The sequence below is a fragment of the Peromyscus eremicus genome, chromosome 9, assembly GCF_949786415.1.
Source record: "Peromyscus eremicus chromosome 9, PerEre_H2_v1, whole genome shotgun sequence".
NCBI lineage: Eukaryota > Metazoa > Chordata > Mammalia > Rodentia > Cricetidae > Peromyscus > Peromyscus eremicus.
The window spans coordinates 105,006,708-105,150,886 of NC_081425.1; the positions used below are offsets into that span (position 1 = coordinate 105,006,708).

A 144,179-nucleotide genomic window follows, 5' to 3' on the forward strand; every position below is an offset into this window, starting at 1 on the left:
TTAGACAGCCTTGGGGAGCCTCTCCATAGCTGTGTGGGTATCACATGGTGTGGCTACACCTTGCTGGAGAAGGTGTCTGTGTAGGAGTCTCTTGGTACAGCGCAACACACAGGCCCACACTGGAAGGAATGTCTGTGTTGGAGTCTTCTAACATAGCATACCACCAGGCCCACACTGGAGAGGTACCCATGTGGGTGTCCTGACACAGCATACCACATGTTCCATATACTAGAGGGAGTATCTGTGTAGGCATCTCCTGACACAGCACACCATCCAGGCCCACACTGAAGTGGGTGTCTGTGTGGATATCCTGACAGAATTCACCACCCAGGTCCATGCTGGGAGGGAATGTCTGTGTGGGAGTATCCTGACAGAATTCACCACCCAGATAGGGCTGAAGGAGGCATTTGTGTGGGTATCCTCACAGAGCACACCACTCAGGCCCACACTGGAGAAAATGTTTGTGTGGGAAGACCCAGACACAGTACACAGCCCAGGCCCATGCTGGAGGGGTTTTCTGTGTGGATATTCTGACAAAATACACACTACCTGGCCCACACTGAAGTGAATGACTGTGTGGGAGTAACCTGGTAGAACTACCACCCAGGCAGGGATGGAGGAGGTTTCCATGTAGGTATCCTACAGCACAGCACTCAGGTTATGTTTTGGGGGTCCCTCGCTGTAACCCACTGTTTCTGTGCTTGCTAACTCTCTTGGAGGGATCTGACCTCAGAACACAGATCTGCTTCAAGTGCTGATATCCCAGCAAAAAGCTAAGCAAATGAAACTTATCAGCCAATAAACACATCCTCACTCACTGTGTTTGTCAGCTTCTTGTTTGCAAACCTGTGGAGACACTTGTGTTTGGAGAGCATCATCAGACTTGTTTGGGGAATACCTACCCTAAAAGGAGCTACGGAGACACTGGAACAATTCTCTCATTTTCTGTCAGAGAAAACCAATGTCTGGGAAGTTCCATGGCTTCCCTAGGGTTTGCTGTGTCCTTTAAGTTTAGAGGAAGGACTGAAACCCCAGCCTGTAAATAGGGAGGGCTTTTCCCTCATGCCCTTGGCTTCTTACAATGAAACGTGGACGGCCAGAAAGCTTGCTTGTCAGATCCTTCAAACACCCCCGGTAGGTGGAGAAAACATTAGTACAAAAGAAGGAAATCAACCCCATAATTAAATACTGAACTGACTCCAGACCAGCTAGCAAGAATATTGTAGGGGCTTCCCTAAGCACGGCTGAGGGAGGGAGGCGAGTCTGCCTCAGCCAGTCACAGCTCACAAGCAACAATGGCATGTCTGGATGCCCGACTGAAGGTGCAAACATCTTTGATGGGATGCAAAAGTATCTACAATGAGTAGCTGCTGATGAGGACCTCTTCAGTATCATTTGTTTCTTTGTTCCTTTCCTCTAAAACCTCTGACATTCAAACTGAGTTGGCCAGTTCTACTAAATGGTAAGAACAAAACTCCAAAAAGACCTTACAGGTCCAAATCTCCACCTAAAGAATGGGGGATAAAGGAGACCTAAGGAAGAAATGAGATGATCAGGACATTGGGATGCTTCTAGCCTATACTCCTAGGCTGTTATCTAGTTGGAGAGAGGGAAGACAGGTAGAGAGAGAATAAGAAGATAGTGGAGTCTTCATGTATCCTAATGTTAACTTTGCCATCACATGTATGAAACCACAGTAGCTTTGCTTAGATGGAACTCGTGCACACATTTCTATGACTTTTAGCATATGCCCAGATCAGTACAGTTGCTGCACTGGGTGATCTTAAAACACGGCCATCACTTCAAAATGAACCTCACTCCCAAGCCCAGCCCCAAGCAACCACAAATCTACTTGTGGCTTTGTAGATCCCCTTGTTTTGGTCGTTTTACAAAATGGAATCATATAGTAGGTTGCTGTGGGATGTTCTGTATGTTAAATGTGTTGCTCTGATTGGTTAATAAATAAAACACTGATTGGCCAGGCAGAAAGTATAGGCGGGACAAGGAGAGAGGATAATTTGGGGAAGTGGAAGGCTGAGTCAGAGACGCTGCCAGCCGCCACCATGGAAAGCAAGATGTAAGGTACCGGTAAGCCATCAGCCACGTAGCAACTTACAGACTAATAGATATGGGTTAATTTAAGATATAAGAACTAGATAACAAGAAGCCTGCTGCAGTCATACTGTTTGTAAGCAATATAAGACTCTGTGTGCTTACTCAGTTGAGTCTGAGAAGCTGTGGGACTGGCGAGTGCGAGAGATTTGTCCTGACTATGGGCCAGGCAGGAAAACTCTAGTTACAGTATGTAATCTCTGTGAAGCAGTTTCTTTGGTAGACAGCAACAGTTTCAAGGTTCAGCCATGGACTTCATTAAAACAAATATATTTCTATTTTTAATAGACACTTGTCACTATATGTATTGGGGGTACAGTGTGATAATCCAACACATTTACACAATATGGAATGATTCAGTCAGGGTAACCAGCACACCTCGCACCCTAGGCATGGGCCATTTCTTGGTGTTGAAAACATGACCACTGCTCTTGGCTGCCCCCAGAGCTAAATGGTAAGATCCTGTTGCTGAAGACAGTACACACTTTAGATGTAGAATGTAAATAAACCATGCTGGAACTGAGCTGAAAGCTTCCTCCTGTAGTTGAAGGTTTCCTGTGTCCACCCGTCTCCTGCAGCCACTCAGACCCAAGTAAACACACAGAGACTTACAAACTCTATGGTCGTAGCAGGCTTCTTGCCATCTAGTTCTTATATCTTAAGTTAACCCATTTCTATTAATCTATAAATTGCCACATGGCTTGTGGCTTACCGGTACTTTACATCTCACTTCTCATGGCAGCAGCTGGCAGCATCTCCTGACTCAGCTTTCTACTTCCCAGACTTCTCCTCTCTCTTTGTCCCACCTACACTTCCTGTCTGGCTACTGGCCAATCAGTGTTTCATTTATTAATCAATCAGAGCAACACATTCTGAGCATAAAGAACATCCCACAGCAGGCTCATGTCCTCGATGCTGATTCACTCACTCACCTGCACCCACGCCACCAGGGCCAGCTCTAGAGGGCTGCCCTGGTGAGGTGTGGGGCCCATTCTCCTGAGTGTTGCAGCTGGCTAGGGGTAGGACCAATCAACTGATTTCTAATTGGATCTGAGACCTGTTCTATGGGAGGACGTTCATACCAGATATCATTGATCTGGCCAAAAGCCCATCAAAATCACAAGAGGTAACCGTATTATATCTGTATTGCTGAATGAATATGTTATCAAGCTGCCTTTTAAACTATCTATGTTTATAACCATAATTTATTTTTATTCTCAGCCTTAGTCAAAGGAGTTCATCTTTGTAGTGAATACAGTTACTATGGACACTTGTGGCTAGTTAAGGTGTCTAGTACAAGTGACTATTGAATACTCAGACTTAAACAGAAGACCCATGTCACATGTTGAAAGTTCAGAGGACATCACAGCAGAGCAGATAGAAAGAATGTAAGAGGTGGGTGATAGAGAAGAGGATGGTGAAACATCTCAGGGGAGTGACATGACACTCAGAAATGCATGGTTGTGTGAACATTCAGTCACAGATGGGAGGGCCTCATCAGGCCTCACCTCACTCTGGAGAGTTACTTATATTACAGCAGGTAGACTCACAGCCAGGCCCATGCAAGTATCCCTGGTAGAATCAGGCGGGTCAAAAAGCAAAAAAAAAAAACCCAAAAGGTATGGTGTAGATAGCGACTTGTTGGGGAGGGTTGCCAGATGCGAGAGGAGGATAACAGTGTGTGTGAGGGAGTGTGAGTGTGACCAGAATGTACCATATATATGCATGAAATTGTTAAATAGTAAATTAATTAAAATAAATACAATAAACTTTAAGTGCCCCAATCATAAAAAAGTCAGGCACAGGAGAGAAAGACTCAAAGGCTTAGAAGCAGGAAAAAAAGGCTTTAAATCAGAGAAAAGATGAGGTAATGATGGCAGAAGAGGCTGGAAAAACAAAAGAACCTGATCACCTGGAGACTTACAAGTCAAAATGAAAAGGCCTCTAAATGATCAGATTCTAATTAAATGCCAGGGGAATATTTTTTATAATGAATAAAATAGCACCACCTACTTCAAAAGTCCTTTCAACCAGACAATTTGAAATAGTAAATTAACTTCAGTCCTTTGTATAATCAAATAATACTCCAGTGCATAGATATATTGGGTTTTTCTCATAGCTGGTCAATAGTTGGGTGGCTTCTACCTTTTCACCACTATGAGTCATGTGGACCTAATTTTGATAGAGATGAAAATACCCGTCCTGGTGCTTTTGAGCCTTATTCACAAATATGATCCGGCTCTCTGAGGTAAGCTGGCCTGTCTGTTAGGTCACTAAGACATTCTCAGGAGGGAGGTCCAGAACATGACAGAGGGCACTTTGAATCTTATGCCCTGCATGCTAGCTATTTGCTAAAGCAAGGAATCTAATTCATTAAAAACACACAGCGATCTGACCCTCTCCTTTGGGAATCCAGAGTAAGCAGGGCAGACTGTTACAGAAGTAGACTGTTGGGATAAGGGTGTGGATTTGAGCAGTTTAGTAAGTTCCTGAGAGGGGTAGAAAGACATGGGAAGGAGAAAAGCCAGTTAGTTTTATGGATGATGGGGCCTTACCACCCAGAACAGATTTCTGCCCTTTGGTGAGATACATTAAGGGGATTGTGGTACAGTAGAGAAAAAACATTTTGGAGACATTTAGTTTTAAATCATGATCACAGCAAAGAGAACATGGGTGCCCTAAAGCAAATTATTTTATCTATGAGAACAAGTCCTCTTGATCCATAGCTGCCCCAGCCCACACCCCCGGGGCTGTAGGAAGCTGAGTGCAGCTTTGAGGATGCTTCAGTACAGCGCTGGTTTATACAATGAGTTAGCAAAATGTAATTTTTCATTATTTGCAATGGGAGTAAGGAGGAAGCACACACGCACTAACTCACTCAATGTATTAAACGTGCAAAATTCTCTTCCAATTGTCAGCGTATAGGGCCAAACAACCAGTTCTCTGCCCTCAGGAAGCCTTCAGTTAGTCAAGTGCCTGCCCTGCTCCTGGATTTTACATTTAAGGGAGAAGCTGACTATCCAGAAGCTGAGCTTCCATTTCTACTGTTTACCGAGCTTTTGACTTGAGGAGAGGAAAGCCTCCTGTGGAAGCCTGTGTACAGACGCTGTCTCTACCTTTAGTCAGATTTTCTCTGGTAGGCGTTTCTCAATTCCTTCTTCAGGGCTGTATTAGTGGGGATTCTTTTGGTTCTAACTGACAAATTTGAACTACTTTAAGCAGAAAGGTGGATTTATTTAAACAATAAGATGAATAAAATGCTGAGGGAAATGCAGAAAATGGCCCCAATGGCTGCAGCCAGGGTTCAAGGCCACCTAGGGAGCCACTGTCTTTTACGTTATCCCAGTGTGACAGCTTAAGACTCACTCTGCAGATGGTGGACAAACATGTATACTTCGTGTAGGGTTCACATATGATGGATTCAGCTGCCATGGGCTGACCTGATTCTCACAGGTAACTCTTAGAAAATTTCCAGAAAATTCAGTCAGACAAGGATCTCTATTAGACTGTGCAGATTGGTAGCAGGATGACAGCATGTGGCCAAAACACTTCTGTTGCCTGTAAGTACCCATACTGCCTAGTAAGACAGAACCCCAGAAGGCTGATGCCATGTCACCTTCCTGGTAACCAATGTGCATAAAGGGAAGCTCTCAACACTAAAAGGTGAGCAAACAACAGCACTAGAAGGGGCCACATCTTATTCAGTCCACACAAGGTGTCCCTCAGAGAAACAAGCCAACAATACATTACTTCTGCAAATGTGTTGAGTATATTCAAAACAAACACACTAAAAGGTCATTATTCACCATTTATATGTCAGGGATGTAATAACAATGTTTTTATTGCACGTATTAGTGTTCTTGAGTGCTTTTAAAGTACTGTGGAACTTCAAAATATTTTCCAGTTTCAGAGAATTAATTAGCTTCCCTGTGGAGTAGCTCAGAAGTGACGTTGCTGTTTTGGAGATGGGAAAGGTAAGGGGTTTCGAATTATTCATCTTTTCAATAAGTTTGTAGCAAGCATATGCTCTCTGAATGAATATAGCTTGCAAGTCATGAGTTCATGAAGTGACTGATGGAAAGCTAGCTATATTTATGAGACCACAGGGAAAGAGTTAAGTTGCAGAAGCCTTTAAGACCATGATAAGGAATTCAGTCTTTACTATAGGGAATCATTATTAAAATCAAACAATATGTAATATTGTTAATGTAATTAACTGAATAGTTCTCCAGTTCTTTATAAAATTAGCCACATACTTGAAAGAGTTGATTCACTTGTCAAAGTCATTTGGATGGTTAGGTGGTTCTCTAGTTCATGTACTGATATTTTCAGGATTAAAATTTATGACGTTGTGTAGACTGGATAAGCATGTATCACTGCATTCATCAACCATCTGGTGTTCATTATTAAGGGAAGGTCTGATTACATTTGGGCCTCCCTCACCTTGTGAACCAAGCCATCAGCAATGAGAAAGACCTAGAGCTCCCAGAGAGATGTGGATATGGAGATCACCACCAGGTCCACAGATCCCATGGAGCTCAAGGCTAAGCATAGCCCAGACTTCTTTTGCTAGAAGGTGAGCCCAGCAGCAAGCATGCTCTTGAGGGGACTCCTTGTCCAAATCTGGCTTTAGGCTGCTTTGCAATAGCTTCCTATTACCTGGAATATCTCTAGCAAAGGTTCTGTGGGAGCAACATCTTCATGTCTTGACTTTTTTCATGCCATAGACAACAGGGCTTCAGGCACCCCAACTGTCTGAATTTGAGAGATTCAGCACCACCACCCCCAGGCAGGCATTGCACTTTTGTAGAAATGTTTCAATTGGGGATGTGGTGCAGAATTGAAGGAATTTCTTCTACATGCAAAGGTTCCTAGAACGAACTGACTGAAACAATGCATTCCATTTCTAAAGGAAGTTAAACAGAAAACATCAACAAATCCGATTTCCCTGTATATTTTTGTAACATTTCTTGTGTGTGCAGACAACTTTTACAAATGGCCTAGCTCTGAAGCAGAAGGGCCCTGAAGGTGAATGTGAAGGTCAGAGAGCCTCATGACCCTTTCATGCTAAGTTCCTTCTCTGGTTCACTAATTAACTTACGGGTAGAGTTTCCAAGAAGTGTCCTTTCTCCTGTTTCATTTTTTAATTGGATGTCAGCTCAAGCAGAGAAAAGAACCAATCAGAGTCTCATATTAAATGCCAAATTTGCTGAGCTGGACTTGATTCCTGGTTGCTACAAAACAAATCTAAGTTTATATCAGAGGTGACAAACTCCATGCCCTGTCATTTATCCTTTTTATAGCTTGGGTGACACCAACAGTCAGCAAGTCATGTTGACAACTTGGTGAGCCAACCAAACCAGGAACCCACCACGAAGGTTATCTGAACCACTGTCAGAATGTTCTTCTTTTACGTTTAACTAGATATATGCATTATGGACATTAATAAGTGACGAATGTTCCTCCAAATACTATTTCATTTAAAACACAGCATCACGGTAACCACACGGCAGAGAAACTAAAGCTTCAGACGTCGTTAATCAACAATCGGGAAGGCCTGGATATAAGCCAGATCTGTAGGATCCAGATCCTGAACTCCATTGTGTTCTGTGTCATCTTGTGCCTCTGGAACCCTTCAACTGAACTTACACCCATCATCCCTGACAATACTCATCTATAACAATTCAACATGTGGTATTTTATCACATAGTCCTATGAAATATTTCACTATTCATTTCTTATTCTCTCTCAGCCTTCTACTGCTTTGTACAGCAGTCTAACGAGCATCTCTACAGATGAGTTTTGTTGTATGCTCTCAGTTATCTCCTGAGTCGTGAGAAGTAAAAGCATTGGCATGGTATCACAAACAAATTTTATACTTTCAATAAGAATGCCAAATTTCCCTCTGAATAATTACACCAAATTACATGCCTATTATCCATAAGTATTTATTTCTAGGTTCTAAAAGTCTCAGTTTAAAACTGTAAAAAATATTAATAGTAATTCAAATCCAGACTAATCAAATCACATTGTGAAATATTAGAAATACAAGCCATGGAATATATGGGTATATAATGTGGGACTTGTTCACAGGGCATGCCTGCTCTGGGGTGACAGTGGTTTACATTTTTGCGATGTGTCTAGACACAGTGTACCTCTTCACAGTTCAGCAGTGAAACACCGCTCAGCTCCTTCTAAATGTGTCTGCAAGAAGAAAGCATCATTACAAAGGGGAGGAGTGTCAGCAGGCTTGCAACATGCTTGACACAGGTCACCAAATGTTAAAGATTTTTCTGGTGGATCCCCATCTGGAATGGGTTTGCTCTGGGTGCTAGCCCCGCAGTGTGCCCGACTCTGGCCCTGTGTATGAGCTCAACAGTATGGCTTTCTGGTCTTTGGGGATTCAGCAGAGAAGTGAGATGGTCACTGGGAGCAGATGAACTAGGAACAACGAGGAAGAAAATAACTGTGTGCAGTCAGTCCAGGGGCCTGTGAAAATCACTCTGTACCCTACTCCTTCATAAACTCCTAGAGGTTCCATCACACTTTATTCCAGGGACACTGGGACTCACTGCTCTTGAAGGAGATGATCTTTGAATACATAAGCATTCCTTGTATTCAGTGGACTTAGTAGATGCCAGCCCTGTTGAATGTTGCACCTGGAAGAGGTCTCACAGGTGAGTGACGTGATAAAATCTATCTTATCGGTCTTACAAGTGATGGAAGATGAAAGTCTGTGACAGCATAGAGAAGAGAAAGATTGATTTGGCCTGGGGTGGAGGTTAGGAGGAAGGAGACTTGGAAAAACCGTGGCGTTTTTTGAGGCTGGAAAAGCAGGTTGTTCAATCCTAAATTGGTTTCTGGTGCTGATCTTATAAATAAAGTCATGAAATAGGAATATTACAGAAACCAGTAATTCTTTCTCTGTCTTGACTTGTCTCACTCTGTCTCTGTCTTGCTCTCTGTCTCAGTCTCTGTCTCTCTAACACACACACACACACACACACACACGCACACACACACACACACACCATTTCTGTTGCACATTTAAAGCCATTCCTGGGAGGGACAGGGATTACCGGGGAAGCAGGAGAGATTGGCTACCAAGGATTAGGGACTACAACTGATTGCCTAAATGTTGGGCACCACGAACTCAGGGTACACTCATCTGCAAATCCGACAATGGAACCATGGGTTGGGGTATGGAGTCCTGTCTCCCTCTCACTCATCCTTCTTCACAATAGCCTAGCACAATACTTGGCATCCAACAAGAAGTCATTGTATAGTTAATTTTAAATATTTGCTTTTTCCCTGTTGACAGCAATGAGCCTTGGCTAAACAATTGCCCTGTTTACTAATCAGGAAACAGGAGGAAAAAAATGGGCCCATAGCAACCTGTCCTGGAACTGTGCAAGGGGGTGCAAGAGCCGAGGAGGAGGCTAAGGCTGAAGCCCCTCCCCTCCTCATTCAGGACCCTCCAGCTAGAAGGCAGAAAACAGTGTCAGCGAGGTGATAGCCAGCTCCGCCTGTCACATTCACTGTTCTAGGTCTTCTGGTCCCCAGAAGCCTCGCCCCTCCTCCATCCTCAGCCCAGGTTTGGAGGCGAGTCCCCTCTAGTGACTGAGCCGCCTGCATGTTGGCGAGTGGCTTTCTGCCTCCTTCGCATCTTTGTCTCCTCCTCCAGCTAGACTCCTGCTCCCTGCACAGGGTCTGCAGCGGCGGGCGCCGCAGCGAAAGCCAAGTCGTGCCCCACACGGCCGCCCGGGGCCGCACCCTCGCTCGGTGGCGGCGCGCAAAGACGCCAGCCGCGCCACGCACAGCCTGCGTCCTGCGCCCCGGCCACAGCGCATCCACGCCGCCGCGGCGGTCGCTCCGGAGCGGAGCCCGGCCGGCGGGCCGGGTCAGGGTGGGCAGCCCAGTTCGCAGCCTGCTGGAGGTGCCGGCCGCTGCAGCCCTGGCAGCGCGCACACCCCTAGGCATACGCACCAAACGCCTCCTCCCTGCGCCACGAGGATGGAGCAGCCATCCCAACCCAGGACTGGCGCAAGGTAAGGTGCAGCCGCCTGTTGCTTTACGCAGAGCGCGGGATCAGCTCCCACTCAGGTTGCCTAGGCCATCTCTCTGGGAAGCAGAGAACGGTCACCGCAGTTCTGAGTCCTGTCAGTCCAAATCCCCCGGTCCCTTTGACACAGATCTTTGGAGAGAGTCTGCCTGGAGAAGAGAAGTCGACCCTTTTCGCTCTTGTGCAACCAGGTGCCATGCAGCAGTCTGCAAACTTTTGTGACCCTCCCTGTGTGGTTCTCACCTGGTGCGGTGCCTGTTCATTTCTCTCGTGCGCCCTTCCCCCAGCTCCCCCTTCCTTAACGCATTTGCCCATTTCTCTCACTGTGTTCTTGCAGTTCGACTTTTCGCTCTCTGCAGCTCCGGTTCCAGAGATGAGGGCTTGCGATCTAGTAGTGCTTCTCCTGCCTGTCGCAGCTGGGTAGGGGCAGAGGACCAGGAGAGGTGGGACTTAAGGGAAGGCTGCTGTTACCCGGGGTCTCCATCCAGAGCGGTGGGGGTTAGACCACTCGAGTACGCCACCCCCAACTCGGTAATAAAATCCTCAGAGTGGCTTTGGGTTATGGTTTTGTGCCATGGGAAATGCAAGTGTGGATCTGGGTGGGTGAAGTAAGTGGTTCTGGGAGGAAAAGGTCTCTCTTGAGGATGCGGGAGGCAGCCAGAGGGTAAAATCTGCCCAAGGGTGAGGGGACGGAAAGGCTCTGCTAACGTGGGCGAAGTGACAGCCCAGCGTGGTCACTGAAGAGGATTTGGAAGAGATTGAAGTCCGGTGGGGGTGGGGGGCGCCGGCCTGGATGTGTAAATACAGGGGGAGGGGCTTAGGTACCTGGGAGGTCCCGAGATGGGAAGCAGCTCCTGGAATTCCTGCCCCGGGGTATTTAGGAAGGCTGGCTGCTTCTGCCTAGGGTAGAAAGAGCTCCCTCCCCAGGAACAAACAAACCTCTCGGCTACATTCTGAATGCGTTGGCATCTTGGGCGGTGACTGAATGTTCAGATCATGGACCGAGGACGCTGTTCCTGGCTCCAAGCGGACCACAGCCCCTGTCCTCTCCCGCACCCGCTCGTCTCTACACCCCTTCATCTTCGCAACCGGGTCGGTAGATCTACGCCCACCGTCTCTGACGGCACTGGGGCGTCAAGGATGTCTCCACGTCCCGGAATGGGAAGGGGACTCCTGGCCTGATCCCTAGGGGTATATTTATGTGTGGAAAGCAAAGGGGGATCCTCAGCACTCAGCAGATAGGCTGGGGTCCCAACCCTCCAGAGAAGAGTGCAGGGCGGAGGCTGCACCCTGAGCCACCTTCTCCTGGCTGCTTCAAGGTTTGCACCTGGGCGGAGCAAAGAAGGGAGTGGGGGAGCCCTGAGCTGGGCTGGGAAAGATCTTAGCTTAGAACTGGAGGGTGTGTGGAGAGTCGCAGCGGAAGGGGGTGTGCACAGCTCCTCCCGTGAAGGGAGACCCAGCTTCGCGACCTGGTCTCGGGGATCAGAGGTGGGTCCACCCACTTTGCAACCCCCAGATAAATCGTCCTGGTTGTTTCTGATGACTTGGTGGATGCAGGAATACTCCTTTCCACCCCAGCCATCTGGCCTTCAAGACCACTTGTGGGAAGGGGCCCATTGCAAAGAAAGGGCATCCCCTCTCTATTTATCTCCAAACTCCTCCTCTCTTCCTGAGTGGGGGACACATCACCATGTCTGGGAGAGGAGGTGCATAGCCCTCCTCGCCCTATCTCCTGTGACACTTTCGGTTGAGAGCCCTGCTTGTCTCCAGTTCCTACCTAGCCTGGTGGGGAAGCATTTGGAGGTTGTGCTGGTGTGGGGCTGTGGAAAGCTCCCAGGTTCTCCCCGCCTCAACTTCTCATGTTCTGGCTTCTAGGAGAACAACCTTCCGTAGGTTGCCCTGTGATTGCTTCTCCTATCCTGCACTAGCCAGGAGAAAGCAGGATTGGAGTCAATTTGCTTCCCTTTTTGGTCGGAGCCTTCTAGAAGAGTGGTGGACTATCAGAGCTCTAGGAGGAATTTTATGGCAGTCACTCCCATCCCCAGGCCTACCTGGAGCTGCTAGCTCCCTGCTTCAAAACAGACAGCTCTAGAGCCAGAGGAGCAAGAATGGGGATTCCCTCTACACAAGCTTCTAATGCATTTCTGGGGCACAAAGGCCACACCCTCACCAGCTAGACCTGGCAGGTGACAGCATGCAGCTTCTTCTGAATTACCTGGATATCTGAGGTAGGACTCTAGATCTCAACCACTCTGACAGGTTTCTAGATGTTTCTCACCTGTATTAGTGCTTTCCCCCTTTTCACAGAAATAGGGTGGGGTGTCTCATGTCTTGGGAACTTGGGAGAAGGCTTCAAAGCCTCACTGAGGTAGCTTCGGCCAGCGGTTGAACTGTGTGGGGGAGACTGGAGTGATAATAGTGCCTCTTAGCATTCACTGGGGTGGTTCTGCATGCAGGGCCAGACATTGTCCTGGATATTGTACGTGCTTGAGTTGCTTTTAGTTTACACAATAGCCATGAAAGCTAGGTGGAGTGATTTTATATGACTATAGTTGGGAAAATCAAGTCATGGAGAATCAGTTTACTCTACCTCACCCAGCCAGTACATGGTAGGGCTGGTTCCCTAGAGGGCAAGCTGTGTGTCCCAAACTCACAATCAGGTTTTGTAGTAAAGGCTGCCCTGCCCACAGGGGAAAATGCATGAGGCCCCTTCAGTCTAAGCCCAGGGGTATACTGTGCATGCTGGCATGCTGGCCTCTCCTCCGGAATCTCAAGTGGGGACTGACATTGTATGTCTAGAGTCTCCCGGGGTGCACCAGAAGCCAGTCCCCTTGTTGTTGATGATCTTCTCTTTTCAACCTGTTAGCAGATGTTTCTCTTTTAAATTCAGAGCTGGGTTTCTAAGTGTGATCTGCTTTGTGCTATGAAGTCGGAGGCATTTGGGATAGTAAGGGTATTCCACAGGAAAATGTCTGGGAGTTGAATGTGAACATAGCACTGTCTGGGAGCTCAGAGACCATGGTTCCTCTGCAGAGGCCAGTTGGTGATGGCTACCACCCCTCAGTGCGCTTGTAGCATAAGTGTAGGAAGCATTGCCTTTTTACTCCTGGGCCCAGTGAACCTTCTTATACACAAATAGATGTTTATTCCTCATGTTTTTCAACATCTTAAAAACCCTTAGGGAAAAAGACTTCCCTATTTTATTTATTTATTTATTTATTTATTTATTTATTTTGCTTTTTCGAGACAGGGTTTCTCTGTGTAGCTTTGCGCCTTTCCTGGATCTCGCTCTGTAGACCAGGCTGGCCTCGAACTCACAAAGATCCGCCTGCCTCTGCCTCCCGAGTGCTGGGATTAAAGGCGTGCACCACCACCGCCCGGCATGACTTCCCTATTTTAAAAAAGGTAGTTTTGCTTATTTTTCCTAAGCTACCACAAACTCAGCTCTTTGGTGGGATGGGCAAGGAAATTGCAGTAGACTACAATCCTTCAAATCAACAAAAATTAACCAGCCATGTAAACCTTTAATGATTCTAAATAAGATTAAATGAATTCCCAGCCGTTTTTGAAAGGTCTTATCAAGTTTGAGTAGTTTTGCCCTGCCCTACTCACAGTCATTTACTGAAGTAGAGAAACTGTAAAACATAAGGGGAAATCTCTTTCTGATGCAACTAAATGCCTTGATATATTTCTCTCCTGTAGCTTCCCATTACATTAGACTTCCCTGTTAACATAATTCTAAGTGTTCTCTTGTACTTTGGACTCAAATGCTTCTCCACTCACTGAGACACTCCCATAGCAAGCACTTCCCAGCCACCTAGACATTCTGTTTAACCTCTAAGTGGTCTTGTGGAGTGGGATTCTAGCTACTAGGGGTAGTACATGTGTTTTCTCTGAGGTCATAGTTCCAGGATGACTTCCTCTGGAAGATAAACTAAGAAAAATCCAGCTAGAGAGTGAGAAAAGCCCATTTCTCAGCTGCACCAGGATAGCAGAAGTTAAAAGTGAACATGGACACCTGGTGGCTCTTATATCACCCCCAATTTGGTGACATATCAGCACAGAAGCCCTGGGCAGTGGCTGGTGGAGGAGAAGGTGAGGCCTGCTGGAGAAGCTCTGGGTGAGAGGAACTCCAGAAGCAAGGGGTATGTCACAGAGACTATTCTTGCTATCTTTTCCATCCATCCACCTCCACTTGCTACCTTTGTCTGTTGGGCAAATCCCAGGGTCTCAGGGTCTCTGGGGGCTGCATTCACTTTCTAGAGAGTTCATTAAAAATGAATCATGATTTAATATGTGTCAGAAAATTCGTACACCTGCCACACTCTTCCAGGAGGACTGTGAGCAATCAGTTTGTCTCCCCAAAAAACTGTCTCAGGATTAGGATACTGGTTTGGCTAAGGCAGAGCAGTAAAGAGTAAGAGCTATCCTTGAAAACCATTGTGACTACATGCCAAGAAATGGTCTCTGTTCTTTGCCACAGAGAGGAGAATCCAGAGAAGCTGGGTCAATACCCTGGTCGGCCATTTCAGTCTTTTCAGAGAGGGTAGGAGATAGCTGTGGGTCTCTGACTCCTGTGACCCACGTTCCCTCTTCTTACTCTATGGGCCCCTTTGTGGTAGCCTGTCAAGTGGCTCACAAAATGCCATCACAATTCTCTAAACATCTATTCGTTTTAAATCCTATAACTGTGAGTTTGTGGACAAGAGAAAAACCGAGTAACTATGAGCGTAATCACAAGAAAAATGAAGATTTCTTTCAGAATACATTGACTGCAAATGCTCATGTTCTAAATGGCACAGTTATACATTATTTTCATTTTTAGGTTGATTTTTTAAAAATAAATAATTAAGATCCAGAGTATCCAACTTAGATTTTGAATAGAAAAAGAAGTCAAAATAGATTCTAAGAAAAAGGTTTGAAGATAATTCCATAAATGAAACAAACAAAATGAAAATATCAAAATAGAACCAGAGAGGTTTTATCCTCATAAATTCTGTCTTAAACCATTATATAGTATCTTAAATCATGTCCACTTTTGAGTTCTCTATGTGACTAAAAATTTAGCACTGTGTTCATTTTTTCTGTAGACTGTGACTCTGAACATTTTTTGATAATGCAGGGTGGACCAGGCTTTTAGATGAGAGATGGCCATCTACTTTTGTGTCCTCTTTACAAAATGTTAGAAGATTGATGCATCCCAGCTCAGCATATGACATGGCCATTTCCTGTGACAACAAAGTCTGGGCATTCTTCTCTTGAGTCATGTGACATGGCCATTTCCTATGAGAGTGAAGTCTGGAGTCTTCTCTTGAGCCAGTGGTCTTTTCTGAAGGAATAAATTAATAGGAAGGACAGTAAAATTCTTCAGGAATGAATAATTAAGTCTTGGAGAGAGAACCAGTCCCATAAAAATGGACTTTCGTCTTCGTGGGATAAATGAACAGATTAGGGAAGGTTACAATGTTTATCGTTTCATTCCATGCTAAGCTCCTAAGCACATTTTATGTTAATACTTGTCTAGTGAAAATATCACTACACTCTTACGCAGTTTTTATTTTAAGTGTTTTAGTGCCTTTTATTAGGAAAACAAAATGGAAACAAATATATGTATCAAACTATTTCCAGTATCATGGAGCAAACTTGATAGTGCACTGTGTTTCCAAGGCTAGCTTCCTGATTTCCTTTCCTTTCCCCTCCCTCCCATCACCCGTCCCCCTTTCCTGCCCTGCCTTTTTCCCTTGGGTTATTGATAGGATAAGTATTCTCTCCACTACCTTACTGGGAAAAACTTTCACAGTACATGTCTCTAGACAAGGGCAGGGATGCGGGAACAGTTCACTGTAAGTGTATCTAAAGCACAAGACTGCCTCTCCCCCAGTCTTCTAACCTCACCTCTGACTTAGAGGATCAGGCCTTCTCCAGGCCTGCCCTCAGGGCTTCCTGCTTGCAGTGCTTAATTAAAGCACTTGGCTAGGAATTTGGGCAGGAGAAAGGTCCTGGTCTGGTCTCTGGGGTTCCATACAGTGGGGCCATTGGAATTACCCAGCAGGATGCTTTCCACTCACCTCACAACATAAGCTTTCATCTTCCCGTACAGGCATTTATTGAGATGGCCAGTCTATTCTTCCTACTGTGTCTCAGAAATACCTCCCGTTTGCTTTATTCTTATCAGAAATACCTCCCGTTTGCTTTATTCTTAATGGCATGATGGAGCCTGTCTGTGACCAAGGCTTCTGATGCAGAGCCTAAGGAGGTGGCAAGTGGCACCAGCAGGCACAGGAGGGCCAAGTGACAGGCAGGAGCGGGAGAGAAGAGGGCTAGTCCAAGGGAAGGAGAGAGAGACACACAGGAACTGAACCAGGCGCAGGAAGGGAGTCTCAGCACAGGAGAGTGACACCCATGCCATCTCCAAACCCAAGGACAAGGGAAAAATGAAGAGGAAACAGAAAGTGAGGTATGTGGTGAGGAGCGTTAGAGAAAAGTGAGCTAAGACGTTCCTAATGTAAATCTTCTCAGAGGGCCACATTTCTTTCTTACATGCCAGAACAACTCATTACTGTCCCTCGCCTGTCCCCAGCCCTGGCCTCTTATGGCCATCTGTACCCCATTGTCCTTGGCAGATCAGAAGAAGCCATGGGGGCTCTGGAATAGCATGTTTAAATGTATTGCATGTATGTAAGATTACACATAAGATTCACTTCTAGCCATTGTTGCTGCCCTCTGTGGTTCCTATGGAATGCAAGTATTAATGTAACCTCTGTGGTTGGAGTAGATGCTGCCACTCCAAAGTGGCAGTGAGTATGAGTGCTGCTGTGTGATAACTGCGCTATGATGTGATCATGACTTCCCTGTATCAGTGACAGAACCCCAGCTCTGCTAGTTCCCGTGGGGCCTGCATTGGCATTAGAGTGGAACACTACATTGTGAGGGAAGGTTGATGAACAAGTTGTGAATTCTGTCCATTCAAGTTCAGAGACTGGTCACTAGGTTCTATTGTTGGATGTCTTGCAAGCCTATAACCACATAAGAACACTGGACCAAGGTGATCACTGAGTTTGCCAAGCATCTTTGGAAAAACGAGAAGGACTGTGGTTGATTCTCCCTGCTGCTGGCTATAAGTTGAGGTAGACCTTTTTTTTTTTTTTTGGTTTTTCGAGACAGGGTTTCTCTGTGTAGCTTTGTGCCTTTCCTGGGACTCACTTGGTAGCCCAGGCTGGCCTCGAACTCACAGAGATCCGCCTGGCTCTGCCTCCCGAGTGCTGGGATTAAAGGCGTGCGCCACCACCGCCCGGCCGAGGTAGACCTTTGATGAGTTGTAACACAGATCGCGAGGCTGCTTTAGTGAGGGAGCTTTTCTCCTTAGACCAATTTACACTTCTCCACTCCAAGGAATTTCTTTTTCTTCCTTATTCGTGGGCATCAAAAATGTTGGAAAACGAAGAAGACTGTAGGCTGAAGGAATATCCCCTAGCAGGGCCCCTGCCAGGGTATGGGAGCCTGCACTGAGGACTAGGGAAAGAGGGTCTGGGAGCAGCAGTCCCAGGAGCATCTGTGGTCACGGTGAGATGAGCACTGGCTGCGTTTCACCTTCCAGAAACAGCCGCTTTGGGATATGATCCCCATGGCCTTGGCCGGCATGACATGAAGTGAGGCTTCACGGCACCTCAGCAATGTCCACTTTCTGACCAGCACAGTTCCCTTCCAGCAGAACTGTCAGTGGTTTGGAAAAGCTTACTTCCTTTCCTTGAGCACTTTCTAGCTATCAGGAAACTTCCAGAATGCAGGCAGGTGGTGAGAGACCCATGGAAAAAGCCCAGGATCTGAAGAACTCTTAAGCTGAGGGATGGACAGTGGATTGCAATTATGGTGTGTTTTCTAAACAGATGGCTCTTATCATCCTGCACTGGGACAATGACTGAATGTCCAGCTCCTGAGATGAACAGTTTTGTTTGTTCTGACTGGTGAAACAGAACCTGCTTAGTAGAAAAACAAGTTCTTCAAGAAAACCTTTGGCTTAGGGAGTAGGGGCGAGGTCTCAGAAAACAAAAGAGTTTTCTTGTGTATGTAGGTTCAGCTTTCTGACCATATGCTGGCATTGGGCTTGCTGCATGAACGTTCAGTGAGAGGACTAGCTGGGACTCAGACCCCTCAGAAGCCTCCAGTAAGCATGGGCTGTAATGGTTAAGGGTGTATCTTTGTGTTTCTAGTCCATGGACTAGCCTCCCCACGTGAGCTGTTTCACGCTCACATATTAGCTTACGCACAAATCCAGCTGTGGTGGGCAGACATCCGGTACACTTGAGGGTCAAGGATACCTGGAACATTTTTCTCAGCCCTAGAACTAGCAGATGGGCTATTCAAGAGTTGGGTGGGAAAGTGCCGGATATGGAAGGGTATGACAGTGGGGAAGGGTACGAATCTGGTTATACATAAGAGCGTTTGTCCTAGGATGGCCTCATAGTCCTTCACCGGCTGCTCACTGTTTCTTTATTCCTTGGCATCCTATGAGCGCCTCTGGGCGGGGCCTTATCGGTACTGACAATTGTCTCCATTCTTGTCTCCAGCTCTGTGTTGGTATTTTGAAGTTAATGGGGTGAGTGTTTAGACTACAAAGCAGGACACATGGCCAGAAATCCAGTTGTGAAATTTCCCTGCACACCACAGGCGTGCTCCTTTTTATCTTCCTACTCTCAAAGGTTTTCTGCTCTCTCCAATTCTCCCTCTCCCCTCCTTGTCTCAATGTGGAGATTTTTATCTACCTACCCATATGTCCTTCCATCTAGAGATAACCCAACCAAGTACCAACACCTCTCCTGCCATTTAACAGCCAACTGAGCAAGTGGGGCATCCTTCTGTCGTTAGTATGCCTCAATTTTCTCTATGTGAAATGGGTATAAAAAGAGAGACATGAGAGAATTATATATGTAATGTGCTTTTTACACCTGGCTAATAAGGCATTGTTATTGACACCAAGCAAAGCAGTATTGATAACTGACTGTGTACTCAAGCACTGAACATGTACCTGTGAAAAGAAATTTATAGGACTGGAAATGTGGTTTCATGGTTCAGAACACTTGTTGCTCTTACAGAGGACCTGGATTCAGTTCTCAGTTACTCACATGGCAGCTCAAAACTATCCATAACTCCGGTTCTAGGGAATCCAATACTCTCTTCAGGTCCCCATGAGCACTGTGGTCGTATAATACAGAGACCTTCATGCAGACAAAACACCTATACATATAAAATCAAAATTAAATAAACAAATAAAACAAGCATTAGAAAATGTCCCAGAGCCCTGAAGGAAGCTTGTTGTCTGTTCCAGGGTTGTCAAAATTGGCTTTCGAGAGCCTGAGGCAGCTGGACTGTCAACAAAAGATGCTCTTAAGTACCCATCCAGTAGCGCAGACAGACGAGGCAGCACATGAGCAGGGCCCAAGGGGGCACCAGGTGAAAAGCCGATTAGGATATGGTTCTAGAGCCTTTGGTTCTAGAGGAGGGGATTTGATCTGCCCGGAGCTTTGGCGAGGGGCTCCAGGGAGTAAGTTGCTGCTTCCTCTTGTCTGTTGATGTCGCCAAGCCAGGGCGGAGCTTTAGCTTTCCCAAGTCAGAAGCCCAGGCTGCTCCTGAGAGCCCCTCAGGTCAGTGGTTGATCTCAGGCAGCTAAAGTGGACATGGAAGCCTGCATGGCACCATGTGACTGTAATCTCAACCCTCAGAAGCTGAGGCAGGAGGATCTTGAGCTTGAGAATAGCTTGGGCTACATAGTGAGGCTTTTTATTGATGCAAACAGTGAGAAAGCCAGAGAGGACACGTGTGGTGCAGGCTGTGTTCAGGCTTCCACCGCAGAGGGGAGTCTGCGTTCCCAAGCCTGTTTAAAGGTGCTAAGATATGCAAGCGGAATTCGTCATTTTGAATGTGATTCTGACTGCCAGTGTACGTGAGCACAGGTGAGTCCCATAAGCTCTGAGCATTACTTTTCTGCCAAATGCTTACTGTAATTCTTGTCCTCTGTTCCTTACTGTGGGAGGTCCTTGGATGATGGAAATCGAGCCGGTGCAATCAGACAAGTGTTGGTATAACCCACAGGTCCCTGGGTGCTGTGACAGCCGCACACCCAGAGCAGACCCAAACTAGCACAGTCATTCAAGGGTTCCCAAATGCCCACACATGCCTCCTAAGTTCCTACAGTATGAGGGAGATCCATAGGTGTGTTTCCTGCTTTCTTCTGTGCATCACACTCCACAGAGTCTGACTTTGCTTGTTGGAAGTTTATGTCAGAGATCCAGCCAAGAGTCACACTGATTGTGCAGCAGGGATGCAAGGCTGCGGTTGACCCTGAGCTCCTCTGAGTGTGTGCAGCCAGCTCCTTCCAGGGGACGGGGGACTCACCTACTCTCACGTGTGAGTCAGGGAGCTCTCATCCTCTTGGCTGTGTCATCCCTCTCTCTTTATCCTTTCTACCCCAGCCTAGTTTTGATCATGAGGGATTTCAAGGAGATGATCAGACCTTACAAGAGTCTAATTATTTCGGCTTGAGGGACTGAGCTCAGTGGATACTGGCTTTGACGTTGTCAGGAGACAAACACACACCCCGCACATGTCACTAGATGCACATCACATCACTGGATTAAAAGAAGTCCGCTTTGTGAAAACTTCAGGTCTACGATTCCACCAGCCATGCTGTTGTCACAGGCAGTTTTGAAGAAGCAGGCAAGCCTTGAATGGAGGTACCTAACTCCAGGAGCTCTGGTGTTGAACTTTGACCCCATTGTTTCAGCAGCTGAACTTTGAGTTCTACTCACCCCTAGACACCCAAAGGCTAAGCCATCGTGGTCCCAAGGCCTGAAGTGTCTTTTGTCTTTGTAGATCTTCCTCAGCTGTCCTTCTGACCACTGTATGTGCTGGTCCCCAGAGGAGCCCACACGCCCCTCTTCTGGGTATATGCATGTCACACGTGACACGTAGCCTGCTCTACTGGCAGTATTGCGTGTGTTGGGCATAGAGATGGAGTAGCAAATTTTGTGTTAAGAATGCATCATAATTCAAGCCGCTGGTGTGATATTTTGAGATGCAGCCTTTGAAACACGGTTAGGGTCAGAGGAGGTAATGAAGGTGTCCCTTGAAATGGTATTGCTTCCCCACAAGAAGAGACAGCAAACCTTTCTTCCTCTTTCACATTCAAGGAAAACCATGTAAAGGCACAATGGGAAGACATTCACTGCCATGCACACAAAGGCCATGCCAGACTTGGCCCTGCTGCATCATTTCCAGAATGGTAAGAGAAAAATTGCTGTTGTTGAAGCCACCCTACCCAATATCATCCTGAAAGGAAGTTACTATAGGCTAACTTGGGTACTCACCTACCTCTTGATAAGTAAAAAGGTACCTATTCCTTTATCTGGGGTAAACTACCTTCTGACCTATAGTAGTAGGCTCTCAATAATCATATACTGGTTGAAAGTGTGAACTCTAGTAAAGAGAATAACGTTTATCCCACCTGGATAGTTTGGAAATAGTTCATCCAATGTTAAAGAATTCCTGCAATGGTAACTTGAAATAAAGATAAATTAGATTATCTTAGTGATACACACACACACCACTCCAAGATGTTAATGAGCTCTGATTTTCTTACTGGCTCACCCCATGGAGACATAATGATAGTAAAATAAATGCAGTCAGCATGCTTTCCTATTTACCCAGCATGCAGCAGTAACTATGTCTAAGCATTAGCGATTTCATCAAGGTCTCCTAGAACTAACTCTTCTCAAAAGAGAGCTTTCAAGTTTGGATGCTGACTTGCCAAATCCTGGTTTCCTTGAGCTAAAGGAAAGAAAAACCTCTGATCCTTCTTTTCCCAAAGGCTTAGAACCCTGGTATTGACGGGGCCTGTCCAGGTCCAGTGGTCTGGCCATGCAGCAAGTAGGATTTTCTGACAAAATGGTGGCTGTAAAATTCTCTCTTGCTATAAGAAGTGACTCAGACACTACATGGAATTCACTCCACAGGGTTTGCTTCTTGTCAGCAGAGACCTGATTTCCTCAAGGTACTCTCCCTCGTTACCACAGCGGGTGCAGCTGAGTTCAGAACGTGTGGGTGTGGGGTTTGAAGAGTCTGACGTGCTTAGGTAACAGCATTCCAGTTGTGTAATGGAGAAAACATATTGACAATATTTAATAGTGGGCTGAATCAATCTCTCTCTCTCTCTCTCTCTCTCTCTCTCTCTCTCTCTCTCTCACTCTGTGTATGTGTGTGTGTGTGTGTGTGTGTGTGTGTGTGTGTTAAAACAGGAAAAAAATTTCTCAAGTCAACAGTGCTGTTTTTGGCCAGGGCTTTTTCTCTCTACTGGGCAATAGTCACACTACTCAGGCCTCCAACCTGAGCTCTCTCTTGAAGCTGTATCGACTGTGTGAGCCTCACGTTGCAGTCTGTCTGGAGGGCACTGCAGTGCTATGTGGAGCATCTGAGGGAAGTCATTTTAGTTATAAGAGAGAAGATGAATTCACTTTTCTTCCTGAAGGTGGAAGAGTCATCTGCTTGCTGGAAAATTTGCTGATTGAGCTACCAGGAGATCGCTGTTAGTTTCCGACCCTCTAAAACCTCTCAGCCCACATCCGCTCCAGGACTTCCTCTTGTGAGCCTTTCTTTTAAAAGTCCAGGTCCTTCCTTCTCTTTCCTCTGTGCAGATAGTAATGATGAACTTCCTATCAGTTGGAGCAGAGTTGAAAGCATAAGCATGGCTATGGCCAGGGTGGAAGAGTGGATACCGTGATAGAGATACCGACCGGGTGCTCCAGTTACAGGCTGTCTAGAGCAGGGATCTAAGCCATTTTTTCTCACAGAGGATCCTTTGGCAGTCTGCTTGAACCTGTGTATAACTTCTTTATGTATATATGAAGAGAGACAGACAGACATAGAGCCCATGTAATCCAGACTGGCCTCTAACTCAGCGCTCTCACCTCAGCCTCCCAAGTGCCAGAACTACCAGTACGAAGCACTCGGAGCATTATGCAAGACTATGCCATTACCTAATGTGTTATCAATAATTAAAAAATTATCTTAAGTTCCACACCTCAGGACGTTCTCTTAGGCATTAGATAGATATATTTGTATTGCCTGGGCTTGACTAGTTGCCCACATGCATATCATATTGCAAGAGACAATTAATGAAGAATTAAAACTTCTGATTTGAATTTTCTATTTTTTTGATGTCTGCATCCTTCTGGTCTATGAATGCAGATCAAATGTGCATAGGAAAGACTAGCAGCGTCACAGACACTTGCTTCTGTGTCTAAATTTAACCCCTCGAGGTAGTATAAGTTTTAATATCAGGAGGGGTTAACCACACGGTTTTAAAGCTATACTATTTTATGATTCCAGGAGCTATATTGTCCTATGTGAAGGGAAACTGTGACTTTTACTGAAGACTTCAAAGGAGCAGATAGTGGTGATGTAATCTGTGGCATGCCTTTAGCATGGAAGAGAACACCCAATTCTAGTTAGAGGTCAGTAGAAGAAAAAATCAGAAAACATCCCAGACAATTGCTAACTGGCATTGTCTCCATACAGGTAGAACCTGTACATAGATTCTAAAGTAGTATCTGTGTTTGTTAATTTTTAAAAATATACATACCATAATTCAACCAAAAATGTGGTTAGCTCATAATCAGTCCTGTAGGGGAGAAATACTTTTTCATTTATTCAGAACAATGTTAGGTTACCTTAACAACAATGGTGAAATGTTTTAAATATCTTCATCACTGTTTTCTGCTACTTTTTATCTAGTATTGGAGACTGAAGTTCATGGGTCTGCACATGCCAGGCCATTACTGTGCTGGAAAGTACCCAGCCACCAATGTTTATTCTTCAGCTTTTGGAGTGAGGATGGTGTTTGGAATATGTATTATCTGGATGAAGGATGTTGAACGTAGAAGTGACTAGGTACTGGAGTGGGACCTGCATCCCTCAGGTTCTTTTCCAAATGACTCACACACTGTTCCAGCTTCTCTAGCATAAACATGGCCAGCTGGACAAGGCTCAGCTCGGATTTCATTTCCGGAAGATGGCATTCCCGGAGTCAGCTGACAGACCCCTGGAGTGGCTGCCTTAGATACGGATGCTCATTACCCTCTAGCACAGTGTTCTACTATTTTTTTAAATGCTTAGTAACAACATTCAATAATCATAAGTTTGTATATTTTTGTTTTTAGGAGACAAGGTCTTTCTGTGTAGCCCAAACTGGCCTTGAACTCATGATCATCTTATTTCAGCCTCCTAAGTGTAGGTTTACAAATATGTTCTGTCATGCCTAGCCTTCAATATTCACATTCCATTTGGTCTTGGATAGTTGTATTGTTCAACCGAAATTCATTATCACTTGCAATTGAGATAATTAAAATTTTTCTTAGTTAGGGTTTTTGTTGCTCTGATAAATACTATAACCAAAAGTAACTTGGAGAAGAAAGGATTTATTTCAGCTTCCATGACCTGAACACAGTCTGTCATGAAGGAAAGTCACTGGAGAAACTCAAGGTAGAAACCTAGAGACAGGAACTGAAACAAGAGTCATGGAGTAAAGTGCTTACTAGCTCTTATATAACTCAGCATAACCTGCCAAGAGTTGGCACTACTCAAAATGTGCTATACCCTCCTACACCAATCATTTGTCAAGAAAATGCTCAATAAACTCACCTACTAGCCAATCTGATGGAGGTTCTGAATTCAGAGTCCCTTTTCCCAAATGACTACCTTGTGTAATGTTGATAAAAAAAAAACTAACCAATATACCACACTAAGCATATAAGAAGAAAAATATAAAATTCGTTTCAGCAATATGCTTATCTCAATATGTTAAAATATTTCAACAAATAATCAAATTAAACTTTATTGAGTTTTATTCACATTGTCTCCAAGAGCTAGCCTATATTTTGACTTACACAATTTTCTACATGCTAAATTCTGAATTTTTATCAGAAATATTTGGTTACTTTTTACATTTTATAAAATGTATGGTTGATATATATGGTGTCTAGCCAGGTTTGCCCCTACATATTTAACATTTTTCATTAAAGGAAGAAATATTCTGAAGTTTAATTTAATCACAATTACATATAATTAAGCATTTCTTTCTCCATCCACCCTACCCATGTTCTAAGTTCTCAGTAACCCAAGATGGTTAACAGACAGCAGAGCCTTAAGCCATATGTGGAAACCACTGGGGAGGTCCCATTGTGAGCATTAGTGTCCCAGAATCAGGGATAGTTTTCCTAGATTTATGGTCTGTACTCAGAACTTCTTTTTTAATCTTCTTGTGAACCAAGCATTTTCCTCAGACCTTCCATCATCTCTTTTATATGGCCCCCAAAAGGCCTTTCCTCATGAATATCATTATTTGTATCCTGAGTACCCAGCAGTCTTTGCTTCATGGGCGGAAAGTTCAGGGATGAATTTAGGTGGAGAGATCAAGAACAGAAATTGATGCTTCTACTCCTGTTATGAAGAAAAGGTTCATTTTCCTTCTGTGAGTCAGGCTGAAGGGTTCAGACTGTCGATGTCTTTGATTCTGAAGACATGTGCTAGAGATAGAAACCCAAGTTTTTATGTTCTCCTTCCAGCCCTGGAACTCTCCATTAAGTTATCTAAAGGATCCTCATTTTAGAACTCTGCCTTTAATTACCGCTCCTTGGAGTTCTTTTGACAGTGGCTCTTAAGATGCGTTCCGAAGACCTTGTTCATGAGAACAGCCTATTTGTCAAACAGAAGTTCTGTGCCCTGCCCCAAACCAACTAGGTCAGAATAGTTAAAGGGCCTTGTTTTGAGCAAACTCCCTTTGTAATTCTTATATCAACAATGTCAAAATATATTGCTTTATATAGGCTCTCAACTTAGAAATGTGGGTTTTGTTGTGTTGACATTGTTATTTTGAAGAAGGGTTCCATCATTTCACACAGGCCAGCCTCCAGTTAAAAATCCTCCCACCTCAGCTTTCTGAAAGCTGAAAGAGCTGGATTACATATGTGTACCACCATATCTGGCCTGAATTCAGCAGCCCTGGTTTCTTTTTCATATTTTCTCTCCATTCCTGGAATGTGAGTCATTCTGAAGGGCCCATAGTGTGGGGTTTAGTATACATACTATTCAGGTCATCTAACTATGGCACTGGGGTACCAACATATAATTTGTAAGATGTTCTCAGGAACAGAAGGCAGAGAAGCATGTGGAAAACTAAGTCTATAATATCATTATAGGTGCAGGGAATGCTGTGTTCCCTGGAAATATGAGGCTGAGAGTCATATCCAGTTTGGTTGGAAGTTGGTTGAAAAGGCACAAATGGCTGAAAGGGTTCTAGGTTGGTTTAGAAAAGACTCACTAGGTTTTCTGCCAAACATGGATCTGAGAACACTGGAGACTTACGATAAATTAAGGTCTAAAGAGGGCAGCCGAGTTTGTGAATGATAGGGATAATGTATGAATTGCTGAGTCAGATACTTCACAACTGTGGGGGATACACAGAGAGCAAAGGCCTAGTCTGGGGATCAAGGACAAGTCACTGATCAGGGAGAGAACAGCAAAGGGCCATGGACAACACACCTGTGAAAGGTGATGGGCCTAAAGTTATTCTAGACCAGCTGGGCTCAGAGAACAAGTCAGGGGACACAGAGGGAGACGCCAGAGCTACCTGGAGCCTGAGAATGAGAACTACGTCCTGTGTTTTAGCAGCCCAGGTGGCAAGAAGAAACCAGAGATCTCAGCCTTGGAGTTGCACACACTGACTCAGACACCGAAGCTGCAGACCCAGGAGGAGCTTGGACAGCTGGAGGGCCACGTCTGTGCTCACTGAACAGATAAGCTGTGGAATGGTGGCAATGCGTGTCCCACAGAGAGTGCCTTCGCAGTGCAATGCTTCCAAGTCTCAGGCAGACTTATCTTACCTGGAACCCCATAGTCCAACACCAACATGGGGTCCAGCACCAAGGTCAACATAACAGAATCACCCTTGTACATACCCAGGTTGATAAAGAGCCATCTTCCATACACCTAGATTATACAGCACAGAACTATTCGTCACATACTCAATTAAGCACAAAATAAAGTCATTGGTCCTCACATCCAGGTCAAAGCAATAGAGAGCCACCCATCCATGCATCCACTATAATACAATGCAGAGCCCTGGACTGTATGTGGCAGAATGGAGCATGAAAAAGGTTGGGGAGAGGAATGAGGTGATATGCCAGGAGCTGGTCCCAGTGATGATGGTGCTCAGGGCCTGGCCAAATACTATGTCCACAGCCCTCAGCACATGAATGGATTAGAACAGAGGAGTAACTTGATTAAATAAGTGGTTTTTTTAAAAAACAATTCTTATATGTGGGGTTCCCTCTTTTTTTATATATCAGAAACAATGATCAACTTTTACAGAGAATCCTAAAAAGTTTTGGTATATGTGGTTAACCATAGTAACCATGATAGGAATAAACACAAATAAATGCTTATTATTTTGTTAAAATAACAATAATAAAATGATTATTAAATTCATGTACAAAGAATTATATTTTCCAAAAAAATTAAATATGATGAGGAGCTGGGTATGACTGTGCTGCATTTTTCTTCTTCCTGGTGTAACAAAGGACAGCTGGACACACATATGCTTCTGTGTTCACTATGCATTTTTAAAGATGTATTTAAATTGTGTTTCTGTGTATGGCAATGTGCACAAATGTGCAGGTGCCTGCAGAGGCCAGAGGCATAGGATTTCCTGGAGCAGGACTTAAAAGCAGCTATAAGCCACCTGAATATGGGTGGTGATAACTTAACTAGGGTCCTCTGCAAGAGCAGTACCTGCTTTGAACCCCATGTGTTCACTCTGTTATCACATCCATGTGAGGAAGCTTTCAGGACCCTCCAGCATATACTTGTAAGAGAACAGACACAGAGACAATGAAGACATGTACCACAGCATACTCACAAGGAAAAAGACAGAAGTTAGTAACCAATGGGGTACAGAACGGAGAACAGGGAATAGTTTATGAAATGGCCTCGTCAGTGAGCAGCAGAGTATCTGCAGGCTATGGGGTATGATTTTGGGAACATTCCTTCATGGTCCTCACACCAAGCAGGTGCTCTACTCCATGAAGCTGGCCTGAGATGAGAAGGGAGAGAAGGTCAAGTCTCAGAGCAGTGTGTATTTTACAGCCTGATCTTGCACAGGCTGGAGTCAGAGCAGTTCCTAGAAGCATTCAAGTCACCCAGTAGCTGTGTGATCTTTAACAACATACTCATGGGCTCTGGGCTCAGGATCCTGGATCAGTAAGTATAGGATTTATGAATGACAAAAATTCTGTCAGCTCTGAAGAGTGATCCAATAGACCTGGGGATTCCATTTTTGCCACAATTTGTCTTAGAAGCATTTTCCTGAGGCCTTATAATCTTGGCTTGAATTGGAAATGAGTAAGAAAGCAACAGTTTTTATTTCAGAGGAATGTAGGCAACAGCTGTGTGTCTCTACAGTTGTGGTCTTGTTGGTTGAAACACAATCCCCTTAGGCCTGAAAAACTGGCACCTTCCTTTGTCCAAACTTCCTATTTTGGAAGGGAGCTGAGGGAAGCATGTGTAGCCTGGTAGCACGTGGAGGGCAGAGGGAAACCTGTGAGAATCACTTTTCTCTTTCCACCATGTGGGTTCTATGGATGAACTCCAATCATTGGACCTTTCACTCCCTGAGTCATCTCACTGGCTCCAGTGTCCATACACTAGACAATCTGTTTACCAGCTAAGAATGCATAGGTATAGATTCACACCTGTGCACGCACATTGCCTAAGAAATATAGCCATCTTCTGCTCAGTGTCCCCTAGCACAGCACCATGCTGTTTGAAGGGATTTCAAATGGGTATACTGTTGTGCATATTTATAAGTACTTTCGTAGTCATTAGGAAAATACAGCAAGCATTGCAAAAATCATTCATATTTATCTTATTTTTTTGCTAGGAGTTTAAGAAAAGGGAGTTTGAGAAAGGAGTTCATTGGCGGTGGTACAAGTGGAATGTGATGCAGGCCTATTGAGTAACTGATGTGGGAGGGAAGCGCTAACTTAATCGTGTTAATGAGGCTTTTGTTCTAAGGAATTCAGAAGGGATCAAGTTAGCAGGTGACCAGGTAACTCCTGGCACCTGTAGGAGTGCATGTGATCTTCGTTGGTTTGATAACTTCTTCTAAAATGTCCTTTTGGGAACCTGAGCTATTTCACATTTGCTTCTGATTGATTGTTTTGGGTTCTTAGAACACTAGACTTTAACCTGGATATAATTAGAGGAAACAAGCAGGCAAATTAAAATGAAAAGAAATTATGTAAAACAACTGGCCCCAGATTCTACATAAATGTCAGTGTCATGAAACACATGGAAAAACCGGGCTGGAAGTATTTGATTTAAAGGAGACTGAAGAGCCATGGCCACCGAATCAGCATGTGACCTTTTATGGGACCCAGATAAAAATAAAGTGCCATGAGCACATTTTGGAACTCCTAAGGATATTTGAGAGATGAATTGCTTACTAGAAAACAGGACAGCTACAAATGTAAATTTTAGTCTCCCTAAATGTGATACTGTCTTTGTAGATCATATTCTCAGCTTCAGAGCTTCATCCTGAAGTACTGAAGTATGGAGTGCATCCATGTCCCCAACCAGGATCCCAATAGTTCAAAGTATACACACCCATACTAAAGGCTCACGCAGGTTGTGCCCATCTATCTATCTATCTATCTATCTATCTATCTATCTATCTATATATAGGTACATGTGTAAATAATGCACACATGTGCATATGTATGCACATGTATACAAACGTAGATCCACAGGCATATATGTATATAGGCATAGATATAGACATATATGCATACGCATGATCATATATATGCACATATAGATCCATACAAAAATGTATATGCAGACATGCATATTTAAGTATGTATCCAGACACATACATCCATACTTACACACTTAGAAGACAGAGCAAATATGATAGAAGATGACAGTCAATCTGGAGCATTTTATTTCCATTATTGCAATCTTTCTGCTGACTCAGGCTTAAGACATTTCAAAAAGAAGCTAAAAACTATTAGATTGTTTTGAGTTTGGGAAGTCTTAGACATAAATCCAAAAATCTAAAAATGCTATTATGTAGACCAAGGAACCAGTGTTGAGGAGATGCATAGAATTTTCCTTGAGCCACCAGAGGAACGTGTCTCCACCCTTCTGGGACAGCCAAGGCTTCTTAGGTAATTACTCCATAGGTAAGATCTCACTACAAAGGAGAGATTAGCCCCCAAGATGGGCTCTGGTCCCTGTGGCTGAGTACAGTTGTGACTACCTACATTCCAATGCATTCAGGCATTGCTTATTATCATCAATCAACGTCCACAGCTCAGACTCTGCTGTTGTCTATGTGGTTTTGTGAATTTGCTGTTCCTTCAGTGAGTATTTGGCATGGTCACTGTGTCTTGTTTTGAGAGCTGGGGATAAGGCAGCTCATATTCTGTTTGCATTTTGTAGTTTCAGGGAGAGAAAGTAGCCAGACACATCAGTAAGTGGATGAGAGATCACAAACACCGCTACATAGTTTAAAGGAATCATAAACGAGCAAGAATCAGAGGAAGTTGTCCTCTGAGGAGATCACCAGTTACCATGGTCAACGGGAGGAACACTTGGCTCTTGTTTACATACCTTTTTCCTGAGTTCACCCTGATGTCAAAAGCCAAGAGTCCTCTACAGCTCCTTGCTCTGCTAGACCAACACTGGTCTGTGTTTCATGTCTTTGTCATATGACCACAGGTTGGAACCATCTGAAGATGACAACACACTTTGTCTCGTCTTCCTCTGACAGATGTACCTGTTGTCCTTGCTTTTTAGCACAGCAGCACAGGCCTGCATATCTTCAAAGATGCTGACCCCTAACCCATCAGAAATCCCATCCCTGCTCATCCTGAAAGGGAGAAGAAAGAGTTAGAGCCCCTGGAAGATGCTTCAGGAAGCCTTCCCACAGCACTCCTCAACACTGCCACCCTGGCATGCCTCTGAATTACTATCTGCTTTTGCTAATTCAATGTGACAGGTCTCTAAAGCAATTTCAGTTTGTGTCCAAGCAGGGTGGGGGAGAACAGACACTCCATTCGCCTTGTGATGCTCATCAAATCCATTTGGACTCATTTCCTGGAGGCATTAAATATGTTTTATCTTTTCTTCAGTCACCTTTCCAGTTTGCTCCAGTAATTATATTCTATCTGCGGTGCTCGAGTTTCCCCCAGAGTGTGCAGCCCTTGATCGGACTTCAGCCAGGAGGCCACCAAGGACAAAGAATAAAAGCAATACCTCTCGGTGTTGAGGAGAATTCCAGATTTGAAACCCAGGCAAAAAGCTTGCCTCATGTGTGGAATTTGAGGAGACAGTCTGTGTAGGGTTTGCAATGTCACTCTGATTCCATGTTCGTTGTTTCTACCTGGGTGGACCATGCTGGCTCCAGATGGCAGGGCTTGGGAGAAGCAGCATGAAGTGTCATAAGATGAGTAGGACTTGATCACTGGGCCATGAACCTGGCTCAGGGCTCTTGTACACATGCGAGTTGACACCCTCCTGCTTCATCATGATTCCTTGTCCTTAATGGTGGTCCCTTTCCACCAGTCTCCCCTCCACTTCAGCAGTCTGTGTGCAGAGAACCCCCATCTCTCTGCTGTCGAGCTCCTGAATTCATGCTTCCCACTGCTTGGCATGCCCCTGTCTCTGATGAATCCCCCCACCCTTGCTGTTCAACTGTCTGGGGTTTTAGCTCAAACAGTCACTGTAAGAGCAGCACCACCCCATAGTCCTTTATTCTTTAGCACTTTGTCTTGATAGATTTTTCTCCACAGCCTGGCTCACCCCTCCATGGTTTGTATTTTGTGTTTATTGTCTATTTTTCCTCAACTCCTGAGTCCCAGTAGAGCAAAGGCCCCATGCCACCCACACCCCCAGTATATCAGCCCCTGTATACAGCAAACACTCAGTAAATATTTGTTGGAAAACTTACTTGGACTCTGTAAGAAATAGAACAGCCCCACATGCACATCCTTGGGATCAAATAACACAAGGTTTCTGTGATGGCTTTGTAAATTATAAACACCATACAAACTGAACTTTATATAGCCTCTGCCACGTTGCCAATGAAGAACCTCCTTCCTTTACTCAAGTATCCCATATATATTCTTATAGTGTGCATCACTGTAGAAATGTGATGCAGTTCATCGGTAGGAATTTTGGAGGGGAATTTGAAGCAAGAGAATCTTAAAACTTGCTACTCAAGCCACTAGCTGACAGACACCAGCTCTGGTCCCACTGAGTACAAGACATTTAAACAGTGCCCATTGCCATGTAGTGACTTTGTTCAATTTAAGTCATGTACAGCTTAACTGCACCAAGACTGGACTCAGGAAAATGACATCATGTCCCAGAATTGAGGAGCAGGGAGTGGAACATAGAGGCCAGCATAGTGGTATCTCGGCGGCTTTGGCTTGTTGTACCTCTGTGAGACAATAGTACAGTGATGAAGGGCACTTGATGGTGAACACACCCTGCCTGTGGATGGCATATGTGATTTTCTTCATCTACTTACCTTTGTGGAAAGTTTTCAACCTTTGCTATTTATAACCTTTTCTGACTTCAATCAGAATGTAGAGTATACTGACTCTGAAAGAGGCTTGATTTAAATTGTGGGGGGAGAGAAAGGGGGATTTCAGAAATCTCAATCCATTATTCATAATGTTTAGAAAGATGTGGATTTCTTGGAAGCATGAAAACTATCCTGGTGAAGACTGAATCAGGCAGAGAGAGCTGATGTCAGACGGTAGGAAGCCCTTCTTCATTCCCTGGCACCTTGTAGATACAGTGCTGATGTTGCTACCCCACCCCTCTGCCCTCATTTTCATAAGGACTGAAAAGCTTCCTTCATTTCAGAGGAAATGAACATACCCCGCATAAGAAAATGAAACCGAATCTTGAATCTGGGGAAATTGCTTTACTTTGAGCTCTAAATCTGTTTTCTTTCTATTTCCTGAAGCTCAAAAACTGCCTAACCTGCTTTTCTGATTTTGAGAGAATTAGTATCCTGCCCACATGGCCTAGGATGTGGGGGTCTCTTTGTTAATCTCCGGAGAGGCACCCTCCCAGGAGTACTCTAATCCTCTGTGAAAATGTGTGTAGCACAGACACTCTTGATCATAATACTCTCACTGAAGCATTTTTCACTTTTAATTTGCCTGTCTTAAATAAACAGCAGTTGCAACACCAAATTTGTCCTGTGAACTATGCCTTTGGAGAGAACAACCTACTCAGGATAGAGATAATAAATAACCTGGATGTCTCAAATCCAACAGTATGCATTGCTCCATTAGAGCATCTCATGAATAATAATGGTATGCTTTATGGGGGAAGCAACCGGTTTCTTGAGAGGAGCAATATTGGAGTTACGCATGTAGTACAGGCAGAAAATGTCCTTCTCCTAGAGGATTGGCTAACACGGTTTTCAGAAATGTTTATAATGGGAGCCACTTATATAGTCAAGAAAAATAATTAGAAATAGAGACTGGGCTTCCGGTTGTCATAGGCTCTCCTTTCACTCTGTGTCACCTGACTCAATGTTGGGCTGTCGGAGAGGGCAAAACCATCTCATAGAACCTTCTTAGAATGGCCTGAGCCATCCTTTCCCTGTGTGAGTCTGGGAAGCTGTTGCTCTTGTGGAGAAACCAATACTTGTGTTCCGATGCTCACAGCCCACCTTGGCCCTTCTCATTTCTTCTGTGTGCTGTTTCCTCAGAATCTTTAACAAGAAAAACTGCATGAATGAACTGAAGAGCACATTCCCAGATGCAAACTGAGTGTCTATTTTACCAGACCCTTCTTGTCATGTTCCTCAAAATAAAAATAGACACATGCTCCGAGTTCCAGTTTCATGACAGGAAACCTCTTGGTGTACACACGTTTCCATCACTTGGGAAAATGAGTTTCCCTAGTTGGGTTCTTCATCATTCATACCTGGGTTCAGAGCTGCTCCTTCTTTGTCCTTCCTCTAGCCTCACCCTGCCCATTGCCACCGGATCCATTTTCTGAAGATGCCCTTTAATTGATTGCCTTCTTGTTTAAACTGTTTAGTAACTCAACTATCTCTAATTCTATAAGCCCGACCTGGTCCATGAGGCCACCTTGTCCTTCTGTATTCATGATGAACATCATCAAGTCTGTTGCTTTACTTCCTGATGTGTTTCGCCTGCCTCCCTCCATCTTTGGTGTGGCCTCCACTTGAAACATTCTCCCCTCTTTGTCCTCATGCATCCTATACTATTCTATCCTTGTGGCCCAGGACAGAAACTAGAATAGAAGTTTCCATTAACCAGCTCTGGGGATAGTAACCCCTGTTTAATAGAGTAGTGCCTTTTACATTTTCGTCATCTGTATTTTCTGCCTCACTAAGTAGGCCATATATCTGTGTTTTATATTTCAACCTTGATTTAAAAATAACCACGAGTCTAAGATGATATCCCACACTCCGTGTATCTCCCTCATCACTCAGATGATCACTGAACTCCGATCTCTGGAGGGTCATGTGATATGCTATGTTTGTGCTGCTCTTCAGCATCCACAAAAGTGTCTGGCATGAAGCCAGTGCTCAGTAGGTATGATAAGAGTGAAGCACGAGAATCGAGAGAAGGGCCACCAGGACCTGAAGAGACCTGTGTGTAGATTCCTATCTTGGGAATCAACCTGAAGTGGCAAGCATGAAATGAGCTTCCTCTGAGCCACAGCACTGCCTTGTTCCTAAAGGATGAAGTCCATTTGTCTGTTGACAGATCAGGAATTTTATTCAGCTACAAAGAAGAATGAAACTGTGCTCATTATGTTACGTAAAATAGGCCATCGTTAGTCAAATACCATATTTCCTCGCATATAGGGAGCATATCCATGTGTGGTGTGTGTATGAAAGCTGTGAAAAATAGGAAAGAGACTGTCTTAGTTAGGTTTCTGTTGCTGGGATAAAACCATGACTAAAAGCAACCTGAGGAGGACAGAGTTGGTTGTAGTTTACATGTTATATATAGTATAACGTCAAAGCGAAGCTGAGGACAAAGTCCACAGTGGAGACCTGGAGGTAGCAACTGAACAGAAACCATGAAAGAACACTGCTCGCTGGCTCACCCTCATTGGCTTCTTCAGCCTGCTTTTTTTGTTTTAAATTCAGCCTAGGTTCTGCCCAGGAGAGGCACAACCAATAGTAGATTTAGCCCTCCCACATCAATCACTAGTCAAGAAAATGACCCAACACACTTGTCTACAGGCCAGTCTGATGGAGGCAAATCCTTAATTAAGGTTTCCTCTTCTCCAACAACTCTAGTTTGTGACAAGTTGACAAAAACTAACCGTAACAGGCATCTTAAGAGGGCATGCAAAAACCTTAACAGTGTGAAGGAAGAATCATGGGTAATGAAAATGTGTGACATGAAAGCCGAAAGGGATACCGTCTGTGGGGTTGGGGGCAGCAAGAAAGGAGCTGCAAGGAAGGGAGGAGGCAGTCGGGGAGAGGAGACAAACATAAACAAACATAGAAATACATTCCCTAATGAAACCCATTAGTCTGTATACTAACTTAAAGGGATTTTTTAAAGGTGGGGTTCCCTTGAAATAGTTGGAAAATCCTTCTGTTTCTCTACTTGTCAGCTAAGCCTGTGCACCACACTGAGGATTAGTTACAGTTAGAATGTTTGACTTGTATACATCCATGCCAAGTGACCATACTAGAAGGTACCCAGGTCCTATTACCAACAAGTAGGAGAGGTTGAGATTGAACCCAGGGCTGGCTGCGGTGTCCACTTCCACTATCACAGACTTTTAGTGTCTGGCCTCCTGCCACTCAGTACTGGGTAGTGGTAAGGGGAGCCAGCATGTGGCTTTGGGGACAGTACGTGATCCCACATCACCTCCTGGACTATGAAAAGAAAACAGCCCGCTGAGGTGGTATTTGGCTTTGGCAAAGCCCAGGGAAAGCTGTGTGTACCTGTGGAAGCCCAGCAGTATGACCAGCTGAGGCTCTGTCCCAGAGGTTGTCAGGAGAGTCCCCCCACCCCCCACCCCTCCATGAGATCCTCTTCTTTTCTCACAGTCTCTGCTTTGGCACCTGTTCCTGGCAGCATGTGCTGCTGGGAAACGTTAGATGTCACCTCATAGCTGTGAAGTCTGTGGAAGACAGAAGCCAAGGAATGGCACCCTGGAGCTGGGAAAGAAAAGCAGGCTGAGGAGAGGAGAGAGAGCAGCAGCAGCTGCAGAGTTATCTTTGCAGCCAGACCACGCCAGAACCCCTCAGTCCACACAGCCGGGTCTATGGGACAAGATGGCCATCCTTCTGTGTTCAGGTGCGAGTCAGCCCTGGCAAACGGACCCAGTGTTAGGATCCTATCTTGCTCTTTGGATCACACACCCACCCCTGAAACCTACTTTAGCTTTAAAAACAAACAAAAACACAGATATTTCAGGGATGAAATTGATTTTTTTAAGTGCTCACATCTTTATTTAAAATTCTACTAACAAAATCATGACAACATTAGGCAGAATAAACAAAGTGTTTCCCTGAGTATCACCCTGCTGAAAACATGTTCATTTTTTTCTTCGGGGTTCTTCTCTGTGCTGTTCTTGACTGCATCCATGCACATTTTTACCAGGGCAGAAGCCCAGAGCTCTGGAGTGCTGGACTCTGGAGGGAACCTGCCAGTGCACAGCTACCTGGGGCAAGGTTGAGGGGGTAGGGCCACAGTGTACCTGGGAAACCTACACATACCAGGAAGTGGCCCCAAACCCAAGATGGAGCGGGTGGAATGAAAAGACAGTGTGTGAGGCTCAGGGTGAGAGGGTAACAATGCCTAAAAGATGACGAATCACCAAGTGTGCAGAGCTGTGGAACCAGGGAATAGGAAACAAGAAAAAAGGAAGGTATGCGGAGTAATTAGTGAAAAGACATGGCTTGCCTCTCCCTATCCATTAGCCCTGCTGCCTGTGGGAGCCAGGGCCAAATTCTGAGTAGGTTCTCCCACAGTCTAGAGTTCTTGTCATTTTCCCACAGATTGAAGTATGAAGGCAAAACAAGACTAGACATACATGTGAGTTCAGATTGTGCAGGAACTGGCCTGTCATTAATAATGGTTTAGAAGCAGCTGACATGTCAATTCTCACTGACCTGAGCCTCAGGGAGGCAGATAGAGGACTCTCTCTCTCTCTCTCTCTCTCTCTCTCTCTCTCTCTCTCTCTCTCTCTCTCTCTCTCTCTCTCTCACACACACACACACACACACACACACACACACACACACACAGTCAAAGGAAGAATGCACAGGAGAGAAAACCAACACTGTCCTCAACGCTTGGCTGTGATGTGTGTTTCAGGGTCTGAAGTGGCTTCCCTGACACCGACTCAGAGCCAGCTTCGAGGTTATTATATCCTCTAAGAGCTATCTAATGCAAAAAGCCAACTGTACCCACAGTGTGCTGAGGTAAGTGATGCTACAGAGAGATGCCACATTTAGTTTCTAAAGAAAGGAGTTGTGTTTTATTGGTAGTGGAGAGGATGCTTATAGTGTCCATACCTGGTGGCACCAGATGGCTCTATTTTTTCCATGACTAATTAACAGCCTAAAATAGCCTGCATGATACATTTCCTAGATGGGGAAAGCAGTCCAGAGCTTGGCAGAATTGCTATGATGTTCTTCCGTTCCCAGGCTGTTTCTAATAACCTGCAATAATGGAATGGATTCATGATTTCAAATCACTCAAAGATTGGGTGTCCTTGAACAATGCTGGGATGCATTTATAAAAATCCTGAAGTGGACACTCATGTATTTCCCTGCTGCCCAGTCATCGACAGCAAGCCAGGCAAGCAGAAGCCAACTGCAAGAGCAAGGCTTTAGGAAGAGCCTGGCTGTGTATAGCAATTCACTCACACTTCTCTGTACCCCTAGACTTTTCCTGAAAGACTTAACACGTCTAAGTTCCAAGCTACAATCCATACATATTAAGTTAAAATTTCCAAGCTGGGACTAAGAGATTGGCTGTTTAAATTTTTCCAGGTAGTTCGGATGCTCTGCTATAAATAAGGTGTAGTACAAACCCCAATGAGAAATGCTAATACACCACAGAAATGTTTCATAGACAAGAGAAATAGCAAAGACAGGCAAGGAATAATTTGGACTCTGTAGGCAGAGAAAACAGTAGACACAAAGAGGTGAGAAAAAGCATGGATAGAAGAGGTGCAGACTTCCATATAACTGGCTTGGAGGCGTGAAGGGAAAGCAGACTGAGTATAAGAAGGCAGCAGGGTGCTTCCTAAGGGTCCTGGAATACCGAAACACTCAGCTGTTATGGGCATTTTCATAGAGTGTCTGTGCAAGAAAGGAGCAATTGTTTGCTTAATGTTCGTAGTAAACACTGCCAGGGAGAAAGCAGAAAGTGCAAGCTTGTGTCACACGAGGAGGTTGGCAGTGCTTTAGAATGGCATTTCCTAACTTGAGCCATAACACTGCCATCCCCAGAGGTTTGTGTAGCATTTTCGGGCCTATTTCTTTAAATGGACATTTCCTAACTTGAGCCATTGCGTTACCATCTCCAGAGGTTTGAATAGTGTTTCCTGGTATATTTCTTTAAATGGACTTGCTGATTTTTTACTTAACTACATCTATAAAAGCTGTCTGTCTGTGTGTCCACCTCTCTATCTACTAAATATCTCTCTAGGTGGAAAGCTATGGCCTTTTTCATAAGTAGAAGTTCAACTTTAAAACCAATACCACAAAAATAAATCGAGATGGTTCCTTAGGTACCAGCTACTCATCCTGTCCTTGCGTGGGAAGGGGAAATCAGTAAATCGTGTTGAAACAAAACAGCAGCTATCGGGGTAGGCCCCCAGGGTGGAGAATAGGGGATGGCAATAACAGCTCATAGGCAGACAGGGCTTGGGACCTGTCACATCCCTGCGCGGGGATGATGGGCATTTTGTTGAAGCTGCCCTGAGAATGTGAGCAGAGTTGGCCTCATGTCAACTGGAGTGCTAACATAAATGCTGGAGGTGTGGTTGAGGAACCTGACAAAAATCACAACAGCCCATCTCCAAAGTGCTTACAGATCAGCCATCTCTTCTTATTCTGCCTACAGAAAAGGGCAGCCCCTCTTGGTGTTTATTTGATAATCCCGGCAATAATGCATTTGCTTTGAATGTAAATGAACCTAACTATGCACCAGATGAAGAGTGAAAGAGGCTGGAGGAGTAGCCAAGGTTTGCATAACTAATTCACACTAAAGCCGAATCTTCCATCGAGCTCTGTTGACTGCAAAGCTTGACCTCCTCCACTTCTGTACCTGCCTCCACAGGACTGTTCATTTCCCCCAGATGATTTTGGCTCAGTGATTTATGAGCACCCTGAAGAGTCACTGCAGGGATGGAATTGATAGTCTCTGTAAAGCAAAGGAAGAAGCATGCTGCTGCTGCTGCTGCTGCTGCTGCTGCTGTCCCAAAGAGCTGGCATGCAGGGCTGGGCATGCATTGTAGCTAAGAGTTTAATGACAAATTAGTTCAAACACAGAGCAGCTCAACACAATAAAGGTCTTGGAGACACGATTATCTGAGGCTATTTGTGGCTGGTGATAGTGTGGGGGTTGGAGATGACTTTTCTCTCCAAGGAAGGAAGGATTTATTTGGCTTTTTGTTCCAAGAGATATGGTCATGGCAGGGAAGGGACGAGGTAGGAGCAGGAGGTGGTCATGTTGCATCCACAGTCAAGAAAGAGATGGATGAATGTCTTTGCTAAGCTTAATTTCCCCTTTTTATCCAGTCTGGGCCCCCAGATGTGGAATGATACTGACCATACTCAATCTAACCTAGATATACCTTCTTAGGCATGCCCAGAGGCTTGTTTCTCTATTAATTTGAAATCCTCTCAAAGTAGCAATCAAGATTATGCACCACACAGTCTTTCAGGAACTCAGCTGACTGTGGTGGAGCTGTCATCAGGGCACAGCTTCTAAGATTGCTATTGCTTCCATCCTAGCCATTCACCGATGAGGATCAGGCTAGGGGACTCTCCGGGACCACGGCTCAGAAGAGGCATCCGTTCCTTGAACTCTTATTTCATTGGCCAGAATTCAGTCACATGGCTACAATTAATTGTAAGGCAGGCTGAAACAAAAAGAAAAGAAATCAAGAAAAGAAAAATGAATTCTAGAAGGCATCCCTACCAGAGAAGCAGAAGAAATATACCATGTATAAAAATCTGAAGATGGAATAAAAGATTCCAATTAGGAGATTCACTTAGCGAGTTTGCCCATCTGAAATCACCATCAAGTGGTCCTGCTGCTTTCTGCTCCACAGAGTAACATAAGATCAAAATTGAAGTGGAATGTGCAGTGCTTGGTAAAACAATTGAGGGCTTGATATTCAAGACACAGAGTCCCAGACCGGGCTAGGGAAGCCAAACGTACATTCGTCCTTCTGCTGCTATGTAGCTGTGTAAACCAGCTCACTCATCTAAGCCCTGTGAGCTGAACAGCTTTTAATTAGGAATAAAAGTGCTGGTGGTGCCTTCTTCATGCATAGAAACAGAGGCCTGTGAGAAGATGTGCGAAAACACGAGATGCCAAATAGGTACCAAAGTCCTTGCTCCATCTGTAAGTCAATTAAGTTCAATTTTCAAACCTGCTCCCTGGCTAGTGGCAGCATCTGGTGGCTGCATAGTGGTAAGGACTCACTCCCTGGCATGGAGTACAATTTCTGGCCCCTCCTGTGTGTCTCTCCTTCAGGTAAGGTTTATTCTCAGCTGTCCCATTCTACCTCCATATTTGCTAAGTCACTTCTCAGAGGTGGTGGCATTAGTCATTTGAACGGACTTGTTCCTGCTTCACGCCTTGAGGAGCTCCAGAATTAGAGCGATTCATTATACTATTTCCCTTTTGTTCTTTTTTCCCTTGCTGGAGTCATTTGGGGCGTCTCGATTCTGGTCAGGGTGCACATTGCCTTTGAGGTTGCCTCCTGAGCTGCTTGACAGAGGATGATAGCCTGGCCTTGCTTTCTGTACTTGCTGAGCTGGTACAGCAGGAATTGACAGGCATAGCCTGTTCTAATGGTGGAACAGAATGACTCACTAAAATCCGGGCTGTTGCAGGTGAGGCTGCATCTGCCTTTTGAAGCTGTAATGAGTAAATAATAAGAGGGGGGGAGAGAAAACCAGGAGGAGAGTTGCTACTTTGATTATAAAATCTGTGTTGTGCCTGGGGCCTATCAAATTAAGATAATTTTGACTACCTCCCCCATCAACCAACTAACAGCGAGCCAAACTTTGCAAGACCAACTCAATAAAAGACAGTTCAAAACTGCGGTGCCTCATAGAGGTAGTTGTGTGGTTTTCGTGTGCACAGGACTCACTTGAGATCTTAAAATGCAAGGATTTGGTGTCTCCACCCAGGTTCCTAGGGCTGCCGGTGGTCCAACCCCCATACCCAGGGTTTCAGGAAGCTGATGAGGCAGGTCCCAATCTTACCAATCCCTCATCTTTATACAAGACACTCTCAGATGCTGTATGTCTGTGAGAAATAACCAGGCTGTGCTTACAATGATAATAAGAAACTGCAATCCAAGGAGAGAAGGCCTTTTGTTTTTCAATCTACAGTATTTTCACAAAGTGCCCCCTCTAGGTCGTTCTGAATATGCATCATTTAAGCAGTCCTACATCCAAGACGGCATTGGCCCTGACCATGAAGAGGAAAAGACCAGAAGCTTTTTCCTCTCCTTGGTAGTGGTTGTGATGGGAGTGTGACGACCGGACAATGACTGAGCACCTGATGGTCAACTGTGAGGGTGAGTGTGCACGGGACAGGTGTGTGTGAGTGTGCTAGCTTGTTGATTAGAGTTGTGTGGTATTTGATAGAAATATTAGGAACAAAATTTCAAATAGACTTCTTTCTTTTCCTTTCTTTCTCTCTTTTTTTCTTTTGTAGTGATAGGAAGTCAACTCAGGCTCTCAACCTGCTAGTCAAGTGCTCCACCACAGGGCTCCATCCCTAGTACTTTATTTATTATGTTTATTTTGAGGCAGGGTCTCCAAAAGTTGCCCAGTCTGGCCTTAAACTCACTCTGTGGCCCAGGCTGATTTTAAATCTCTGGTCTCCCTGTTGCAGCTTCCCAAGCAGTTGGGATTACAGGCCTCAGCCCCATTATACAGACACTGCTACTAATAGTTCATGGACTGTGCTTGCTGGTTGCCAAGCTTTGTGCCAATGCTCATGCCTTTAAATGCCCACAGCAATCATAGAAAGCAATACTGTTGTGGTCTCCTGCAGGTGAAACACACAGCTACACAAAGGCTAAATAAGTTCCCCAGATCAGCAGAGCTCAGAGTTCAAGTCAGAGCAGGCTGGCTCCTTCTGTTCTGCTATGAGTCTTCCCTGCACTGCCATAGGGGTGCTCATACTCGCCTGCGTATGTCTTAAGAGTGTCCTTCCACCAGCTCTTGCCTTTTAATAAATCCTTTGGTCTTCCTCTACTAACTGGGAAACAGGCTTTGCAGCACTCTGAAAACCCCTCAGGAGTGCTGGGAAATTGAAATAAGATAATCCAAGAGGAATTCTATAAATAACAGGCAGAAGTGTAGAGAAAGTCCAAGACCAAGAGCGAAGTCCATGGATAGCATGCTGAATTAGTACTGAGATAATTTGAACAGCATTTTCAAAATATCTAATGTATGCTGTGTTAGTCTCTATTTCCATATTCTTGTGAGTTCTTCAGGAAGAATTATTTCAGCCTGGACTCTTACTTAAATGAAATCCAAACCAAACAAAACCTGTTTGAATTTGCTTTGTTTAGGTCTGAAGAGAGGATGTTTGGCACAGGCTGAACACAGATAAAAGATCCATCAGCTGGTTTTATTCATTCATGTGTCGTGAAGGAGTATTTTCTATAGTTTGTTCTGGGAAGTGTCATCTCATCTGGGTTGAAATGATTCTCCACACTGCCTGTATTTAGATCTTAGGTGTTTCATGATGAAAGCGATTTCAGCCGAGCATTTTCACACTCAAATTTAGACCATGATTCTTGCTGTTTGCCTCATCCGCACAGGTATTCATTCTGCAAAAGCTCTCACATTTGTAGGAGTGTCAGGCTTGTAGCTTCACACACTCCCTCCACCCCCTCTGAAATTTAGCAGGAGATGAGGTACAGATCTCCTCACCACTGAATACTCTGTCTGTGGAAGAATTTAGGAGCCTGTGGCTGGGTGTGGTGGCACCCACCTGAGATCCCAGCACTTGGAAGTTGGGAGCAATTGAGGATTCAAGGTCATCCTCAGCTAAAGAAAGAGTTTGAGAATTTCAAGTCAGTTTGAGCTACACAAGACACTGTTTTACCCCAACACGCACACACCCTTAATCCCTAAACCCACCAAGATTCCCCTTCTCCCAGCAGCTATCAACCACCAAGATTTCCTCAGTAAGGGATGAGATGGAACCTAGGCATCCTTTTCCCTATATGCGGGTAGAGTCCACATGCCCCACACCATGCACATATGGGCATTTCTAACTGGACCTGAGTTATAAAAATAAGTAAACAATGGCATGAAGTTGGGAGGGGGCTATTGAGAGGAAGTTGACAGGAGTGAAGCAGGGAAAAGAGGGTAAATATAATTGTTTCATTGTATACATGTATGCAGTTCTCAATAAACAAAAACATAATGCAGTCAAAATACAAGCTAAGCTAAAGAGTTGAGGAATCCGAATGTGTAAAATTAGAACAGGGAAGGATCTGATGCTGCTTGAGGTGGTGGGGCCTCTGACCACAGAATGGTCTCTTTTCTCTGTCAGAAAGCCACTGGAGAAAAGCAAGAGACTTTTGAACAGGGCCTTCGTTCTGTTGTGTTTGATTTAAGTAGATCACAATTTGTTTCCTTAGAACCACAGACTATCATCATTCTTAAGTAAATGTTACTGTAAGATGTGATTAGATCTTTTAAGTAAACTATCAAATTCAAAACAGAACAAGAATAGAATGAGTTTTGCATGTGTAACTCAGTAACATTTTAAAAATGATTTAGTGGGAAGAGAGTGCCAGTTGATAGCCCCATCATTTCCTTTTCTTGGCTTCCATATCAGTGTTGTTCACTTAGGCTTGGAAGTGGCCTCTCTCAGAGTGGTGAAAGTGTACACCATGTCTTCCACAGCCTTGAGCTACTCCTCTGGAACTGTTATAGGGAAAAGTTCATAAAGTAGGGATCTGTGAGGTCTGGGTCATAAGATACTTTCATCAGAACATATAGACAGCAACCAGAGGTATGGACACTGAGGCAAGAACATCTTGGTCAAAGCTGCCGGTGCCTGAGCTCAGCTGTGTGAAAATGGGCGGACCCCCTTTCTTTCCCGGTCCTCTACCGTTTGTCTTTACAATGCAGATGCAAATCGTACCTATTTCATGAGCCTTTGGTGGGGATGACAATCATAGAGTAGTTCACAGAAAATACTTCACAACAATAGAAATTGTCAAGAATTAACTTGCAGAAAAAAATATCGTTGATCTACTATTATTCTACATGGCATTATAAGCACTCCAGTAATTTTCTTTAGAAAATGAAACAATTTGGAAAACATTCCAAATAGATTATTAGTGCCTTTCAAACCAGTGAATAGAAATGACCCAAGAGGTGTGTGTCATTGACTAAAATCTCCTCGGTATGCATACACACATACGCCAGGGGTCCTGCGCACAGGCGTGTATCTCTCACTGTGGACCCAAGTCCTTCCTCTCTTATGACCAAGTTTACACCAAGCCTGGTGCCTCATTCCTGTAATCATAACACTCAGGAGACTGAAGGAGGAGCTGGGGCTCTGTAATGAGATCCTGTCTCAAAATAATAAATAAATAGTATTATTTTATTATTTATGGATATCTTCAGATAGTGTGAGTATCCACGCTTTCCCCTAAACTTGCTGTTGTTTTCAGCTCCATCCTGTGGTTGCAGCATGCTTATTTATAGTAAATTGGAAAAATGCTAATAAGTAAGATGCAAGTGTACCATGCCAACCTCTCATTCTTCACACCTGTGAAATAAAATTCATAAAATGCCTTTGGTTGCTCTGTCGTAGTGTTGATCACCATGCAAAGGTGATTTAAATGTCTTCCCTTCCACCTCTGAAACATCCTTGTAATGGCCATATGGTCTCATATCCAGTGGATCATGGCAGGTAGATGGTCTACCCAGCCTCACTGCAAAGCAGCTCCCAGTTCTTCATCATCGTGAGTTACTCAGCCATGAGTGTCTTTGTGTACACCTCATCAGGCACTTATGGAGATGGACACACTCACCAAGCGACACAACACATCTCTGTTTCTTGAGCTGTAGGGCCTTGTTGCAGATGACCTTGGTTTCTGGTGCATATTTCATGATCTTATTCGATTGTTTCAGCTCAAGTTCAATGGCCCAGCTGGTTTCTCTTTCAGGCTTTTAATGTCTGGAATTTCAGGAAACCCATAATGGCTCAAATGGACAGCAGTTACTCAGAAAACTTGAAAGATGGCTGTATTCTCAGAATCTCTTAAAAACTTCTAGTAATCTTGAGGATAGGGGAGCCTAAAATTTCTCCAAGCATTCAGTTGTCCTTAACATAAGTCCTTAGCATTCACTTATCTGTACTAAAATTCAGTCCTATTAACCTCAACATTAAAGAAATATGAAATTTAGGCCTTTTAGTGAAAGTTATCTTCATCCTTCTCTTGAGTTACATAATTGGATCATTTTTTCTAGCTATTAATGTTAGCCTGCTCTGTCATTTTTTCTCTAGACCATTATAGACAATTACACCCATTTACTGTCCTTAGACTTGGCCCTGCCCCACTTGTGCTCCAAATTCAGAAACTTGAATACTTTAGAACAAGGTAACATTCTTGTCTGCTAACCTCATTTTGGCCTGTAATGCATGGAAGTAAACAATTGTTGGAATTAATAATGATTAGTTGTTTCTACTACTTTGTCTTATTAATGTACTCCTACTCATCCATTAACTGCTTCTCATTCCTGATATAATTGGCAGTTTCCAGCCTGTCCTCTGAAGTGTCTATCAACCAGATCTTGACTCTGCTCATTTACACAACTTGTCCATGTTACTTTGTTGCTGACAATGATGGTAGACAAATAACACATGACAGATGGATAAATAGTTGATAGATGATTTATGTGTGTGTATGTATATATATATATATATATATATATATATAGATAGATAGATAGATAGATAGGTGATAGATAGATATTAGATAAACAAAATGAAAATATATATGGCTAGACAGAGATAGAAAGATGATGATGGAAGATGACATGTTGAGTATGTTTGCATGTATCTGTTTTAACACTACATGCTTCTTTTTTTTCTACTATTTGAGTTAAAAGCTAAGTTCCATGGGAGGAAAGTGGATACTTTGGTCCTGGGATTCTCTTGCTTCCAGTCACAGCTCTTGCTCTCACTGACCCAGCTGCTTCTTTGGTAGACAAGGGGTCTCCGGGTGATGAGGAGAGGGTAAGTCCAGCGCTCACCTCCCGGACTTCGTGAAAGCCTAGCACTTCCAGACTCCTCCCTGCTTATCACTTCCCTCATCTGGTTCTAAAACTGGGAAGTTAAACGGAGCAGGAGGAAGATAGCCCTGAGGGGTGAACATCTATTCTGTTGGGTCACTGCTGGGCTTTAGTGACTGAATACTTGAGAGGAGGGCTGCTGGGTGCCTGCGCTGGTTGGACCTTGCTGCCAACTCTCCCGATGTATCAAGTTCAGAAAGAGTTTAGGGGTTCGGCTTTCAGCCATCGCATGAGCAATGGCAGCAGATAAAACATTTTGCAAGCTTGTCTCCCAGGCTCATTTCTCCCAGCTTTTGGCTTGACTGAGCTCTGCCTTTGAGTAATGTGCACACTTCAGAGAAATATTTCTGAGCTTAGAGTTAGGTATCATGTTTGCTGTGACTGTACAGTGAGATCTTACAGTTTTCCTTGCTAATTATGTTTTTACCACCTCACCCCAACAAAAATACATCTTAATTTTAATGTTTGCTCTTCTAGTAAGCATTCACATGTCTCTTTATCTAGTTCTCTTAAAACTTAGAATTTTATTAATTGCTTAAACAGTACTGAAAAACTCATAAATGTTTCAATTAAAACAGTCACACATAAGTTGTGATTAACTGAAAGGACTTGAGTATTAATTGCACAAGGAAGTTTTGTTAATTGGGCAATCTACATTAGGGGTAATTGGAGCTGTGTGCGCCCAGCAGCACAGATGAAGTTTTCCATGGATGTTTTAAATTTAGGATGTCAGTGTCTAGCTTTCCAAGGTGGGACAGCGATTCTCAGCATGGCTGTTTTAGTTCCTGCCCTGAAATGGCAAAATGGAAACTCTGAGCTAATTGCATTGTTCAGCCTAGAGCCTGGACTGCCCTCCCTGTCATTTAGCGTGATAGTCAACATCTTTCACTGTGCTTGCCTCCATTCTATGGTTTAAGTGAATGACTAAGTTCTTTGGGAGGGAAGTGGATACTTGTGCTGAGGATTCTCTTGATTCTTGCTGATTTCACTACTCCCTGGGGTCCTGCTCCTCCCAGTCGAACACTATGGTGTCTTGTTTGGGCCATCACTATATCTTCTGCCTGATCTCTCTGCTGGTAAGACTTGCCTCCCCCTCCCCTTCCTTCTTCCTTCCTTCTCTCTTCCTCTCCCTCTTCCCCTGTCTGTGTGATGTTGGAGATGAACTTGGAGCTTCACAGATCAGTGCCTACTCACTCAACTGGATTCCTAGCCCTTGATGTTTTGTTTTGTTTGAAGACCAGGTTTGTCTCTATGCAATTCAGGGTGGCCTCAATTTCTGGATCCTTCTGCCTCTATCACTTCTGAGGTGCTAAGATTACAAGCATGCACTATCACATCCAGCACAGAGGATTTTTCTAAGAGCATTCAGATAGGACTCTTCTATGTTTAAAACTTGTCATCATGTACCCACCACCCAAGGGAGAAGGCTGTCTCTACTAGAAGTACAGAGCTCTTCATACACTTTGGAACATCTTCAGTTTTTCAGCTTCTTCACATGCCTTCTTCCACTGGAACCTGATACCACAGCAAAGCCAAACCCCTCCTGGGTCCCCTCTGTTCCTTACTCCCATATATTGGCATACCTTATGTTCTAGTTTGATTTCTTGTGGCTGTGATAAAAACAATGACCCAACAGCAACCTAGGTAAGGAAAGAGTTTAGTTAGCTAAAGGTCACAGTCCATCATCTGAGGAAACCAATGTAGGAACTCAAGGAAGGAACTTGGAAGCAGACAATGAAGCAGAGGCCATGTAGGAATGCTTCCCACTGGCTTGCTCGGCTTGCTTTCTTATATGGCCTGAGGCACACTTGCTTAGGGGTAGTAGCACCCACAGTGGGCTAGGTGCTCCTATATTAATTAGTGGTCAAGGAAATTAGTGGTCTGCTCCACAGACATGCCCACAGGCCAGTCTAATGGAAGCAATTCCTCAACTGTGATTTCCTCTCCTTGGAAATGTAGATTTCTGTCTAGATTTGTGTCAGGTTGACAACACCTAAATAGTACATTGTGTTGACATCAGGTTCCTCCTGGGCATCCTCTGTTTCTTACTCTGATATTTTAGTTCATGGTTTTTGCTGGCATATTTTGTTTGCTTTCCATATGCTAACTAACCTCCGTCCATACTTGACACTTAGCTTGACCTGTGCTTCTTCCTAGAAACTGGGGCAAATGCTTTCTTACCACTGTTGGTAATCCAAACCCATTCAGGTATCTTTACATCTTTGACTGTTACTGGCTATGATTTCTCTGAGAGCAGAGAAGAATCCTCTTTTCCTTTGTCCTCAGCTTCTCCTGTAGTGCTTGGAGTCTAGCAGCCATTACTGATACAATGACAGCTCACCAGCAAGGTTCCACCAAAAGAGATACTTTTAGCATAGTCTTCTAGAAGATAACCCTGAGCTGCAGATGTGTCTGGAGTGACTTTACTGGGAAGTGGTCTTGTGGACTGGGAAGGATGTAGAGGAGTGAGGCAAAGAGAAGGAAGCTTAGAGAGTCTCATGGAAGATCATTTGGGCTCATCTTTTCAGAGAGTTTTGGAAATACTCTAGAAGCCACCTTTGACTGCCTGCCTTGGGAGGCAGCTGCGATGTTTATATTCTCAGATCCATCAGCACTGGCTAGAGGCTGCCTCACCCCTCAGTGTGTATAACCAATTACTTGGTTTTCATGTGTGTGGGTCTGTGGGTCTCAAAGTCCATAAAAGGCCCAAATAACATCAGATTATTGGGCACTCTTCTAGTTTCATTCTGTGACAAACACCATGATGAGAATCAACTTTAGAGAAGAAGGCATTTATTCAGTTTATAAGTTACAATTCTGTCTCAGGAAAAGAAATCAAAGGCAGAAATCGTGGAGAAACACTCCTTGATGCCTTGCTTGCAGGCACATGTATAACTAGCCTTCTTATATATTCCAGAACCACCTGCCTAGGAAATGGTGTCCCACACAGTGAGCTGGGCCCTCTTACCTCAAATAGCGATCCAGAAAAATCCACATAGACATGATCACAGCCTAGTCTAACCTGGACTATCTTTCAGTTGAGATTTCTTTCTCAAATGGCTCTAGGTTATGTCCAGTTGGTAGCTACAGCTAACCAAGACAGGCCCCATACCCAGAGAGTCTAAGAGATCCAGAATAGAGTCCACGAGTTTGCGCTGACAACAAATTTGCTAGTGATATTAATGTTGCTATCGTTGGCTTATTCTCCTTGAAGCTCTGGTTTAAGGAGAAAAGTCATGGCTACTGAAGGCCACTCTGATAAAGACACGGGCATGGGCAGCTGGGGATGAAATCACAGCAGACTGCCCTGTATTTAGATATCATCAAGGTGATGGGAAAAGTGTAACAGCATCTATCAGTTCTGTTTTCTATTACAGGACTAGATCTCAGTTTGAAGGACTGGCTTATCTCCAGATACAACTTCTAAATCAAACATCACTTTGTTGAGATCGAAATCACACACACTAAACCATTTCTTATCATTCTTGTTCTTTTCCAACCTTCCTCATTCAGTTCTGCTAAAAATACGTCCTGGTGTCTCTGTTGCTTTGTCTTCTGGGTATGTTTTTCCTACCAGCTGACACCTCCTGTGTTCCCTTTTATTGTAATCTACTAAAACAAACTTCAAATTGTTATTATCTTAGAAAGGAGTTAAATTTAGTATTGAAAAGTATAGAGAGGAGGGTTGAAACATAAAAATACACAGTGAAAAACAAATAACCAGACACTAAAATTGACTGGATGAACAGAAAAAGATCTGAAATCAAAAATGAGTTTGTTAATTTACAAAGCATTCTTTGCAAAGAAAGGAGAAGCCCACTCACATCATGGGGAGGTAGTCAGTCCTGAGACATGCTTTTGTCTTTCCAAAGCAGTTTCTTCCCGTGCTGCTGGCTGTATGACAGTGGCCCTGGAGCCCCAAGGGGCAGCCAATAGTCACCAAAGTAGTTCATGTACTAGAAAAGCTGTCTGACTTAGTACTTTGACATAAATATGGGTGAGCTAACAGTGTCATAATTAAGTCTGACATCATACTGGAGCATTTCCAAATGTCATAAATCATTCAAAATTTATGGGAAAAAAAGCCTTTTACTTACTACTTGTTCTCAATTCAAAATCAACACACAGAAACCTCCTGAGAAGTGAATCTGTGATAAACATGGAAAGGAGATCCATGGAGAAACCAGGGCCTCTGTCCTCAACCATGAGTGCTTCTGGGGGCACAGAAGTACCACGTGGGTCTGGCATGTGTTAAATTGAGGAGAAAACAGTTAAACTGCTTCTAGAAAGAATGGAGAGCAACTGAGGAACAGCTGAACTTTAACAGATAGTTGATTGTGGAGGAAAAAACGGGATGAAATAGCAATTCAAATTTATGAACATTTTTATAGAGGAATTGATTCCTCCTTGCTGAGACATAGCACACATACATAAAAGGCCTTCTTTAATAGTATAAAACAAAATAGGTGGGATGTGGAGAATTCAGTTTGAAAGAAGGATGTTTCCATTTACTTGAGTTCCATTATCAGATCAGAGTTCTGTGCCTCACGTGTAACCACCTCCCAACAACCTGGCAGTAGATACGATACCCTTCCCTTTTATTTACAGTTCTTTTAGTTGTGCAGTGACATTGTGAAGACAAAAGAGTAAAGGTCCCTTGTCTCCCTCTCCATCCCCCATGGCTCACCACACACTGTAGTCTGGTGCTCACCACAGTTTAGACTTCAGTACTAGCAGACTACCATCAACCAAACTCCAAAAACTATTCAGCCAGGCCATGTCCCCCACTGATGCGGCTTTCTTTTCCAAGGTTCTGTCACACACTTAGTGCTCACCCTTCCCCAACCTTGTTTCCATATCTTCTGGTCTGTGACAGTTTCTCAAACTTTGATTTTTCACATTGCTATCATGATGTTGACAGTTTTTAGCAATACTGGTTAGATATGCTATAGAATTGAAATTGCTGTTTCAAAAGTAATAAACCAACTATAGCATTTTCATCAAAGATTGGAGTTGAGGCTGAAAAGAAAGATACCGTGTATTAGCCACTCTGCCAACATAGTTAATTATAAGAAGTCATCATTATGCAGCAAAGCCTGGCCTCTCTGAGTTCTGGAAAACTTGTCTCATTGTCTCTCACTGACTTTTTTCACTGTTAATTAAGGTTCACTGTAGAGGAAACCACCTCTCCTTATACTGGTCTTACTAAGCTATGGCCTTTTATCCTTTGAGAGATCTGATGCATGTGGAACCTTCCAAGTAGATTCCTAGGGATCACTAATACTTGGTAGAAATGTGCTAGACTGGTACTTGGGGTTTATTAAGAGTTATAATGAAGCATCCAGCTAAAACATCTGGCAATTTCCAAAGTGCTACATATTCCTTAAGATTGTTTGCCTGTAAGTAGAAAGCTTTAAAAGAATCTTGCATGCTTATCAGATATGGAAGGAACTATTGAGACTTCACAGAGTGAGCTTGGGAGCTACAGAAATGATTGACAGACCTGGGTCTCTTCCATCTCAGTCTTCTACCATGCCTAAAATATGACCCTCACCATCCTTAGGACCTAGGGAAGCTGATGAAACTCCAGCTATTATACATGAATCAGATGGAACAAGAGAAGAATATATCTTTTCTTTTCTGAGAAAATTTCCTGCAAGTGCTGCCTAGTGTTTTCTCTTTTGTAGGTCAAAGCTTTGTTCCAGGGCATTTCTAAGATCACAAGGAGCTGAGGGACATGATGGGCAATGTTGATGATGAGGTGTCTGGCAGCAGTGGAGTTTCTCTTATGTGACAGATAGTGGACACTACAGGATGAACAGTGGTCACTGCCACTATTGGCAGTGTTGACCAACAACTCGTAAACACACAGGCAGAGACAAGTGGATTATAGAAACAGTTCAGGGCATCATCAATTTTGATTTTTTACTGATTTGGAACTTTCCTTGATTTTCGAGTAAGCTATGCTCTACAAATAGTAATGAAAACATGTCTATACTACAGTCAAGTATTTTAAATAATAGTTCTGTTCTCTGTATAATGTATGTTAGGCATGCATATAGTATTACATTTTTTTAAAAAAAAAATGAACTGTACAATGAGAACTAGAGAGCTTTCTTCTACACAGGATCCAAGAGGTCACAGGGACAATTTCTATAAAGACCCCAGCAGAGCAGAACTAGTAACTAATGGAGTAGGTGTCATAAAAACCAGAGAGGGTGATGGACAGGAGTTGAAAGCCTCTCTGGACATGAAGTCACCAGATGGCAGCAGAGGAAGGGAAGGCATCAGGGAACATGCCATGGACTTCTGTATTGGAGATACCATTGTCCTGGTCAGGGAAGACATCAGGGGAAGTGTCAGGAACTTCTACATTGTTAATACTTTGTCCTGATCAGTATCAAGGAATGTTTCTGGAAAGAAGCAACATCTGACATTGGACCTTCTTCAAGCTGACTAGAACTTCAGTAGTTTGGCATGGTTGGAATGGTGCAGGTCCAGAGCCCAATGACAATTCATCTTGAAGTGTCATATATTTAGCCCACTAAATTTTTCCTTGCCCACCTCCGTGTCTGACCTAACTTCCTTACAACTACCATATGGAACTTTGGAGTGTAGTATCAGACTACTAACTTCCACCTAACCAAGATCTAAGAATGTAATCAGAAAGCACTGGAGCCTATAACAAAGATTTCTTTGCTTTGCTGTAACCTATATACATGATGTTCCCACCATTGTATTTGAAAAATGTCTTAATTTATGGCTTTCTGTGTTCTTTTACTATGAAAACTTCATTGACTAGTTACCACGTTGGAAAATGGGTTTTGGGTTAACCTAAATCTAATTTCTCAGGTGATGGTCACTCATATTTAGCTCTTGAATAAACCATCTCTTACTGTCTTAGAGGTGAGAGCTGTGTTCTATATCAGCATAAAAAACTTGCCTATTATGCAGTGTCATGTATATAAATGCACATGTAGGTCCCCATCACTTCACTGTCATTCTGTAGGAACAGGTCTCCAGGAAAAAGTGGAATAGCAGCAGAGGACATTTGACAAGAACCTAGAATTTTAGGTTTACCAAAAATTAAAACTTCTTGATCCAGTGGGTATTGGGACATCTGTTAAGTCTTTTGTGGTTTGGTTTCATTTTTAAATGGGTAAATTATTATCATAGAAAATTTGGGTAATACAGAAAACAAATATACCACCCCAAAATGTTACAGCCAGTGGGAAACAGTTGCTATCTTGATGTGAGATTCTTTTCCTCTTCTCCAACATGTAAAGACTGCAAACATTTGCAGGATGACATACTCCAGTTCTTCTGAAAACTCTGTTTGGTAGCAGGTGGTCTACTAGGAGAGAAATGATTGAATGGTTTCTTTCTAGCAGCTCAATTATCCTAAAACATTATATACCCCAACAGAGGTCCCCAAATACACATGCTTGCTAGACTTTATCTACCCAGTGATTGCACCAGTGTGTCCCACAAATAGTCAACCATTGGGTAAACATACAATGCTGCTTTTATTGATATTAGTAAATATAAATTCATTTTAAAAAGTCCTTCTGAATGTAGTGTGACTTGTACCACTGTTTTTTTTCGATCAATGAATATTAAATTAGTTCAGATATTTGTGTTATGACAGACGTGAAGATTCACTGAGGTACCAAAGATGCCTCATGTTGGTAAAGATGAAAACCAAAATATGACAGGAGAATAAGTGACTGGTAGAGTATTTGCTGTTTCCATGTGTCTTTATTACTGTTCCATGGCTATTAAGAGACACCACAACTAAGGCAGCTTATAAAAGAAAGCATTTAACTAGGGGTTGCTTAAAGTTTAGAGGAGAAGTCCATGACCATCATGGTAGAAAGCATGGCAGCAGGCAGGAGGCCACGGTGCAGGGACAGCAGCAAAAACTTACATCCTGAACCACAGGCAGGAGACAGGAAAAAAGGGAGACTGGGCCTGGCTTGGGCTTTTGAAACCTTAAAGTCTGCCCCGAATAACACACCGCCTCCAACAAGGCCACATCTCTGAATCTTTCCCACAGAGTTCGGCCTACTGGGGACCAAACACTCAAACATCTGAACCTGTGGGAATCATTCTCATTCAGACCACCACCTCAAGTCCTATATGAGAGGTGCCAGCTCCTTGCTGAAGACCTGGTTTCCCTAGGCTTCCTCCTCCCTTGTCAAGGGGGAGTAATTGCTCATGTTGTGGGGTGGCCTTTCTTCCAGAAATGGGTTAACAAACCGGAACCGGCATCAGCACATTAGAAAATGAAAGGATTCCCCGGATGTATGAACATTTCTAAGATAAGGTAATGAGTATTTCTTTTTAAGCCCAGAATGGCACTGAGAACCATGTAGCTGAATCCTAGTATTCACTAATTGCTTCATTCTTATTTTTTGAGATTTACTCTCCTGGTAAAAATCCATTGTATTGAGAGGAACCAGCAACTTGGAAAATAAGAGTTTCCTATTTGCCATTAAAGATAAAACTATTTCACACTTCATTGCTTCTTCCCCAAAGTTGCATCTTTCTTTATGGTCACATAGTAAAAGATGACTTCCTGGGTTTTCCATAATCAAGTGTGTAAAGGAAGGCTATTCCACATTGAGCATTTCAGGTTATTTTGATTTGACCTAGTTTAGCTGGGTTAAGTTCAGTTGTAATCCGTGGGATAGGCTATCCTTAGACATCCTATTGCTTTCTAATTTTAATAACATTTCCTTGAGCTTGGTAAGGTATTATTCCCCTCTCTGTCCTGCTTTCTGAATTTTTAAGCTTTATTTGTATTTTATGCATATGTACATGTATGTACATATGCATACAGTGTGTGTAGAGGTCAGAAGAGGCCATCGGTTTCTCTGGATGGGGAATTACAGAGGGTTGTGAGGCAACATGTGGGTGCTGGGGTCTAGCCGGGTCCTCTGCAAGGGCACCTACTTTATTTTTAAGTTGTTTGCATTACTCTCCCTCATGTCTCACACTTAGCATTTCTCTTCTCTGATCCATTCATTTTTATCCTGTGTGCTCTGCTAATGAATTTGGACTTTTATCACAGAAGATGCTAGGGTGGCTTAGGAAACAGTGTACATTTCTCAATGGATGCCTAGAAACAGAAGAAAATAATTTTGATCTCTTTACCTTTGAACTACGAGGAGCATGCAGCAGGTCCCCAACAATGCCTTCATCCTTTCCTACCTGTGGCTTTAGCACTGTGTGCTAAGAGGATGTGCCTTGCAATCGAATGAAGCAAATGATACTCCTAGGTTGTTTGGTAAATCATGCAATGCAGTAGGTGAAATGTTGAGAATCTTTGCCTTGCTAAGGGTTTAATTGACGATCTACAGTCCAAAGCCATTTGTTCTCTTACTGGATAGAGAGGAAGTAAGTCAGAGATATGTCTAGGTTTTGTGTATGATCTCTTGTGTCTCTCTCCCAACAGGGAATAGAGATCATTAGCATTGCATTTGTAGGCTGGGAGAATGGAAAGCAACAATGTTCATGGTAAGTTCTGTGTGACAGTCACACACAGTGAGAGCTCAGTAACCAGTCATAGTTTTATTGTTACATGCAAAGAACTTCCAGTGAGCATCTTGGCACCTAGGTACTTGAGACATAGTGTGCTCCCACATAAATGCCACTTGTACAATGCTGTGCTCAACACTAAGAGAGATGGCCATAGCTCACCTTCTTGTATGTCTCACACATTAATGGTTTACAGATGGAGTGGGCAAAGCTAGACTCACTTCACAGATGAAGGTGTTGAAGTTCACAGGGGAAGCACACTCAGAGTATACAGTGGGTGATCTTAGACAGAACTTCACTCTATATCCTCAGACCTGTCCTAAAGTGCATTCTTCTACCTCTGAAACTTAGCGTTGACCTCCTTCCTCAGCAGCAAGCTGCTAGACAGGCTGAGAATAAAAATGCTGCACATTTTAAATGTAAGATCTAGTTAGTCTGTAGAAATTAAAAACCCAGGGAAGTTAGTAAGGACTCCCTGCCAAGCTCATTTTAAATGCACTTTAAATACCTTCATAAACAGTGATCCATGTGTGTCAAACTCCCCTCCAGGTTCTAGCTCTTACTAGATGAAGCACACTATTGTCCACTATTGATCTAAACAAATACCTGTTTATTCTTGTAAAGCAATCCAGTCATTCTTTATCTGGATTAAAACTCTCAGGAAAAACAATCCATAAATATCAAATACACATATACATAAATTAGTATAGTGTATAAAATACATATTATATTGTGAATAAATATTGATCATGTATTTATTTATACTTATATATGCACATATACACATATATCATAAGGCAATGCTAGTCTTTTAAAGTACAATCCTTTAAGATTAACATTGAAAGCCAGGGACAATGGTACATAGCTGTAGTCTTTGCACTAAGGAGGCTGAGCCTCGAGGATCATTAATTTGAAGCCAGTCTAGACTACCTAGTGTCAAAAATAAACAGTCAAAGAACAACAAAAATTAGAATTGAGTCCAAATTTTGGCAGCCAAAATCCTTCTGAAGAGAATGTTTGTGTGCCATTCACCTGTGGAAGCCAGAGGCTGCCATCAGGTGTCTTCCTCAAATGTTTTCCACCTTACATCTTTTAGACAAAACCGGGAGCTTACCATTTGGTTAAAGTGGCTGGCTATCAACCACTAACACACACACACACACACACACACACACACACACACACACACACACGTGTCTCCACAACCAACTCTTTTTCCACGGATGCTGGAGACCTGAGCTTAGGCCCCCATGTTTCCACAGAAATTGCTTTGCCCACTGTATGTATGATCCTCTCATATCCAGACTAGCTTTTTCAAAAGGTAAAACATAATTTGTCAAAGAGGAACAGGGAGCGAAGGGAATCACTTCTTTCACGATCTAAGATGTAACTCCCTGGGACCCACAGGCAGTGCCATCTTCCATTGTGGGGGTGACAGTTTGTGACTGGCCAGGCTAAATTCTCCTTCCCTTCATCTCAGTGATTGCATCAGTTTGTAACTGTTTGAAAAGAGCTTATTCTGAAGCTGAGAGATGAGCATTTCTTCTAGTCATTTCAAGATGATTAATTGTAAGTTATCAACAGCATATCCCTCAGTCCGGTGACAGCACTGTGTGAACCACCAGATTTGAAAAGGACTTTTCTCTATCACCTGCTCCTGGCAGATTGTATTTCATACTGTTCCCTGCCTGCTACCAATGGTGGTCCCATTTTTATTATGAAACACAAAAATATCAAATTTTTATCAGCAATTATAATCATGTCTCCAAATCTATTGCTAAAATCAGAGTAACCGTTTAAGTAATTGTTTAAGATTTGGGAATTTAATATTGATTGTTTCCCTTATCTTTGAAAGAATTTCTAGTAGAACGTATCTAACTCTTTCTGGAACATCTTCATTCAGACACAACTCTATAGCATTCCCTTTGGGGCAGAGGGGACACTTTTGGGGTGCAACAGAGCAGCCACACATGATGGACTGGGAATGCCAGGCCGCAAGCTAGGCTTACTTACTTCCTGAAAGTGTCTCTCATCTCTTGTTAGTGTATGCTCACAGCATCTGTAACTCAAAACCCAGCCTTGGCAAATGTCAGCTCTGCTCAGTGAGGCGACTCTCAGGGATTACTCTCACATAATCCAAATAGAGCTCTGCCATAGAGACAAGTGATCATGCTTTGCACAAATGTCAAATAAAAAAAAATATCAAAGTGTTCAGTTTCCTCTTACTTTTTTCTTACATGGTATTCTTTCACTTAATTGAAAATATTTTTTCTCATATAATATATTTGGATTGTGGTTGCTCCTCCCCAAATTCCTCCCATATTCTTCGTACTTCCCCATCCACCCAAATCTACATGCTTTCTTTTTATCTCTCATTAGAATACAAATGGACATTAATAATTAACAATAATAATAACAACAATAAAAACAAACTCAAATAGGATAAAACAAATGCACAGGAAAAGAAGAGTCAAAGAAAAAGCACAAGAAACACATACAGACACTGAGACACACATTTGCATACACAGAGAACAAGAAACACATACAGACACTGAGACACACATTTGCACACAGAGAAAGCCCATAAAAACAAAATCAGAAACCATAATATGTAAGCAGAAGGTCTGCAAGGGAAAGGAAATACTCATACAAAGCATTGCAAGACAAAAGAAAACCCTCCAAAAATACTAATAAGTTCATTCTGTGTTGGCCATCTACTTCTGGCCACAGGACCTTATTTTAAATGTTTGTATTCCCAGTGAAACTACACTGGAAAATCTATTTTTTTCCTTTGCAGGCAGCTATCCATTGGAAAGGGCTAGGGATAGGGGCTTGTGTCTATTTCCCTTCTCAGTACTGAGACCCCATCTGGCTGAGACCTGTACAGGCCCTGTGCATGCTGTCACAGTCTCTATAAATTTATATGTGCATCAATCCCTCTGTGTCTGGAAGGCACTACTTACTTGGTGTCTTCCATCCCCACTGGGCCTTATGCTCTTTCTTCCCCCTCTTCTGCAGAGTTCTCTGAAACCCAAAGGGAGGGATTTGATGTAGACATTCTATATAGGGCTGAGTGTTTCAATGTCTTTCACTTTCTGCACATTGTTTAGCAGAAGGTCATTAGGAATCACTTTATTGCTATGTTCCTTTAGTAGAACAGTAGCATTTGGTTTCCCCCTAGGTCCCTCTCTTATCTGGTCTCAGGTCCTTGGCCACCCGGGCAGTGTCAGGCATCTGTTTCATCTCATAGACTGGTCCTTAATTCCAATCATACAGTAGTTGGTTACTCCTACAACTTTTGTGCCACTATTACACCAGCCTATCTCGCAGATAGGTCACCATTGTAGATTGAAGGTTTTGTAGCTGGGTTGGTGTTTCCCTTTCTCCTCTGTAGTGTACAGAGAACCTTCTAGTACCATGAACACTAGTCAGTAGGAGTGAAGTGTCTAGGTGGGAACCAGCCCAACTCTCTCTGTTCAGCGAGTTATGTAGGTGTTGTCTTCAGGAATAGAACCTTACCATCAGTTTGTATGGAGAAGCCAATAGCCTAGGCAATAGCCTAGGTTGTGTGGGGGTTTTCAAGGAGCTCCTTTGGCCAAAAACTCAATTAGATGTAACCCATTCACAGCACTGGCACTGAAGGTTTCACTTGGTGGAGAGAGATATCTAGTTAGGGATTTGTCTCTCCTGGTATTTGGTGATTTCAATTTAGATTTCTTACATATATGATATATTTTAAGAAACTTTTGCTGTATTAGGTACCCATATAACACCCTCAAATGGCTCTTAGTTTTGTCTGTCCTTCCCCACACTGTCTCTCTTACCTTCTCTCTCTCCTTCCTATTAGAATAGGAGAATATAAATCATATTCTTTATAGAACATCTAAAACTGAGCTTATGAATTTTTATTTTTCTTATCCTAAAGTTTCACATCAAGCCAACCCTGATGGATGACAGTGTCGTTAGTGATGTTGTGTGTGTGTGTGTGTGTGTGTGTGTGTGTGTGTGTGTGTGTATGTGATATAAACCCTTTGACACTGAAGAAGGCAGGACCTGGAGGTCCATAGGCAGGAAGAATCACTGGCTCAGTGCTGAGCCATAGAGCAAGGCAGTAGTCTTTTGTTAGGTTTTCTTTGCTATTAGGGAGGATTTGAAGAGCAATGCAAGATTCTGAGGCAGCCCCATAAGGTGGTGCAGACACAGTACCTAACAGTGAGATTTCCTGCCCCAGGCCCATTCTCACCTGTAAGCGGAAGAGAATACTCCATTGGCTTGACAGGAGGTGCCTGTGGGAGAGGCAACTTTCACTTCGGTCTTGCTTCTGGCTTACGTCTCCTTTTCTAGCATGTCATTGAATGTGTAAGGTTCAACTGTCACCTCCCTGACAAACCCCACTGGCATGGCAGCCAAGGAACAGAGAGATCCTGGATTCTGTCCTAAATCTGAGCAAACCAGCTGCTTTCTGAGAAATGCCAAGGTGCAATTGCTGGACCTGGAAAGTAACGTATACTTTCTTTACTTCTCTTCTGAGGGCCTGGATCATGAAGTTGAATCCTAAGTTGTAGAACACGTTGGGAATGTCAGCAGGCTGCCTGAGGCCTATTCCTATTCTCTATCCTAGTGCAGATTACAAATAATGAATTGATAAACAAGTAATGAACAGATTAATAAACAGATTGTATGATAATGACAAAAGTTTTGAACTCAGCCACGGGCATTTTCTGCTTTCCAGGAGAGGCATACAGGGTAGTCATGGAATTAGAGATGTCACTCTCAGAAATGACTTCATCAGCATCTATAGTTAATCAGTAGAGAGCATCCTTCTGCAGTCTGTGAGAGGTCAGATCCCTGCATCAACAATTTGACAGGTGAATTATGGTATTTGACAAATATTTTTGTCTTATTGACATGGGACAAAAGCAAAACATTTACTTATGGACATAAAAAGTGAAATTGAATAGACGGAAGTAAAAATAAGGTTTTGACTGAAGTAGCTATATCCAAATAAATCAAACTATGGGCACTATGCAAATGACTAAATGCTGGTTCTGATCACCTTTTTCTTATAAAAATGAATAAAGGATGCTCTTTAAAATTTCTACAGTCTTTATTTCAAGACAACTTTTCTGAAAGAATAACAGCATTATCTGTTATCACAGGGGCTGTTACTATTAAAACATAGGCTTTCCATGGAAGCAGGGCCCACATTTTTCTTTACTAGTCACACCTAGCACAGTAAATATCAATATCGAATAATTTAGATGATTTGTGTGGATTTGGAAATACCTACAAGACATCATAGCTTAAAAGTCCCACAAATTCCTCAGCCTTCTTGGGGTTTCTCAGAAATGGGTCTATTCTTGTCCCTTCCTTGCCTCACCTAACTCATAAATACTCCTCGAGGGTCTCCCTTCTCAGTCAGCAGCCTCCCTGACACTGTCTTGCCCAAGTTCCCTCTTCTTGAATGTTTTTCAAATGGAAGGTACTTAAATAGGATGAAAAGCTAAGATATGTTTTTCATGGTGCTCTTCCTATGTTGTGTCCTATGACTGAACCATCAAAGTCACCCTGAGGCAACCACAACCAGAAGGGACAATGAATCTCCAGATGTTAACTAGTTTGGGACCTTTTTCTGTGCACTGTCGTACAGTTTCCCCACTTGCTCATTCTCACCTGATTTAAATGGAATAAGACCAGATGTCTGTATGGATAATTCAGAGTTGGGGATTGTCAATCTTTCTCCTAAAGCAATAAAATCAAAACATTGAGAAACATTGAGACATAGCATGCACACAGTCTGTGGTTCTTAATTTATAGGAATTTTTAAAATTGTGTGTGTGTGTGTTTGTGTGTGTGTGTGTGTGTGTGTGTGTGTGTGTGTACATGCATGTGCTACAGCCCAAATGTGGAGGTCAGAGGATAACAACCCAGAGTTGGCTCTCTCCTACCTTTGCATGGATTCTAGGGTTCAAACTGGGGCTACCAGTTTTGAGATACACTGAGGAATTTTATCTGATACATATATACGTGTGTGTGTGTTGTGTGTTGTGTGTGTGTGTGTGTGTGTGTGTGTGTGTGTGTGTGTGTACCAGGGATTGAATGTGGCTCTTGTGTATTCCTAGGCAGGCAAGTGTTCTACGCTGAACCTACCCCTAGCCTGTCTGTGGTCTAAAACTGGGTCTGCATGTTAGTGTCTGGAATGCCTTTATTTGATGCCTCCAGCTGGTGGGGTGGGTCAGTCCTGTGCCCCAGACTGGTCCCAGCAGCGGCTTTCAGTGACACATCACCCTGCCTAGAGCACTGGCTCCCTTCAGCTAGACACACAGTCTGCCAGCTACCCACAGTCTCCCTGGAGCTCCAGAAAGAGGGTGGGAAATCTGCTGGTGGCATGGAAACAATTAATTCTCAACTTCTTCAGTTTGCTCAGAATATTCCAGGCTGTGTGAAGAAGCCCTAGCAAATGTTATTTCCATTTTTGCCAAATGGTGTGAAACTGGAGGTTTGACAATGGTATTGATAATGAATTAGCTGGAACAATTGCTTTTTTACATTGCTGAGCACACACACAATTGATATGTATATATGCATGCTTGGATGTCAGGCTTTTATAAATTAAATAATTGCATACAAAATTATAATAACAGAGTATCACTTTAGCTTTTTGCTTTTGAAAAGTAAGATGATATAACATGCTTTTATCTTTGCTCTTTGTGGGAAACTAGCTGTTGTTCCAAATGACTCCCTTCGTATTCTGTATGGTGAAACATGTCCTTGGTTTCATGAAATAACAGCAACCTTTGACAATATATACTGTGACTGGCCCTCTCTGTTCTTGGTTTATTGTATTTTAAACATTTTGTGTCAGGACAAAGAGTCCAACAGTATGCTTTGGAAGACGAGAGTTCACAGTTCACTGCAAGAACTCATTGGATGGTAATGAACCACAGAAGTGGTCGGATTCAGAACCACACATGGTGCAGAAGTCTGCTGAGAAGAAATAGCACTAGACCAAGGGTCATACATTCGCCTCAGGGTCAGAGAGCAAGCTAGTTCCATCAGGAGAGTCACAGAGATGAGTCACTGGTGCCCTCCAGTGCCATGTGGAGATAAAAGCCATGTTGTTTTCTCCAGGGAAATGCTGAACTGTCAGGAAAAATAACGTGTATCAAATACATGAGAACTACAATACTACACAACAATACACAAGGCATACGGAGGTCATACTTGCCTCTGTGGAGTGGGAAATAGGCGATGTGGAAAGTATTTGACCTCTAGGGCTGTGAGCTATGCAGACAGCACTACTGACCTGGAGGGAAGTCCAGCCAGTGGTCACTGTTCTGGGCAAGCATTTGCCTGTCATGGAACTGGCATGGCTGTCAGGGCACAGGCTCTTCCACCTCTGTCCTAACCCAGTCTAGAGGGTAACTGTGAGAAAGAGAGCAGCTGTATGAGTCACAACAGATTGGCAGTGTGCCAGTTGTTGGGAGATGTCAGGAGAAACCCCATTCCAATGCTACAGCAATGAGAAGAGAGAGAACGCCCAAATTCCAGAGAGACACTTTATGAAGCATCTTCTCATTTATTGCAGAAACTGAACTGCTCATAGAATCAATGGCTAAGCAAGAATTTTTGCAAGTGATTTATAGGAAAGTCCAAGACCCCTTCCTGGTATAATTTGCAAACATCTGGCAGAGAGGGTATTCTTGTTCCTTACTGGTGCCTGAGGAATCAGAATCTGCTTCCTGGGGACCATCTCCATTCAAGATTTACACCAGACAGCAGGGGCTGCCCAGAGCCACAGGAGCAGGCACTTCTGGAGATGGGTTGGAAGCACACCACCATGGGTCATGAAATCATAGGTGCGGGAGACAAGACATCAAATAGCCTTTGAAGGTTGTGCAGTTCCCAATTTATATTCTGTTGAAGGTCAGAACAAAAGCCTGTGAGATCAAAGAGGAAATAAAGGCTTTCTCGAAGGAAGAGCTGGGGATTCTTCCCAGGAGAAAAATGAAACATTAGGAGGAAAATCAGAATTGGTATTTTTAAGGTCAGATTAGCAATATTTGGGTGGACTCTCTTCATACCAAGGCTGCTAGCCTGTACTGAACTCAAGCATATTTGTGGTGAATAGCTCATCAACTACAGCAAAGGCTATTTTGCTTTGGGTGGCTGTAGTTGAGTCTGCTGGATCTCTCCTTTACTTACTCTGTCTTCCAGACATTGGAGCAGAGTGGAGTAGATGAGCAGCACTCTGTCAAAGCCCACTGTGGTTCTGCAGGGAAGATCCTGATGGTGAACAACGGTGCTGCTACCTGAGATCCAGAACCGCCTTCTCAGTAAGAAAAGGAAAGGGAGTTACCTTGTCACTCTGAGGAAACAAACACAACAAGGCCTCTCTAATCACAAAGCCACACCTCCTGCAGGGCCTGAGAGGTGGCCTCGTCCACTCCTGCCCCTTGCACTGACCACAGACTTCTCATTCTTTCCTCCAAGAGTGGAGGTGACTCAGAGCATTAACACCCTCTGTGGCTTTTGCCCAGAGCATTGGTCCCTTTATCCTTCAGGGACTGTCATGTCACTCAACTCTCTGCACCTGTTTAGGACCTTGGAGACACTGCCACTAAAGTTCCTGTCTGTAGTGATGTCATCACTTCACTATGTGTTACTCTTTCACATCAAGAGATGTATGTGCAAAGCTTCCGGAGGGCAGATACATGGCCTGCCAGACTACCAGCTCTATTGGGAACAGTGCCTGGCAAATGAAGAGATCATAAGAAAGTATTTGTTGAAGGAGCAAATGAGTGAATGAGGAGGGTAGGATGCAAGAAATGAGCTGGAATCCCTAGGCCTCATGTTCTTCCCCCGCACCAGTCTCTGCAGCTCACCCATTTCCTTTCCCCCTACCACCAACAGAAGAGGCCTAAGATGTATGACTCCAGAAGTCTTGGGTGGAGCCTCTGAGTCTGTATTTCTAAGAACCTCTGAGGTCCAGGGGCCTGAGCTGCTGCCTAGTGGCTGAGGTGACAGGAGTTAGTAAGCACACCCTGCAGGGAGGAATAGGTCCCAGCCCTCTGGCTCTCCTGCCTCGTGCTGTTTCCTGCATCTGTGGCCTCATCAGTATAAGGACAATAAGGAAAGTGCCTGATTAGCTTCAGGATGAGTCAGTCTACCCTGGGGCAAACTCACCCAGGAATGTTTGTCATTCTGTGCTAAGCTTAATTTGGAACAAAGTTCCTAAAGGCAACAGTGGAGGAAATTATAAAAAAAAAAAAACAAAAAAAAAAAAAACAAACAGCCAACCTTTAGGTAGCCAGGAAATCTGGGATTTACATATTTTGACTAAACTTATTTAAAAAAAAATCTTGTCCCAGGCTTTGTTTTACATTTCCAAAAGGAAAAACACCTGTCCTAGACCCTTGCTCTTCTTATAACCACCCAGTTGCAACTTCCAAGTGGCTGTCTTGAACCTCACTGCCAAAAAAGGGCTGATGGGGTAGCTCAGTGACTACAGGCACTTCTCCACAAGCTTAATGACTTGCGTCTGATCCTAGGGCCCCACGTGAAGGAAAAAAATAGCTCTCAAAACCTATACCCTGACCTCCACATGTGGTGCCATGGCAGGTGCACACCTGCATGTACACACACACACACTAAGCTAATAACAACAATCTTCAAAAAGCCAAAGGAACATAAGAGCTTTTTATTCACGTAACATCTTAATGGAGTTTAATATCAACCCACAAAGGAGCATTTATTAACCTTTCTTCTCAGTGAGAAGGCCACCTTCTCTGATGATCTGTTTGAGAATTGGCACCTTGTTAGTTCCCATGGTCGGGGAATTTCTTAAACGTTTCAAAGCCCAGAGAAAGAGACACTCGTGTGTTAAGTAGCAGTAAGCACCTGGTTACTAGAGCCCTTACCAGTATCTTTGTCGGGACAAGAGAGTACCTTTTCTGTATTTCATTTATACACGGCAGCAGACTGAAAAGACATGAAAGACCATGCAAGCTTGTTTTCATTTTATAGAAAACTCATAATTTTAGAGCCATTAGGCCATCTGCCTATGGAGACAGCACCCAGCCAATACTGTGCAGCAGTGCTCTTGGGGCTCACTCTTTCTCCCCATGACCCCTGTTGTCTCCAGCATGAAGATATAGGAGTTAGCTGTCAAATGATAGGCAACGGCTCCCGTGTTTGAGGTCTGGTCACTGTTATGAAGGTTGGACTCTCTGTTGTGTTTATTCTGCACCCACTGCTTCTTAGTACCTGGAACATAGTCAGCTCCAATAAATGGTTGAATGCATGGTTACTAAGGTGAACATTCTATTTCATGGAGACTTTCTCTAGACTGCAACAATGTATGTCTGGCTAAGCCAAGGTGATATCCCCTGTTACTGTCTCAGCTCTCAATCTTACCTTAGTCACATATATCTTCTTGCCCTCTAGGTGTCCATTCACATGCTCTTGTTTCTACCCCACCCCCCACTGAGATAGACGGTGTCATCCTTGGGGTCACCATCTAAAATCCCTTATTTGAAAAAAACAGAAAACAGACTATTTACCAGTATACCTCCTCTGCCAGGCACCTGCAAGAGAAGTCAGGCCTGACTCAGCAGCCTTAGGATATAGGATCCAGACAGCAGGTTTGCATCCTTCAGCCACAGCACGTAACACTCAAGCCTGTACTTTATCGGTTCCCCTCTGCCACAGTCACAGCTTACAGTGGGCTGCTTTGTATCATTGTGTCTGCAAGTCTTGAGGAAGGAGGAGCTGCCCTGAGGATCCGCAGGCCCTGGCTGTTATCTCTCTTCTGAGAGGGATGGCCTCTTAGAGTATCAGAATTTCCAGGTAGCGTTGGAACCCTTTTCTGGTCCACCTGAAGACCTGGATCCCCTGTCATGACTCCACCTGGGCAAAAGAGAAAGTGTGATGATTGTGACCCTCAAGGAAAGGACAGCTATTGTATTGCCCCTGTCTTACAGGTGAAAGGGCTGAGCAACACAGAGAAAATGACTTGCCGGAAATTACACTGGTGATAACCAGTGGATGCAGGCCCGCAAGGTTGATTTTGTCTTTATAGAAGAAATGTCAAATATGATTGATAATTAAACCTATTTTATTGTTTGTTTTTTTTAATCGAAACAGGGATGCACAGACCTTTGCTATTAACTGAAATTAGTTCTCAGAAAATTTCCTGCTACAGACAACATCTTACTATTTTTGTGAACCTAAAGATACCAATAATTTTTGCTTGTTTCCTCAAAGCCCTTGGCATTCATTTCCCCACTAAAAATGTTCATTAAGGAAGAAAACATTAAATACACAATACAAGCTGGTCTGTGTGCTTGGGAGTCCTACTAAGTTGTACTTTCAAATTGCATGTCTCCACCTACCCCGGAAGTAGCCTGTACCTTAGCTTCACAAGTCCAGGGAACAGGAATTCTGCTGGGGTTTCCCTTGTATGCAGTCTGTGCCATGTCAGGAATTGGGAATTCCTCTATGAACACTGGAAATGCGACTTTACAGCTCAGCCATTTGCCCACCACAAAAAGCCACGTGTAAGATTCCTTAGTAATCCATTAAGCCTCTCTATGGCGCATGCCAAATATGTAGTTTTCCTTCTAGAACAAACAGCTAACGTACACACAGATGGCCTCCACACCCTCCCCCATAGTGCAGAAGCCATGCACAATGTGAGGAAACTGGCTGGCTTGTTGTATTCATAGGAAAAACTATATGACTTCCCTCTGGATCATCAATGACTTTTCTTTTTTAATCAAAATTAAAGCATGGCATGGCCTACCACACATATGTTCTGACATATCCTCACACACAGATTTACATGTATTTTAAGGAACCATCCTTATGTAGGTGTGGCTCGCTTTCCTATTTTGTCGCTAGCCACTGGATTTTGTCTCTGAAACTAAAGACAGGGGATGCTGAACAGAGAGGAAGAAACGTCATCTTTGGTTTTCTCAAATATTTATTTTGCCACTTATATACTAAGAAAGACATTGTGGTGGCTAGTTTTATGTCAAATTGACACACTCTAGAGTCATCTGAAAGGAGGGAACCTTGGTTGAAAAAATACCTTCATTAGATCTTGGGTTCTATAAGAAAGCAGGATGAGCAAGGTATGGAGAGCAAGCCAGTAAGCAGCACCCTGCCCCTCATGGCCTCTGCATCAGCTCCTGTTTCCAGGTTCCTGCCTTGTTTGAGTTCCTGTCCTGACTTCCTTCAATGATGGACTAAAATGTGGAAGTGTAAGCCAAATAAACCCTTTCCTCCCCTGTAGCTAGAGTTTTCCTGCCTGGCCCACAGTCAGGATAAATCTGTCACCTGCCAGTCCCATAGCCTCAGACCCAACCAAGTAAACACAGAGACTTACATTGGTTACAAACTGTATGGCCATAGCAGGCTTCTTGCTAACTGTTCTTACAGCTTAAATTAATCCATTTCTATAAATCTATACCTTGCCACGTGGCTCGTGGCTTACCGGTATCTTCACATGCTGTTTGTCATCGTGGCGGCTGGCAGTGTCTCTCTGACTTAGCCTTCCACTTCCCAGTTTTATTCTCTTCCTTGTCCTGCCTACACTTCCTGCCTAGCCAATGGCCAATCAGTGTTTTATTTATTGACTAATTAGCAACACATTTGCCATACAGAACATCCCACAGCACTCCCCACTTGCTTTTGGTCATGGCATTTTATCACAGCAATAGAAACCCTAACCAGAACAACAGTTTAATGACTATGTTCCTGGGGAGAGAGAGAAAGAAATGAGAGAAAGGAGGAAGGTGAGCCCATTTTCCTATTGTTGTATGCTTAAATATTTTTATTAATCTTCTGTGTTATGAAAGTTTTTTTTAACGTACCATGATGCCAATTCTGTGTGAACACACTAAATTCCATTAACAAACAAATACAAGTATAGATTTGTGAAGAAAAGCCTGTATTGACTATGTGGTTGTAACAGGACAATTGATTTGAGAACTTCAACTGAGTTACATTTCTTTTAATAGCGTCATAGAGGTAGCATATGAAATCTTCTTCCCAGCCTCCTGGGAGCAAAAGACATGAACCTACTGTCTCTCTTTTGCAAGAGGCAACAGTGTGGAGTGTATAGCAATCCAAGCTCTTGAGTTGGAATGTCAAGACCAGGCTTTGTGACCGATGTCAGCAGACTTCTCTGAGCCTTGATTTCCTCAGCTATTAAAAGGGCAAGAGTTCATGGGTTGGACTTTTTATGGTGGCTCTGAAGGCACAACAGGTGGATGTGTAGCATGGAGCACAAAGTCCTGACTAAGACTCCATCAACATCAGCCACAACTGTTACAATAGTTATTCTTATTACGTTGTGTTAGCTTTAGTGCCAACTACTGCCTGATAGAAGAGCCACCAGATGGTTGATGAACTTGGTATAAATAAGTGTTTCTGAAATGAATGAAGGTTCTTTAATGTTTAAACAAAGTGATTCATTTAATAAATCAGTATATGCAGTGTGTTTGTCAGATTTGGTGGTTGACTAGATCCACTCTATACTGTAGCCAACTAAAATCATGCAGACTCAGGCAATGGCTTTGTGCCTGCCCTTCATCATGCCCAACTTGTTTATTTGTGTTCCTTTTCTTTTCTGACACCTTGTCTAGGATGCAAGCCCTTCCGCATATAACCTGTACCTCATTACCACTATCTTGTCCTAGAGAATGCTCAAGTTCACTCAAGCCCTGCCTGGCTTCCTCTCTGTCACACGCCACGCACATCGTGGTGTCCCCTGTGAAAAGGTCTCCAGCTCCTTCCATCGGATCTCCTGGTTACTTGAGAAACCACATTTCTATTGCTTTGTTCTTGGTGGGAAGAGTTATTTATTTCCCTTCAGGATTGTTTCAGGCCAAATGCTGTTGGAAAGACAGTCTCAAACCTAGACAAACAGGGACAAATATTTGAAGATGGCCATCCTTCACCATGATACAGCACTGGCCCTGTAAGTGTCCTCCTCAGAGCATCACTTGGGGGTGGCAGAACTCCAGAGGATGGTCCCTTCTTTGCCATTGAACATCACAAGCTGCAGCACTATGGTTTCAGTTCTCTGGCTTCCTTTTACCTTGGTTAGCTTTGTGTTTCCTGTTTCCCTTGTCCAGTGTGCTTACTGAAGACAGCACAAGAACTGAGATTTCCTGATTGGTGCCCAGGCCTCTCTAAACAGCACCTGTGACATATGAAATTGGCAGGCAGAAACAATCTGTTTTAGTTAGGGTTTCTATTGCTGTGAAGATACACATTTTCCATAGCAACTCTTATAAAGGAAAATGTTTAATTGGGGCTGGCTTAAGTTTCAGAGGTTTAGTCCATTATCATCATGGTAAGAAGCATAGCAGCATGCAGGCAGACATAGTGCTGGAGAAGGAGCTGAGAGTTCTACATCTTGATCAGCAGAAGGAGACTGTGTGCCACACTGTGCATAGCTTGAGCATATAAGACATCAAAGCCCACCTCCACAATGATATACTTCCTCCAAAAAGGCCACACCTACTCCAACAAAGCCACACCTCCTAAAAGGGCCACTCTCTATGGGCCAGGCATTCAAACACATGAGTCTATGGGGGCCATTCCCATTCAAACCTCCACACAATCCCAGCTTTGTTTATTTAAGTCTTTAGCTATTTCCAGATAATTTGAAGGTTTTTATTTTCTTTTCTCTTTTTTTTTCCAGGCAGGGTCTCATCATGTAGCTCAGGCTATCCTAGAACTTATGATCTGCAGGCACCACGTCATCAGACTTTGAGGACTTCTATTTTCCAGTCATACTTAGGACATGCTAGGACTTCCAGGGTACAATTTGAGAAGGGAAGTCAGGAGAGGTCATAACAGAAAGGTGAAGCTGGGAAACCATATAGGGTCTCCTTTATTCTTTGTTTGGAGCTACTTGGCTCTCATTAGGAAGTAGCCTGCACCTGAACTTCAAAAGTCAAGTGAAAGGAAGGGCATACATGAGGAACACTGGCTTACGTGACTTCTGATCTGCTGAGCATATTGTTTAGGTGGCTGCCCAGCTGTTGCAAAGCTTGTATCCTGCAACTGTACCATGGTGGTTCCAGGCTTATCAGTCAGGCCTTAGCCCCATCATGGTCTTAGGAAATGCACATGCTAGACTCAGAGTATAACCAAGACTACTGAATACATGAGGTGCTTTGCAGTGCTTTAGTCCAACACAGAGTAGAAGGGTCATGGATGAGTAAACCTACATTACTTAAGGACTACATCCCTACCAAGGAGTGAAACTAATTCAAGACTTCAAGCCTAAAATCCATTCTACTAAAAACAAGGCCACCCACCACCCTGTCCAGCCCCCTGGCCATCTGTTTTATCAGGCCCAGTGTTACAGCCTACTCTGTGTTGCTCTCTTGCCTGCCTGGGCAGAGTTGGGATGTGGCATGCCAGTAGACTCTCTCAGGAATAAGCCTCTGTTCTCACTTCGGTGCATTTTGTCTGGTGAATCTTGGTGTGAGGCAGATCTGACCCTTATTCCACAGATCGTTCCTTTCAGTATTTTCTTGGCTCCTTCCAGCTGGCTGGCCCTGCCATGGATCCATCCCATTTCGGCTGGTGAATCAGCCAATTCAGATGATTTGCTCAAGTTATTCACTCAGGACCATGGCTGGCTGAACAATTTCTTGGAAGCATCCCCTGTCTTGAAAACAAAGTTGAGAACATTTTAGATCTGTCTGCAAAGACTTTTTAGTTACTAAGAGTGGCTGAGCAGATTATACTGAGCTACTGAGCCCAACTGCCTCTCATGAAATCAAGTCAATTTCAATCTATGGCATCAAAGGACCACGGAGCATTGGGAATCTGGCCGGTTGGTGGACAGTTCCATGGCCTTGACTGTTCATGTGATGCATGTCACCACCTCGCTGCTGTCTCCGGTTGGCAGTGTCTGCTCTACCGCTTCCATCTCTGGCAGGTGTAGTGAAAAGTCCCTCTCTTGGCAGTCTACTTGATGCTGCTGTTCCGAATACCCAAATGACTTATTGTGAACAGACATTTACTTCTCAAAATCCTGAAGGCTGAGAAATCCAAGAGTCTAGTGTCTGCTGAGGGCCTTCCTTCCTGCACCATTAGAGGGCAGGTAACAGGACAAAGAACAGAAGGGGCCTCACTTGCCCCCTCACAATGGCATGGATCTTCTTTTCTCATGGGTCTCTAATCTTCGTGATGCTACGATGACAGTTGTGCTTTAATGGTAATTGTTGTCGGATGACAAATATTCGAGCCACAGCTCTCCCTCTGAGAACACGTAAGTTCAGAATGAGCTCCTTTCTCACGCTGCATCCCAGACCTGAGTTCTCCTGGGGTGGCTTTGTTACTCCATCCTCACATATGTGGGGGTGTTTGAAGAGCTCCAATTCACCTTTCTTAGCCTTGAGTGTCCTGTTTCCTGCAAAGTGCTGACCGTCTCACTAGCTTGTGACACGGACAACGACGGTATGGCTCTGAGTCTCCATCTCTGTCTGCAGAACGTAGACTTCACAGTGGCAATAATGTGCTCCAAATCACGGTTCCTCACAAGAGGGGAATTTCATTCTCATTCGTGGTCTCAAGCCTGGCCTGGAGACCGGCACTTCCCAGTTACACCCTGGCTTAGGGAGGCTGGCAAAAATGTATGTTAACTTGAGGGAGGGCAAAAGCTCACACAAGTTATATTCAGAATTCATTAACCCCGGGGGTTTCCATGACCATACCAAGAAGAGTAGAGAAGGGTGATTCTCAGTGTCCTAGGAGAATCAGCCCTGAATGATACTTTGCCCTTCTTAAAGGAGTGTGGTGATGCTGGGACACCATCCACATGGAAGACGGCATCAGGATCCTTCTTTGCAAGAGCTGGAACAAAGACAGGGTGCATAGAGTAGTTATACCTCTGTTCATTTTATTCAAAAGCACCTCGTACTGTGAATACTATTTTCCACCCATCCCTTGCTCTACTTAGTCACATCAGTTGGTAGAAATTTTCTATCAAGTAATTCAGAAAGGTGTTGTGTTCACTGATCTTTATTCCTTTCAGATCTGGAGCCTGAACCTGATGCCATTCAGTGGTACAGGGGTGAAGTATGCTCAGATGCCCCACGTCAAAGGGGCCACTCAGCTTCTCAGTTGCAATGTCTTTCTCTGGTGGCAAGCATTTGTTAAATGTATATTGCCAATAGCTCCCCTAGAGAGAAACTATCATGTTCTCAGGCTTAGCCAAAACGAGCAGCTGGGGTCTCCCCACATCACACCCATCCCCGTATCTCTCCTTTCCCCAGTGCTCTGGCCCAGTATGGACTCCATTTTAAATGAATGGCATAGCTGTTGGTTCTTAGTGATCTCATTTCTTACCCAGCTTCAGCTTTGCTTCTTATAGTACTAGAAGCTCAGAATGCTTGCTTGGTCTCCTTCATCAACCATAGCCTTCTCCCCCGAGTCCTTCCCCATTCCACCTTGCGTGTTGTTTTTTTAAAAATGAGTAACAGAGTCTCTCTTTTGTGGCAAATACCAATTTTATATAACATAATAAAATAACTCTTAAACTAAGAAGGAAGTGGTGAGCTGGATTCATTGCAGTACAGTAAACAAATGAACAGCTGTCTGTCTGGATTCTAGAAAGCCGAGGGCAGGGTTTGCCACACAGGAAGTTTACTGGAAAGGACCCTGACAACTAACAGTTGGGATGGATGGGACTGGAGAGGGGGAAACAGTGGCTTTGATGCAGCCCCACGACAGACATAGCCCACCTCACAGCAGCTCAAGATTTAGACTAGCACCCATACAGGTTCTTGGAACTGACCCCAGGTCCTCTGCAAGGGAACTCTAGCTGGGCTGAGATGTCCAGGCCCGATTCCTTTTGATTGTCACTCACTGGCTGTGGCTGTTCCTGGAGGCTCTGTGGGTGTCTATCACAGAGACATGCTAAAGAAGCCAATGCCACGGAACTGTCCGCTTCTAGCCCTTCCTGTGTTGTCAAGCCCTCGTTACAGGGTGCTCACATACCCAACGGTACCCCATTGGGTACCATGACAGAGAAAGTAGGAGATTGTTGACCAATCTGCCTCTGCTCTAGTCAATAAGCCTAGAGTAAAGAAAGTAATTTATCTTCTCTAGGTTGTGCCCTCAGCACCCCACGTGTATCAGTGACAGTACAGTGGTTTAAAGTTTTGCTGTATTTTCTCCTATTTCCAACTCTGTAATGATTTAATGTGGCCTGTTTACTTCTGCCTTTGTGGTTCTTATTCTGGTCATTAGGGACCCTTCACTATCTTCTTGCGGCTGTGACAATCAGGGCTCTCTTTGCATTTCCATTTCCTGTGCTGTTGATGAGATCGTGTGCATCCAAACATGGGTTTGTTTAATAAGAGCTTGGCTGTTCTCTGTGACATGCTGCTCAGAGCATTACACCCCTTCCCTCTTTGAAGAAGCTTCACAGGGAGAGAGCTCCCCCTTCCTTCTTTCATCCCACAGATCATTTCCATACAGCCCACTCAAGATTGCCTGGCAGCACAGGGGACGGATGGGAATAATACAGAGAATTGTAACCACAGCGGCCCTGACTGCAGCCTCCTCCCTGTGTGCACTGGGAGCTGAGCAGCATACAAGTGGCTGAACTGACTCACTTGAATTTCATCACTCTTCCTTTCCTCTGCCTTCCCTCTGGGACTGGTGATAATGAGTGACAAAAATGACCAGGGACCACCAAGGAGACAGATTGGAAAGGGTGAGGTAATCCACAGTTGACATAGTTAAAAACTGGCCTTGACTCTGTCACCTCATGCAGCCTTAGCTCATCCATCCCTGGTTACTGAGCAGAGCAGCCACACAAGCAGATGGCTTTCCTGCAGCCTCCAGACAGATCCTTTGCAAATTCTTTCTTGCTTTGTTTTTGTAAAGATATCTCATTGAAGCTTTCACTGTGGCCATCTCAAATGAGACTCGGGTGTTGCTGACATCCCTGTAAAGATAACATGAATGCTCTAAGACTGGGAGACAAGATAGGATAATGGGGGTGAGTATGATCAACATATGTTGTATGTTTGCATGAAACTCACTATTGTGTATAATTAATATAGGCTAGTGAAGCATTTAAAATATTGCAAATAGTAATGAGGCGAATGTCCTCGTTAGCTTCAGCTGTATACTCAACATAGCCTAGAGGCATCTGAAAGTGTCTCAGTGGGGAAATTGCCTAGATCAGATTGACTTGTGTCTGTTTCTTTTAGTATTTGTCTTGATGGTTGCTATAGGAGGGTCGAGTACAATGTGGGTAGTGCCATTCCTAAGAGGTGTTTCTGGACCTTATATAAGAAAGCTAGCTGAGCATGAGCTTGAGAAGAAGCCAGAGAGTGCCAGAAGACAGCATTCCTCCATGGCTCTTGCTTCCTGATTCCTGCCTGAAGTTCCTGCCCTGACTCCTCTCAGTGACGGATTGTGACTTGGCAGTGTAAGCAAACAAACTCTTTCCTCCTCTGAAGTGTTTCGGTCACAGTGTTTGTCACAACAACAGGACAAAACCAGAACAGTGGACGCTTAAAACTAAGCCCATGTCCTCCAACCACCACAACATTTACCCTTTTCTGGCCAGCAAAGAATGATCCCCTGAAGAAGGGACCAGGCCCACATTTTAAATAGAAGACCACAGGAAGAATAAAGCTGCTCCTTTGGGCTGGGGGAAAGCTTAACCTGGGGAAGAATGACGTGCCAGCACTAGCAGAGGGCAATGGCTGTCCCCAGCTCATCCCCATAATCACGGCCTGGAGCACACTTTCCAGCCCCTGGGCAGCTCCAGCAACCGAGCTGCAAGTGTGGCGTCTGCTCCCACTTTAGTGCTAGTCTGTTGTGAACTGACTCTTCTACTTGGCGAGTGTCAGCTCTCCATGTGACCAGAGCTTCAGTTTTCCCATCACAGACAAATGCCAGGTATTTCAGTTTGCAGGAAAATGCTGGGCCTCGGGGCCCAGCATCTAAACATGGGAACGCTGTGTATGCAGTCACTCCATCTGCCCAGGGTCCGTGATGATGTCCTTCCCTCCAAACACACTGAAAGAGGAAGAGATCCCTTTAAAGGCCCATCTATCCTTGCCTTTCACTCCCTGTGAGTATGTTGCCTTCACATTTCAAATGTGTACTTCTGAAATTTGTGGGCAAGGCCTGTGCTACAGGATTGGAAACAGTGCTTTGGACACCGGAATCAGTCCTGACTGATTACAGAGTTAGGCTCTCTGTTTCTATTTTGAATCTAAGTTTGTGAGGAACAGCTCTCAGTAAGTGGCTTCATGTTCTTCCCTTCCTCACTTGTTTCCCTGTGGACTGCACACAGCTCAGAGGAGGCAAAGGCAGCCTTGGGTAGTGTCAAGACCAGCTCTTCCCATGAGCATTTTAGGTTCATGAGATCTTCTGCCCCATTATTGTCTACTAAATCCTTCATTGAACAGCTTGTCCTGAGCATGTGCTGTGCCGTCAGCCCCTGGCAGTCCTGGGGATGCCGACAGCTGTGGTATTCAGACGCTCTGCTGTCCGGACCATGCATGGATGTCTTGTTCTACTCTGTCCAAACTTCCCATCTGTGACACTAAGAATTGTTGAACTCAAGACAGTGAAAGGGAAAGAGGTGCTCAGTGAGCCATGCTCCTCAGCCCGTTGTTCATAAGTGAAGGAGTCTGGGACACCATGCCAGATGTGTTCTCCCGGTCCTCACAAGCTGTAACTCAGGGTAAAAATGAGATAGCTGGACCTGGCCAAACCCATGTGTGAGCTGACTGCATATAAAGATTGTCTCTGTAACATGGCATTGTCATTCTGCATCTTCATGTTGACTCAACTTCTGTGAGCCACCAACAGGTGAGGCAAAGGAAAAGCAAAGGAAACCACTGGAGAGGCAGAGGCCAGCAGAAGGCAGATGGCCTTTCCAGAACAAGACACTAAATTCCAACCGGCCCGATAGGAGCCTTCGTGAGGCTCCTGCCGCCTCCGTTTCCTGGTGCACTGGGCTCTCTGTTTTCATTTTGCACACAATTGTATGGGAAATGGCTCTCAATAGTAGCTCTCTGTCCATCCCTCCCTCCATCATTTTTGTGCAACTGTACCACAAGCAGTGAGACTTAGAACAAGGTGTCAGTACTGATGGTCTGCTTTCAGAGTTTATGCAAGCATTCAGAGGAGACAGGATGGGTTTTACTGCTGTGCCTTGCTTCCTTCTCCTGGGCTCTCAGCTTCCCCTGAATAGATTCCTGCCACCATTCCTTGCTCTCTCCCCCCTGGTCAGTTTACAGTAGAGTCCCTAGGAAAATGCAGAAGAGCTCTTTAGTTAGGTGTGAGCAAGGAGGCAGGGACCGTCTTCACTACTTCAGGAAGACAATTAAAGGACTTGGAAAGTTTGATTTGGTGTGTTGTTGACAAAGCCAAGTCCCCGGGTGGCTGTTAATTTTTCCGGGTGCTTCCCAGAGGAGAGTTGTACCAACTCAGGGCCATGTGTTTCCCAGTACAGCTTTGATGCACTGCACAGGACACAGAAGATAGCAATCTCAGATCAAATTTTCTTTTTTGATTTGAGGGGTTCTTTCTAGTGAATGATTACTTTCGGTTGGAAAATAGTATCTATATTTACCTGAGAAAATAGAGGTGCAGCATGGAAAGGACCCATACCCCTGACCTAAAAAAAATGACTGCTTCCTGGGCTCACTGCAATCATAGGTAAGCAGAGGTGGCCTGTCTCTGACCCTCGTGTCAGAACTGAAGGTCCACTGACAGCTCTGTGAATGCCCTGCCCAGGGCTATTAATCAGAGGGTTTATACTCTGTATTGTCTTTAAGGGGATCAGCTTATTTGAAAGTATAAATCACAAGATGGAACCTATAAGATCAACTTCGACCTCCCATGATCCTCCATGCAATCATGGAGAAGGTGGGGTTTTAAAATGCACTTGCAGGTGCTTCGCAAAATGAAAACCTGAATCTGAAATCAAAAGGCTATTACACGGATGTTGGCGATGGTTTTATGCCAGTTGATTCTGCAGGCAGATTGGAGGCTTTCAGTTCAACGTGATGAGCGGTGGCTCTGGGAAGGACAGCTGTCCAGCCAAATGGCCTGCTTTGAGTATGAGACGATCCTGGACTTTGCTGGCTTTCCTTTTTATACACCATTCATGTAATCGGCCTCCATGCCAGGCCTTCACTCACTTCCCTGCCTCTGCCCAAATATTTGAATCCCTGATTAAGAAGAACAGGTGGTGGATGGATAAGCTGAGAACTGTGACTTCCTTATTCATCCCTGATTGAGGTCAGGAACAGGCTTCAGTCTCTGTATCATTGGATGCTTCAGAGGGAATCATGTGAGGTCACAGCTCTGGATAAGGCTCACAGAAAGGAAATGACCCAAGTACAAATAAGAGAGTACTCCATGTGTTTCCAGGGTAGCGAGGACTCTGTTTAGTGGGAGATGGGATTTCATACCAGATGCCTGGTGGCAGTGAGGCCTGAATTGACAAATTGTTATTTATTGCACTTGTAGCATAGGACCACCAAGACATGATGTTAAATTCCCACTGGTTTTCTATAGCCTTTGCTTCCTTTGACATTTGTGTTTGCAGGGTGAGTCTGAGAGCTGGAGAGAAACATAGGCTCTGTTTCTAAGATCACATCGGAAACAAAAACAATTCAACAAAGGCACATAATTCAGATTCATTGTCCACAGACTAGATCCAGGTTCTGTTCAGGTGTCTTATCTAAATAATCTCACTTTATCCTTAAAGAACTCGGAAGCAGAAAGGGCTTCTGTGGCTCTCTGCTCACTCACAGGGGGACCAACACAATCACAGTGAAGGGACTGGTGTTTCCACAGCCTTACTCCAAATCTCTTCATCCAAGCCTGCACAAGGTGCATGTCTCCACATCACCCATTGTTCTAGACATCAGGGATTCATGAGCAAACAGTATTTCAATTTGTTATTCAAGTTTGACCTTCAGATTGCATGAATATCTTTCATCTATGTGTCAGGTTTTCTGGACTGCTCAGAGGTTACCATAACAACCCAGAATATTATTGACTGTGATGGTCAGCAAATAGAATTAAGTAATTTGTTTTCTAATGACAGTGGAATTGCTGATGTCCTTCAGCAGTGAGCAATGACAGCACTTGTGAATAAGGACTCCCTTACACTTCGTTAAGGAGCATACACTTATTAGTTGTTGACTGTAAACAAGTACCAGTCATGCATGTGATAAGGAACAAGTATATTAAGGTATTTAATTAGTAAGATGGTCATGTGTATTATTATCTACATAATAAATATCTGAAAGGCACTTGTCATCATTCACATGTGTGGGTAGCTTGGTTCTGGTCTCATTGGCTCACTCAGATGGGTCAGATAAAGATTAGGTAACTGCATCTGATGACCCAGGCTGGACTATCTTATATATATGAAGCTGAGAGAGCTCAGGCTTAAATACTTCAGGTGGAAGAGTTGGCTTCCACATAATGTGGCCTTCCATCATCCAGCAGGCTCCATGTAGTGTGCTAATGTATGTCTTGGCAGGGTCCTCAGGAGAAGAGCAAGAGTACAGAAACCCTTGCAGAGGGACTCAGAAATCATACCTATAACTCCGTCACTTCTCCCTGCTGCTGTAGCTAAAGCAAGTCTTTAGCCGGGTAGATTCAAGATTCTATCCCTGGGTAAGAAGAGACCTAAGATCACATTGCAAAGGGGAGTGGCTATTATAGTATGAGGAATAAGCATTAGAAATAAGTATTTCTAAAGACATTTTACAGGTAGAAATGCTGAGGTGAAATGTTAAATAGATCACCCTAAAAATCATGAAATGATTAACTAGCAAAGCACTCTAACTCATGAAAAATTAGCAGGTAGTTGGATAACAAAGTTAGACACTAAGCCATGTCTAAATCCAAGGCTCTTTTTCACTTTAAAATTTTTTGTCAACTGATTAGTTGGTTGAATAATGAATGATGATGAGTGCAAGCAAGCTCTCTGAGCTGTATCCACAGCTCTATTTTTACTTTTTAATTTGAGACAGTCTCTCCAAGTTATCCAGGCTGGCTTTGTCCTCATTCTGTAGCCTGGGGTGACCTTAAACTTGTGACCTTCCTGCCTCAGCATCCCTGAATAATTGAGATTACAGTCCTGAATTCATATATCCATCAGGCCCAGCCAATGCATTGTGGTCATTGTTTTATTTTGTTTGGATAGGGTCTTATGTAGCTCAGGTGCCTTCAAACTCAAAATGTCAGCAAGGATGACCTTGAACTTCTCTCATGCCCAAATGTTAGGATTGTAAATGTTCAACGAAAGTGGTGACCAAAGAAGAGGAAATAACAAAGTATACAATTCAAGCAGCAATAGCCCTTTCGTTCTCATTATTAGAGGCATGGATTGTGTTAATCAAGGGACTTTGCTTTAACTGAACAAAAATCCAGCCCTGAGCCATAGCTGCAGGTTATTGTTTTCTCTTCTCTGCTTGGGTAGGCCTTAGCTGGGCAGGTGTTTCTCACGGTAGTACTGCACAGATTGGTACTGATGAAGTGTGCAACTGGACCCATGCAAGCCCTTCACCTCACACTCCCCCAGAGCATGTTGGTGAAGTAAGGAGCATCACTAGCGGTAGTGAGGGAGTGTTGATGCCATTCAGTTCATTCCGAATTCAGAGTGTGGTACTATGTGAATACAATACTATGTGGGGAAAATCTGGGTTATAAGTTAGTATGGTGTTGATTCTCAGAAACTCTAACGGACTGATGCCCACTGTTATTCTCAAAACCAGCAGGATGACTATAGGATATTCATTTGGTGCAACTTGTAGACACCTGGAATCCTATAGAACCCTTTAAAAATGCAAAGTTGTTCTGATCTCTATCCAGATGTCCAGATATATCAGACCATAATGCACTGCTCCACTGGTGCCTGTAAGAATCAAATAGGGAATATACTCCTTATGGAGTAAGGTCTGAGATAGGAACATTGGCTTGCCCTGGGGCCTCAGCTGGAATGGGAACTGAGAGAGGAACCTGGATTTGTATAGATTCTGGCCTGTGCCATCTCCTCTGTACTTTTCAGAAAGTTTGAAATGTCCAGGGTGGCTAAATGGTAAGGATAACTATGTCTCCAATGCACATTTATCCTCTGTAGGTCCTAAATGAGAATAGGTTAGTAGTCAGGGTTGACAGGCCAATCCTTTTCTTTATTGTCTGGATTCTAATCATGCTTATGACAAATGTTTACAACATAAGTTAGCTGCCAGAGCCTTCTCCTGGAGGTCTTGTTAGTGTTTATTCATCCTTGGAAAGCTCTTGCCAGTGTGTGTGTGTGTGTGTGTGTGTGTGTGTGTGTGTGTGTGTGTGTGTACAGGTGTGTATGCATGTGGGGGCCTGAGGTCAACACTGGATGATTTCCTTCTAATCTCTCCTCACCTATGGCTTTCCAATGCAGCTAGACTGGGTAGCCAACCAGCGTCAGGGGCCCTTTTACCTCCATCTAGTGCTGGGATGACAACCATGCACTTCACACCTGATTTTCACTGGGCTTCAGGGCAGGAAGTTCTGTTCCTCACGCTTGCACAGCAAACACTTCACCTACTGAGTCCTCATCTCAATGCCAACAGGTTTCTTAAAATACAGTTTTGATAAGAGAATTAGCACTCTGGCCTCCTGATCTCCTCTTACACAGGAAGTGAATAGACTGGGGTGGTGTCCCCATCAGATTCCACAGCTATGATGGGCTAGACATAAAGGAAGTGACCCAGCCTCTTCAAGAGACTTCTTCCCCAGGGGCTAGCCCAGCTCTGCATGGTCCATTTTCTATGCTATCAGCACAGATGACAAACTGGACAAGTGTGACAAATCTCCCAATCTAAAGCCACCATCCATTGTGTTATTCAGTGGCTTTCCAATGATACGGATCATGAATAGAATGTTTCCATTTGATATCAGTTCAGTAGCAAAATATGGGAGACAGTACAAATATCTAACCAAAAGTTAATGTATTAATTTTATATATATATATATATATATATATATATATATATATATATATATATATATATATATATTGTATAAAGCCCCCCTTTGCTGGGGTTAACAAGTCATGGCCATTTAGGACTTTGAAAAATACAGATACACAAACTTGATTAGCTGGCAATTATAAAAAAAATTTACATGCCTGAAAGAATGAATTTGATTTGTTGAACAGAACAATTCCTAATGTAAAAGAAAATCTGTTTTACAATAAGACTTGTGAAATTTTGTGTTAACAATTCATACAAGTTTGTCTCCGCTGGTGCTTAGAAAGCCCGTGAGAAATCCACTGTGGTCTGCTTGAGTCCTGGCCTGGGATAAACATAGACCTGCAGAACTCTCTAGAATGTTGTCTCCTGGACTGCTCGTCTGGACCAGTTGTCCCATGCTAGCATCATTTCTAGTCAGATGTGAGGCCAACTTTGTAAAATCTTCTCTGTGGAGAAATGTTTGCTCTGCCTCATTTTCTGTCCCACCTTGCTTTCATTCTAATCTATAATGCCCAGCATCCTTAGTTAGTAACGTAGCTTTTCATGGTATAGAAAGTCTCTAACAGACTTTGATTTCTTCTCAATGCTTAACCAAAAGAGTTTTGTGAGTTATGTTTTCAATATTCTTTCCCAGGATTTTGTGAAGATCCTGATATTTGAACATGTTTATATCTTCTAATAACTGATCATCCTTCTATATATTGGAAAACAAATATTTTCCACTCTGACACTTTTACTTTCTTCATTTGGAAGCCTGGAAACTCGGAGCTAAAACATGTACTCAATTATAGCAGAAGTTCTTTACCCATGTGGAGAGCTGTTCAATAGAAGTGCCTTCAACTTCCATTCTCCTTCATTGTTGTATTAGGTCCCCGAGGCTTATGCAACAAGTTGTCACACATTTGACACCTAAACTAACATGCATCTATCCTTTTATGGTGGTTTCAGAGGCAGAAGACTGACATTGGCTTCAGTAGGCAAAAGTCAACTTGCTTCTCAGGTATGATGATGTGTGTTTGTAATCCCAGCTTTCAGGAGGCTAACATTGGGGATAGCAAGCTTGAGGACAGCCTGGATACATAGTGAAACCCAGTGTCCAGAACAAGAACAAAAAAACCATCCTAAGCAAGATTAAGAACTCTATGTACAGTCAAAATGCATGTCCTAACCTCTGTGTAACTTGTGCATGTAAGGGTTCTGGTGCTGTTTTTATCTTGTCAGCCTGTAAACCTGTACAAAACACCAACAAGCATTTTGAAAGCTCATTTACTCAAGTGAAAGTTGTTTAGTTCAAAATAAGCATGTCAAAATATTTGTATTAATTTAACACTTTGATCATTGGTTTCAAAGGCCACCAAGAGCATATTAAGGTAAGAATTTCTTTCTTGAGAAGCCCACACTCAGCCGAGAATGGGTACTATGGTGCTACTCTCCATGTCTTACATATCTCTTCCCTCCAATCTCTTAATGTTTATGTTTAAATCTATATAAAACATTTTCTTAATAAACTTCAAGTGTGTTTCCAAAGAAGACATCAACTTGCTAGACAGCCACACCCTTGCCAGAGACTGCAAGGGAGAATCCATTCTTTGTGTTTCCAGCTTCTAGTGGTGGCTGGATTTCTGACCTCATCACTTTATTCTCTAGCTCAGTAGTCAGAGAATCTTTTTTTCTCTGTTGAATCTCCCTTTGTTTCTTTCCTGCAGGGCTATCCGAATGCTTCACATCAATCCTCCATATAAAATATACACATTATTTCCCAGCAACCTCAGAATGGCTCTACTCAGATAATCAACTCAAAGTTCAGTATCTCATCTCAATAGTATCAGCTCAGAAGTCACAAACCTAGGCCGGGCAGTGGTGGTGCACGCCTTTAATCCCAGCACTCGGGAGGCAGAGCCAGGTGGATCTCTGTGAGTTCGAGGCCAGCCTGGTCTCCAAAGTGAGTTCCAGGAAAGGTGCAAAGCTACATAGAGAAACCCTGTCTCGAAAAAACCAAAAAAAAAAAAAAAAAAAAAAAAAGTTCCAAACCTCATCATAAATTGTCTCAGGTCAGACATGAGACATCTCTGAGTAAGAGCAGTTCTGAGGTTCTCGTTTCCATTTCTAAAATCAGGCATCTGGTGCCTTGTACACAGTAGGTGTCCACATACTGTTAGCTTCCAAGTATCCCCTCCTCCCTTTACTCATTGCATTCTGAATTTGCTTTACCATTCTATTTTTCTGCTACAGATTAATTTTTCACTATGGCCACTCAGATCTTCTTTATAGGCACAGCCCCCTGGGTCCTGTGTTGTAGACTTTGAAGAATATTTTTTTTACCTCCTTCTTATGACGTCATTGTTAAGTTCCTCCCCCTGGGCACCACCTTCCTTTCATCTCACTCTTCTGCATATGTGCCGAGGTCAAAAGGTCACTGTGATTCATTCCCTTACCTGCTTATTAAGGTGGTAGCTGTCACTCATGTGTAGCAGCAGGGGAAGTGGCCTGGCTTCTTATGCCATTTCCGGTATGGTTGGAAGAATCTAACTTCAGCTTTAAGGTTATGTGTCCAAGGGACATTCTAAATAGCGTGAGACACAGCCACTGAGATACAGCCTCCATTTTTTACTCAACACGAATCTACCCCCTGCCTATTTGGTGAGCATGTACCTACCATCCGCTTTTCTCCTCTTCAAGTCGGCCAGATGCCTAACATTTATAAGTCTGATGGCAGGTGACCATCACTACAGACAGTTTATCACATGACTGAAGCTGCTCTGTGTTTGGTTCCTGCTGTTTCAATACTTACCATGTCACATGGTATGGGAACCACTAATATCCCAAGTTCAGATAAGAAAAGCCAGATGATTGAGAGAAAGGGACCAACCCATAATAGCTGTGTTCACCAAGTAAAACTATGTCCATCCCTCATATGACAAACAGAGCAATGTGCACAAGTCCTGGGATTATACAGCACAATCACAAAGGATCTCTGCTTACTTCTCCCTGGGTTTCCATTTGGAAACTCAAAGGAACTGATGTCTAACTCTAGGATTGTTGAGACATGCCCACAGCACTGAGAGGACCTCTTCTTTTCTTGGGGTTCTTTTCTATATGTCTTAGTAGCTCCCTTACACTAGATTTTCATCTGAAAAAAAAAATCTTTCAGAGAAGTTGAAAAAAGATTTGTTACAATGACCTTTGTCAATCCTGGCATTCCCTTGCCTGTTGTGACAGCCTCTGCTCCCTGGGCCTCTCTACTCACGGACAAGTGCCGTTTGGTTTGCTGAACAGTTGTTTGTTCGGAAGACTCATTCCCAGTACTTCTGCATGGATCCTGAGAGGACGGACCATCTCTGTCCTACACACATCATCACGAAGCCCAGGAAATTTCAAGTTGGTGCAATAGCATCTAAAACTCAGTCTGCGATTAGGCTTCCCCAGCTCTTCAAGTAATATCAGCTTTTCAGCCCCCACCCCCCTTTTTAAGTTGGAAACCCGTTTTTTCCCGACGTCTTTGTGAAGTAGCTTTCCCTCCTGGAAGTTGTGTGTCCTGTCTTCCTGTTGTTGCCGTGGTTTCCTTTTATGTTGTCCTGTGTTAGTTTTCCTTCTGTAACCGTTCACTCTAGAGTGCCTCCAGTTCTGTATTAGTGTAATTCTTTCATCTCAACTGGATTCCGGTGGGAGTTTGTCCTGACATGAGTGAGGTGCAAACCATTTCCTTTATGTAGAAGAAAATAACTGAAATCATCCAATAAAATTATGTGTTTTTTTTTTTTTTGTCACAACTATTGAAATCTAAGACAGAGAATCCTCTTGACTAAATCTTCTGGAAACATCTTTCCCTTGAACATCCTGGAAACTCTGACAGCACTGAGGATGCTGTTGATGTTTTTGCTTTATTCTTTCTGTATTGGGTTGGTACTAAAGCATCTGAAGTGTGGGAGTAAGTGATGTGCTAGATTCCTGGACATGGCTCCTTGTGGAGCTGGGATTTGACCTTGGTTTGGGATCTCAATATCATGCTTCCCCTTCCAAGTCAGTGACTATTATCAATTTAATATAAAATAGATAGGGGTCAGGGTTAATAAGGATAAGGCATTTTAAAAAACGTAAAAGACACTCATCAACACAGAGCTACATCTGAATCCAGCATCAGTTAGGTCTCTGTAAAAGCGACCTTCAAGCAACCTGCACTCTGGTAAGACAGTGAAAGCTTAATTTATGGAGATTATATTTTAAAAGTTTCCAAAGCTCTCACTACTGTAGATATGTAAGCACATGCTGAGAAATAATAATAGGGGAGCAGAAAAAAGCCAAGGTGATGGTTCCCACTTAATCTCATAAACTTACTTTGTGCTGTATAATAATTATGGATATTAGTCAAGACATGGAAATATCTTTACCCTGTGCTCTGAACCCACAGCAGGAAAAAATTCTTGGCTAAAAAAAGTGTCCTGGACTCTTTATTTGTTTTTCTAGTGAATTCATGGACAAGAAGAACTTTGAAACCCTTCTGGGCAGTGTGACCATCAGAGCGTGTAGGGAGGAGGCAAGATGTTCAGAAGAGTCAGATTTTTCCTACTGTCTCAAGGGTTCACTTAGGACACACAAGATGTTTCCTAGTTAGGGTGTTATGTGATGTGATGAAACCATGACCAAAAGCAAATTGGGGAGGAAAAAGTTTATTTGACTTACACTTCCACATCTTAGTCCATTGTTGAAGGAAATCAAGACAGGAACTCAAACAGGGCAAGAACCTAGAAGCAGGAGCTGATGCAGAGGCCATGGTGGGGTGCTGCTTACTGGCTTGTTCAGTCTACTTTTTTATAGAACTCAGGACCACAATGGGCTAGGCCCTCCTTCATCAATCATTAGTTAAGAAAGTGCCCTACAACTGGATCTTATGTAATCATTTCCTCAACTGAGGCTCCTTTCTCTCTGATGACTCTAGCTTGTGTGAAGTTGACATAAAACCAACCAGCACAAGATATATTCTGTGAGGAAGGTTGTAGGCAGGGAAAAGCTGTACTACAGCTGACTGGAATAAGAACAGATGAGTCTCATGCCATTGTGATGTCAGAGTGGACTATGAGGGCCTCACAAGAGAAGTTGAGGGCATGTAGTCTCAATTTTACCAGACTCACTCAGAAGATTCAGAGAGTTGGTTTGGCATTAAAACTCAGCACTTACATTTACAGGTTCTCAGTATTGGAAATGAGAAGGCAAAGAGAGGCACAAATCAAGTTCACAGTGGATGGCAACTAGCCTGGGGAGCATCTCGAGTCCAGAATCTGTCCCAAAGAGATCGGAGGTTGGAGTTCTGTCTTGGGGGACATCTGGGGTCCAGGTTGTGTCCTGAAGACATACAGAGTCCAGATTCTTACCTGGGAACACCCAGGATACCAGGTTTTATCTGGGGGCCATCAAGGGTCTATCTTCTGTCCTAGAGGACATCTAAGATCCAGATTCTGTCTTGGGGGGAATCTAGGTTCCCAGTTCTTTCCTTCATGACTTCTGGAATCCAGGGTTCTGGCCTGAGTGGGTTGGAGATCTGAGTTCTGTGCTGATATGTCTGTAATCTAAGCTCTGTTGAAGCATGTCTGTTATTCTGAGTTCTGTCCTAAAAGTATTCTTCCCTCCTCTCTACCACCATCATTATTATGACACATAGCAGTTTATATTGAGACAAACTGTGTCTAGGCTGGCATTGCCCATTTTAGTGGAATTAGATGACCAGGAAATGGAGGAGCATGACTGAGAATTAGTCCAGTGTGCTTCGGTGTCATACTCCACCAAGGCTGAAATGCTAGACTCGAGGTTCTACTTCTGACACTGAGCAGATGCCCCACAAACAGGCTATAACCTATGCAAGTATCCATTTGGTCATCACACCAGGGGCACAGCTGCTCCTACAGAGTTGTGAGGACCTTTGTCCATCCCTGAGAAAATGTCATTCTACTTCTTCCCCGGCATTCCCTTAATCTCCATTCCTTTGCTTGTTCTCAGGCTCTGAATGAGAACACCATTCAGCCCCATAGTTTCGTGATTAGCATAAGGTAGTAGATAACCTTCCCATCATTTTAAGGGACAAACTTACTTTAAACCAAAGTACAAATTTATTCTAGAAGATTAATTATAACATTGAATCTTATGTTCAACTTTTCCCTGTAATCTTTTGTTTAAAAGAGGAAAGGGTAATGGTTTTCTCCTCTCTGTCCTACTCACTCCACTCCCATGTCAGGTGCAATATCAGTTGCCCTTGGAAGTACAAATAGAAGGAAGATTTATGGAAAACATAACACAGTCCCGTTTTATGGTTTCATGACTCTGGGACCATATGAATTCCAGCTGTCCATACATCTAAACCTAAGCATGGACATTCCTTGGTTAGGATTCAGGATTCTCCTTTATTTTCTTGTTGCTGGGGCACTTTCACCCTGGAAACTATATAGTTCTGTTTCACAGGACATCTTTGTCTTTGGTGACCATATCTGACCCATAGTAGCCAGTTTAACATCTCTGTTTACACATTAAGGAGCAGGGCCATTCAACCTCCAAATATCACCAAGACCACCTCCAAGTGACATATTGACCTGACTCAGATTCTAGATCACACTCCTCCACAAACCACCAACCCCCAAGGTCATGGGATAAACTACCCTTGGAGAAGATGATGACTGAGGTGCCTTTGGACCCTTTTCATCCTTCAAGTAGGTTAGAAGATGTTAGACTGCCATGACATGTGTCAGTCAAGCATCATATGGTAACTTTAAACCCTCACTCGGGAATTCTATATCCATTTTCCCAGAACCCTGGTCAAAATTTTAGTTACCAAACTGCTAGATGGGTGCATCTCTAAGCAAATGCCTGGCATGTAATAAATGTCAAATGGTAACTGTGTATGATGAAATGAGAACAGATCCAAGTTCATTTCAATAATTTTTTACTATTATGACTAATGTGACAATGGTAAGACACTGAATACTCTCTGTGATCATGTAATCTAGTAATTGTAATAGGTAAGTAGTTATTAGGCCAGAAAGTGATGAGAAGTGGCAGTTGGGATACTACAGAAGCAGAAACTGGGGTCTCAGGGAGCGCTGAGGCCCTTCATGGAATGATTAACCCCAGCTGGCATTATGGAGAGGCTCCAGGCTGGTTGCTGCAGGGTGTAGCTCACATTTTTATCTTTGCATTGATGTTTCAATCTGTCATCCTGAAATGTGATCTGCCCTAGTTCCCTGGGCTGCCACTGTCCAGCCCTTGCATGAGGAGAACAACCTGCTAACTAACTGCATTGGGTTAGTTTTCTAGTTATTCCATGGTACCTTTGTACTATTATTGTTTAAATGTTTACAGCAGTTTTGTGCCATGAGAATTTCAAACCACACAGTAGATAATATGCAGTCTTTCTTCTGGCAGGCTCTCAGTCCCACTGTCTGCTAAGAGTTAGCCATCACTAACTTCTCCGTTTGGAAATTGTCTGAGCCTATGGGAGCAGAGTGAATGCATATTTTCATTTGGATGTTTCCTCTTTTAAAAACATTGTACATGCATGTGATTCTACTGTAAGAACCTCCTTTACCAAGCTATTTTTAGGGTCATCCTTTGCTATCACTGCATCCGCGAAGCTTGTCTCTAAATTTAGGATGCTGATGTTTGTGGAAAGAGTTCACTGCTCTCTGCACTCAGAAGGGGCTGAGGATGTTTTGTTTCTCACGCTTGCTGACATTAGATGTCATTTCTATTTTTAAAAGAGACCATAGATGCCTCAACTAAGTTTGTTTTACTGGTAGTGATATTTTTTGGTTTATATGGCGTGTAATATATGTGTGTATATTATATTTTCTGTAAGTTAAAAATACACAAACACAAACCCTTTGTCTTATCATCTTCCCCTTGACTTGTGCGTGGTCTAACTTTCTGACACAGAGAAACTATGAATGTATATAATTATGTGATATTTCCCCCATTGATTTGACTTCTAGATTGTGCTTTTAGAGGCTTTCTTGCTTTGTGACTTTTACCTTTTAACCAAATCCCCCTGACTGGAAGCAGTGTTGTTCAAAACGCAGTAAGTAACGTCAGTTTCTTCTGTAACGGTTCGTGATGATTCTTAGGTTAGCCCCTCTCAACAATACTGCCTATCTCTTAATCACAAGAAAGAAATAGAAAACAAGATGGGGAGAAGCAGTCAGCTCTGAGGGAACTGTCTGCTAAGTAGACTTGGTTTTCTTCATTATGGAAAGGGTGTTTAATGGCTGTCACCCAACCCCAGCATTCATCTAGTAGCTCATAAGCTTATGTGGTTAGAAAATGTGAGCAAGGCTTGAGTCTTGGGATAAAATGATCCTCTTTTGGGCACAGGTCACAGCTAGACATCACATTTGGAAACATCATGGCTTTCTGATTGTCATGGGCAAAGGGATCAGTGAACAGAGATAATGGAGTCCAGTGAATTGGGGTGTGCAGAGGAGTTTTGAGCTAGGAAAGGTGCTTTTGAACTTGGTCTGTCCCATTAGTGAGTCCAGTTCTGTATCAGAGGGACAGCCGGTGACTAGTGAGTCCAGTTCCGTATCAAAGGGACAGCCAGTGACTAGTGAGTCCAGTTCTGTATCAGAACTGGGGGAGGGGTCCATGTTTCTATGCTCCTTTTAGCATTGTTCTTTGCAGGCAGTAACCAGTGAGAGAATCTCTCTCTCTCTCTCTCTCTCTCTCTCTCTCTCTCTCTCTCTCTCTCTCTCTCTCTCTCTCTCTCTCTCTCTTGGAGCCTCGTCTGCTCACTAGCTGTTGTCCATTTGTGTAGTAAATTAAGGCCCTGCCATGCTGCCAATCTCTTTGAACTAGTTAATCAGCGTCACCAGCTTTTCCATCCTCCCTCGTGAAAATGACCTCACTTTATTGAATATTTTGGCTGTGCTGTGTGTCTCCTCAACACTATGTCAATGTACTTGTTCTTGTGATATAGCAGAAGTTCACTTCTCACGGTTCTGGATAATAGGATATCCAAGATCGATCAAGGTCACAAAAGATTTTTATATACAGTGGAGGCTCATATCCTAGTTCAAAGATAGTACTCTCTGTGTGTCCTCACATAGTGCAGAGACAAAACTTTCTCTGGAAATGCTTATACAGGTACCGTGCTGCCCATGCGGGATCTATTCTTCCACAGATATGTTTGTGTTACCCTTGTATTTGTATTCAATTTCAACACATGAGTCATCAGAGTCCATAAATATTCAGCCCATAGCAGCTCTCCACATTCTGTGTCTCTTGTCATCATATTCCAGGTTGGGGTATAAACCAAGTCACAATAGCTGAGCCATCTAGTTAGTCTCAAAAGGCTTTATTCTTTCTTCATTTTTCAAATATCACAGTTAGAAAATTAGACACTTGTTTGGAGCCAACATCTCTGGAAGAAAAAGATGCTCTGTATTAGTTTTCTTAACAAGCATTCCATGCATGGATAGACCCTTGGGGACAAGGGGTCCCCTCTTAAGATGGACTGCACTCTTATGCTGAGACCTCAGTGTGATTCAGACCCATTTCTTATGTGACCACGACTATTGAAATGGTTATTCTAGAGAAACCATTGCCAAGTCTAGAGGAGTTTGATAACAAAAAGATCCATCCTTCCATCTCCTCAGGTGCCTGTTCTCAGTTTTTCCAAGGTTCACCACGTTAGCATATGAAACCAGTAGACATTTAATGAGTTGATTTTTAAGCCAAAGATAGTAACAGTTGTTGTGAGTAATAAAAAGCATAGATAAGCTTTTCACTATCACATCAATTCATTCACTGGCAGTATTTATATCTTACAGTGTGCCAGTCACTATGTAGATGGTGGGTACACATCCAAGAAGGGTGATAGATAGGAACTGTAGCTGATAAGTACTGAGCTCTCACTGCCTATATTACCTCATACAATTCTCAGATCAACTTCATAATTAAGTGCCTTTATAATATCAAATCAAAGACAAAGGAATGATAGAGAGATGGAATAATGTTAACAAGGACTAAAGCTGGACCACATAGTGCTTATGGACTATTTACTGTTGTTCCCACATGAGACAGACACAAGTCTGTACCCTAAAGGAATTCATACTCTGAACTAAGGAACACCTCTACTCACAGATCAATCAACTTAAAAAAAGTCTCAGGAGTGTGAAGGTCCCGAAGAGTTTTCCACCTTTCAGTCAGTCTGTGACTGATGGACACACTGAGTTGATGGACGTCTCTCGGTTGATGTGGACTTCCTCTATTTCCACCAACAAACCCTTTTGTCGTGTCCCCCATGTCCCCCTGTCATCGTCAGTCTGTACTTCTGCCCCTCTCTGTTTTGTCTGAACACCCCTCCGCTTTCCTGTTCCTTGGTATCTCTCCCACCTAGATGATTATTAGAGATTACCAAATGCTGCAGTGTAGCTTCAGAGAACACGGGAGGGAAGGACCCTGACCACAAATGAAGCACGGTGTTGACAGAGGGCTTGGTGCTTCTGGGGCTCCTTCCTTTATGTTTTCTGCTGTTTAATGGACTCAAGGAAAACAAAGACCCACTGGCTGCCCAGTGTGCTGGGCTCCTTCCTTCTTGCTTTCTGGCACTCCAGGCATGCAGAACTCCAAAAGCACATCCATGCCATTCTGTTGTTGTTAATCTAATTTTTCCATGATTAACAACCCAATTCATTATGTTTCCAGCTCACATTAATCATCCTTTCTGTGAGTTTGGTAACATTTGGAATTGTTTCCCTATGAATTTATCCATCTGGGATCTCGAGAAAAGATATGCTTGCACAAAGCTATTTGGTGTTCACTGCTGAGAGTGAAGGTATTTACTCTTCCCTGAATCCTGAAAGGATGGTTCTGAAGTCAACTGTGGTTCCTTCACCATTCGCGGCCCCTCAGTCGAGCTCCATAAGGTTCCCAAAATGTATCAAGACCCAAAGCACAGAGATTCTGGCTACAATATAATAGTAATGTAAATCCCTAAAAACAGCGCTCTGTGGAACCTGCGTGCACTTCTGGAGCAGATGGGAGTGGAGGGAGCCATGGGGGTAGCGGAAAGAGAGGTGAGACGGATGAGTCAGAGCAAAGACCCTGGCAGGATTCCTGTCTTTACACCTACAAGCTATTTGACCTTTCACAAGACACATAATCTCATAAGATCCATTCATTTCTCCTGTGAGCTGCTATCATGGGGTAGTTCTGAATGTTGGACTGTATTCTCTCCTCTGCTCTCTGCTGTTGAGGAAAAACTACAATATTGTTAATGCTACTCAGTTTTGCAATTCCCACACTTCTTTCCAAAGCTAACAATGTCTGTGTGTATGTGGATATATGTATATATAACATATATAATACATATAAGAAAGAAAAATATTTATTGGGGAATTTCCATGGCTGCTTGTATATGTGTGTTTATGCACACATAGTACACTCACATTTATAACAGCATATATAAAAATATGTATATGAATAATATATATGGTATGTATGTATGTGTGTGTGTATGGGCAAGCATCAGCAAAAGAACAAATAGCCTATTGGGTATGCCCTAGAAGCCAGTATTTCTTAAGTATCTTCTTTTCTATAAAAAGCCTTACAGCAGTGTGCCTTGTTTGAGTTGGGCAGAGGATATGTTGTTTAGGAAACAGCCAGAGAATCCTTTGGGATGCAGTGTGAGCATCCTCTCAGGTACAGTGTCGTCTCAGGAGCTGAGAGAGAAAGCAGTTCTTGTGGAGGCTCCACATGATGTTTGCCCCCAGCAACATCCAGCAGGGGAGGTCAGAGGCATCCGTCTACTTCTGAAGACAGATGTTTCTTTAGAGACAATATTCCACATTGAGTATCTTCTCAAAGCCCATGACAGACATTTTTGTCTATGATCATTAACTTGGAAATACAGGTATCAGTTCTTGTTGCTGCCCACATGCAGGACTGAATTGCATAATGCCTCCATTATGGAGGGTAAAAGCTGAGATTCAATTTTACGGCCATAGAAAGGTCCAGGAGTGGAGTAAAGAGATAGGAGAAGTTTGTTCTAATTCTGCCCTGCTGAAAACAAGGTGATGGGATGTGGAAATGTTGACCTCTGCTGAGAGTCTCTTCTCAGCACTAGGGATTTCAGCAGGAGATTCCCATTACATGGGGAAACCTCCAGTGGCCTTGACGGAAATTACCTGCCTCACTCCCCTTCCTAGCCCTGCAGAAGGCCAGACACCTGAGGGCCTTTTTTAATTGCCGTGCACCTCTCCTTGCAAAGGAGCTAATTGCATCTGCCTCCCTTTCCTTTAGGTTTCCAAGCAAGGACAGGAATAACGAAGGCTGTGTGCTAGCTGCATCCTTTTGAACCACCCGGGAAGGAAGTCCAGAGTGTGGTCAGACAATTGCAGCACTCGGAGTAAATGAGGAATGGACTCGTGATTATGCTGAGATTCCAGAATGAATCTGGTCGACCTGTGGCTATCCCGTTCCCTCTCCATGTGTCTTCTCCTCCAAAGCTTTGTTCTGATGATACTGTGCTTTCATTCTGCCAGTATGTGTCCCAAAGGCTGCCTTTGTTCTTCCTCTGGGGGTTTAAATGTCACCTGTAGCAATGCAAATCTCAAGGAAATACCCAGAGATCTCCCTCCGGAAACAGTTTTGCTCTACCTGGACTCCAATCAGATCACATCCATCCCTAATGAGATTTTTAAGGACCTCCATCAACTGAGAGTTCTCAACCTGTCCAAAAACGGCATTGAGTTTATCGATGAGCATGCATTCAAAGGAGTAGCAGAAACCTTGCAGACCCTGGACCTGTCTGACAACAGGATTCAAAGCGTGCATAAAAATGCCTTCAATAATCTGAAGGCTAGGGCCAGAATTGCCAACAACCCCTGGCATTGTGACTGCACTCTCCAGCAAGTTCTGAGGAGCATGGCATCCAATCATGAGACAGCACACAATGTAATTTGCAAGACCTCAGTGTTGGATGAGCATGCTGGGAGGCCGTTCCTCAACTCTGCCAATGATGCTGACCTTTGTAACCTCCCTAAAAAGACCACTGACTACGCCATGCTCGTCACCATGTTTGGCTGGTTCACCATGGTGATCTCTTATGTGGTATATTATGTGAGGCAGAATCAGGAGGATGCTCGGAGACACCTTGAATACTTGAAATCCCTGCCGAGCAGGCAAAAGAAGGCAGATGAGCCTGATGACATTAGCACTGTGGTATAATGACCACACTGACTGGCACTGGGAAAGGAGCTTCTGGTTGTAGTAGGATAAGTGGTTCACTTTTCCCTCCATTGTACACGTTTAAAACTTTGTATTTTAGTTTCTTTGGAATCACGCCACTGTTGAAATTTTCACAAACACCACAACACTAATAATTTTAGTTTAGGTGATCTTCTCCCATTCATTGTGTCCCTGGCTCCTGAGTAACAAACTCTCTGAACATTAGTTAGACTCATCTCACTATTTAATAATGAAATTTATTTTTTTAATTTAAAACTGAATAAAAGCTTAACTTTGAACCATGGAAAAGAGTGTGACTTATTGGTTAAGAAGCAATATAACCAATCCACTTGCTTTAAAGAGAAAAAGACAGTCCTGCTACTCAAAAAGACTATTCTATTGAAAGGTGTATCATTACAAGCTCTGTGGCGCCCTGGGCAGCCAGAGCTGAATTACTGACCAGTTAAGTGTCTGCCAGACTTTAGCTAGCCAAGATGATTATACAAATGTGTTTTTCCCAGCCTAGACATGTTAGGATGCCTGCTGACTAGCAGCTGATTTTCAAACTGAGGAGGTTTAGCAATAAAAAGCAAATACTTGCTTCTACTCTGTGCTGGATGCAATGGGAAAGTAAAAGATGGCGTGTGTCTTATCCTCAAGACTGCCTTATGGTGGGCAGGAACGTGTGGTGACTACAGAAATAGCTGGGCTAGAAAAGGAGGAGCACTGGCTCTGGGGGAGCACTGCGTGGAGATGCTCTGGGGGAGCACTGTGTGAGGATGCTCTTGGGGAGCACTGTGTGGGGATGCTGACACCACTGATGTCCCTAACCTCTCACCAGCAGAGGAGAAAGTGACCATCAGCCCATGCAGGTAAAACAGGTCCAGCCCCCATGCCAGTAGAGAGCATTAGAGCTTGAATTTGAACCAGGTCTTCTCTGAATAGAGGTCTTCTCTGTGATAGTCCTTCTACACTGGTTTACAAACAGAATTTACATGATAAAAATGCGCTAACATGAAATTTTACGAGTTTTGTTCTTGTATACAATCTGCCACACAAAGGAGATATTATGTCCCAACTGTGGTCAGACATACTAGAACACATTTGGTTCCTAGAGTGGGGAATGAATGATGGGCTTGTTGTTTGTTTGTTTTAGGATGAATGTGATCAAGCAAGCATGAAAGACCAAACCTAGGGAGCATAGGAGCAAAGGTGGAGAGCCGCTCCCCATAAAGGAATCTATGTGGAGAGTGAGATACAAATCCAAACCCTATGGTGACTTCGAACTGGAGAATACCCTGTCATCACACACCACATACGGAAGAGACACTAATTTTGCACCAAATACTTTTCTAAGTCTCCTTAATTAATGCTTGCAAGACCCTGTGAGAAAGTTTTTGAGTTACATAATAGATTGAGGACTCCAGCACTTGTAGGAAGCATAGCACATGCACCAACATTAAGTTTTGAGAGTTTTGAAAATTGTACACCCCTTCACAAGACACCTATACTGACACCCATCGTCTCTGGACCACTCCTGTCCTGCCCTTCTGTCCTAGGCTTGGCTTGCTACACGAGGTGGCCAATTCCTCCACCACATGGGTTTACAAACACCTCGACAACAATTCAATTTAAAAACAGGGAAATTGCTCTGTATGAGGCTTGTGTAGGAAAGAAGGTTAGCGTGCCCTTGTGAGACACATGGCCTTGTCCAGCCCACATAAGACTGTCTTCAGGGTGTGAAAACTCACAGTTCTACACTTAGAAAGCCTTGGAGTTCTGATTATAACCATAGTCTATTGAAAGGATTGCTGAAGAAATCAGCAAGACACTCAGAGCACTGGCCACTGTATGCTCACAGCCGCTTTAACCATTCTGAGATGTATCAGTCTAGCCAAAAATTCAGCAGTAACTCTCAGATGTGCAATTTGTGTTAGGGCCTGGAACTTCTGCACCCAGGAGACTGAAGTCTGGTGGCCTGCCTTGAATCTGTATGGAAGAACCAGCAAGAGGAGTCAGAGCTGTGCTAAAGGTACAGCGCCCCCTGGAGGACAGTGCTATAAATACACTGCAAGTACTGCATAGGAAAAAAAGCTGTTAGACAAAAGTTTAGCTATAATGGTCTTTTGAAAATTAATCAACGTGTGTTTATTTGAATTTATGAGTCACATTCATTTTGAAAAATCTTCCACAGATGGATTAGATAATCCATTCCAGGTCATTCCCTCCAAAATCATCTGTATGTCTTTAGTAATGAAAGCTTATTTTCCTCATGGCCAATCCATTAATCCAATGAATGTTCTCATAAATGGAAGGTCTCTGAGGATTTGGTGAGGATAGTCATATCCTTGATCCAGTGCAAAACAGTTAAATCACTGCACACTTGGTTTGTAACTCTCCAAGTAGAGCTGAGAGGCGTGCTGCAGATTACGGGACTCCCTCCCTGAGTTCCTTCTGTCTGTAGATTATCAGGTTACAGGGTCTTCAGTGCTTCAAAATGGCAACCGTTAATTTAGGTTGCCATGAACTGAATCGGAGTTTATTAGATAATAAAAATCAAATAAATATAATTAAAGTAGCAGATTAACATATCTATTTGTGACCAGAAGAGAAGGGAAATGATCTAATTGCCAGCATGTAAGAATATCTACCCACAAGGCCAACAATGTACCAAGTGATGAGTGGAAGAATCTGCTTAGTGAGAGCCTGCAGTCTTGATCCTAGATTGATGCCTCATTTCCCACCCCTCTGTGGGAGTTCCTGTTCATTGTGAACCACGGGAAGATTTTTGAAATTAACTACCATCTTATTGTCCTAGGCACACAGCAGCTCAGGTCCTGACTTTAAGTGACAGTGCCTTTTCTCAGACTGTTTTCTCTCAACCTCCACCTTTCAGATTTAAAAAAAAAGAAAAGATGCCCCTGGGAATTTTAATCTAATCTTTGTCAATGTGCTTATCTCTGAAGTAAAGCAAACCATAAAACATGCCAACTCAACTAGAACACATTTAAAAGTGATAAAAACTTACATAATGGAAGATTGAACTTCCACTAACACTTGGACAAATTGTAATCACTGCTGTACAGTGAGCAGTGTGAGCGTTGTTCTTTTCTTTGTCCGTCTCTGATTCCCCACAGTAATTCTTGCTCTGATATCACCAAGCATATGGCAGTCTGGGGTATCGTGAGGTTTTCTTATTGACTCAAGTCTTTCATACAGTTCTCTCAGTTTGCTGGCAGAGACATAGAATGGAAAATTCTGCTTATAACTGCTCAGTTCCTGCAGGCAGATGCATTCCTATATCATCAGGGTCCTTGGAACAGTCTCATCTACCCACTTCACAGGTACAGACACTGAAATGCTTAGAGCTTTGGGGATGTGTATCTATCTCCTAAGTGTCCTGTAGGACACTAACTGCCATCCTGATGAGTTCTATGCCAGTCATTGAAGACAGGTCATGAACATCATAACAATATGCACAGGGAAAAATGTCACTGGATACTAGCAAATTTCTCTGAGGATTCCTACTTTACTGTGAGCCAAAGACTACCTATGATTCTGAAATTTTAATTGTTCCTTCAAGATCAGGTGGCATGATCTGCTTGCCTGTAAAAGTAGTCCAGGATAACATGTTTAAAAGTGTGCATGACCTAGCCTCCCAAATGGGGAAAATGATGCTGGTACAATGTCCCAGAATGAGAGAAAGGAGTTACATTTATTTCCTTGAGCAGAACCACAAATGATCGAGTGCAGCCAAGCTGGCAAGCCAAGGCTGCCCTTCCTCAATGTCTGTCTCCATCTCAGAGCTCTTGTCTGCCTGGCTTCCCAAAGTGGTGTCAGTGGTTCATTCAGTTGGCTAGTTCTGACCTAGAAAATGGAAACAAGAAGCATGCTGGTTAATGTTCGTTTTGGTTTTGGTTTTGTCAATTTTTCATAAACTAGGGTCTTCTGAGAGGAGCGAACTTCAACTGAAAACATGCCTCCATCAGATTGGCCTGCGGGTGAGCTTTTGGAGCAATCTCTTGATGAATGATTGATGACCACTGCTGTGGGCAGTGCCATCCCTGGACAGGTGGTCCTGAGTTGTATAAAATGTCAGGCTGACCAAGCTCTGAGGACCAAGCCAGTAAGCAGCACTCCTCCAAAGCTGCTGCTTCTTCTTCTTCTTCTTCTTCTTCTTCTTCTTCTTCTTCTTCTTCTTCTTCTTCTTCTTCTTCTTCTTCTTTTCTTCTTCTTCTTCTTCTTCTTCTTCTTCTTCTTCTTCTTCTTCTTCTTCTTCTTCTTCTTCTTCTTCTTCTTCTTTTTCTTCTTCCTCTTCTTCTTCTTCTTCTTCTTCTTCTTCTTCTTCTTCTTCTTCTTCTTCTTCTTCTTCTTCTTTCTTCTTCTTCTTCTTCTTCTTCAGTTTCTGCCTCCGGAGTCCTGCTGACATTCCTGCTCTGCCTTACCTCAGTGCTGGAATGTGATCTGGGATGCAGCAGCCATTAAACTCTTTCTTCCCCAAGTTCCTTCTGCTCATGTTGTTTGAGCAATAGAAAGCAAACTAATACAGGAACGGGGCAAGCTCAATTCCCACACATCTGGAAGTCCATGTTGTGAAACAGAACACAGGAAAGAAGACCTGCCTGTATTCTGCATTTGCCCACTCAATGATGGGCCAGAATATACTCAGAGACCCTGCCAGGGCCCAAGACATTTTTCATTCAACTCAAGAAAATTATTATTTTGAGTCTTTTGGGACTACAAAATAGACAGAGAGTCCCATGGTTTCCTAAGTGGTGACAGTAAAGAGAAACATCATTAACATGCATTGGTGGAACTCTATCTATCATCTATTTATGTATCAATCATCTATCTATCTATCTATCTATCTATCTATCTATCTATCATCTATCTATGTATCTATCATATATCTATGTATCTATCATCTATCTATCAATCATCTATATCATCTACCTATCTATCAATCATCTATATCATCTACCTATCTATCAATCATCTATCATCTATCTATCTATCTATCATCTATCATCTATCCATTTATCTATCTCCTCCCTCTTCTTCTCTTCCTCTCTTCTCCACCCTCCCTCCCTCCCTTCCTCTCTTCCTTTCTATCTCTATATTTGTATTTTACAACCGAGTTTCAAAAGCCAAGGAAGGAATCAGAGAGACATTAGGGAAGAATCAGGTCTAACAGTAACTCTGCCAAGGGATGCTCAGAGTTACTTGAGATTGAAATTTATGGGGAAATTTGTAAATATTTTTAAAGCTGTCCCTAAGCTCAGTGCAAACAGTGAGTTAATCAACTTTGTAACCTATGCTCTTTCCAAATCTGGCAAGTGTTCTGCAACTTACTATTAAAAGAAGAAAAAAGCTCAGTGTGTTCGTTCATACGGAGACATCTGAATGACAGTCATGGATTGTATCTAAGAAGCTGCCTTGGACAGCATACTCAATGCAGCTCTCTCTGGGCTTCATATCAAAACCTTATGCTTTCTTATTTCTGTATTTATTTTGCTTTTTCTTGAAGAGTCTATAAAATCTGAAATCTGGTTGCTGGCTAAATATTACTAAGCTGTGGATTGAGCTAATGTCATTGATTGTCGGAAAACAAGGCCTCATGCGAGTTGGAAGGGTTAACACACACAGATTCCTTGGGATCATCTGCATTTCCTCTGTGGGAAAACATGGGAAAGATACTGCTCATCTCTCATAGCCTTTCACCCCACAGACAACCTTGCCAATTACCAGACTCTTGGGGGAGTCAGCTACTATCACTAGAGAGAATGTAAAATTGAAAGGAAGGAGCTCTCAGGAAAGTGTTACATGCAGGAAGGTCCTAGGGAGACAAACCACACTGACATTTCCATCACTTAATCATCAACGAGACTGGCAAGCATATTATGGACAGAGGAGTCCATGGGTAAGTCACAAATAATGACAACTGGTTCAAGGAGTCTCTAAAAGACATTTACTTTGCCTAGTGCAAAGTTTTATTTCTCTTGGCCTTAGTTCCTACAACATTTACTACCACGTGTATTATGGGGGTCTCTGCAAACACCATGGCCAACGGAGTAATGATCCTTGTGAGGCAAGAAAGAAATTGGCTCAGTCCCACTTGACAGCCAAAGTTGGTTCAAACTTTAATAGTCTTAGAGTGGGAGGTTTATTTAAGGCATATTAAAGTAGAATACAATTTGTGAAAAGTTTTCTGGTGACAATTAATCCTGTGTGCCCAGTAAAGCTTTAGCATGACTACACTGAAACTCTTTGTAAAGTACATGTGACCTCTCCCATAAAAATAGATTTTATAGATTGACTACATGTGACATTTTAGGGGTCTTTGGGAGGAGCTGGTGTGGTCTTGGTCATACAGATAGTGCAAAAGTGACCAGGCTATTAACCACTTACACTCCCGGCCTTCTGGGTAGAAAACAGGATATATTTCTTCTCTTTGAAGAGACAATCCTGTCTGTTTAACATTCCTGATTTCTCTAGTGCTTATCTGTGAGCACAGGACTTCTATGCCCCCTACAGTGTGTAAGGACTCCATGGCCCATTTTACAGATGAGTAAAATAAGACCCAGAAAACATCCCACCAAGATCAGCACAGAACATGCAATGTTGGAGTGTGACCGGCCGTGTGTCGATAGCTTTATTCTGTTAATGCTATGTTACCTGCTTAGGAGCATCTTTAGTTTCATTAATTCTCACAGTTTAATCAATAATAAAAATAGTGGAAGTTAAGAAAAGGCATTTTTAGATTTCAACCATGAGACTGATGACCCTGGATTCTCAGGTTGCTCCTAGGATGTCATCAAAGGTAGACTCAATTCTTGGCTTGGCAGCAGCCAGGCCAGGCCTAGCTGAGGATGTTTCCATGTGTCATGGGCAAATGCCAATGGCACCTCCTGAATGCAGGTGCCTGAGTGTTTTCTTTGGCAATGGCAGCTTCTCAGAAATCAGGTTAGGGATGCCAGGGCACACTTAGACTCTAGTAACTGTTCCACTGATAACAACTGAGAACTCAGTGTATATACTCTGGCTCCCTCAGTCTTTCCATCATGGATTCTAGCCTGAGTTCAGTTTCCCTGACAGAAAAGATCTCTGCGGGCCATGATGAGGAGAGGTCTGAGGAGGCACACACTTCTCTATTTGCTTGCTTCCTCCCTGCCCCACGCCTTCCTTGGTATTTTCTGCACCTCCAAATAAATTCTGCTTACAAATCATTAACTTGGTGTCTAACTATTGAAGGAGTCCAAACTAAGTTGTCTGAACAGCCTAGCAGACAGAATTGCTTTAAACCCATGTAACGATCGCTTATGCTGAGATGGGCCTTCAGAGCATCTGATTACCTATGCTACAGCCACATCTTCTGAAATGGCTCCCCAGAGGCTACATCAGGCTCCTGTCTTCTACTGTGACCAGTCAGGGTAGGAACGCTGACCCACAGGCACACTGTGAGGCAGACTTTTTGTTTTTGTTGTTTTGTTTTCTTGGGCAACATTGTGCTTGGCAGAACTGTGCTAACATAAAAGCATGGACTCTGTTCAAACATGGAGTGGCTTGAGAATCTGTAATAATAAGATTCCTCCCTTTGGCTCACATGCTGGGAAACTCAGAGTCCAAAAAAAGTCCATACTCTAAATTTAGTGACTATGAATGGCCTCCCAGGCCACACAGCTGCCATCTAACCTCTTATTGACTACTCTATACAAGTCATCAGTCATTCTGATTGTGTTTAATTCACTACTCCTCTAAGTAGATAAACCTCTCAAACTCGTTGCCTAATTTAAAAGAGGAAAGTGTGTATTATTATCCATCTTTTAAATCTCCCTGAGATTTATGTATTATCCCAGACTCCTTCCACATTTTACTTTGCATGAGTCCTGATTTCTTATCAGGTGTTTGCCACACTTGTTTTCATATCCCAGACATGACTGAGAGCCAATCATGAAACCATTGCAGAGTCCTCTGAATTCAAGGTCAAATGGAAGTTCAGCTCTCCCAGCCATCTAGGCACCATGCCTCCTCTGCTTCACACACCCTCTTGCTCTCTGTCTGTTTTGGTAGGGGGAAGACACAGAGACCCAGAACTGCACAAAGTGCCCCAGGTAATGATAGAGAAAGCTTCTCTGACACCAAAGCACAAATTGTGTCCCTATGCTTATGAGGTAAGAGAGGGAGACTGAAGAGGCCACAGTGAAGAAGGACAGTGATCTGGCCTTGGGGGTGATGGGAGCTCAGATTTCTCTTTATTCAGCACTGGCAGAGGGTGTGGCCATTGTTGCTAATATTCTAATAGGCAGCACTTTATAGGTTATTATTGTTTTGCTTTCTGTTTACTCTGTACAGCTCCTGCTGTATGCTATAACTCTTAGGAGTTATAGCATGGAAGCTAGAACTGCATGCAGCACCTCAGAACGTTGCTGCACTTAAAGTCAGGGCCTTAAAATCATTGATTAAGGGGAAATGAGGCCTTTGAACTGACCATTTCCTTCACTCAGAAACCAAGTACTTGGAAGCAAGAAGTGGTCATGTACAAGAAAGAGCAAAGACCTTCGAAGGCGGAGCTGCCAGCACCTTGTTCTTGGACCCCTGTCCCCAGAGCCTTGAGAAGGTATGTCTATTACTTCACACAGACAGGCTGCATTATCTCACTAAGGCAGACCCAGATAGCTGTGTTCCTGATCACTAGCCAAGGAACATTTGGAAGGTTTCACTGGGATAATCAAGGAAAGTTGTAGAAAATGTAATTAACCCCTTCATGTCTTAACACCACAGCTGGGTCTCTCTGTGTTGCCTTTAGCTTTCAGGAGCATCTTTGTTTTTTAAGTGAATTCTCTGGTCTTCTGATAGGATTCATGCCTATAGAAGTGAGGGCCTTCATGCAGATATATCAAGAAAGGACAAAATGAGTAAGTAATCAGACCTGCTAGCCTCATGTATACATAACTATTTTATCATTCTTCTCAAAGCCATTTGTGATAAGCCATGATAACCAGAAGAATGTTGTAATTATCTTCATGTTCCACATTTGACCACACACAACTCTTACTCTATCCTCTGTCCCGGACTGATTCACTGAGAATTTCCCTCATAGCTCAGAGTTCCTTATAACTCATCATAACAGCCCTCTTTAGAGCAGGACACTTGAAATAAAGAAAAGTATTCTCATTCTGTTCCAGCCATTTCCACCACAGACTGGCTCAGTTTGTAGTTCCAAGATTGTCCCTTTGATGAGAAACTTACAAAATTCTCACCAGGATTGTGCACAAGGGTCTTGTCTCTTGTTCCTCGGGATGAGGGAAGCCCCATCCTTAGGACTGGTTTCTGTATGGCCAGAGATGCACAGGTTGGATCTACTGGGGAAGTCTCAGCAGCCGTCTCCAGGCAAGGCAACAGAACCCCAGGACACCGGAAGCCTCACAAAGCTCCACTCACCATGCCAGGCAGTCCATACCACAGCAGCCACACTTGATGGAGTGTTTGCCTTAGATATGAATAAAAATAAATAAATAGCAAACAACTGTAGTGCTTGTTTTATATTGCTTGTAAAATGACGTGAAGATGGATGTTTAACAGCTTGAGGATAGAGCTGGAGAGATGGCTCAGTGGTTTCAGTATTTTTAGCTATTACAGAGGATCTGAGTTCAATTCCATGTCTGTTGGCTCACATTCACCTTTAACTCCAGGTCCAGGGAGATGTAACAGCTCTGGCTGTTAGTTGCAGGCACCTTCCCTTACATCTGTATACCCCCTGCACAGACACACACATATATATGTAATTAAAAATAAAAAATGATAATCTTTTTTAAAAGTTTAGTATATAACCAGAAGCCAGGGGCCTTGAACCTGACCAACAATACATTACATAAGTAACATTTGCAAATAAAGTTATTTTGACAAAAGGGTATTATACTGCATGATACACAGCAGTTCCCAGCGCCACCAAGATGAATGAAGAGGTGATGGAGAGGTGGGAAAGATGGAGGAGCCCAGTGTTAGTTTTTTTGGTTGGTTGGTTGGTTTTGTTTTGTTTTGTTGTTTGATTTTTAGTTAATGTTCTTATCTTTTTTATTTTAGTTTTATTATTTCTTTTTAAAATTTCCTTTGGAGGAACACTACAAGTGTGAAGAGCAGATATGGAGAGACTGAGAAATGAGTGGGATTGGGGCACATTATGTGAAATTCTTAAAGAATAAATTAAAAAATGTTTAAAGCAAAAGTTGAGAGGGTAGCAAGTGTGGCCTGAACAGGAGATTCATGGCTAGCCTGGGATATAGTAAGTTTGAGCCAGCTTGCTTGAGCTGTGTAACAACAAAAACAAACAAACAAAAATAACAAAAAACAAACAAGCACAAAACAACATCAACAAAAACTAAGGACACAGAATCTTCTAGAATATAAAAATGTGGTAATATTATGGATTGTTATAAAGAAAATATAAGTATTCCTAAAGGTCATCACTTAGAGATAATGACTTCATAGTCTATACATTCATAAAATGACACATAAGATAATATATTATGAATGTGCTCAACAGGTTTAACTTATATTTTACATTTTTAAAGAATTTAAATATGTTTTTGCCTGATACATAAAAACTAGATGTATTTATGGGTTCCAGTGTAGGGTTTAGCTATGTGTGTACACAGTGTGAGTTGAAATCAGAATAAACACAATGTGAGTTCAAATCACAATATCTCCTCAATCACTCCACATTTCTTTCTACTGGAAACATTGTGAACTAAATCTTCTCATTTTTGAAACACTGCACTGCCACATTCCATAGTCACTTGCTGTACAACAGTGCACTGGGTGGCCTTCTTCTATCGTGTCCTATCCTCTGAGTATGTGTGATCCCCTTCTCCAGTTCTAGGAGACCAGCGTTTTCTGATTCTCCTTATGAGCACTGGCCCATGGTGCTTGCCTTTCTGCGTCTGGTTTACTTCACGTAACATAATGATCCCCAGTACCTTCTGTGTCTTGCAAAGGACAAGGTTCTGTTCTATGTATGGCTGAATAGCATTCCTTGGTTTATATGTGCCACATTTTCCTTACCTATGCTTCAGTTCACAGACACTGTAGTTCTTTCCATTCTTGCCCTTTGTGAAGAGTGTGCCTACAGTGTCCATACCAGACCTCTGACTGACAATATAACCATTTTTCTGAAAAATGATATGAATGTATATTCACTGAACAAAGATTTTATAATGACAGTTTTTACTTAAGCATCTCATGCGAATTACCACATTTATGATCCATTATCCCCTTCTTTCCCTTCTCCTTCTGCTACCTCCTTTTCCATTCCCGAATAACATCCTTTCTAGTTTCCTGTGTCCTATGTGTATGTGTATATGTATATGTATGTGCACATGCTTATGTGTAATCTATGTATCACACATGAGAGAAAGCACTTGGCTTCTGAGTCTGGCTTATTTTACTCACTACTAATACAGTCCTGTTTAGCTCTCCCTCTTGAATTCTTAAAAACAACACCCTTCCCCTCTCTTTAAGATCCTTTGAAGAGTTCCAAACCAGGATGGGAGTGTGGCCAGCTTCTGCTTTCTAAAAGCTCCCTGTCTACAGCACTAGGGGTGAGTTCCAGGCCCAGAGAGCCAGGCACTTGCTGTTCTAATCCCAAATGAGAAAAGCCAGTGGCCTAGGCAAGAGGTGAAATTGGGAGGTGTTTGAGTGCTGCCCCACGGCACTGTGAGTCATCAGTCATCCTCCTCATTGTCGTCATTTTAGCAGTTACTATTTTGTTGTGTTCTGCCCCTTAAATTTAATGGTTATGAAGCTGATGATGAAAATACACGAAACCAATGAGCCTTCACGAACCAGCATAATTATTCTGCTGAGCTCAACCTGACATAATCAAAACTAACTTAGACTTGATTCTAACTGATGAATCAATCCATAGATGAAATGGTCTGAAATCTCTAGCAACTATGTGAAATTGAAGGAGCTACTTTTATCCAAACTTTGTTTAATAATAGGTTTCATTGTAACTGCTTGTCACCTCGCAGAAAACTGACTGAAGTCATGCTATGTACTTGACTAAATTTCTTGACCAGTCCTTGATGGATGGATGCTATCATCGAGAACCTCTGTCTTTCTGCTTTCCCACATGCCCACATATTCAAGGGCATATCACCTGGAAACCTTATATTACTGCACGCTGTTTGTTCGGGAAGACAGTTGGAATGCTGTACCTCAAAGTCGAACCAGAGATATCTTTTAGGGTAGATGGAAACAACTGAACACTTTTTCTAAAGCCACTTGGGTATTATCACTAGGAGTCTAAAAACAATAGTAAAAATGCTACAGCATAAAGGATTAATGTCTGGTTGTCAAAATAAGATGGAGTATATTGTTTTATGACTTAATATAATAAAAGGCTCTTCAGGGCATAATCAACACATAATACAAAACAATAAAAATGGTCATTGCTATGTGTCAGGCATCAGGCTGTCCCTATATTTTCCTCTACATCAACTCTCTGACATTCCTGCTATCATAATCCAGCTTCTGATGGTTGAATAACCTGGATCCCAAGGAAGAGATTGAAATTTAACCCAGCTACCATGATTTAATACAAATTCTTGTCCATCAAAGTAATAGGCTGAATATTCTGAGAACTGCATGCATTTCTGATTTTCATCCCATTTCAATATGCTGCCAGTACCGGTTTCTGTTAACTGATTTAAGTAATTTAGTTGAGCGTGGTGTTGATACTTTTAATCCTAGCACTTAGGAGGCAAAAACAGGCTGATCTATTAAGTTTTGGGCTAGCCTGTTCTACATGGGTAGTTCCAGGATAGCCAAAGCTATATAGAGAAACACTGTCTCAAAAACAAAACAAAATGAAAAAAGAATTGATAATTATAGTCCAGGAAAAAGTGTTACTTGAGACTTTAAGTCAACATGTATTGTATTATGAACTGAACTGGGGTTCAGTTCATGTATTTTTCAATTCAAATATATTTATTTGAAATACATATGTAATTAAATTATAAAAAATGAATTTTTACCACTATACATCATATTTGTACATAATACACTTTCTTTTCAATGACTAGAATATTTTCAGATCTATTTTTATTTATAGGACTTTGAATTTGCAACCATTTCAAAATTAAATTATGGAATGATTTGAGATTGACAATTGGCTAATGTTATCCTCTGTGGAGGTCTCTGCATGTGTCAAGGCAGACAGTGCTCCATTAAGTGAAGAGGTGAGAAGAAAAGCTCAGTTCAGATTGACCTCTTTGTTAATCTGGATCAAACTCTGGGGAGGCTGATGCCAGGCAGTTTATTGTCAGTGTATTTGAACACAATATAATTTGGAAAAAGATTTCCTGGTGTAATCCTGATGCACAAGGAAGCATGATTACATCTAAACTCAACTCAGGGAACGTGTCCTTTCTTCTAAGAAGATGGGTTCTAGAGATAGACTACCTGTATTAGCTTAAGGCCTAGGGAAAAACCTGGCCTGGTCTCCATCATACAGAGAGCATAGAGGTCATTTGGACTATTAGCCGCCTCTGGTCCTGGTTGTGGAAGCCTGGGGGAGGCCCTGGCTGTACATATAATGTAAGGGTCATTTAGACTACTAGCCAACTCTGGCCCTGGCTGTTGAACTTGAACATAGCCTGGCCCTACAGATAACAAAAATCACCAGGCTATTATTCACCCCAATTCCCAGCTTTCTGGAAAAACAGGACTGTCCCTCCTTTTGAAAGGACAATCCTGAGTGCATAACATTCCTGGTTTCCTTGTAAATTCTTGAGCACAAGAACCTTTGTGCTCTCAGCAGACTCCATTCCTTTTCTTTCTGGCCAATTTCTCCCCTGTAAAGTTGTGAATTCCCCCTTTCCGTACTCTGTTCAGTGAAAATAAATCACCTACTTCAGCCCATACCTAATGGAAGTGAAACTGAGGAATAGAAGGTATCTGCACAGTGTTTGGAATTCAACAAAGACTCACGGATTCTCCTTGATTTTTGTGTTTATCCAAACATTTATTTATGTTTTATGGGCTCTTGGACATTTTATCCTTGGTCTTCACTGTGTTACAATCATTGTTATTTTGTTCCTTTAATTGCTTGATTTGACCTTAGTGTATTCTTTTTCACAACAGGCTTTTTTTGTATAGCCCTGGCTGTTATGGAACTAGTGCTGTAAACCAGGCTGGCCTCAAACTCAGTGGAGATCTGTCTGCCTCTGCTTGGGATTAAAGGCGTGCACCACCATAGCCCGGTATAATGTACTCTTCAGGAATATTTTTACCTCCTCTCCCTTCCTTCCTAATTCAGTCTTTGTTTGACATTTTTATTAATAATATTTTTGAGTTAGCAAACAAAATAATGGCTTTTATTACAATGTTTTTATGTACATATATCATTGTACTTTGTTTACCCTTGTTCTGATGGAAGCTCCACCTCAACTCCCCTCCCCCATCTCTCTCTCCCCAAACCCTGCCCTATCTCAAGGCTGCCAAACACCACTCCTCCCCCAGAGATGCTCAGGACTGTTGTGGGATGTTCTGTATCTGTGAATGTGTTGCTCTGATTAGTTGATAAATAAAAGGCTGTTTGGCTAGTATCCAGGCAGGAAGTATAGGCAGGAGAAGCAGAGAAGAGAATTCTGGAAAGGGAAAGGCTGAGTCAAGGAGACATCAGTCTGCTGTCCAGGGAGAAGCATGTAATGGCACACAGTTAAAGCCATGGAAAAACGTGGTGACATATAGATTAATAAAAATGGGCTGAGTTTAAGTGTAAGAGCTGGTCAGTAGGAAGCCTGAGCTAATGGCTGAGCAGTTTTAATTAATATAAGCCTCTGTGTGTTTACATGGGTCTGAGAGGTTGCAGATCAAGTGGGACACAAAAAAAAACTTTTAGCTACACAAGACCACTCCTACAGGATATTTAAACTGCACCCCAGAAAACAGACACGTGGTTTTTTGGTTTCTCAACCCCATCTCCTCTCTGAGGGGCCACATCAGGGAGCACTTTACCCATTAAACTGAGGTTTTTTCTAATTCAGTTTAATTTGGTCTGATTTGGATTGCTGCATCCGTGGAAAGGTTTATGGGGTGCAGAAACTTTTCAGCCCTCTTTTGTTCACCTTCCCATATCCTCCTGTGCCCCTTATTAATATTCTAAATATGAGACAAAATTTGCAAAACTTGCCTATATTTTCTCCACATTACTCGCTCTTATTCCCACCTTTTCACTACTTCATAGAGTACTTTTTCTTTTTTAAGGAAACACACACACACACACACACACACACACACACACACACACAGAGTTCCAGATGCAATTCTCATCCCTGTGAGCCTGGCTCATTTTGCTTAACACGGTGATCTCTACTTCTATTCATTTTCCTGCAAATGATGTCATCTATTTAGCTATTGAATAGCTAGGCTGCTTTTGAGAGACTAGGAGTTATACAGGCTTCCAAGTAGTCAGACAAATAGGAAGAGGGGCCATGGCTAGATAATAAAGGTGCTGAATTTCCAAAATGACCAGCTTCTTCCTCACCCTCCTGACCTGAGACAAAAGTTAAAACAAAGGCTTTCCCGGCTTCTGTCTCCCACCAGCAGGTCCCCTGCTGAAGGACCCAGCTCAGGATAAGACACAACTAGGCCAATTGACTATCCTAACTCTTCAAACTGACCAACACTAAATTAGGGGAGGAAGACTCCTCAGAGGCTTTCAAACCCCTGCCCTAGAGAAGAGACTGGATTTTTGGATTTCTGAGTCCTACCTCACTCCACCTCCACTCCCAGCCCTGCCCCCCTCCTCCTGCTTCACAGAGGGGCTTTTTCTTTGTGTGTCTGCTGCATCTGTGTCTGCTGCATGCCTGTGTTTCCTCGCCTCCAATAAATGCCTTTCTTCAACTGTTGATACTGTTTTCAGTACATGAGATTTCTCTGCTTCTGCCTGTTGAGCTTCAGATTTTTTTTTTAATGTCTTTTCATTCTTTAACTGGCAGAGAAAATGAACCGGATCAAGACCCTGTAGACTGTATCAGTTTCATATCTTGACTATTATGAATAGTGCAGAAGAAAAAAGGACGTGCAGGCATTTCTGTAATGAGCTGGATTCCTTTGATTGTACACCCAGGAGAGGTATAGCAAGATAATACGACAGTTTCAGCTTCAGCTTTGTGAGAACCCATGCTCATATTTCTCATGCTACTGAAATCCTTTCAGGAGTGGCTTGCTTTCACATATATCTCAAAGTGTCTTACCTAAGTTTTCAGCAGTTTCAAAATTTCACATCTAGAATTGAAGTATTTGATATCTTTTAAATTATTTTTCATGAAAGATATAAGAGATATAGATCTAGCCTCTTTCTTTAAGTGTAGAAACCCTCTATCCCCAGCACCATGTGTCAAAGAAGCTGCATTCCCACCAGTGTGCACATTTGGCACCTTAATTAAAATTAGGTGCTGACTATAGGTTCATGGTTTTATTTGTGGATCCTCTCTTCCGTTCCACTGGTCTCTGTTGGCTTTGTGCCAGTAACATGCCGTTTTCCATGTTTTGGCTGTGTTATACACCTTGAAGTCAGGTAGTCTGACACTTCTAGCATTGTTGTCTATGCTTAGGGTTGCTTTGGCTATTCAAGGTCCTTAATTCTCTATATCAGTGGTTCTCAGTCTTCCTAATGCTGTGACCCTTTAACACAGTTCCTCAATTTGTGGTGACTTTCTAGCATAAAAATTATTTTCATTGCTACTTCATAACTGTAATTTTGCTACAGTTATGAATCATAATGTAAATCTGTGTTTTCCAAAGGTCTTAGGCAGCCCCTGTAAAAGGGTCATTTGACCTTCAAAGGGGTTGTGACCCACAGGTTGAGAATCACTGTTCTATATGAATCCTAAATTGTTTTCATTTAATCCTAAAGATTGAATTGGGATTTTGGTGGTGATTGCATTGATGTTGCAGAGTACATTTGATAATAAAGGCATGGTCTCAGTATTGATATGCCAATTGATCACATAGAAAGTCTTTCATAGATCTTCTTATCTTATTCAATTTCTTTACTGTAAAATTTTCTGTTTTAAAGATGTTGTAGAAGTCTTTCATCTCCCTAGCTACTTTGTTCCTAGACATTATCTTGAAGCTGTTGTGAATGGATTTTTTTTCCCAGTTCTATTCTAAGCATGAATTATTTGTTAAAAAGAGCTACTAATTTTGTATATTGATGTTGTATCCTGATAACTTCTTGAAATTATAAAACAGATCTAAAAGGTTGCTGGTGAGGTGTAGGGTCTTTGAAGTACAGGATTATGATATCTATAAACAGTACAGGAATGTTGTCTGTAAACAGCACAGGCTTATGTTATCTGTAAACAGCACAGGATTACGTTGTCTGTAAACAGTACAGGATTATGTTATCTGTAAACAGCATGGGATTATGTTATCTGTAAACAATATAAGATTATGTTGTCTGTAAGCAATATAGGATTACATTATCTTGTAGCTTGAGTTTTCCTGCCTGGCCCACAGTCAGGACAAATCTCTCTCATCCGCCAGTCCCACAGCCGCTCAGACCCAACTAAGTAAACACAGAGACTTATATTGCTTACAAACTGTATGGCCGTGGAAGACTTCTTACTAATTGTTCTTATATCTTAAATTAACCCATATCTATTAGTCTATAAGTTGCCATGTGGCTCGAGGCTTACTGGTAACTTACATCTTGCTTTTCATGGCAGTGGCTGGCAGTGTCTCTCTGACTCAGCCTTCCTGTTCCCAGAATTCTCTTCTCTGCTTGTACCGCCTATACTTCCTGCCTGGCTACTGGCCAATCAGTGTTTTATTTATTAACCAATCAGAGCAACACATTTAACATACAGAACATCCCACAGCATTATCTATAAATAGTAAATAATTAAATTATCTGTAAACCATATAGGATTATGGTATCTGTAAACAGTGGTGATCTGACTTTTTCTTGTTTGTATCACTTTTCCTTATTGCACTTATTGTTATTTTTTCAAACTACTTCTTCTAGCTGTGATTCCAGGCATTACAATGAATAAGAATAGATATACTTACTTCATACCTTATACTAAAGAAAACACTTCCCAGTTTTTTTCATTTACTATATTTTTGGTTAGAGGTTTATTGTTATATTGTGGTATGTTCTGTCAAGAAGATAAGTTGAACTTTGTTAGAGGCGTTTTCTAAACCTATTGAGTTGATCACGTGACTTCTGTTTCTGAGTCTACTTATACACATTATTAAATTTATAGATCCAAAAATGTTGAACCATCCTTGCATCCTTGGAATCAAATCAACTTTATTTTGATGTCTGATTTCTCTACTGTATTACTGAATTTAGATTGCAAATATTTACAGAGTGACTTGGTTTTGTAAAATTGATTTGGTAGTGCTTCTTCACCCTCTGTTGCAGAACAGTTTGAAGAACATTCATGTTCTTTCTTCTTGACATGGTAGAATGTGACAGTGAATCTGTCTGATGCTGGGATTTTCTGCTGTAAAACTTCATTCTGCTTCAATATTTTTTTTGCTTGGTGTAGGTCTGCTTATGTTATTAATATCCTCCCAATGTAGTTTTGGTAGGTTTTACTAGTCTATTAATTTATGTATTCTTTCTAAAAGCTTTCTGGAATATAGTCTCTCAAATCATTACCTCATTGTCCTCTGGCTTCCACTGGTGCATGTTATAATGCACCCATTGTTCTCCCTAATTTTATTAACTGAGATCTTAATTTTTTAACCTAGACTGTTTTTTTTAAGAACCAATTCATTATTTCATTTTTCTCTGTATCATTCTGTTAGTCTCCAATTTTTTTATATTTTTATTTTATAATTAATTTAATTTTACATATCAGCCACGGATTTCCCTGTCCTCCTTCCTCCTATCCCGCAGCTTTCCCCCCCAATCCACCCCCCATTCCCACCTCCTCCAAGGCAAGGTCTCCCCTGGGGATCCAGCTCAGCCTGATAGATTCAGTTGAGGCAGGTCGAGTCTCCTTGGTGTAGTCTCCAATTTTTTATTTCTATAATTTGATTATTATTTTTCTATTTATTGAAAGTAGGTTTTTCTTCCTCTTGGTTTTCTAAGACATTGCCATCCATCATTAAAGTATTTATTTGAGATCTGTTTTTGTTAGTGAAGGATTCATAGAATCAAACTTTCTCATAGAGCTGCCTTTGCTGTGTCCCAGCCATCTGGGTAAGTTAGACTTACATTTCCATTTTAGTCTAAGGATTTCATATAGAATTTCTTCAACAGTCCACCATTCTGTTCATTCAAGAGTATATTTTTCTCTCTCCAGGTAATTCTATGTTTTCTTCTAATACTGATTTGTAGATTTATTCCACTATTCCATGATACAATAATTTATTTTAATTTTTACTTATTAAGACCTATAAAGACTAAAAAATCATCTAGTTTAGAGAGAGGTCCATGAGCTGTTGAGAAGAATGTATGCTTTGCAGATTTTGGGTGGAATATCAATAAATGTCTGTTAAGTCCATTTTGATCACTGGTACAGTCACTTCTGAAGTTTCTTTGTTGCTGTTTGTTGTTGTTGCTGTTTTTACCATATGATCTTTCTTTTGATGAGAATTGGTTGTTGAAATTAACAGCTATAATTGTCCCTGGACCCATCTGCCCTGTTATAGCCATTAGCAATTCTTTTACAAAATTGTATTCATCAATATTCAGTCCACATGTATATAGAATATATCTTCTCTTGTATTTTTCCTTTATTAATATGAAATTATCTTTACCTTCTCTGACTAGTTTTAACTTTCAGTATATGTTTACCAGTTACATGGGCTAGTTAATCTTGCTTATTTGCAGTTTCTGTTTGCTTGATGTGTTTACTTCCATCATTTTATCCTCATCCTGTTTCTTTGCCAATGAAATATGTTCCTTGTACTCAAGGTAGTTATTTTTTAAAAATTAACTTAGCTACTCTGTGTCTCTTAGTTTGGGTAATAAGACCATATGCATTTAAGGTTATTATTAAGAAGGGTCTACTCATTCCTGTAATTTTGTTAGTTGTAGAGGTTTACTGTTTTGTTGGAGTAGGTGTGATTGAGTTCTTTGATATTAATATATCTCTCTCATAAAATTTATCCATTCTTGAGACTGAAACTTCTTTTTTGTCTGAAGGATTATTTAAGTATATTCTGCAGTGTTAGGCTGGTGGTCATGAATTGCCTTAGCATATGATAATATAAGCATATCTTTTTCTTTCCTTACTTGTATGCACTTATTAATTTTGGATGACAGTTATTTACTTCTAATGCTTGAAACTCTATTCCATGCTTTATTGGATTTTAGGATTTCTGCTGATATATCTGATATTGTTTTGATTGGTTTGTCTTTTTTAGTTGGGTTTTTTTCTCTTTAGATTTTAATATTATTTCATTGTTTTAGTTTCAGAATGTAAACTTCCTTTGTATCTGTATCTACTTGAGGTTTTTAAATGCTTGTTTTCCTTTGACATTTAATTATTTCCTTAGATTTGGGATGTTTTCTCCTATAATTTCATTAAATAGATTTTTAATGCCTCTAACTTATATTTCATTTCCTTCTTCTTCCTCATGGATTCATAGACTTGATCTTTTAATCATGCTTCAGCATTCTTAATATAATGATTATACTTAGCTTTTTATTCATTGGTGTTTTAATGTAGTATTTCACTAACTTTGTCTTTTTATCCTGATGTTATTTCTTCTGTTTGACAAAATGTCTTGCTGATACTTTACAGGTTTTTATTGAGTGAATTGAGTCTTGTATTTAAAGCATAGTTTCCTTAAGATCTCAACTTCTTTGCTACATTTCTCATCCATGCTGCTGAATTTTTTCTACAAATTTGACTTTCTTATTTATCTACACCACAAGTTCATTCCTTATTTCTTCTGTTTGCTTTTTTCCCTTTTGAAATCAGTGACTATTATTGGAAGTAATTTTTTTTTTTACTTACTTGCTTGGCTTTTTAACTATTTCATTATTTTTGGATTTGGTAATTCAGGAATTATGATCTGTTGGAAGTGTTATGTGTCCTCTTAACAATTTTTTATTTCTTATAATTCCATTTTATAATTTATACTTTAATATCTTCTGGTTTTATTTGGGATTTTTTCCTTCAATTTTTTTTTTTTTCTTTTTGGAGAGGATTTCACTATATAGGTCTGGCTGGCTTTGAACTCATAGAGGTCCACCTGTCACTGTCTCTATATTAAAGGTGTGTGCCACCAAGCACAGCATAGGAGTCTTTTAACAAGCAGACTAATCTTGAGAGCTCAGCCTGCAGCACTGCTCAGATGAGGGAACTAAACCATGTGCTAGAGTGTCTGACTCCTTGCCCTGAGGCTCCAGCAGGGGCTGTGACTGCTTTCCATTTGGTGCTCCAGAATCTTCTGTTCTCTGCAGTGTCCGCTGTCTTATTCTCTCTTTGTGATTTCCAATGCTCTTCCCCCTCTCTCTCTCTCTGTGTGTCTCTGTCTCTGTCTCTGTTTGTCTCTCTCTCTCTCTGTCTCTCCCCACCCCATAGAATTTTGTCTTTACTCTTCTGAGTCTTCTTGTCATGTAGAAACAGCTATACCCCACTGTCTTACCTCAGAAGTTCCTGAACCTCAGTTCTTGGGTATTCACGTTGATTTCTCTGTGACAAATTGAGCTCTTTAGTCACAACATACATGCTTTTTGTGGCAGAAAGTACACAATAAATTGAATTTCCAATTTTTCCTAAGTAAGATAGATATTTCAAAAGATGACATTTCGATTCATCCTGAAAACGAAAGAAAAAGAAAATGAGAAGCCCGGAGCTTTGGAGGGTGAAATAATCCTTGTGTAATTTTAGTCTTCATTCTCTTAACTTGAAAGGTGGTTTAAACCAGCTTTTCCCAAAGCTCTTTTCTCTGCTTTGTATAGACAAGACTTACAGGAGCTAAGGGAGGGGCCCTTAGCAGTGATCTTCCTACCACATCTGATCCAGGGCCATGTGGCCTGCTGCATTCCCCCAGGGAGGACCAGCAGTGTGCTAATTTAGACACAACACAAGTGGTGGCACACTCTCCCTTTCCTGCCCCAGAGGGCCTGCTGATCATTAGGAGAAGGACACAGTGTGGGAATTCTGGTTAAAGGAGAATGGGAATCCCCTAAAGTAGACCTTCTAAACTCCTGGAGATGGATCACTTGGTAGCAATCACCCTCACTGATGTGTAAGACATTGAGTAACACAGGCAACTGATTCTTCCTTGAAGACATTAAGACATTTGGTTGTTCATTAAGCAGTGTTATGGTTACTAATAAATTTTCTGTACCCCAATAGTAGGTTTCTCCACCAATTCAGTAAGCCAGATCAAGCCAAATTGAAAAAGTAAAAGAACAGGTTTATTTGAGCAAAGCAACTCCTGGGTGAGTTCTCTAGCTTCAGAGATTGAGGAAAGAGAAGTCAGATGCCCAAACTAAAACAGAGCTTATATACCCTGTAGATGAGGGATGATGTCTCCTCTACAAGCTGTGTTTGTGCCCAAGTATGATCAAAAGCTGGAATGCTTGGGCAGGGAATTGGGCTGCTGACAACTTCAGGGGAGGACCTGCCATAGCCACCAAGAATGTAGAACTGGGCTTTTTGGTGCCTTCTCTTTCCTGGAAGTTCTCTGAGAGGGTAGGGTTTGAAGAGAAAGGAATGGGGCTTTCTGGATCAAGAAGTAGTGAGCTGGAGGTTCCAGCTGAATAGTTACAATACTTGACTATGACAACTCATAAAAATAACTCTGAAATACAAGGAAAGGCAAAGAGACAAAGGAATAAGTGCTGTCAGGGATTCTGCCCTCTGCTATGCATAAATAATATTAAGGAGAAATTGGTCAGTGCTGCCACACTCTGGGCTGGAGGACATAGCTACTTTGTTTTAAACAGAACTAAATTATATGTGCTGCTCAGAAATAACCATGCTCTTCCTTTATCAAATTATATGGGGGAAAATCCTTCATCAATATCTTGTATATTCATTTTGACTCTGACAAATGACTTGAGTGACAGTCCATATGGATGTCAATTAGTATTTCATCCACTCCTGAAAATAGCTATAGAAAAGTTTGATTCCAACCATGCCAGTGTCTAGGTCTAAATGCCTCCCTGATAGTGAACTGGAAATATTATAAAACTTGGAATAATTATAATCTATGGGAAGTGGGATTTGTAGCTGGAAGTTTTCCTGTGTCCTGCTCAGCCCTGAGGTCCCTCAGCCACTTATGAAATAATCACTCAGAGGCTTATACTAATTACCAACTGTATGGTCTATGGCAGGCTTCTTGCTAGCTAGCTCTTTCATCTTAAATTAACCCATTTCTATTAATCTGTGTTTTGTCATATGGCTATGGTGTTACCGGTCTGCTGGCATCTTATTGCTCTTTGGACGGCCAGCTCATGTCTCCCTACTCTCCTTTCTCCTCCCACTATCTCTCTTGGATTTTCCTGCCTGGCTCCATCCTGCCCTGTTATAGGCAAATGCAGCTTTATTTATCAACCAATCAGAGCAACACATATTCACAGCATACAGAAAGGCATCCCATAGCAGGGATTTGTTAAGGTTTTACAAGAATATTAGTACACTGCTCAAAGGTCAGGGTGCTTGCTCTTCCCATGGGCTCCACTCAGCTGAGCCTCAGAGCCCTGAACTTCAAAGCAGGTGTCAGGTGTCTAGAACATCAATAACACCTGCCAACCCTGTTTCCTCTCTCTGTCTCCCTTTCTCCTTTCCTCTCGGTTTACTCCTCCCCTCTTCATTCTGATGTTAAAGGCATTAGGAATTGCTAGTTGGAATTGTAGCCTGGTTTGAGTCATAAAAGATCTCTCATAACCCATGTCACTGTACATGCTATGGCCATAGAGACAGATCCAGGTTTAAATCTTGGATTTTCCATTTACTGTGTAGATGTAACTGTCTTGTTAAATAAGAAACACAGAGCCAATTGCAAAGTTAAAAAGCCCAAGAGGTCAGATCAAAAGCTAAGAGCTAAAAACCTTACCTTTCACTGCCGCTGCTGTCCTCCTCCACAAGAGACCTACATCCTGTGTGTTTGTCCTTTTTATTGACTTTCTATTCTGCCCTCTCATTGGTTATAAACCCAACCACATGACCTCTTCATCACTGCCCATCTATACAGACCTCCAGGTCTTCTATGGTTGGTATTCAGATTAAAGGCGTGTGTCTCCATGCTGGCTGTATCCTTGAACACACAGAGATCTGCCTAGCTTTGCCTCCCAAGTGCTGGGATTAAAGGCATGCACCACCACCACCCAGCTTCTGCTATGGCTTGCTATTAGCTCTGACCCCCAGGCAACTTTATTTATTAACATACAAATAAAATCACATTTCAGTACAAATAAAATATCACCATATTACTATGAAGATTTTCTTGAGTATTTCAATCTCAGTTTCCTCGTTTATTACATTGATTGGTTGCTTGATTGATTGTATGGAAATCATGGGCTTACCACAGCACATGTGTGGAGGCCAAATAACAATCTGTATGAGTTGGTTCTCTTCTATCATGTGAGTCCTGCAGATCTAACAGGTTGGAAGGCTTGGTGGCAAGTGTTCTTACCTTGCTCATAGTAGAGTTAGAATTAAATAAGATGACATATGTAAAGTATAGTATGATACTGTTATGTAAGACCTCTGGTGAAGGCTTAATGATCTATCCTGCCTTGATAACTAACGTGATTGATAGGACCCTGCAAGTCTTAACTGTAAATGTTTTGCTTCTATGAGTGGGGTCTCATTGTAATCAGAAGGTTCTCCACTCGCAAGTTCCTCCAGTCCTGCCTGGCCCTGTCCAGTAGCCACTTATAAAATAATCACTCAGAGGCTTAATATTATTTACAAACTGTATGGTCTATGGCAGGCTTCTTGCTAGCCAGCTCTTAGAGTTTAACTCGACCCATAACTATTAATCTATGTATTGCCACATATTCTGTGGCTTTACCTGTGTCTCATTACATGGTGATCCTCAGATGGCAGTCTGGCATCCCCCCCAGATGCTGCCTTTCTCTTGCCTGTCTCTCTCCTTGGATTTCCCACTTGCCTCTAAGCTGCCTTGATATAAGCTAAAGCAGCTTATTTATTAACCAATGGGAAAACATATATTCACAGCATACAGAAAGATATCCCCCAGCATCTCATAGTTTAACTTTGACCTCATTTTGAGGACCACGCTTGGACCTTTCTCTATAGAATGACTTTGAGACGTATTCAAAAGGCCATCTCTATCCTTTGGTGCTCTAGGGGTCTTGCAAACCCCTTGGCATAGCTGCTGGTTTTTACCCTAAGTCTGAGTTCTGCCTCTGTTTGTCACTGCATGTTCTGCAGTGGTGTGTGTGTGTGTGTGTGTGTGTGTGTGTGTATGTGAGTGTGTGTACGTGAGTGTGTGTGTATGTGTGTGTGTGTGTATGTGAGTGTGTGTGTATGTGTGTGTGTGTATGTGAGTGTGTGTATATGTGAGTGTGTGTGTGTATGTGAGTGTGTGTGTGTGTGTGTGTGTAAAGCAGATGTGACTGATGATTGTTGTTTATTGGTCTATTCAGGGTGATATGCTGAACGTCTGGCATCTAAAGAGTTCTGAGGGAAAAAAACCACTTCCCTCAGCAGCAATGTTGTGAATGGGGATATCCAAATGAACTTCTGAAACATTGGAGAGATCAATACAAATGATGTCATAGCTTCAAAGAATCAAACCCTTGTCTTGTTTTTCATTGGTTTTCCTCAAAGTAGAATCCTTGTCAGATGCCATCTGGTCATACAGAGCTGATTTTGGATTCTGGGACACAGGAACTGAATCAGGAATACAACCGGATATCAAGGGAACTTTGGCCTATTATTCCCTTTGGATGTGGCTCACAGTGTTAAGTAATGATAAAAAGCCAGGTGCAAAATTAGCTGTAATCAGTCAGGCAGTGGTGACACATGCCTTTAATTCCAGCACTCAGAAGGCAGAAGCAGATGGATCTCCGTGAGTTCAAGGCCAGTCTGGTCTACAGAGTGAATTCCAGGAAAGCCAGGGTCTATTATACACTAAGAAACCCTGTCTCAAAAAAAAAAAAAAAAAAAAAAAAAAAAACAGCTGTAATCTCCTCACTGTCTCCAGGGTCTTTGATCTATCCTAGTTAATGGGACAAGACTCATGTTCTACTCAGGTTTCCATTACTGTGATAAACACCAAGACAAAGAATGTGGGGAGGAAGGGGTTTATTGGATAATCCATCACTGGGGGAAGTCAGGGCAGGAACTCAAGCAGAAGCCTAAAGATAAGAACTGAAGCAGAGACCCTGGATGACCAGCGCTTACTGGCTTGTTTTCCATGGCATACTTAGTCTGCTTTTTTATATACCCCAAGGCCATAGATAACAAGCCCAGTGATGTTGCCCTCCATAGTGGACTGGCCTCTTCCACATGAACCATTGTCTTAGTTAGGGTTTCTATTGATATGAAGAGACACCATGACCACAGCAACTCTTATGAAAGAAAACATTTAATTGTGTGGCTTATGTTTTCAGAGGTTTAGTCCATTATCATCATGATGGGAAATGTGCCATGCAGGCTAGCACAGCATGGTGCTGGAGATGGAGCCAAGTCCCACATCTTGACTTGTAGGCAATAGGAAGTGGTCTGAAACATTGGACATAGCTTGAGCATAGTTAGACCTCAAAGCCCACCTCCACAGTGACACACTTCTTCCACAAGGCCACACCTACTCCAACAAAGCCACATGCCTTAATGGTGCCACTCCCTTTGGGGCCCATTTTCTTTCAAACCACCATAACCATCAACCAAGAAAATGCCCCCACATTTTTGCCTACAGAGCAATTGGATGGAGGCAATTCCCCAAATGAGCCTCCCTTCCAAGTGATTTTAGTTTTGTCAAGTTGACAAAAACAAAACAAACAAACAAACAAAAACAAACAAACAAACAAACATTAACCGACCCTCACAGGGACATGGCAGTTACTGGCTGTGTCTTTACACCCTGAAAGCCACTGGCTGTAAGCTTGGAGATATATGCCCCTGAGTGAATGAGGAGAAACTTAAGTTCAAAGAGGACCTCTGAGAGTTTTTTTATGGCTCAGTGTGTGCAGGACATTCCCAGTTGCTGGTTCTGTGCTCACTGAGAACTACAACTTCCTGAAGCTTCCCCTGTTAGAATAAGCAGGAAGAGTGATTGATTTACTCACTCTTGATTTTGTGGCCAGAAACCTCACACTGAGGGACTCTAACCAACTGGATCCCACTTTAAGACTAAGTGAAAAACAGTATGTAAAAGAAAAATGTGGAGCTCAGGCTGGTTTGGGAACTCACTGTATAGTCCAGGCTAGCCTGGAAACTCTATAGCCTAGGCTGGTGTCATATTGGATACCCTCTGACTCACTTCCAGAGTGCTGGGGCTCCCAGCATGTACCACGATGCCCAGCTCAAAAGACACATGAAATTTTTTGTCAAAGGAGAAAGACAGCTGATCTGCCTTCTACTTTACAGAAGTTCTGCTGTCACAGGGACAGGTCATTAAGTAGTGCAAAGCAAAGAAATGTGAAATGTGCCTGTGTGGACTAGGCCTGTCTGTGATCAGGAAGCCTAGGAGCTACTGCAGCTCTGGGTCAGCCAGCTCTATCCCTCCTCTTGCTCCTGGCAGGGCTGTTGGCAAATTTGCATTCAAACGGGGTATCTGGAGGAGGTGAGGTGAGAATGTGAGGTGAGGTGAGGTGAGATGAGGGGAGGAGGGGAGGTGGGGAGGTGAGGTGGGGAGGTAAGGTGGGGAAGTGAGGAGGTAAGGTTAGGAGGTGAAATGAGGTGAGGAGGTGAGGTGGGGAGGGGAAGTGGGGAGGTGAAGTGGGGAGGGGAGGGGAGGAGGGGAGGTGAGGAGGTGAAATGAGGTGAGAAGGTGAGGTGAGGTGAAGTGGGGAGGTGAGGTGAGGAGGTGGCTAGTAGGACAATGGTTGAGACTGGTGGCATTCGGAGCTGATGGTGTGTAGCAGGAATCTTAAAAGTTCTTATTAATAAAATCAAACCTGAGCCAGGTATTGGGGTAAACTGGAAGATCAGAGAACCAGAACAAGCCACAGCTACCTCACCTTGCCAGATCCTCAGCTGGTCTTGTTTCCTCAGACTGGAGGCCTCTGAGTCCTCATCCAGAATGGGTCTCAGCTGAACTATGTTGCTAGAAGCCTGAATGCTTAACCAGCCAAATGCCTAACCAGCCAAATGCTTCTAGTTTCTGGTCCTCACGCCTTATATACCTTTCTGCTTTCTACCACCACTCCCTGGGATTAAAGGTGTGAGTCACCATGCTTGGCTGTATTCTTGAACAGATGGATTTCTGCCTCTGGAATGCTAGGATTAAAGGCGTGTGCTACCACTGCCTAACCTCTATGTTTAATATTGTGGCTGTTCTGTCTCTGACCCCAGATAAGTTTATTAGAGTGCACAGTATTTTGGGGAATTCAATACCACCACAATGGTGTACTCCTGTAACTGCTGTGTTTGGGGAGATGAGGCAGGCAGATTACAATGCTAAGAACAGTCTGGGCTACATGGCAAGATCTGGACTAAAAATAGACCGACAAAAACAGGGGGCTTCTTTAAATTCCTAGTTTTCAAAAGCTTTTTAAAGGTTTGTTTTTATTTTTATTCATGATATGTGTATGTATCTGTGTGAGGGTCTGCCACGTGTGTGTTGAGGTAAGGGTCTGATATCCTGGAACTGAAGTTACACGAGTTCCCTGATGCCACTGCTTGGAACTGGACTTAGTCCTCTGGAAAGCAGTTCATGCTTTTAACCTCTTAGCCTTCTCTCCCACCCCAAGGCTTATTTTGTATGGTGTGTGTGTGTGTGTGTGTGTGTGTGTGGTATATGCATATGCGTGTTGGTGCCTCTGGAGGCTAGAAAAGAGAAGTGGATCACTTGGAGGGGGCTGTTGAAAGCCACCTAATGTGGGTGCTGGGAACTAAATGCCAGTTTTCTGCAAGAGCAGCAATCATTCTTAACCTCTGAGCCATCTCCCCAGTCCCTAAATTCCTAATTTGAAAAGATGTTCCTTTACAGTATTTGGAGCAGTGTCAACAAACTTGTGTTAAATGAATTATTGACTGAATGAAAGTTAGTATGTAAGTTGATTGAATTTACTGCTAGGCACAGGAATATAAAAATTATAAATCAGGTCTCTAAAAATAAGAAATCTCTATTTTTAATGTGACACATGTTATGCCGGGATCGTGGGGGACCCCCAAAAGACCAACACAGAGACAAAATCCCATGTGTAAAAGCAAAGAGCCTTTGTTATCTTCAAGCTCTGGGACATGCTCTTTCTGTCTGTCTGACGCAGTGGTGAGAGCAGAGAGCCCAGAGCCCAGGCAGGGTGGGGTTTTTATCATAGCAGAGGTCAGGGTGAGGGGGTTTCCAGGGCTCAGGACCCTGATTGGCTGACATCTGTCTAGGTATAGGGAATGTTTGGCATGTCAGGTATTTCCTCTTAGATGCAGGCCCCACTGGGTGGACTCAGCTTATGGCTCTTCCTGGGTCCAGGTGTTGCCTGCCAGAAGCTGTCTGGGCCTCAGGTATTTCCCCTTGGATGCAGGTCCCACTGGGTGTTGCTGCCAGAAGCTGTGCCTGGGCTTCTAAGCCTGTCACGGCAGCTGTGTGGTCAAGCTGTTTGGGGCCCCCCACAACACACAGAGCAAATGGAACTCAATGTATAAAAGAAAAAAAAATCAGATGGTGGCTCTTCGAGGAAGCAAGGAGTAAGGGAATCTAAAAGGAGATGAGATCAAACCCGGCTGGGGTGGGGAGGGGGACTAAGGACTTGGCCTTCCCACAAAGACTGCTCCACAGGCTGCATGCATTCCACTTCAAGAAGGAAGTGAAAGTGTAGCTGACTGGGCACCTGTTGTCCTACAGAGAATGCCCCAGCTTTTACATTATATCATCTTGTAGGGAAGTTACATAAAAGGGTTTCCAGTGGAAAAAGGAACAGGGTTTTGTCCTAGTTAGTTTTCCCTTGAACAGTAACAATATCCATTGTGATTCTCATTTACATAAACATTCTCATTTACATAAACAAAGAAAGTCCCATTGAGGAGTGCGCCAGGAGGATTCACACCTTACAAAGAGACAAGAAGCCTAATTCTTGCTCTGCACAGTGGGCGTGTGGTTCCACTCACAATATTGAATTGAAAGTTGAATTCTAGTCTTAAATGCCTGGATTAATGGCAAAATCACATCAGCACCCTAGAAGGACTTGCCAGGAAAAAGCAGTTCCCATGAGATGACGGCTTCTGCTTGGAGGGTCACCTTATCATGGGGTGACCTGTTAATGAGGGTCTGCTGCTTCTGGAATCTAAGGTGGCTGCAGATTTAGGACAATGACTGTAGATTTTCAGGTGCACTTTTGAGACATTGGAAGAAGATACTGTAATAGTATAATGGCGGAAGGTAACCTTGCCAGGTTGGAGCTGAGGGGCACCGCAAAATCACACCGTGCCACAGAGCTCACATGGGAGGTTTATTGGGGGGAGGCGTGTGCCGAGGCAGCCTCAGAGAGAGAGCAGAGGGAGGGCCAGAAGGGCTTGACTTTTATAAGGGGATATACCGTAGAGTGCTCTATTCAGTGGCAGCAGTAGTTACAGCGCCACATTTGGGCTGCTGCTGAGGACATGTCCTGCTAGGTCCTCGAGGGCAGGCCAGTGTAAATGCCTGAATGTTAACAGATACTGTAAAGAGAACAGTGATATAACCGAAAGGGGGTTGGAGGAGGAAGGTTAAGGATTGCTGATGTTTAGATGGGCAGTCCTTGAGTGCTTTGTTTTATTATTTGATTTTATTGGAGTTTTTGAGTCAGGGTTCTCATTATATAGCACAGGCTGGCATGAAACTTACCATGTAGCCTAGGCTAGCCTTGATCTCATTATCAGTCTCCCTAGTGCTGAGATTACACATGTGTTTCACCACACCCAAGGTTTTAAGATGAAGGAGACACACACAAATGAAGGCAGAGAAGCCAGGCCTGCATCACACTTTCAGTTTTGCAGGCCCTGGTGAGTTGTAAGCACTTTTTAGTAAAAGCTGCTGGGATGAACCTATGTGGGTCTCAATCTTAGGAACACTGTGAAGACATCTGGAGAACTTTGGAAGTCCTGGTCCTCAGGTCCAGTTAACTCAGTGTCTTAGTGGGCAGCCTCCAGCAGGTGGTGGAAAATTTTAAAGCCACCCAGTGACTCCTGTACGCAAAGGAGAGTGGGAATCACTGGCCCATCTTGTCAAGCAGCTTCGAGGAGACATCAATTCAACTCCTTGGTGACCTGGGTGTTTGAGCTGTGCTGTTATTGGCAATGGTTCTCAGCCTTGACTCCATATCACAATCGCCTTAAAGCTCCATGGAAACAAATACTGCCAGGTCACAGGCCAGACCAATTGCAGCAGAACTCCATAGTCATAGAATATGGCTATCAGTGCTTTTAAGTTTCTTTGATTGTTTTAAGTGGAATTTCTACAACTTATACTGAAGGAGACCCCTATACAGTGGGGGCTGCCTCCCAGACCCCAGATTAGGTACAAACCACACCCAAACACCCGTTTTCACAGAGAGAGCCTTTATTAAGCAGGAAAGAAAAGTTAAAGTGGCTGCTTTCTGACTCTGGCAGAAAAACAGCAGCAAATGACCTTGCAGTATAATTTTTAAGAGGAGGAAAAGGGAGGTCTGGGTTAGAATGGGCTGGGATGTGGTGGTAAAGGAGACAGGGGACAAAGGTAATGGGGAAGGGGACAGGAGAAAGGGGGCAGGGGTATTTGTCCTGGAGGGACAAAAGACTGCTTCTGGTAGAGGGAAGACAGATATGGCACATAGGCAAATGGCAGTTTATAAAGGGAAAGGGGAAACCCTGTGTTAGGACGAGGTGTTTAATTTTAATTGGACATGTTAATTAAGTGATCCAAAAAAGGGCTTCTGATTGCTGGCCTTTAATACTTTGGTATCTAGAGCTTGTTCAGCATCAGGGGGAGGAAGTGGCCAAATAAGGGAATAGACTTGGTGGCTAGCTTTAGGAGTAATCTAATGGTTTTTTAGCAAAGGCAGAGGGAATGGAGGAGAAGAGCAAGACTTGCCAGAGCCACATGCTCAAGTGGGCTAGTGTTCCTTCATACACACTCCTCACAGCTTAATAAACTGTAGGATCACCTGCTGAGGCATTTCTCACCGCTCCTAAGTAATAAATCACATAGTTCTGCACAGCCAAACTTTAATCTGTCTTCTAACCAGAAAGCCAGTGGAGGGCGTGACAAGCTCCAGAAGTCCTTGTGCTATTGTTAACAACAGGATAAAAACAGACAGACAGACAGACCGACAGACCGACAGACAGACAGACACACACACACACACACACACACACACACACACACACACCAAACAAAATCCTATTTCTCTTTTAGACATCACAATCTTTCACAATCAGATCTTGGGAAATAAAATGAGTTCACCATTTCTGAGTCTATGCATCCTTTAAGAGCTTAGCATTTGGTCTTATTTTCATTAGGTGTGTTTAGTCAATTCAGTACCCCATGCACTGTATGACTACGCAGACATGAAAAAGCCAGTGCAGATGTAGTCTTCCAATGGTGTGCTCTACACTTGCAAATAGAAAATAAACAGAGATCAGCAGGGGTCTCAAGAGCTAAGATGTGACTTATTCACAATTTCCAGCATTCCAAACACCATTTTCTTCTTTTTGTGAATTTGAAGAAGGATAATGGCAATTATCTAATGTCTATCAGTGATGATAGCTGGAAATTTTAGACCTTAAAGACAGAAATTCTAGCATAAATAAATACATTTCCTTTTCCTAATATAGGCCCAGTATATCAACTGCACCATAGAAAGTTGTTATTCAATAGCTGGGAGCTGTAGCATAATTGAAGTAAGATTATAAGAGCTGGGATGTATAAGTACAAGAGCAAATTAAGTGAGGAGAGTAACATTGCTACCATTTGTCCTTTCCAATTTTTAGGTACCAGGGCCAGACTTAAACTATTCATTACACACACAGGAAATAAGATGAAGCTCTGAACTTGGGAATTATAATCTAGTAGCATGAGGAAACTATCACTAAGGCTTTCTGGAGAGTGTTGCAGAATATTACTTTAAGGTATGTTACTTTTGTTTGTGTTGCATTTGTTTAACTCTGTGAAGCTGTGTTACTGTGCCTGTCTAAAACACCTGATGGTCTAATAAAGAGCTGAATGGCTAATAGCAAGGCAGGAGAAAGGATAGGGAGGGTTGGCAGGGAGAGAGAATACATAGAAGGAGAAATCTCGGAGGAAAGAAGTAGACAGAGAATAAGGACTCCAGAGGCCAGCCAAGCAGGAATACAGCAAGCCATGGAGTAAGAGTAAGATTTACAGAAGTAAGAGAATAGGAAAAGCTCTGAGGCAAAAGGTAGATGGGATAACTTAAGAAAAGCTGGCTAGAAACAAGCCAAGCTAAGGCCAGGCATTTATAATTAAGACTAAGCCTCTGTGTGTGATTTATTTGGGAGCCAGATGGTGCAAAAGAGGAAAAATGACCAACAGCAGGAGAGTAAAGCATGAACTCTAGACTTGCTTTTTTCTGCGATGGTTAATTTTTATCTCAAAACTTTTCATTTCTTCATAGAATCATTAGATCTCCTGCCTGTATCATTAGAGAGTTATTTGTAGACAAATAGAGATTTCAACACAAGATAAGATTTTATGTGATTTTTAAGGAGAAGATTTTATGTGATTTTCAAGTATGAGGGAAGAAGTTTCCCAGGAGACAGTCCAAATCATTCTTCAAAGCTCTAGAACAAGTGGTGGCACTTCGCAGGTCCAGACTGTAGACCAGAAAAGACCAACCCCCAAGAGAAGGCTGCTCACATGCCCTGCCTGAAACACTGTCTGCACCAAGTGTGTACTCTCCCCACTACCCACTGAGTCCTTTGCCTTCAGTGAGGAGCCAGGTGATATTGTTGGAAAGGATATGTGGAGGGACTATTGGGCAATGGGCATAGAAAGGAGCCCAGGTGTTGCTGCTTAGGCCTGGAGACTCTGAAGTTTGTGACAATGAATGCTTCCTTGTCTTTGTCTTGATGGTAGACAACAACAATGTTGAAGTGTCTCTGCAAGCCCAAGAAGAGGCAGAGTCTGAGTGTGCTGAGTCCTCGAGTAGGATCGTAGTATAGTGGGCAGGAATCTTAAAGGCAAAATTCCAGGAGGCAATTGGAACAATGAACGATAAGAGTTGGCAGTCAGGACCAAAGAAAGGAAAGGAAAATTAAAGGAGAAAAAAGAGCTGGAAAATAAATCTGAGCTTAAATTTAACCTTGGAATCACAACTTGAACTCATAGGGTCAGCCTAGAAGATAAGTTCTTGTGGGAGACACAGACAATGGATTTGCTTGCTAAATCCTCAGGGTTGGGAGACAACATTACATGGTATCAGCTGAGTGATTGGAGCGAGACAGTTCTGGAAACTCAAACACGCCCCTTCATCCAGATCACGAGATGCTCAAGTGGGCTTTGTATCCTCCAGAGGGTATCTATAGTGCCCAGATATGACAATCCCCATTCAGCACTCTGTAGCCCCAAGGAATTCCAAGCAGACAACCCTTAAGAAACCCATCCCAACACTGCTGTGGGAAGGAGCTGGTGAGCAGGGGACTCCGGTTCTCTTCCAGGATATCTCATCTTCTAAGCAGCATCTTTAATAACTTGAAGAGGACTTTGAACTTTAACATCCTTTCCATAATTTTTGCCCTTCATTCATTCTGAACATGAGGGTGGTTCCTAGAGTCTCCTTATATCCCACTCCACCTGTCAGCATTATTACATGCTGATCTTTGGTGGCACTAAGAACCATTTGCGGACAGTCCATTTCCATGGAATAGTTATGAACAGTTCTGGGAAGGGCTCAAGGATCCTAGTCCTGTTAGAACTTGAAGTGTGCTTCTCCTCACTGAGTTGGCAACCTTTCATTCTGAATTGAACCAGTGTTTATTTGAAACCATTGAATTCTTCTTAAATGCCCAACTGTCAAATTTTATGTGAACCATCTAGGGCTTGGGTTTAAATATTAGGCTTAATTTTTTAAAACCAGAATAAAAGAAGATGCCATTCTTTGGTTCAGCAAGTTAATCTGGATAATCCTACTAAGAATCCTGTTGTTAAAGGCAGATTTATCAAGACTTATCAGCACAATGAACTCTTTTATAAGAGCCTCTGCTGCAAAGCATTCGACCCAGTCTCCTCCAAAAGCTGCCTTTCCAACAAGATGCCGAGCATTCTACAGGACCAAAAGTCTGCCTTAATTTTTTGTCACATTGAAAAATAAGACCAATGGATTGAAGAGATGTCTCAGTAGTTGAGTGTGTGTGCTGCCCCTGCAGAGAATCAGTATGTGGTTTCCAGTACCCATGTTGGGTGGTTCCCAAGTCCCTGTAACTCCAGTTCCAGGGGATCTGTCACCCTTCTGGTCTCTGTGGGCACCTGTACTCATGTACACAAACCCACACAGAGATACACACACATACACACATTGATTGTTGTGAAGACCAGGACAGTGCAGTCATGGCAGGAACAACATATCCACAGAAAAGGCTTACCCATGTGACTGCCAGATTTGCCCCATCATGCTCTTTCTGTTGCTTTGCTTTAAGCTCTCTCTCTGAATCTCTCTCTGTTTCTTTGTCTCTCTGTGTGTCTCTTCCTGCCTCTGTCTCTGTCTGTCTCTCTGTCTGTCTCTCTGTCTCTATGTGTGTGTGTGTGTGTGTGTGTGTGTGTGTGTGTGTGTGTGTTTGTATGTGTGTGTGTGTTACATACGCACCCCCTCCTCTTTCCATTTCTCACTCTGGAGTCTAGTTCTGAGCTAGTCCAGAATATGTTCCAGAAGTTTCTGTAGAAAAAAAAATGTTTTTCCTAAACTTTCAAAGGTGCTTTCATTTTGTGCAACCCCATTCCTTCTTCAGTGAAATGCAGGATTTGGCTTCAAGACTTCTCAACTTCTGTGGAGCTGAGAGGAAGGGAAGAATGGAAACTTGTGACAAGCAGGATGTTTTCTATTTTTACCTGTGAAGTTTCCAGTCAGTTCTACTCGCAGGTGATTTTTATCACTTTCAAAGTTGAAAGAGGACAAAGATTGATCCATTTCCTTTCCAAAGAAAAAATCCACAGCATTTGTGACATTCATACAGGAAAAAATAGCCTCTCATGAACACAGTGCTTCCTTATTGAGGTTTATGGAACACTGTGCCACTCTGCTGAGAGAATTATGTGGCATCCAAAAATGGTATAGTTCAAGCTTAGTTGCTGGTCACAGTCCAGAAAAATAACAGCCATGTAGGAACAGATACTTCAGTGGAATTTGATGTCAGTGATCAACAGAGCTGAGGATAACAGCTCAGTTCCAGGTCTAGGTAGAAGCCTTTAATAAAGAGTAGACAGCACAGAACATTGTCAGTAGTGACTGGGTGAAACTGTTCCATAATGTTTCCTCTGCAGTCTGCACTCTGGTAAGTCTTTAAAATCATCACAGAGAAGAATTTCAGGGTGAGCCAGCATGAGGCAGAGCTGGAGTTCATTAAAAATATATTCTTAACCCAATAAAGATAATGGCCCTCAGGAAAACAATAAAGCATCCCCAGATGTCAAAGGACAGTCACTACTTACTGTCCTGTTAACATTCCTTTGTATGATTTTGATGAGTTCTGAAAATATTGTCTGCAAGGGGATGCTGAGGAATCTAAAGAGATCTGGGGCAGTTCCTGAGATGCAGTGGACAGGGCTGGGGATAATAAGGAATATCTCTCTGTCACAGGGGCAGGAAGTCAGGGTGTTCTCACTGTTGAAGGAAGTTGACATAAACACTTCAGATTCTGAGAAGACACCTGGGAAGAGGAAAGCCATGCTTGAAGGTAATCTATGTTTAGATTTTAAGCATGGCCCACTGAATTTTAACATTCTTAATTGAAAAAAATCTCTATTATAAAAGGAATACTGTTTCTGCATAAATAATCTTCACAGCAAATGTTGCTGACTGTGCCGCAATTCCTAGTTTTTACCTGGGGAGAAGCCTCAGTCAACCAGACTCCAGGATGAAGAGTTCCACTTACTTTCCATGTCCCGATCACTTGCCTGTCTTTCTACAGTACCTCAATTCCAATCAACTCAGCATGTCAATGGGGCTATTCAAAACTTTGTATATTAATTTTTTGCCAGTTCTTACCATACCGTCCTGTAAGCATTATGCCTAACGTGCCTGTCTTGTATCTCTTCTTCAGATGGGCAGTACAACACCACTGGGCTTTAGTAGTAAATGATCTGAACAATCTTAGAATTCAGGTGAAGGGCCATCCAGGAGTGACAGAAATGTCTCCATGCACCTTGTGTATTCTGTCTTTTCAGTCAGCCCTTTATGATGTCAGCTTTAGTCCTGGAAGGGCCCTGAAAAAATCATTAAAGCAATTTTAGACCTCCTACTCTAACATACAGCATCCTGAAAAAAGAAAGATTTTCAGGAGAAAGTGAGACTTTTCTGATCCCAAAGCCTAAACATCTAGGTGTGACTCCTCCAGCAACTTCCTCCCCCCCAAGTCAGTAACAACCCACATTGGGTGGAACAGAACCATTACCTACATCTCCTTTCCAACCACACTTTCCAGAAGAAGGAAAGGATGAAGTCCAATGTAAAAGGAGGTTAGCTGTGATCAGCACAAGGGCAAAAGGTGCTTTGGGAAACACATATACACAATGAAAATAGTTTTTATAACATATACATGTTTGTGGAGCAAGGCAGATTAGCACTTTTCAAGTTAACAAAATTCTTATCAAAATAATGAAAATATCATGCCATTTTCTAAAAATGAGCCTGGGAATTATTAAAATTATACTTATTTAAAAACAAGTCTTGTGGTCATCAATGTGAGTGGTTGTCCTATACAGGTTTGAAGACATGCTTCATATTTGAGCATTGTACCTTATTGCATTCTAAATTAGCATACAAGTTTCAATGAGCTTGCTATCAAAGAAGAAACAGGAAGTTATGTATGAGGACTTGCCAGCAATGTCTGTGGCAAGAATCAAACCAGGAATAGGCTTAGATGACAAAGTCTGTAAACTTACTCAACAGCTTCAATACCAGAGGAAAGCTGAACAGCTAAAGGCCCAGCACCTCAACATCCTGACATAAGCATTTGTGACATGCACTGAAGGGTCCACTAACAGTAGGCAAAGGTGTGCCAAAGGGACCAGGCTCAAAGGAAAGCACCTTTGGATAAAGACCAGAAAACACTTTCTCACCCGAAGACTCCTCCAGAGCTGAATATACTCCTGAGCGATTGAGAAGACCTTTGTAAGATAAAAGAGCTACATTAGGTAGGGCAGATCCCAAGTATATGCAGAGTCAGTACTATAAGGTAACTTGTAAAAATATAAATACATATAAATTCTGGATTGCATAATGTAACTCCAGGTCTTAAAATATCAGGAAAAGCTTTTTGTGGGTTGAATACAAAATGTCAATTCTAAAAGGGTTAAAACTCATGAAGACCAGAATTGACATAAAAGTCAAACATTAGCCACAAACAACATGAAAGTAAACACATTGGCTCAAATGCCTGCTGAAACTGATTCCCCTCCTGAGCTTGTCAAGGATTAACAAGTGTGTCAGGCTGCTGTGAAAGTCCCAAGTGAAGAAGACAGTAAAAGTGTGAAAATATGTGTGACAGTAATCTCACTTCAAGGTGACATCAGATATATAATAATTTTATGTGGACATGAGAGAGAAGGATAGCATGATTATTTTTAGCTTTATATTCTTTTATTTATCCTTTATCCTTTCATTCAATTTTAATCATTCTGTACTTATCTAAAATATTTAATGCTACTTGAAAATGTTTAAGCCCTATGGAAAGGGCATGTTTGGATGCTTGGTGACTTACAGCAGAAATGACTGAGTGAGGTCATTGCCACATAGCTGGTCTTGCCTGGGGGGAGACAAGGGATTGCCATGGAAATGATGTGCAATAAAGAAATGGAACTAAACTGTAGCTTCTGTGAGAAAGGAAATCTTTTTGGTTTTCCATCTGCTGTCACTTTTTCCCATCTACATCCTGTCACAAAGCTGTGGGCACCCTTGTCACCTGGGATGAGAAGTTCTTGGAACAAGATGGAACACAGAGTGGATGGGCTTGGAGAGTTGAACACAGGACCACCTGTGATACCAGGAAACTCCAACATGCTGGGTGTCTATAGACCGAAAGGTAGAGTTCAGTAAATAACTGCAAAGAAGCATACCTGAACTAAGCATCTTTCAATGGCAGACAAAGGCAGGGCCAGAGTGGACGGTGTCACCAGAAATGATGACAGGGTGTTTTCAAGGAGGTCAAAGATGGCCATGCTTCAGGTTTCCCACAGCAGAGGGTCCTACAGGCCATGTGGTTTCCATGTGCCTACAGAGCCAGAGCCTGCTCTGTCCCCTCACTTCTCCTTCCACTCTGCCAACTCCTGTAAAGTCTGGGTCATTACTGTATGTCTTCTGGCCACAACTGAAAGATTTCCTGGAATTCCTGTGTGGCTCTTTCCATTTGTACTTTCTGTGCCTTCCCTATATTTGACACTACTTAGAGCCTACTCAAGTCTATGATTCATGAAGCCACACGGATTTATAATATTGGCTTCATTCACTCTCAATGATCTCATCCAAGGAATACACCCTGGCCCCATCATTCATAAGATGTAAGAGAGTATTTCACAGGAGGTTCACAGAGCTTGTAAGTCTGTGTCCTATCTCACAGGGAAGGACTGTCTGTTGTCCAAATGTCTAGCTTCACACAGAGCCTAGAATATTATTATAAATATTAAATAAAATCTTATGAAATGAATGAAGAAAATGTGTCACTTTTCTTGGTGCCATTTGTCTATTAAATTGAAGCATGAACCTAATTAGTCTTATCAATAAAAACCAGGAGTCAAATATTGGGGCAATAACCTGAAAGATCAGAGAAGCAAAGGAGCAGCCACTAGTGACTTCTTACCTCTCTAGATCCTCAGACTGAAAGGGGGCTGAGATCCTGTCTCTACCTCTTAATTGTGCTGAGATGAAAGGCATGAGCCTCCCAAGTGCTGGGATCAAAGGACTGTGCTTCCCAAGTGCTAGGAATAAAGTTGTGAGCCACCACTGCCTGGCCTCTATGGTTAACTAGAGGCTAACTCTCCTCTCTGGTCTCCAGGCAAACTTTATTTGTCAGAACACAAACAAAATTCCATACATTTCTCCATTTTTGTGTAAATAAAAACTGAAGGTTTTAATTAACATAGAAAAACTATATATAATAAGTACAATAACTATATACAAGTATATACAGGCAATAATTACATCAACAATGTCTAGTCCATTTGCATTTGACAAATTCAGAGAAAATACTCCATTATGTATCCTATCTCGGTGAGTCCAAAGTGATGTACCTAATTCACTTTCTATCCTAACTTGTATTACCAACCCAAAACTATCTTTTTATTTCTTTCTACCTTATACACTTTATACCTCTTTTGTAAGATTCTTTTCTGAATCTGGTAACAAGGAAAACTATAACTATTTGGTTTTCAACTCCATCAGAGACCTGAGAATGATGTAATATTACCTGAGTAAACAGAAAGTGCAGAGCAAACAACTTCTAAAATTAAGAAAGACAGAAACAGCTGGCTGCCTGGATAATCACTAAGGTTCCTCTACAACATTGGGGCATCCATCTTCAGCCTAAAGGCCTAGAATATCTTTCAGAATTTTCTGTGAAGCAGTATTTTTGAAAGACTGTCCTGCCTTGTCTTGACAAAGTTCAGCAGTCACTTTCTTTTGTGTCCTGCTTGTCCAATTTGGACAGCATACTGTCAGTAGTCGAGGCAAGGACAGTTCCTTGTCCAGTGGCTAACTTTTTCCACAAAAAAGTAAACTCCGTATGGAGTTTCTTTGATGTCCACCATCTTCTCTGAAGTAGATTGGTACTACCAGGAGCAGATATGTCTCATTGTCATAAAACAAACAAACAAACAAAAAACTAATGTTTTTAAAAACATCTTAAATGCCATATTCTGTAGATCTCTGTATGTTTGAAGACTACTTGCCTAGCTAAATACAATTTCTGTTTGACCTTGAAAACATACCTAACATGACTACAAGTTTGATTGTAATAGGTCACTAATTACTAACCTGTATTTCTTTATTATCCTAAATAGTTTGTAATAACCATTTTCAAGCACTAGAAATTTGTATTACATTGTTATATGAGTTGTATAGGTACAAAACCTTGAATAAGAGTAGAAACATATATACAGTATTTTCTAACAAAAATAACCTTAAATTTTTATCAATATACAAAAATCCATAACAATGTAAAATATTTAAAACTAGTAGTTGCTTTTTGGTTTAAAAGTAGATTCAATAATCTACCTTTTATACTATCATCTCTATAACATATAACATATATACGTATAACGAAAATAAGCTCAAATTTGTATCAATATACAAAAATACAAGCCAATGTAAAATATTTAAAACTAGTAGTTGCTTTTTTGGTTTAAAAGTAAATTCAATAATCTACCCTTTTATGCTATTTCTATATTCCTCCTTTTTCTTTTTAGAACAAGATCCCTAATCTTTTTTTCACCTTTTTACTGACCATTCACAATAACAACTTGTAATCAACTCCCCTAAATGATGACAAATATCCCCCCCATAACCCACAGAATGACCAAAAACTGCTCATCCCATCTCTTGGGAATATGGGCATCGTGTTCTTAAACTTACTTCCTGCTATCTGGGGGTAATGGCATCTTTAGGGGACCCTGAAAAACAATTGGGATAATTGTCAATCTCTGGAACAGCTAGCTGTATCATTTGTTATCCATTCTTTGTGTAATGGGAAAGTACAAGCTTGTCCTAAAGTCCTGGCTAGAGTAATCTGTGAGACTGGATCATCTCAGCTAGCCACTTTGAAGCCACTTTGAAATTGTCCTGAGCAGTTTGTAGTCCAAACGTGATCTTTGGGGTGGTATTTGCCAGCTTAGTGGCATTACCATAGTCCAGGGGGAATCATCACTGTGGGGCTCCATCATCTTTTTGGAGACTTCAGAGATTGCTATTAGGAAGTTTATCATTCACTGTAGAAAATTTAAACATCATTAGTATCAAAACAGAAAGTTTAAATTTTAAGATAGCAATATACCTAAAGAAAAGTTTGAGCAGAGGCAGGCGGATCTCTGTGAGTTTGAGGCCAGCCTGGTCTCCAAAGCGAGTTCCAGGAAAGGCGCAAAGCTACACAGAGAAAACCTGTCTCAAAAAAAAAAAAAAAAAAAAAAGAAAAGAAAAGTTTTAAAAAGTCAAAATAAATTTGTGGGGCAAGAGCTTTGTGATAATAATAGTCACTCAATTTTGGTTTTCTTCTGTCCCATACCAGGTAGCTTTTCTGATATGAGACAGAGATTCTGAACTTTCTTTTAACAACATGTTTCAGTTTAGAGAAGGAGAGATCCCTACTCCAACTTCAAAGCTAACTTTAATTTTCAGTTGAACTTGGTCTACAAAATATACCATTTGCAATATGTGTTTATAGAGAATAGCAGAAATAAACATTTGGGAAGATTTATGAAACTTTGTCCTTTTGGAAATATGATACACCAGTAGGCCAATTTATTCTTTTTCTTGGGACATTTTCTCTGGGTGATTCATCCTTTTTCTTCAGATGTCTCATCTGTCCTGTGGTCTTCAAATTCCTTAGCTAGATGTCTTCATTCTACTGAAAAGACAAAAACAAAACCCTGTCCCAACCTGAACTTTGGAAAGTTTCCTTTTTTGGCAAGTTACGTCTGAACAAATGAAAAGTATTTGTTAGTCTTATAAGTTAGTTTAGATTAAATGGTCATGCTTGTTGATGAACTGTCATCTCTTCTAATCAAGATGTCTCTTGATTGTTCAAATCTAATCTTTATCAATTTTGATAATATGCATAGCTTTTCTTCTCTTGTGGAACCAAAAACAAAACTTCTTCCCCAATGTAACATATATCCTGGTCTACATTCTGAGGTCAACACAACTTTAAAGTATACAGGTTGATTTAGTTCAGTAGTTTTTTTTTCTATTATCCAATGTTTCTCTGCAGCTGTTGTTCCTTTCTCATTAGCATTTAGAAAATTTAAAGTTAATACAGCGTTATGTAATCTATCTCTGGGGGTCTTTATTACCCCTTTCTGTTTGTTAGGCATATCTTTTAGAATTCAACTAGATATTTCTATAACTGCTTGCTCTGCAGGACTGTGGGGTACACCTGTAATATGTTTTAATGTGCAAAAAAACTGTTTCATTTTACTATAGACATATGTTGGAGCATTGTCAATTTTAATTTGTACAAGTATTGTCATGATGGCCATAACTTCTAACAAATATGTAATTACAGAATCAGCCTCTTCAGAATGCAAAGCATTTGCCCATTGAAATCCTGAATATGTATCTATGGTATGGTATACACATTTTAATTTTCCAAACTCTGTAAAATGAAACATATCCATCTGTCAAATTTCATTTCTTTGAGTACCTTTCGGGTTACTACTTGCAGGTAGTGAAGTTGGGTTATACAAAGAACAAGTAGAACATTTTCTTTTAATTCCCTTGACTTGTTGCCAAGTGATGGAAAAATCCTTTTTCAAATCTTTGCTATTGGCATGGTGTTTTTTATGAAATTCTGAGGCTTCTAGCACATTTCCTATTAATAGTTGATCAATTTCACCATTTCCTTATTCTAGAGGGCCTAGCAGATCCAGATGGGATCTAATATGTGTTTTATATATAAGGGATGATTTCTATTTCTGATTATTTCTTGTAATTGAATAAATAACAATATACTGATTGAATAAAGAACAATTCTGTATCATCTGGAATAAGGTCAGCAGCTTCAATATATAAAACAACTCTTTCTGCATATTGAGGGTCAGTAACTATATTAAGGGGTTCTGGAAAAATCTAATAATACCAGGAGATTAGCATGTAATTCTGACTTTTGAACATAATCATAAGGGCTTTGAGTCACTTTATTCAAATTGCCTGATTTATAACTTGCCTTTCCTGATTTTTTTTGTATCAGTATGGGCTCCAGAAATTGGTGTTCCCTCTACAATGTGAGGAAGGATCCAGTTAATTCTCTTTATAAACTGAATTCTATTACTTTGGGGATATTTGTTGTTGATCTCTCCCAAAAAAATCACTGCAAGCTCTTTGCCAATGTCCATTTTCTGCCTACAAAGAGGAAATTTTATCATTTGTAAGAGGTACTACAATTTCTGCTGGGTCTATTCCTGCTAATTGATGAAGTGTCAATTTTCCTTTTATAATCAACTCAGAAACCTTTTCAACAAAGTTCTTTAATTTTCTACTTTTTGTATGTAAAAATATTCATTATAAGATATTATCTTCTCTCTCCATTAAAATTCCTGTAAGGGAAAGTGTAGAAGGTTAAAATAGCCAGAATGCAATCAAGTTTGTATTCAAATGATCCACATGTGCATCCTGTAATTTCCTTTTTTACAAAAGCCAATTCTCTCTCATCTTCAGCTGATAATTCTCTTGGACTACTTACATCCCTGTCACCTTTCAAGGTTTGAAATAAATTATTCAGTTCCTAAGTTGTTAGTCAAATTGTAGGTTACAGCAAGTTAATGTCTTTCAGTAATTTTTGAAAGTCATTAAGAGCCTGCAAATGATCTCTCCTGATTTGTACCTTTTGGGGTTGAATGTTTTGTAAACCTATTTTATGTCCTAGATAATTAATAGAATCCCCTCTTTGTATTGTTTCAGGAGAAATTTGTAATCCCCAACAAGCTAAATTTTCCTTTATTTTATTTCTTCAAACATTTTCTCTAAAGTATCTACATTTAAATCACCTAGTAAAATATCATCCATATAGTGGTAAATTATAGATTGAGGAAACAAATCATTTCCAATGTTTGTCATACAAAATATTGGGACAGGGTGAGACTGTTTAACATCCCTTTTGGTAGAAACTTTCATTGATATCTCTTAACCGTCTGAGAACTATTATAAGTATGCACTGTGAAATAAAATTTTTTCTACCCTTTACTTGTAGAAGTATAGTGAAGAACTGGTCTTTTAAATCAATAACTATAATAGACTACCCTTTAGGTAACAGAGAAGGCAGGGGAGTTCTAGGCTGTAAAGAGCCCATTGGCAGAATCACCTTAATGATAGCTCTTGGATCTGTTATCATTCTCCATTTTCTAGATTTTGTTTTAATAACAAATACTTGAGAATTCCAAGGACTGTTCAATTCCTCACTATGTTGAGTATTTAGCTGATTTTATACCAGCTGTTCTAAGACGTATAATTTTTCTGATGTCAAAGGCCATTGTTCCATCCAGACAGGTTTGTCAGTCAACCATTTTAAAGGTAGGGCTGTTGGTACATTTGAAAGATTACCAGCTGTTGTGCCCTGTTTTTGTGCAACTTGAATGGTCAGTGGCTGTTCTTTATAATATCTTCTAATATTCTTCCCAGAAACGTACATCAATTTATGGTTTGCTTCTGAGATTGGAGGAATGTTAATCTGAGTATTCCATTGCTATAACAAATCACATCTCCATAAATTCATTGCTATATGAGCCCTATATGGCTTTAATTTTCCTCTCTCTCCTTCTGGCCCAATATATTTGACCCATCTCATGCTTTGTTTTACCTTAGATAAAATTCCAATCCCCCAAAGCTAACATTTACCTCCTGAAGAGGCCAATTTGGATGCCAAGATTTGGGTGCAAGTATTGTTACATCTACCCCTGTGTCTATAAGACCTTCAATTACAATGTCATTTATTCATATCATTAGCTTTGGTCTTGGATCATTTATAGAAGTCTGCCAAAATATTCCCTTCATGGTTTCTCACAAAACTTTTGTTTTATCTCCTAAAGCTGTTCTATCTTCCAGAGCAGTATGGTTTTTAATAATAGGCATTAGGTCCTTTCATACTCTGGGGAGGAGTTTCCCCCATGGTGACAGGGAATGACTGAACCAAATTTGACATGGGAGCCTGTGAGAGGCCCCTCAAGGTGTTTCCTTAAGGCAAAGGGTTTCCCTGTCTGTCCCTTGTTGATCTGCATTCATTGGTCCAATATCAGCTTTTGCCATAACTTCTGTATACTCCAGAATGCAGAGGCCTTCCGTTTCTTTTATTCCTAGAAAAAAAAAATTGTTTCTAGGAATGCTCTGTCTACAACCCCTTTTTAGGTGACCTTGTTTGCCACAATTGAAACACCTGACATTTTGATATTTCTTCAAGTCTCTGGGAATCATCTCTTCTATCCAAGCATCTTCCATCATTATGAGATTCAATATAGCTGTATCTTGGATCCATTCCTCTATGGGTGCTGATCTTGCCTTTACAGGCCTAGTTACCCTTTTGCATTGTGAATTAGCATTTTCAAAAGCCAAAGATTCAATTGTTGCTTGTCTAGCTTCCGATTTTGGCATCATTCTATTTACAGCTGAAGTCAGTCTTTGTAAAAAAATCAGTGAAAGTTTCTTTTGGGTCCTGTATAACTTTAGTAAATGACTCTGTTGTCTTTCTGACTTCTTCAGTTTTGTCCCAAACATTCAAAGCTGTTGCATGGCATAGAGCCAGGGTGTATTCATCATATACAGCTTGTCTTTGTACATCCACATGATCATCTTGTTCAAGAAGTTGGGAGATGTCAATACCTCTAGCCCTACTTTGTTGTTCAATGGTCCTAGTCTCATCTTTCCACTAAGTCCTCCACTATAATTGAGAACCAGGTTCCAATACTGCTGTAACCAAGTCTTTCCGGTCTTGTGGGACAATTCTGTTACTAGTTGACTGTGAATTTAACATCTGCTTCACAAAAGGCATACATACCATTTGAGACTTATTGCTCACTTCCTTAAATCTTCTCAAATCTATCATTTTTATTGGAGTCCAGTGAGTGCTTCCATAGCCTTGGGGATATCTGTCATTTGACAGTTGTTCCTATATGTAGACTGGATAAACTAAGGTTGGTTGTTTGATAACCTTAGGCTGTTCCTTTCTTATTTTATAATGCAGTGGTGAGGTTCTCCTTTAAACTTTTCTGTCTGGGTCTGAATATTTCTATTATCTGGTTTAATAAGTTTTTCTAAGGCCTGTAATATTTGAATAGTATATTTTTCTAAGTTTTGCATATTATCAGTCAACTTTTTTTGCTCTCTTTTGCAGTATTTCTTGAGCTTTTATCTTATCTGTCAAAATTATATTAATCTCCTTAGTAATTATTTGTAAGGCTTGCATATTATCATTAGTAACATTTTCTAAGGCTTGTATCTTTTGAATAGTAAATTTTTTGAAGGTTTACATATTTTCAGTAGTAGCCTTTTTGAAAGCCTTCTGTATCTTGACACTCATATTTACCAACTTATTTAGGAATAAAACAAGAATTATCAAGCTGATAATGATTACAACTAACATTATGTAAATCACAACTAAGCTGATTATCCCCTCATTTAATTTTTCCATTTTTAAACCATCCAGTGTGTAATCATACAGAGACCTAACTCCTTCCATCATAATATTGTCTCCCATTACATAGGGAAAAAAACTATCCTTTTTTAAAATCTAATTACCACCTTTAAAAATTCCCAATTGTCTCACCAAGTCTGCTGACTATGATGGGGGAAAGTGAGGAGTAGCACATCTGAGCAGAGAACATAGGTAGTGTTCAGCCTGACTGAGGACAGCTTCCACTGATCATGTGTAGTAGACTAATGAAGGGATCTAGGGAAAGCCCATAACCCACAGAAGAAAAGAAGCTAAACAGCCTGTCATCTGCATGGGGAAACATGCAAAAGCAGCTAACTACTGTGATGTTTGGAGCACACACAGGTGCCTGTAGCATTTGCTGTGTAGATGCTGCAGCAGAAAAATCCTAGACTTGCTCAAAGGGCTTGGGGAAAAAATGGAAAACCTAGCCAGCAGGGCAGTGACTCTGGTAGGAGCCCCCAAGCTCAGCTCTGACTTGTGCCTGTGGCTGCAAAGCCATGGGCAAGCTGCTTTTTTGTGAATTCATGTCCCAAAAGTTGGACACCAGATAAAGCATGAACCTAATTAGTCTTATCAATTAAAACCAGGAGTCAAATATTGGGGTAATAATTTGAAAGATCAGCAAAAGAGCAGCCACCAGTGACTTCTTACCTCTCTGAATCCTCAGACTGAAAGGGAGCTGAGATCCTGTCTCCACCCACTTTATATTCCTGTCTCCACATCCCAGTTGTGCTGGAATCAAAGGTGTGAGCCTCCCAAGTGCTGGAATCAAAGGTATGAGCCACCACCACATGGCCTCTATGATTAACTCGTGGCTAGCTCTGCCCTTTGATCTCCCTGCAAGCTTTGTTAGAACACCAACAAATATAACACAACATTAAATGGAGATGAAAAAAAGGTTAAAATTATGA

At 42.4% G+C, this 144,179-nt stretch overlaps 1 protein-coding gene across 3 annotated transcripts; it reads left to right on the top strand.

Moving 5' to 3' along the window:
• The first annotated feature begins 10,051 nt into the window (after nucleotides 1–10,051).
• Nucleotides 10,052–95,926, top strand: Lrrc3b (leucine rich repeat containing 3B). Of its 3 annotated transcripts, none has more exons than XM_059274194.1 (2): nucleotides 10,052–10,160; nucleotides 94,691–95,926. In XM_059274194.1, exon 2 carries the CDS (start codon nucleotides 94,838–94,840, stop codon nucleotides 95,615–95,617), a length of 780 nt encoding a protein of 259 aa, XP_059130177.1. In that variant the 5' UTR covers nucleotides 10,052–10,160; nucleotides 94,691–94,837; the 3' UTR covers nucleotides 95,618–95,926. The 3 variants fall into 3 exon arrangements, with proteins under 3 accessions (XP_059130177.1, XP_059130175.1, XP_059130176.1); XM_059274192.1 differs by lacking the exon at nucleotides 10,052–10,160 and adding an exon at nucleotides 87,493–87,707; XM_059274193.1 differs by lacking the exon at nucleotides 10,052–10,160 and adding an exon at nucleotides 87,692–87,802.
• Nucleotides 95,927–144,179: the final 48,253 nt, after the last annotated feature.

Excerpts from the sequence above, each read along its gene's own strand:
- Lrrc3b (XM_059274194.1), top strand. The coding sequence starts at position 94,838 with ATGAATCTGGTCGACCTGTGGCTATCCCGTTCCCTCTCCATGTGTCTT.